The sequence below is a fragment of the Moschus berezovskii genome, chromosome 21 (assembly GCF_049115385.1).
Source record: "Moschus berezovskii isolate FMDL1 chromosome 21, NW_MosBer_1.0, whole genome shotgun sequence".
In the NCBI taxonomy this organism is placed as follows: Eukaryota; Metazoa; Chordata; class Mammalia; order Artiodactyla; family Moschidae; genus Moschus; species Moschus berezovskii.
The window spans coordinates 36,869,155-37,008,345 of NC_142480.1; the positions used below are offsets into that span (position 1 = coordinate 36,869,155).

Sequence of the window (139,191 nt, forward strand, 5' to 3'; positions counted from 1 at the left end):
TTACTGGCCTGTAACCGGTTATCTAGTTGCCTTTAAAAATGCTGTAAGCAACCCAAGCAAATGCCAGTCTATAAAGCTTAACAAATAAAATGCAATGAAAATAGCCGTCCTGTGTTTAATCACTGAGCGAATAGCAAAGACACTTGGGCTATCATCCTGGACCGTGGGACCTTGGGGAAGGCAGCACCCTCTCTCTGAGCCTGCATCCTCATCTATAAAAAGAGGGAACTCACTAGATGAGGTTACTCTTAGCTCAGATACAAAAGCAGGGGTTCTCAAAGTGGGGTCCATGGAGCAGCAGTATCAGTTTCACTGGGGAACTTGTTAGAAATGCAAACTCTCAGGCTTTACTCCAGACATACTGAATCAGAAACTCTGGGGGTGAAGCCCAGGAGCTTGAATTTCAACAAGTCTCCAGTGGCTATGGATGCAAGCTACAGTTTGAGAACCACCGTACTAGCATTCTAAATAGCATTATTAATAAAAGAAGTTATTAGCATTTTCTATCAACCGCTATTTATTGAGTGCTCACCCTAAGTATTATGCTAGAAAGACTTGCACATTTACATCATTTGGTTCACAGATCAGCTCTGTAAGGTAGGTGTTACTAACCCTATTAAACAGATGAAGAAATTAAAGCCAAGTGAAGACATTAACTTAACCAAATAATTGTTAAAAGCCAAAACTGGAATCTGGATAACTATTAAGTCCATACTTTTCCCACTATGCCATGCTGCCTCAAAAAGAAAAAATAATTTTATCCATAATGATTGAATTCAGACAACAGAGCAATCCAAACTGATCCCCAGAGAGAACTCTGCAGTCCTAACACCAGGCCTTACTGGATTGAGCTTGGTTTTCTCTCCCAGTCCTTCTTCTTCTGGTAACTTTGAATGCATCCAGTAGAATCGGAAATCAGTCTGCCAAAGAGACAGGGAAAGATGAAATAAGGCTCCCTGTTTCATGAACAAAATATTGTTTTATGAGCAAAAACACCCCATCCTAAAAATCTGCTTGATGGTCAAAAGGCACAAATGTCCAGTTATAAGATAAAAAAGTACTAGACATTGAAAGTACAACACAATGACTATGGTTGACTTTGCCGTCCGGAATACACGATGGCTGTTGCGAGTTGCTGATCCTAAGAGTTCTCATGGCAGGGAAAAAAACACTATTTTTTTTCTTTTTTGGTATCTATGTGAGATGCTGGGTGTTACCCTACTGTGCCATATACGTAAGTCAAGTCACCGTGCTGCACACTGTGAACTGACACAGTGCTGTACATCAGTTACACGTCAGTAAAACTGTGAAAAAACCTGTCACCTGACTGATGAAAACCTGAGCCCTCCTCTCATTACCCTCAATTCTGCTAGAACACTGCTACAAGGTCAGGAAGATGTCATAAAATCTTCGGATGTATTTTCCTTAAATCCAATGGGATTATTAATAGTAACAATGCCAACATTTATCACTGAAGGCCTACTATGTCTCAGGCTCCATGCTAAGGACCTTACGCGCATAATCGTATTAATCATCAACCATCCTCTCCAAATTGTATTCTTACTATCTCCCTTTTACAGGTGAGGGCTCAGAAAGATTATGTCACTCATCCAGGCGCACACAGCATTACCACAGGACCAGGACTCTACAACTCCAAAGCACACTGTGTTCACTTTTGTCTTACTTTCAGTTCAGTTCAGTTCAGTCGCTCAGTTGTGTCCGACTCTCTGCGACCCCATGAATCACAGCACGCCAGGCCTCGGATTAGAAACTACTTTGTAGTTTTAACTTCTCTGCTACTGCTGCTGCTAAGTCACTTCAGTCGTGTCCGACTCTGTGTGACCCCATAGACAGAAGCCCACCAGGCTCCCCCGTCCCTGGGATTCTCCAGGCAAGAACACTGGAGTGGGTTGCCATTTCCTTCTCCAATGTGTGAAAAGTGAAAGTGAAGTCGCTCAGTCGTGTCCGACCCTTAGCGACCCCACGGACTGCAGCCTACCATAAACTACTATTTCTGATACACACCCTTCTGATGATATTTAGGGACTTTTCTTTTTCTTTTCAAATTTCTAAAACCAAAAAAAAAAAAAAACACACACACAAAAAACCCCCCACAGTCTTTTTTTTTTATATTATCAAAATATAGGTGGCTTTAGTTACCAAATTTGTAGGTTATGAATGTATGTTATGAAACATCCTTCAACAGAATTAAAGAAAAATAGGTTCTGGATTGAATTTGTGAATTCTGAGTTTGGGGCTTGGCTCTGCATTTGGGCAAGGTGCTTAACATCTGCGGCTCTCAGCTTTCATGTCTAAATGATCAGGAGTAAAAACAATAGTACATACTTATCTCTTAGAGTCGTTGTAAGGGATTCAGTGAGATCATGCTCACAAAGTGCTTAGCGATGCAGGTCTTGAATATTATTTTTTGAATTAGATGCATGTTAAAATTCTGAACTACCACCATCTGGCACAATTTGGAAACCTAGGTTGGGGTAATGGCTATGGAAAGAAGCAGTCTATGGTGATAACCTGTGATTCGCATACTTGGGCCTCTGTGAGGATCACTTGGAGGCTTGTTAAAACATAAGCCCCATCCCCATAGTTTCTGATTCAACAGGTTGAAGAATTTGCATTTTGAACAACTTTCTGAGGCCACACATTGAGAACTACAATGATAAACTATTAATAACTGAGAGGGAGCATTAAAAACCCACTACTATAAAACTGGACAAAGCTTGCCAGGTGGCTCAGTGGTAAAGAAGCCATCTGCCAATGCAGGAGATGTGGGTACGATCCCTGAGTTGGGAAGGTCCCCTTTTGAGTAGGAAATGGCAACCCACTCCAGTGTACTTGCCTGGAAAATTCCAAAGGAGCCTGGTGGGCTACAGTCCATGGGGTGGCAAAGAGTTGGACATGACTTGGTGACTAAACAACAGATGAAACCGGGACAAGGATGGGGGAGCACAGGAGCAGAGATGGACCCTGTGGGGTGACCTGGCCTCTCTCTTGATGACTGCTTGTCACTTGTAAATATCACCAATCTGAGAAAAATGTTGTGGGAAGGTGACACTTGTGGGGAGAATATTGGGGGCAGGGCATTTCCTCACTTGGAAAATCTGCTTCCAGAGCTGGCCCCTCAGGGGTTCATGCCCTTATAGTCATACTAAGGAGGCCCTAACATTCAGGGTCAGGATGTGGCTGGTAAGGAGTAGAGCTGGCAGAAGTCTATCTGATGGTGCTTAACATTCCACCTTTTCTTCCTGGTGCCGCCTGCACTAGGCAGCATCCCCTTACCCGCAGTCTTCCCTGCCAGCAAGCCTCCCACACTCTGGAGAGAGGGGAGGGCTACAGCTTCCACGAAGTCCCAGCCTATCCCTCCACTGTGTTTCTCTTTCCTCCCCTCGAGAATGGCTATGCTTCGCTTGGTTCCTCCTACCTCTTTTTAGAAATGAAGCTAATTTAAACACACTCAAAGATGCAAGGAACATTAGGTGATGTTCTTGATATACCACATCCTGTAAACACCAAGAAGCTGGTCACGGACTAAACCCACGTGCTGAGCCACTTTCCTGGGAAGAGAGGAGAAAGCAGGAGAAGACACGAGGAGAGCATCAGTCCTTACCTGACAATCATAAAACGGGTGTCCCCGCCAGCACATCACGTCCAGAACGTAGTAGGTCTGGTTCACCTCACTATAAATGCAGTCCAGAATGGTGTAGTCTGCGGGCAGAAAGTCAGTACAGGGTTCCCATCAGGGTTCCCTCCACCATAATCTAGACAGCCCCATCTTCGGGGCTTGGGAACTACATCCAACGACCCTCAGGGATCACAGGAAGCACCAGCACTCAGGGACAAAGTTCTTCACAGCCTTTTCCAGCTGCTGGTACAGCCCAAAGGTGGCCTGAGGTGTGTCCACATAAGAGGGGCCAAGGCCATGCCACATGTGAACTCTCAACCTTTAGATAAGGTTTAAGAGAAGCTCAAGTTTGAAGGCAAGTAACCTTCCAATTTAGTTGACAATTACTTTTGAGTTCCTATCACAGGTACTGCGTCCTGTGGGGAGTATTAACTGTAAGTCATCCCTGCTTTTAGGGAAGTTACAATCCAGTTGAGGAGATAAGGTGATCGAAGAGGAAAAAAGCAATGTATAGCACAAACTAAGAGAAATGAGAGTTCCAGGAAAAGGGGACTGGAACATCAGGAAATGTTTCACAAACAGACAGAATATGAACAGTCTGGTGGGATCAGAGGACTAAAATAACAGGGCGGGGGGCAGGGGAGGGCCCGTTTCAGTCCAGAGTGAAAAAAAAACCAGTGGAGGGATCTGGGCTCAGGACAGAGGACAGCAGCAAGCACCAAGGGAGCCTGAGCCAGTAGAGACAGGAGAACTGTGTAGGCCCAGCTCTGCCAACTCCTTGCTGAATGACCGCAGGCAAGTTATTTAACCTTTAGTCTCCTCGGCTGGGCCCAGGTGGGAGGCAGAAGCTAAGGTGAGGACGAAGATAAAGGAGAAAAGGGAATTTGGTAGGAAGCCCCAGGAACAGCTTACTGTATGCTACACTTGGTCTTCTGAGGGACCTTTCCCCAGAAAACCGCACCTGTCACCTTGTGACGGAAGTCCATGGGAAAGGTGCATTGACTTTAATTCAGGGGTTTAATTCAGCAGGCCTCACAAGTGGCAACTATTCTGCAACTGAGAAGGCCTGACCTTGAAGGAGAGCCCAGTGGGCAGGACAGTATCTTTGTGCAGTTCCAAAGGTGTCCTTTCAAAGTGGGTCTTTAAAACAACTAAGCAAGTAACCAAGCACCATCTCTTACTGATTATAAAACTTAATAAACAGACAACTTTATGTAGGCACCTTTTGATGTTGTTGAGTTTCGCCTGTTGCCTCCTGGCAGAAGGGAAGAAAACCTGTTGACACAGTAGCCACTCTTGGTATAGGCACTGGTAGAACCCTGTGGGGAAAGACAGTTACATCAGGCATCAAGGTCCCCTCCCCCCTTTGCTTCCACATTTTGCACGGGTGCCATCAGCCCAAGGATGGCTCTCACCAAATCCCTCCTGCAGGAAAGCATTTCAATCCCTGGGCAGGCACAGCTGCCTGACAGATAAGGTACATAGAGCGTGCAGAGAACCCCTTAAGTTGCAGGCCAGGCATGTTGGCACAGGTGTGGGAGCAGCTACTCACCTGGGAAGCCACGATAAGGGCTCTTTTTCCAACAGGGCACACGACCACAATCCATTCCTGCCCCAAATCTGAAGGGACGTCAATTAACCACTCTGATAGCATTAACTGGGAACACAAAAAATGGTGTTAAAAGTGAACAAGGCTGATGATCTGAGTAGAGAATGAACTTGTGGACAGAATGGCGAAAAGTGAAGATGGGATGAACTGAGAGACAGCACTGACACACATACATCAGCCCGTGTAAAACAGAGAGCTGGTGGGAAGCTGCCATCAATACTGAACACAGGGAGCCCAACCTGGCACTCTGTGATGATCAAAGGGCATCGAATGGGGTAGGAGGGAGTCTCAAGAGGGAGGGGAGATATATATATAAAACTATGACAATTCGAGTTGTTGTATGGCAGAAACCAACACAACAATTGTAAAGCAATTTCCCACAAATTAAAAACAAACAAACAAAAACAGTCTACAGGGGTGTGCTGCTCCTGTGTTTACAATGACAAAGAATTTATGTCCTGGGACTTCCCTGGTGGTTCAGTGGCTAAGACTTCTCCTTCCCAATGCAGGAGGTCCAGGTTCAATCCCTGGTTAGGGAAGATACCACAAATTGCAACTAAAGATCCTACCTGCCACAACTAAGAACTCAATGCAGCAAACAAATAAATATTAAAAAGAAAAGTAATATTAAAAAGCCATATATATATATGGCTTCCCTGGTGGCTCAGATGGTAAAGAATCTGCAGCAAGGCAGGAGACCCAGGTTCAATTCCTGGGTCAGAAAGATCCACTGGAACAGGAAATGGCAACCTGCTCCAGTATTCTTCCCTAGAGAATTCCACTGACAGAGGAGCCTGGCGGGCTACAGTCCATGGGGTTGCAAAGAGTTGGACACAAGTGAGTGACTAACACTCTCACTTCATGTATATATTATAATGAAAATACATGTAAAAGAATGAGAACAGAAAACGGTGACAGTGCGACTTCCACCTCACCGGCTCTTAGTAATCAACTCATCTCCTGTTCACCCTGAACTTCAACTTCTCACCTTCATTATCTGCATCCATACACATTCTCACTGCCTCACCTCCTGTACTGGAGGATGCGACCCTCTTTCTTTCCTTACTTTGCCCCCCCCACCTACCTTTATCACACCATTATGTTCTAAGGGTTATACCCCAGAGACGAATAAAATCCTTTACCTTGAGATGCTCTAAACTAGATCAAGTCCCAAACTACTGACCCAAATACTACACTAAAAGATGTTAGGAAATCTACCTTAAAAAAAGAAAAAAAAGGCTGTGGTAAAAGGAATTTGAAAAGATCTGCTCTTCCATTCATCACTGATTCCTCCCATGATACCAACACTTTGGCCTGTCAGGTAATCCCTCCCACTCAATCTCTCCCACCTCTCCTTCCCTGTAGGCCACAAAATACACAACCCCTAATCCTCACATCCAAGGCAAAAATGAAACTTTATACTCCACATTTCTATTAAGCTCTTCCACTTTCTCTTTAACTATGAATACTTCGTATTTCCTGCTGCTGCCTTCCCACCCACTCTGACACCCTCAGTCCAGATTTGCTGCCTCTCATCCCGGCCTGACCTCCCCGCAGCCGAGCATCTCTATTCCTTCATCTCCCCTCCTTCTTCCACGGCTGGTGTGATGCTGCCAGTCACAGTCTCCTCGGCACATGCTCCCTCGACTCCACGACACACCACTTTTCTGTTTTTCCTCCAAACAGTCCTCCACACACTCCCCAAAACATGTAAACAATCTTCAGGGGGCTGTTCTAGGTCCCCCTTTTCTCTTTAGTTAGATGCTATCCCCCGTTGGGGTGGATCTCATCTACTTTTATAGCTTTACTTGCCATTCCAAAGAAGACGCCTCCTAACTCTCTTCTTTTTCATCTCCAGACTTCTTTTCTTTGCTCCAATTTTGTATTTCCAGCTGTCCACTTGGGATCTCTTTCTCTGCTGGTCCTTTCTGTACCTTAAACTCAGCATATCCAAAACAGAGTTCACTCCCTTCTGGACCCCAAGTACTTCTCATCCCTCAAACACCCACCCTTCCCCTTCTGCGTTCTGTGCCCTATTGATAATATCATCACCTCCCTCTGTGTTATTCAATCTTAAACCCCAGGCATAATCAACAATCCCTTAAACAATAGTAGTAATGCAACATCAAAAGCACAAATGACGAAACAAAAGATAAATTAAGGCTACATCAGGCTGTAAAACTTCTGGGCTGCCAAAAATATCATTAAGAAAGTGAAGACAACCCACATAATGGAAAATATTTGCAAATCATGTATCTCATACAGAACTTATAAAAAACTCTTACAACTCAATAACAGAAGACAAATAACTCCACTTTTATATGGGCAAAGAATTTGAACAGACATTTCTCCAAAGATACTGGCTAAAAAGCAGCTCAACATCATTAGTCACTAGAGAAATGCAAATCAAAACTATGGAACAGCACTTCACACCCACTAGGATGGCTATACTCAAAATGCTGGACCATAACAAGTATTGGCAAATATGCAGAGAAATGAAATCTCACACATCGTTGGTGGGAATGTAAAATGGTATAGTCACTTTAGAAAATAGTCTGGCATTTCCTCAAAAGGCTAAACACAGAGTTATCATACGGCCTAGTGACTCCCTCCCAGGTATATATCCAAGAGAAATTAAAACATATGTCCTCACAAAAACATGGTAAACAAATATTCATAGCAGCAATATTCATCATAGCCCCAAAGTGGAACAATTCAAATGGCCATCAACTGATGGATGGAAAAACAAATGTGGTATATCTATACAACAGAATATTACTTGAAAAGGAATGAAGTTCTAACATATGCTACAACATAAATGAATCCTTTTGCTAAATGAAAAAAGCCAGACACACTTTTACTGCCCTCAGTAAACTCACCATCAGCTCTTTTAGCAAACCTAGCTCCCTACCACAGTCTCTCTCTTCCAGGCCTTTCTACACACTGATGTGGGAGTCAACCCATGAAGTCCCACCTCTGCCCCTGGCTCAAAAATTCTCAGTGCTTCCTCACAGTCTAGGCCAGAGTCTAAATCCCTGTACATATTTCTGCTATCTACCTCCCCCAACCCTATGTTGCTCCATCCGCACACACCCTCTGTACATCCCTCCTGAACACATCATATATTCCTCTCCCACCTCTGGGCTCTTGTTCAGCCTTACTGTGCTGCCTGAAACACCCTGAAATGCTCTGTACCTATGCCTGTCCTACCCACGATTCAAACCTCTCTTCTCTTTCATTAACCTTTTCCTGATATTGAAACCCTGCTTCCTTCCCTGCTGGAAGTTAATATCACTTTCTTACTGAAAAAGCATTCTCTAAACTTACTCTAAGAGTGCACAGGCTATTTCCAGCCCATGTCTACTTTCTGAGCATAGCCTAGCTTAACAAAGAACAGGGCCTTCAACAATGTTTGCCGGGGACTTGCCCAGCAGTCCAGTGGTTAAGACTCATGCTTCCACTGCACAGATTTGATCCCTGATCAGGGAACTAAGATTCCACATGCACAAGGCTTGCTCAACAGAACTCAACTGTACTTTGTCACAGAAGATGTCGTCTGTGCTATATTTGAGGCAGAGAAAGATGATGGGAGTGTGTGCACCCAGGAACCATATTCTAAAAGTAGGAGAGGATGCTGAGGTGACAACACACTTGGGTTACAGAGAGAAGTATGCAATAGCATACTCAGATACATGCCCTACCTCTGGAATACCTGGGTTGCCTAGAGCACTGGACAGTCTGCATGCCTGCCTCCCCTATGGCACCACAAGCCACAATGGTTTCTGCTCTGGACTTAGCAGGGCACTGAGTGAAGTTTGCTATAGTGGTCTGTTATAGTGGTCTCAACCTCAGCTGGCTAGCCTGGGGGTGCTGGGCAGTTCCCAGTGTTCAAGGGCAGCTGTACTTCCAACCTCCAACCACCTGAATGTTAAAGATCCAAGACTAGCATATTAGTCCACCACTTGAGAAAGATTACTAACCTGGGAGGTGGAGTGGGGCAGTGCTGGGCTGGGCAGGCCTAATCCACAACATCTGTATAATGACTAGTAAAGAAAGACAAGAATGGAATCAATGAGCATATCAATCGCTCAGGAGTTTTTGGCAGCAGGTCAGAAGCCTCTGCTAACAGCATGGGGTGATGATTCTGAAACCCACTATCCAGACTCCATCAGCGACACCCATCAGCACACAGAGCTGTAAGGCATCTCTTCATCTCAGAAATGTTCAGCACTTTCAACGCAGTTCCTATTCTTCCTATCTCGTTCCTCTCTGTTCATGGTAAGTAAAGAGCTCTGACTGCACAGTAAATGGAGCAGGACCAGCTACACCTAACCTTCTCTGGCCCACTCACTTGATTAGCATAGCGTTTTGGCAACGTCTTGCCAGTGTCAACGTCCATTTCCTCATCATCTTTCTTTTCTTCTTCTTCTTCACTCTCCATCCCTGACCAGTCATCTTCAGCCAGTCTTCTGGCATGGTTCACATAATCCAGCCGCTTTCTGGGGGGGGGAAAAAAAGGCATAAGGCCAGGTCTTTATGTCTCACAGAAGACACCCTACAATGTGACAGATGTAATTCAAAGTCTCTAAATTCAGGAGCAATTTGGAAATTGTGGTGGGAGTAAGAAATGATAGAATTTCCTTAACTAGTGACCACCTCCTCACAGATCCTAAATAGGAAACCCAGTTTAAGCACGCTTGGCTTTCTTCAGAGTTTCCTAGGAACAAGCAAAGTACAATATTTAAAGGAATTTTCAAGTTTTGCTAGTGGCTGATCCCACTCCCTCCCACTCCACCCTAGACGCTCATCTCCATGCAGGTGAGAGCTGACACTTCTCTGCCTGGCAGACATCAGTCTGAAGGCTCTCAGGGACTGCAAGGAGGAAACAATGGGATGCAGTGAGAAGTCTGAGACAGGGATAGCTTCTGGGGTTTTCTGAGGAACAGCAATGCATCTCTCCTAACTTCCAAAAAAGACCACTTAGAAGAGCTAAGGAAATCTAATAATAATGTATCGATATTTATTCATCAGCTGTAACAGTATACTATAAGATGTGGGGAATTCCCTGGCAGTCCAGTGGTTAGGACTCAGCATGTTCACCGCCGTGGGCCTGGGTTCAATCCTGGGTCAGGGAACTAAGACCAAGCTCAGCGTGACCAAAAAAGAGAGAGGGAGGAAGGAACGTGATGTCTAGAAGACATATTTTTCACCATGTACTCTTTTATGTATTGTGAATTTTGAACCATATGAATGTATTATCTATTCCAAACTAATTAATCACAATTAATTAACTGTGGAGGTTATGGGGAAGGCGCGGTCTGAGAATGTAATCTGCAAGCAATCCAGAAGCCACAGGGAACCATCTCTGCTACACACGTCTAGCAATGAAGCAGTGGGCAAAATGGAGACTGCATCGAAACTGCAGCTGTTGAGTTTCTCCTAACCCTTAATTCCTTACCCAGAAGGGGCCTGTGTTGCACTGAGGATAGAAGGACAGGCCTCGCCTTCAGAGCAGCCCAGCCTCAAACACTCGCTATCCTATAAACTCTCTTTCCCTGTTTGCTCAGCTTGGCGCTGAGACTGAAGTGTATGGAAGACATTTCCTCAGATTCCCTGTGGAATTATTTGTCTGGAACTCCCAAGGGCTCCACAGAAACATCTGGGCTGAAGGAAGACAGGAAGCCCACACCAAAGCCAGAAGTCAGAGTGCAGGAGAAGCCACACAGGGAATGTGGGGAATGGAAGTCTGGGCGTGACTTTCATAAGTCCTTAAACTGCAAAGCTCAGGACTGCTGCCAGGAAAAAAGAAAAGAAAAAGTTAACCAGATAGTTGAGCTTTTGCTTTCAAACTTCAGTCTCTCCCTACTTCCTCACCTTTTCCCAAGCTCTGGATGTCAAGGATGTCTACCTCTACCGGGATTTATCCCTCCTGACCTTGTGAGCAAGAATAATCTACAAAGGGTCCACTTTGAAGGGGGTTCTGTAGAGACAAGCCTGGAGCCTCCTGTGTGGTTCACAGCTGCCAGCCTACAGGGAGAAGCTAAGGAGTTAAAACATCTCTTACAATTTCTGCAGTTCCAGTAACTGGCGCCGCCGCTCACTCTGCTCCAAGGAACTGTACTTGGACTTGTACTGGGACAGGCGGGGGTGTGGGGCAGCTGTGCTGTTCAGATCTTGAGACACAGAAAAGCTACCAGCCAGGGCTTGACTCAGCTCTTCCATCTTCCCTACAAAGGAAAACATAAGAAAATGGTTCATTCATTTTGTATCACCTCCTGGGTACAGGCAGTTATGATGTAACATGATGGCTACATTCCTAAGAAACCTCACTTAATCCAAAATCACAATTATTTCCATTGGGAAAAAAAGGAAATTAAAAGGTGAGTTACATATGAGCAAAAGCTTTTTTCCTTACAGATATTTTAATAATGATCATTTTGATAGTTCTGAGTGTATAAACTTCAATATCAATCACTAAGCTAATCTACCTGGTGACTGAATTTAATTTTTGCTCTTTGTCATCATTCACCAGGGATCTTGTCACTAATTCCTTATTATCACTGACATTCAATGATGTGATCAAGTATCTATTTTTTTCCTGAATAGTTCTAAAAATGTTTTTTGATAACTAATGTAATTGTCTTTTTAAGACAATTTTTTAAAAGTAATTTCAGATGCAAGTTTGATGGGCTGTTTAGTTTTCTAATAAATGCCAACTCACATCAAGAAAATCGAGCTCCAGGAGAAGTGCTGGTTCTGAAGCCCTGGGAGGAAGACAAGGAGCCAAAAAGCCAAACTGGGCAGCTACTTTCTTGGTCTATAGTTTGTTTTGTATGTTTGTTTGGGGCAGGCAGAAGCAAGGTTTCAAGGCCACATATGGAGGACTCACTTGGAAAAGAACTAGAATATGGAAGGCCACCTCCCAGTTCAGTTAACACCAGCTGCCCTAAGAGTGTATAGGACTAACCTGTGGCACATTCAGGAGACAGAGTAGATGTCACACTAGAGACAGACTACCAAGGGCAACCCTAAAGAATGGGAGTGGAAAGAGACGATTTCACACTTCGCTCACCCTTCCCTGAATGAAAGCATGGGGCAGGACAGAAATTTGTTGCTGTTTAGTTGCTCAATCAAATCTGACTCTTTGCAACCCTATGGACTGTATGTAGCCCACCAGGCTCCTCTGTCCACAGGTTTCCCAGGTAAGAATACTGGAGTGGGTTGCCACTTCCTGCTCCAGGGGAACTTCCCCACCCACGGATGGAACCCGAGGCTCCTGCTTGGCAGGTGTATTCTTTATTATTGAGCCACCCATGAAGCCCTGCACAGGTGCTTACCCAAAGATTAAATGTGTGCCTCAGGAAATTCCCTGATAGTCCAAAGGTTAGGACTCTGTGCTTTCCCTGCCCAGGGTTCAATCCCTGGTCTGGGAACTAAGATTCCACAAGCTGCCACGGCCAGGAAAAAAAAAGTATGCCTCAGATTGTAAGTAAACAGGAATATTTGGGAGAAATTTGACTCACACAGCTGGGCTGGACCAACCCTTCAAGTTCTAGTATAAACCAGAGGGCACCACTCGTGCTTAACTCCACCCCAGGCCAGGTCCAGTACTCTCAGCATCAAAACCAACAGGTTCATTTCAGAGCCTCCATAGTTAAAAATACAAGTCTATGGGCCTCTACTTGGCAACGAGTTATTTTCCATTGCACACTTGAACTCAGATTTTATTTCTTAATTTACAGCATTAGTGTTTTTTTTTTGTTTGTTTTTTTAATGCCTGCTGCAGGGTTTGTGGGATCTTAGTTCCTCAACCAGGGATGGAACCCCACTGTGAAAGCACCAAGTCCTAACCACTGGACAGCCAGAGAATTCCCTAGTTGTTTTTTTTTTCTAATTTGAAAGGACCTTTGTGTGTGTGGTTAAAAACACATGACATAAAGTTTACCACTTAATCATTAAGTGTACAATCCAGTTGTGTTAATTACATTCACTGTTGTGCAATTTCCAGAACTCTCTACTCTTGCAAAATGGAACCTTTATACCCACTAAACATGAATGGAAAAAAAAAAAATTAAAGTTTATCAGTATGCATTTGGGGCGTTCAGTTCAGTTCAGTTCAGTTGCTCAGTCATGTCCGACTCTTTGCGATCCCATGAATCACAGCACGCCAGGCCTCCCTGTCCATCACCAACCCCCGGAGTTCACTGAAACTCATGTCCATCGAGTCGGTGATGCCATCCAGCCATCTCATTCTCTGTCGTCCCTGTCTCCTCCCACCTCCAATCCCCCTCCCAGCATCAGAGTCTTCCAGTGAGTCAACTCGTCGCATGAGGTGGCCAAAGTATTGGAGTTTCAGCTTCAGCATCAGTCCTTTGGGGTGTACTGACACCTATATGTTATGCAACTGGGGGTGGCCGTTCATGGTTGAGGCTAGGTGGTAAGTACTTAGGATTCTAAATTGCATGCTATTTTCTGTATTATTCGGTACTTTTGTGTAAGTCTGAACACTTCCATAATAAAATTTTTTAAATATTATATCTTCGGTTTACCGAAGTAATGACCAAACCAAAAATACATTTATTAGGCCTCAACAGGTCTTATCGTGGTGTGGGCTCATGTTCTGCCAAGAACTATAAAATCCTTAAAATTGATGCCTTGTGTATTGGGGCGGCTCCCCCGCCCCCGCTCCCCTGTACCACGCTTTATGGCTGTCCTTGGCTAGCTCCTGCTCTTTCAACCCATTCTTCGGATGGAGATAACGCAAGGGTTTTGACTTGGCGGTCTGCATCCTCCACCTACATTCATCCTCTAACTCAATTTCCGACCAGCCCAGGCCTCTCCTCCGAGCTCCAGACCCCGCATGTTCCCCGCCACGGCTCCTTCCTCCTTTCCCTCCCCCTCCGGGGACCCCCGCGTCGAATCCCCCAGCCCAGGATTTGGGCTTCCTCGGCGACTCCCATTGGGCTTCAGTTCGGGGGCTTCTACCTGCTCCATCCCCGCCACATCCCCGCACTGTTTTTCTCTATGGACCGGGTGCATGACTCGTCCCTCCCCCACAAAAGTATCCCCGAGGGGGATGCCTGGCTCGACAGCCGGGAACTTGAGAGTGGAAGCCCGCCCAAAGAGAGGCCCCGGCCTCGCTCGGCCCCTCCAGATCATGCCTCGGGGGGCCGGGAGCGCGGAGCCGACCCGAGGGAGTCACGGCCAGGAGCCTAGGGACGGTTTCGGAGCCGGCGAGGCCTAGGCTCGAACTCAGACTCACCAGGCCGAGGTGACGATTCCTCGCGCTGCCTCCACCGCCGCCGGGCCGACCAATCAGCTTCCGTGAGAGCGCCGGCCCCGCCCCCTTAGCCGCCGCCGGGCCCACCCACCGCGCGCGGGTCGTTTCCGGCTCCTCCGGCAGTTGAGAACGCTGGGAGTTACTTGGCGATTCGGTTACAGGTTTGCGGTTACTTCCGTCCTCAACGGCCGGGTATTTTCCAGTCCGCCCGGATTTGGGGTCGCCTTCTGCTTGTGTTGTGACCCGCCTGCAAGGTGACTTGGCTGGGCCGAGGCCTCAGTGGGCACAAGCTGCTCCAGGTTTCTTTGGCCAACAGCGGGAACTCCGATCTCGTGGGCGGGCATTCAAGTTCCTCCAGCGCCTGCGTTCTGTCGCCTCCCCCGGATCCGCACAGTCCTTGAGGGTCCAGCTGCAGTCCGCTCCCACTCCCGTGCCCGTGCTTATACAGGCAATGGAACTTGCCCTGAAGGACTGCCTCCTCCTCACCCGCCCCGCGGACCCCTGTCTCAGTTAATCGTCCCCTCCCCATTTCCTCCCTAGAACACTGGAAACCGTTAGTCGGCTGTGAGCTTGGCAGTGGTAGGGACCTGGTTTGATTTCTGCCTCCGGCAAACGGAAAGGTACTGGTGAAGGAATGACTGAATTGGTGCTAACGGTAGGGGGAAGCAGCTGAGGTTTAGGAAGTTAATCAAACTAGACAGCGGCCTTTGTAAACTAGGACTGCAGAGATGCAAAACAGAAATGTGAATAGCCATTTATTGAATACTTACGTTGAGGCGGATACCGTGTTTCCATGCATTATCTTATTTAATCTTACAGTAATACAAGGAAGTAAAGACTGAAGCACAGAGGTTAAGTAACTTGGTGGAAGCCACACAGCTTTGGAGCCAAATAGTTAAGTTTGCGGCATGGTTGTCTTACAGGGAAGTTGAATATTACTATACTACAGAAATAGTGTTGGCACATGTTAAGTCCAAGAAATGCCAAGGTGTGGATTTGTTGCATATTTTATATACACGATTCCATCCATTTGGAGGTCAGATTGATGGAAGGGCAGAGGGGTCCTGGAAGACCGTTTTTTTTAAAATTGTAGAATTTATATAGGTGAGCTTTAACTTGCAATGATTAGGCTGTGCACTAAGGCTTTTGGTGCATCGGCAGATAAAAGCTGATTTATGAGACTGACTTTGACACCAGGATATTAAGTATTTTGTGTCTTAGAACCACAATTCTCTACCCACCACCACAGAGGTCACAGAAAATAAAAGCCCTATGCATTGGAGGAAAATAGACTGACATGGACAAATTCATGCACTGAGGTCCAGGAGAACGGCTCCAGTCCATCATTTACACGAGATGAATAACTTCCCATGTCACTGAAAAAAACAAACTAAATGGCACTCAGCCCAGGGGCTCATCTAGGGCCAATTTACCATAAGGGGAACTATGCTCTACCTGCAACAATGATACCATAATTATAGCCTCTTGCACTATACAAGGCCACATACACCTATATTTAATGTCTTTAAACCAATTTACTTTTTAGAAAAGGCTAGTACTTTTATTGTGCCCATCTTTGCATGAAATGTTCCCTTGGTATCTCTAATTTTCTTGAGATCTCTAGTCTTTCTCATTCTTTCGTTTTCCTCTATTTCTTTGCATTGGTCGCTGAGGAAGACTTTCTTATCTCTCCTTGCTTTTCTTTGGAATTTTGCATTCAAATGGGTATATCTTTCCTTTTCTCCTTTTTCAGGTATTTGTAAGGACGCCTCAGACAACCATTTTGCCTTTTTGTATTTCTTTTCCTTGGGGATGGCCTTGATCACTGCCTCCTGTACAATGTCACAAACCTCCGTCCATGGTTCTTCAGGCACTCTGTCTATCAATAAAGGACAGCAATGGTGTGGACCTAACAGAAGCACAAATATTAAGAAGAGGTCGCAAGAATACACAGAACAACTATACAAAAAAGATATTCATGACCCAGATAACCATGATGGTGTGATCAGTAACCTAGAGCCAGACATCCTGGAATTCAAAGTCAAGTGGGCCTTAGGAAGCATCACTATAAACAAAGCTAGTGAAGGAGATGGAATTCCAGTTGAGCTATTTCAAATCCTAAAAGATGATGCTGTGAAAAGTGCTGCACTCAATATGCCAGAAAATTTGGAAAATAGCAGTGGCCACAGGACTGGAAAAGGTCAGTTTTCATTCTATCACGTGAGTGTATGCTCCTCAGTTCTTTGTCTCATCACAACAAAGATTTGGGGTGACGGAGAGTAAAGCCCCCTCGGCGTGTCACAGTTCTCAGGTCTTGGACAGACGGTGTTATAGCTCTCAGGTCTCGAATGGACCATGTTATAGCTCTTAGATCAGTGTTACAGCTCAGTGTTACAGCTCTGTTTTATTTAGAAGATAGCAGGAAAATCCATCTTCAAGGCGTGAGGGCACGTCGATCCAAAGACGTGAAGAGAAGAGTGGCCCAGAGCGCAGGGTAGAGAGAGAGAGCTAGCTTTGGCTCCTCTTTTTATATGCTTTTTTTCCCCTGGGCCTGCCCTATGTAAATTGGGCTGGCCAGGAGTGTTGTTTGTTTTACCTGAGGTCCTCACTCTGGTCCTTGGACCTTCCTTTGTTCTATTTTCACGGGTTTTTCCCTTCCTCGTCTTTTGGCCACCGCCATTTTGGACTCCTTTTCCCTATTCTACCTACCTAACAATTCCAATCCCAAAAAAAGGCAGTGCCAAATGTTGTTCAAACTACCGCACAGTTGCACTGATCTCACATGCTAGCAAAGTAATGCTCAAAATTCTCCAAGCCAGGCTTCAACAGTACGTGAACCGTGAACTTCCAGATGTTCAAGCTTGATTTAGAAAGGCAGAGAAGCCAGAGATCAAATTTCTAACATCTGTTGAATCATCAAAAAAGCAAAAGAGTTCCAGAAAAACATCTATTTCTGCTTTATTGACTATGTCAAAGCCTTTTATTGTGTGGATCACAACAAATTGGAAAATTCTTCAAGAGATGGGAATACCCGACCACCTGACCTGCCTCCTGAGAAGTCTGTATGCAGGTCAGGAAGCAACAGTTAGATCTGGACATGGAACAACAGACTGGTTCCAAATCAGGAAAGGAGTATGTCAAGGCTGTATATTGTCACCCTGTTTATTTAACTTACATGCAGAGTACATCACTCGAAATGCCAGGCTGGATGAAGCAGAAACTGGAATCAAGATTGCTGGGAGAAATATCAATAACCTCAGATACCCAGATGACACCAACCTTATGGCAGAAAGTGAAGAAGAACTAAAGAGGCTCTTGATGAAAGTGAAAGAAGAGAGTGAAAAAGTTGGCTTAAAACTCAACGTTCAGAAAACTTAAGATCATGGCATCTGGTCCCATCACTTCATGGCAAATAGATGGGGAAACAATGGAAACAGTGAGAGAATTTATTTTGGGGGGCTTCAAAATCACTGCAGATTTTGACTGCAGCCATGAAATTAAAAGACGCTTGCTCCTTGGAAGAAAAGCTATGACCAACCTAGACAGCATATTAAAAAGCAGAGACATTACTTTGCCAACAAAGGTCCATCTAAAGCTATGTTTTTTCCAATAGTCATGTATGGATGTGAGAGTTGGACTGTGAAGAAAGCTGATCACCAAAGAATTAATGCTTTTGAACTGTGGTGTTGGATAAGACTCATGAGAGTCCCTTGGACTGCAGGGAGATCCAACCAGTCCATTCTAAAGGAGATCAGTCCTGGGTGTTCATTGGAAGGACTGATGCTGAAGCTGAAACTCCCATACTTTGGCCACCTCATGTGCAGAACTGACTCTTTGGAAAAGACCCTGATGCTGGGAAAAATTGAAGGCAGGAGGAGAAGGGGATGACAGAGGATGAGATGGCTGGATGGCATCACCTACTCTATGGACATGAGTTTGAGTAAATTCCGGGAGTTGGTAATGGATGGGGAAGCCTGGCATGCTGCAGTCTATGGGATCACAAAGAGTTGGACACAGCTGAGCAACTGAACTGAACTGAGTATATTTATTTGAAAGAACACCACCATATCATTACCTTAAATCACTTCCCACTTTAATAGAAAGTACCTGTGAACTCTATAGTGAAAATAGTATAATGTTATAATCTAGATACTGATGTATACAAAAAAGTGTAAGACTGTGGACTTTGTAAAAGTCAGATTAGCAAGTGTTGGAGAAGTCATAAGGAGTAACACTGAATTATTCTTTTATATAATTAGAAAATTCACAGCAAACATCTACTTTCTCATGCTAAGACTGAATATTATTTAAGGGGTAATTTGGGGATTTCCCTGGAAGTCCAGTAGTTAAGACTCTGGTTCCATCCCTAGTCAGGGAACTAAGATCCTGCATGCTGAGTCACATGGCCAAAAAAAAAAAAAGGTGGAATTTGTGTACCCCCTAAAATCTGATAGGGTTTCCCAGGTGGTGCAGTGGTAAAGAATCCACCTGCCAATGTAGGGGACACCAGAGAACTCGGGATCTACTCCTGTGTTGGGAAGATCCCCTGGAGAAGGAAATGGCAACCCACTCCAGCATTCTTGCCTGGGAAATCCCATGGACAGAGGAACATGGTGTGTTACTGTCCTTGGGGTCGCAGAGAGTCGGACAGGACTGAGTGACTGAGCACACAAAATCTGGTAAGCACCTACAGGCAGAAGAATCTCTACCTTGAAAATAGGAGATTGAGGGCAGAAAGGTGTCCACCCTTTTCGCAAAGAGGAACCCTGAGTGTCACTCTCACTCAATTAACAAATATGTGTTTAATGCCTGCTGTTGGTCAGGTACTATGCCAGGCCCAGGAGATGCCAAAACGACCAAGACTGAGTTGATGCCTGCCTTTGAGGAACTTACAGCCCAACTGTGGTAGGAAAGACAAACAATAGATGCCATAGCTGAGTGCAGACCAGTACCAGGGAGCTCAGGTGACTGGGCAGAGAATGAGTTGGGTGGAGCTGCTGAAGCTACAGTGTTTGGGAAACTCCTTTCCCAGGAGGTAACATCTGAATCTAGACCTAAATAATGAAAAAAGGAGCCAGTCACAAGGATAGGAAGACCAACCATTTCCAGTGGAAGGCACCATGGGTGCAAAGAGAGGCTTTGTGTGAAGGGTAGACAGAAAGCCTTTATACAGTTCATGAGGTTCTCACGGCAAGTATACAGGATGGTTTGTCATTCCCTCCTCCAGTGGATCATGTTTTGTCAGAACTCTCTGCTATGACCCGTCTGTCTTGGGTGGCGCTACACTGCAGGGCTCATAGCTTCACTGAGTTATGCAGGCCCCTTCGCCATGACAAGGCAGTGATCCATGAAGGGGTGAACTGTGAAGAAGAGAAAACCTAAGAATTGATGCCTTCGAACTGTGGTGCTAGAGAAGACTTCTGAAAGTTCCTTTGACAGCAAGGAGACCAAATCAATCGCCAACCTTAAGGGAAATCAACCCTGAATAGTGGTTGGAAGGACTGATGCTGCTGAAGCTGAAGCGCCAGTGTTTTGGTCATCTGATTTGAACAGCCTACTCATTGGGAAAGTCTCTGATGCTGGGAAAGATTGAGGGCTGGAGAAGAGGGCATCAGAGGAGGAGATGGCTGGATCGCATCACCAATGCAATGGACCTGAACTTCGGCAAACCTTGGGAGATGGTGAGGGACAGGGACGCCTGGGTGCTGCAGTCCACGGGGTTGCAAAGAGTCATAGACGACTGGGTGACTGAACAACGACAACAGAAAGCCAGCAGGAGGGGGAAGCAGAAGGAGACAAAGGGAGTCACAGAGGCAGGCGGGACTCAGGCCTGTGGGCCAGAAGGAGTTCGGATTTTACCTCCGTTACGGACAGAGGTTTTAAACAGCTATAACATAACCAAATTTGAGCTGCAGAGAGAGTACACTGGCTATTGGGCAGAGAACTGAATTCAGCCAAGCAAGCATGGAGGTCAGGAGGTCAGTAAGCAGCACTTGCACCCAAGTTGTGGCAGTGGACATTATAGGAAGGGCTGGATTGGGGATATAGTCTAGAAAAGAAACCAAGAGGGCTCACTGTTCTTAAAAGGAAGACGTCACTAAGAATTATACGTGTGTAAAAGTCTAGCCCCCAGCGAAGACTTTCCCCTTGAAGTTATTGAAATTGAAAAGAGAACTGCTTTCCCCTATGTAATTCAATATTATTTAAGGCCTGGATGGGGAAACTGAGACTGTGGAGTTGAAATAACTCACTCAGGCCATCACCTATACCATCTTAAGGACCAGTGCTTCTCACTGCCCACTTGGAGACACCTGCAGGAGAGGGCTTTTTCAGCTATTTGTGGCAGGAAGGAGAAGTTGAACTGAGAGAGTGACAAAGTCGTGTATCAATGGGAGGGGTCCCATGAGCCAGGATGCAGAAACTCAGTCATAGGAGACTATAAAGTTCTGGGACATGGCAAACCTCTTCTCCATCCCAGCATGGTTCCTGAGGCTCAGCTCTGGGTTGCAGGAAGCATATTAGAGTGATTAAGGTTTTAGGCTCTGGAGTTGGATGGCTTGGGTCTAAGTTTTAACTCAGTTACTTGCTGGCTCTAGGGCCTACATGTTTATTTCATCTCCCATATGCCTCAGTTTCTCACCTTGTAAAATGTGGCTAATAGCACCTATTGCGAAGATTATTATAGTTAAGTTTGAGTCATTCCAGGTAAGGTCTTTAGAACAGTACCTGGCACAGGCTAAGTCCTCAAAAATGTTGTTTTGTTCGTATTTAACTGCTTATAGTGTATTAAAAAGCAGAGACATTACTTTGCCAACAAAGGTCCTTCTAGTCAAGGCTATGGTTTTTCCCATGGTCATGTATGGATGTGAGAGTTGGACTGTGAAGAAAGCTGATCGCCGAAGAATTGATGCTTTTGAACTGTGGTGTTGGAGAAGACTCTTGAGAGTCCCTTGGACTGCAAGGAGATCCAACCAGTCCATTCTAAAGGAGATCAATCCTGGGTGTTCATTGGAAGGACTGATGCTGAAGCTGAAACTGCAATACTTTGGCCACCTCATGCGACGAGTTGACTCACTGGAAAAGACTCTGATGCTGGGAAAGGTTGAGGGCGGGAGGAGAAGGGGACGACAGAGAATGAGATGGCTGGATGGCATCACCGACTCTGTGGACATGAGTTTGAGTGAACTCCGGGAGTTGGTGATAGACAGGGAGGCCTGGCATGCTGTGATTCATGGGGTCGCAGAGAGTTGGACACGACTGAGCGACTGAAGTGAACTGAACTGAACTGAATAAGATAACCTTTCTTCAACTTCCCTGGTGGTCCAGTGGTTAAGACTCTGCTTCCAGGACTTCCCTGGTAGTCCAGTGGCTAAGACTCCATGCTCCCAATGCAGGGGGCCTGGGTTTGATCCCTGGTCAGGGTACTAGATCCCACAGGCTGCAGCTAAAGGTCCCAAGTGCCAAATCTAAGACCCAGCACAGCCAAATAAGTAAATATATATTTTTTAAAAAGACTGCTTCCACTGTGGAGGGGGTAAGGGTGTGGGTTCGACCCCTGGTAAGGGAAGTTCTCCATGCTGCATGGTGCAGCCAGAAAAACAACAAAAAGATAACCTTCCCCTTACTGATTTACTTGCATCATAATCAACTGCAGATTAGCCCAAGAGAATCTCTTCCCTGCAGACAGCAGTGCTTACCCAGATTAAATGGTTTGAAGCAGCTTGTCCAAGTTATGTACAGCCAGAAAGCCATGGGGCCAGGATTTTAATCCAGGCCCCATTGATTCCAAAGTCCTAATCTTTACTCTGCAAGATCAAACCAGTCAATCCTAAAGGAAATAAATCCTGAATGTTTGTTAGAAGGACTGATGCTGAAGCTGAAGCTCCAGTATTTTGGCCACCTGATAGGATGAGCCAACTCACTGGAAAAGACCCTGATGCTGGAAAAGATGGAAGGCAGAAGGAGGAGAGGACAACAGAGGATAAGATGGTTGGATGGCATCACTGACTCAACAGACATGAGTCTGAGCAAGCTCTAGGAGATGGTGAAGGACAGGAAAGCCTGGTGAGCTGCAGTCCATGGGGTCACAAAGAGTCAGTCACGACTGAGCGACCAAACAACCAGTGGTTAGGACTCTTGAGTTTTGTTTTTTCTATTTTGATTCATTTTTGTTGTTTATTTATTGGGTGCACTGGGTCTTCATCGCTGTGAGTGGCGGCACGTTGTGGCAAGCAGTGGCTACTCTCATCGCTTTGGCTTCTCTTGTTGCAGAACTTGGGCTCTAGGGCATGCAGGCTCAGTAGTTGCAGTGCACCGGCTTAGTTGCCCTGAGGCATGTGGAATCTTCCCAGTTTAGTCACTCAGTCGTGTCCGACTGTGGCCAAAGTGTTGGAGCTTCAGCATCTTCCCGGACTGGGGATCAAACTGGCAGGCAGACTCCCAACCACTGGACCACCTGAGAAGTCTGTTAGAACTGTGATCTTTCCCATAAACCTTGAGATGTGACAAAAAAAAAAAAAAAAAGCAAATCCTCAGGCCCACTCCAGACCTCTTAAATCAAAAACTCAGAAGGAACGGGCAGCATCTGTTTTCACGAGTTCTCCAGGTAATTCTGATGCCTGCTCAAGTTGAGACCTGCTCTAACTCATAAGTGTATGGAACTTGGAACCAGCAGCAAGCAAATCCAGTGTGCAGTTCAGTTCAGTTCAGTCGCTCAGTCGTGTCCGACTCTTTGCGACCCCATGAATCACAGCACGCCAGGCCTCCCTGTCCATCACCAACTCCTGGAGTTCATTCAAACTCATGTGCATCGAGTCGGTGATGCCATCCAGCCATCTCATTCTCTGTCATCCCCTTCTCCTCCTGCCCCCAATCCTTCCCAGCATCAGTCTTTTCCAGTGAGTCAACTCTTCACATGAGGTGGCCAAAGTATTGGAGTTTCAGCATCAGTCCTTCCAATGAACATCCAGGACTGATCTCCTTTAGGATGGACTGGTTGGATCTCCTTGCAGTACAAGGGACTCTCAAGAGTCTTCTCCAACACCACAGTTCAAAAGCATTAATTCTTTGGCAATCAGCTTTCTTCACAGTCCAACTCTTACATCCATACATGACCACAGGAAAAACCATAGCCTTGACTAGACGGACCTTTGTTGACAAAGTAATGTCTCTGCTTTTCAATATGCTGTCTAGGTTGGTCATAACCTTCCTTCCAAGGAGTAAGCATCTTTTAATTTCATGGCTGCAATCAGCATCTACAGTGATTTTGGAGCCCCCCAAAATAAAGTCTGACACTGTTTCCACTGTTTCTCCATCTATTTGCTGTGAAGTGATGGGACCAGATGCCATGATCTTAGTCTTCTGAATGTTGAGCTTTAAGCCAACTTTTTATCTTTCCTCTTTCACTTTCATCAATCCAAGGTGCATATGTGTGTAAATAAGTAACTGGGGTTTCGATAGTGGCTCAGTGGTAAAGAACCCGCCTGTCAATACTGGAGACATGGGTTTGATCCCCGATCTGGGAATCCTGATCCCACATGCCATGGAGCAATTGAGCCTGTGCTATGGATCCTGGGAGCTGTAATTACTGAAGCCTGCAGGCTCTAGAACCTGTGCACCCCAACAAGAGAAGCCACAATGAGAAGTCTGCACTGAAACTAGAGAGTAGCCCTTGCTTGCCACAACTAAAGAAAAGCTTGAGCAGCAAGGAAGACCCAGCACAGCCAAAATAAATAAAAATATTTTAAAAACTTAAATAACTAGAACCGGAAAAAAAAAAATCAGAACTGTAAAACTTGTAGAAGAAACCACAAGGGAAAATCTTTATGACATTGAATTTGCCAGTGGTTTCTTGGTTATGATACCGTAGATAAATTGGACTCCATCAAAAGTAAAAACTTCTGTACATCAAAGGACACTATGGGGAACTCCCTGGCAGTCCAGTGATTAGGACTCTGTGCTTCCACTCCCAGGGGCCCAGGTTCAATCCTGGCTGGGGAATGAAGATTCCCTAAAGCCGCATGACATGGCCAAAAAAAAAAAAAAAACCAGAAAGCAAATATAAACAAGGACGTTGTCAAGAGTGAATAGACAACCTACAGAGAAAATTTTGTAAATCAAATATCTGACACATGGCTAATATCCAGAATATACAAAAGAAGTACAGCTCAACCAAAAAGATCTAACTTAAAACAGGCAGGAGGGGACTTCCTTGTTGGTACAGTGGATGAGTCCTGCCAATGCAGGGGACATGGATTTGATCCGGGCTCTGGGACATACCACGTGCCTCAGACAACTAAGCCCATGCACCACGACTACTGAAGCCACGCTCTACAGCCTACGAGCTGCAGCTACTGAAGCCAGCATGCCCTAGAACCGGTGCCCTGAAACAGAGAAACCACAGCCATGAGAAGCCCTCACACCACAGCTAGAGTGTAGCCCCCTGTCAACACAACTAGAGAAAGCCCTCAAGCAGCAGGGAAAATCCAGCACAGCCGTAAAAAAAAAAAAAACACATAACCCAAGGGAAGAAGCCCAGATCTAAGATCTTCCATTGTCCTCTCCCTATGGGGTCAGGACAACATTCTTCTGCTAGCTTCCGTGGATGACAATATGCAGAGAATGCTGCCACCCAGAGAAGATCACCAGGCCAGAGTCTTTATTGGGGCTCCATTACACAGAAATGGTTAACTGTCAAAATAGGTAGCTAGTTGGAATTTGCTGTATGACTCAGGGGGCTCAAACTGGTGCTCTCTGATAACCTAGAGGGGTGGGAAGGGGTGGGAGATGGGAGGGAGGTTCAAGAGTGGGGGGACATACGTATACCCATGGCTGATCCATGTTGAGGTATGGCAGAAATCAACACAAAACTGTAAAGCAATTATCCTTCAATTAAAAATAAAAAATAAATGGTTAACTGTCTACCTTAGGACAGTTTTAAGCCCCTTCAAGACTCCAGCTATTGCTCCAAAACTCCCAGCCTTCATCATGGTGTGGGTGTGGCTCAGAGCCCCGCCCTAAACATCTATTTCTGCTTCATTGACTATGCCAAAGCCTTTGACTGTGTGGATCACAATAAACTGTGGAAAATTCTGAAAGAAATGGGAATACCAGACCACCTGACCTGCCTCTTGAGAAACCTGTATGCAGGTCAGGAAGCAACAGTCAGAACTATACATGGAACAACAGACTGGTTCCAAATAGGAAAAGGATACAATGTCAAGGTTGTATATTGTCACCCTGCTTATTTAACTTCTATGCAGAGTACATCATGAGGAACACTGGGCTGGAAGAAGCACAGGCTGGAATCAAGATTGCCAGGAGAAATATCAATAACCTCAGATATGCAGATGATACCACCCTTACAGCAGAAAGTGAAGAGGAACTAAAAAGCCTCTTGATGAAAGTGAAAGAGGAGAGTGAAAAGGTTGGCTTGAAGCTCAACATTCAGAAAACAAAGATCATGGCATCTGGTCCCATCACTTCATGGGAAATAGATGGAAAAACAGTGGAAACAGTGTCAGACTTTATTTTTTTGGGCTCCAAAATCACTGCAGATGCTGATTGAAGCCATGAAATTAAAAGACGCTTACTCCTTGGAAGGAAAGTTATGACCAACCTAGATGGCATATTCAAAAGCAGAGACATTACTTTGCCAACAAAGGTCCGTCTAGTCAAGGCTATGGTTTTTCCCGTGGTCATGTATGGATGTGAGAGTTGGACTGTGAAGAAAGCTGATCGCCGAAGAATTGATGCGTTTGAACTGTGGTGCTGGAGAAGACTCTTGAGAGTCCCTTGGACTGCAAGGAGATCCAACCAGTCCATTCTAAAGGAGATCAATCCTGGGTGTTCATTGGAAGGACTGATGCTAAAGCTGAAACTCCAATACTTTGACCACCTCATGTGACGAGTTGACTCACTGGAAAAGACTCTGATGCTGGGAAGGATTGGGGGCGGGAGGAGAAGGGGACAACAGAGAATGAGATGGCTGGATGGCATCACCCACTCGATGGACATGAGTTTGAGTGAACTCCGGGAGTTGGTGATGGACAGGGAGGCCTGGCGTGCTGTGATTCATGGGGTCGCAAAGAGTCAGACACGACTGAGTGACTGAACTGAACTCACACTGCTGTTATCTGAGTGTGCCAAGGGCACCAGGCAAACAAAGACATTCCTCTCAGACATGACAGTCCAAAGGTTTAGGGATTACTTCCCAGAAGAAAGGGTGATGACCTTTTGGGGCAAAGTTATATTCTTTTCTTTTTTTTACTATTTGTTTGTTTATTTTAGCTGTGGTGGATCTTTATTCGTTGTGACGTGGGTTTTTTTTTTTAGTTGCAGCATGAGAACTCTTAGTTGGGGTTCGTGGGATTTAATTTCCTGACCAGGGATTGAACCCAGGGCCCTGGCATTGGGAACACAGAGTGTTAGCCACTGAACCATCATGGAAGTCCCTAAAGTTAAATTCTTTACTACACCATAATACCAGTGGGAAGTGGCTCTGGCAAATGGTGTGATAACGGTTCAGAATGAGCAGACCCTGGGGGACCCAGAGTGAGGCCTGTTAGATACTCCTCTGGCTTGCTCAGCTCCCAAACCCTCAGCTGCTAGTGAGTCCAGAGATGTAAACAGCCAGCTTACTGTAGCCTCTGTCTTCTTCAGATAGGGACCGTGACTTCTCTGTACTAATTTCTCACGAGCTTTGAGAGCACCATGCCTATCACCAGGGCAGGGGCTAAGGAGAGACAAATGAAGGGTGCAAAATTTAAGCAGGTGCTCATTTTTGGGGTCTAGCAAGTGCCCTGGGTGACTTCTCCCCCTTTTTTAAAAAAATATTTATATGGCTGTACCAGATCTTAGTGCAGCATGCAGTATACAGTTCCCTGTTGTTGTTTAGTTGCTAAGTCGTGTCCAACTCTTTGCGACCCTATGGATCACAGCCCGCCAGGCTCTTCTGTCCATGGGATTTTCCAGGCAAGAATCCTGGAGTGGGTTGCCATTTCTCTCTCAAGGGGATTTTCCCAACCTAGGGATCAAACCTGTGTCTTTTGCTTGGCAGATGATTTCTTTACCACTGAGCCACATGGAAAGCCCACATTTAAGGCTGAGTTGTGAGGCATGCAGGATCTTAGTTCCCCGACCAGGGATCAAACCTGTGCTCCCTGCATTGGGAAGCTCACTAGACCACTAGGGAAGTCCCTCCTTTGCCTCACCTTGATCCAGCCCAGCTGGTCACTACAAAGAGGCTAAATTTGAAGCAGTTATTAAACATCTACTGTATACAAGACCTCATCCTGGGGCCCATGGTGGTGACACAGCTAATTTTCCATCATGCCTGAGCCACACTCTTGGGGAGTCACACTAGCCACAGGCAACTTAAGACTAATATTAAAATACGATGCAAGTTAATTGCTGCTGCTGCGGGATGAGACAAATGAGTCTCAGCCAAGTTGCCAGTTTTCACAGCCAAGGCATCCTAGACCAGCTGACAGCCAGCCAGCCTACCCCCAGACTTAATAGACAGCATAGTCAAAGTGAGCAGAGTCATTAATACAATACACATTCAATCACAGAATCTAAGTGAGTCCAGCAAAGATCTGAAGTGCCAGGTGACCTGCAAATTCATGAGCTAAATCAATGTTTATTGTTTTAACTCTGAGTTTTGGGTTGGGTTTGTTATACACCGTTATTGAGACGATAGATAACTGATAGAGAAATTGGCTGGACCAAACCAACACAATAATGTGAAGCAATTATCCTTTGATTGAAAATAAATCCAAAAACAATTGCTCAGACCAGAGGTGCATGTGACTAAGTAGGCACAGAACTGCGCAATGTCAAAAGCTCTGACCTAAGTACTTACAGACTGAGGCCTGAGCTCTCTTCTTTCCTTTTTTGCTACTCCTCTGGCTTGTAGAACCCCCAAACCCTCAGTTGCTGTTGACTACTGTGGTCAGAGACATTTTTACCTTGACATAGCTCACGTGCAAAATCACGTGCAAAGGCCGCAGGCAGAATGGCAGCCTGGGACCTGCTTTTATCCACAACGTTCCCAGGTCAGCTTGGTCCTGTAATTTTTTTTTTTTGGCTACGCCACAGGGCATGTGGGATCTTAATTTCCCAACCAGGGATCGAACCCACGGCCCCTGGTTTGGAAGCTCAGAAGTCTTAACCACCGGGCTGCCAGGGAAATCCTGGTCCTATCGTTTTGATTCTTCAGATCCAACCAGAGTCTTTTGGACATCCCTTGACAGTGAGGCCTGCCCAAGAGTCCATCTGGGCATACAAGCTCATTAGAGGGCTTTGTGATATCGCCACATTATCTTCATTTCACAGATGAGCAAACAAGGCTCTGAGGTGGGAGGAAGCTTATTTGTGATAAAATAGTCAATAAACGATGGAGCCTATGTTCTGACCCAACAGCTGGAAACAACAATTTCTTAAATATTCCAGTTAAAATACCATAGTAATTTGAAAAAGGTTGACGTGTTATTAAGGGCACTTTTTCAAACTCTAACAAAGGTTTTGACTCATCAGTGGATTGTGAAATTAACTTAGTAGGTTGGGACCAGCATTTTAAAAAATTAATAATAATGACAACATAGTTTTATAAAAGTTTTGTTTCAGTTATCTATATATTAATACTTAACCCCTCTAGGAAGCTGGCCTAAGTTGTGATGGCACACCAGACTCCCAGAGGTTGAGGAGAGCTGACCATTCTTTTTTTTAAAGTTTCTTTTTTTCCCCCTTGTGATGAGAAGCTTTTCGTATCTACCTATTTATTTATTTATTTATTTTGGCTGCACTGCAGCAGCATGCAGAGTAGGGATCAAACCCAGCCCCCAGCAGTGAAAGTGCTGAGTCCTAACCACTGCCATCAGGGAATTCCCAAGCTGACCTTTCCTTGATTCACTGAATTTGGGGAAGAAATGATTTTCAGATCACTGAGCTCTTTGTCCAAGCCTCTTTCTAAGAGAGTTTAGTGTCACTCCTTTTCTCTTTAATGAGACCATTTCAGTCACTCTTTGATTAAGAACACTGCTTTTTTTTTTTTTCAAACATTCAGGCAATGCTTTATTTAAATCACCAAAAATAAAGTTTTATAGAAAAGGAACTGTAACAAGCAAATATATAGCTGCAAATTTTCTTTTGCCATCAATATTGATTCCCTCTAAAATATTCAGGGACTACTTTTCAGTTTCCAAGCAAAACTAGAATTTGTGGGACAGAGCTGCTCAGCCTTATCACAAGAATGAAAACAGTTTGCAAAATAATTTTGTTTAATGCTAACAAATAACTAAAAGACGTGGTTACTGCTAACAAGTACCTCCGTCTACTGAAACAGCCCAACCTAAGCACATGTTCATGAACAAGTCATTGTGAATATAGCTGCTGTTTTCCTGCCATCACAGATCACGTGTATGGTGGCAAAGGTTAGATGCTGAAGGCCATTGAGGCACCGAGGAAGTAATCCTTAACAGAAATAACTGCAGTAGGTAAGCAACTCAAACAAATGGGCCCACCTCTGCCAAAGGCCCCCAGGGTGGGTGTCACATGTGCTTTCTGCATAAAGAAGGCCCACTGACTCCCTAGTTCTTTACTGGGAACCGAGAACTAGATAGAGAAGCTGTTCTTCTAGGACCATCGAAACCTTAATAAATCGCCCTGGGATTCTTCGTGCTGTAGTGCGCCTCACAGGCAGCAACATAGGCAGACTCTGGGAAGAAGTCATCATGGTACTCTGCTAAAAACCTCAGAAAGAGATCAAAGTGCTTCAGTAAAGCCTTCAGATTCTTCTCAGAAAAGGACATCTTTCCAAGGATTTCTGGAAGTTTCACAAACAAACGCAGCAAGTGTTGTGCCCCATAAATGTAAGAGGGTGGAGGTGGTTGGTCACCTGGGGGATAACTATCGGGTACAAGTTTCCAGGAGAGGACCTCATTTATTTCATTAGTTTTTCTGCCTTCAAAGCCAGCAAACACCGCACTCCCTTCCTTGCTAGGGGTCAGAGGAACAGGCGAGGATGATCTGCTCTGAACAGGTGTCTTCTTTTCCAGGTGCAGGAACAGCTTGGGCATGCTGGCAGACGTGTCCTGCTGCCGGCGCTTGGGCTGGGGTGAGGCGCTGCTCTCAAACAGCCTGTTGCAGTTAGCAGAGTGGCGCGTGGACTGCCTCAGAGACTGCAAGGCTTCCGGCTCGCCTTTCCGCCTTTCGGGGGTGGTTGGCTCGCCTGAGGCTGGCTGACTCTCTGTGGACTGTGGTGTGGATGGATTCAGCAAAGGTGGGCTTGGAGAGAGCTCCTCCTGGTTCCTATTAGTGTTTGTGGTACTTTCCTTAATCGGAAGAAAAAATCTGGACGAAGTCACTTTTTTATACTGAACTTGTTCATATGGATAGAGCAAAACCAATGGGAGAGTGTAACCAAAGGTTATTCTTAATCCATCCACCGTCTCCTTACAAAGGTCAACGTCCTTTTCTGCTGGGATATAATGTACATTCACGTTGGCGTGCGGCATTGCATGATGGTGACGAGGCCGCTCATTGGCTGAAAAGGCTGCATTGATAGCAAAATGCTTCACGTACGATTCCAAAATAGTTATGATGTTGGTCTGGCATGGAAGTTTCACTAACCGTTTCCTTCTGTTGATATAGTAACAATCGTCCTCAAGCTTCTTCTTCAAAACTTCAGGGATTTCTATAGTTGTTGCTCTTTCTTCCATTTCCTTTCTTGCGTGCAGCTCTGCTCCTTCCTTCAGTTCAGTCTTTTCTTCAATATCACCCTCTTCACTTATTTCTCCATCCTTTTCTTCACTGTCGGAGGAACTGCTTATTGAGTTTTCATCGTTTTCGTCAGCAGGGAGGCTTTTTAAGACAGAGTCCACACCAGGCAACCTGCAGCGCTTCCTCTTTCTTCCTGTGCTTCTCAGGCGAGCTACAGCTTTTTTGGCCAATTTCCGCTGTAATCTCCGATTTTCATCGGTGTCACGAAGCACATGATCCTCTGCTGCCTATCTATCCCAGCTTCTGTTCCAACCATTAAAATGGATCAGATATTCTGGGATCTTTCTGCCTTTTTCGTCTTTCCCAACAATAACATCGACGATCTCCAGGCAGAGGCCTTGAGCAAGCGGCCTCCTGGACGCGCAGCCCCCGCCGCTCTCAGGTGCACAGACCGACGCCGGCGGCTCCGGTAGCGAGACGCCGCCAGCGCTAGGTTTCCGACAGCGCCGGCGCAGCCCCCGGCCCAGGGCGGAAGCGGAAGCGTCAAGAACACTGCTTTTTAAAGCTGTTTCTTTTCCCAAAACTTGCTGCAGGTATAAACGTCGGACTGAGATCATACAAAACTGTAATTTATCTTAGTATAATGCACAATCTTCATAGAAAAGTTGGAAAATACTGAAAAGCACAAAGAAAAAGACAAATCCCCAATACTACTTCTACCCAGAGACAATATTTTTTCCATTGTCTATGCTTTCAGATCAGTTCAGTTCAGTCGCTCAGTCGTGTGCGACTCTTTGCGACCCCACGAACCACAGCACGCCAGGCCTCCCTGTCCATCACCAACTCCCGGATATGTCTTCAAAAAATGGGACACTATTATTACTGTTTTACACTTTATTAACTTTTTGAATCCTTAAATATCTTATTAAAATAATTTTTAATAGTTGTGCTTCATCATAAAGATATCCAGTAATTTAATAGGTCCCCTCTAGACATATTTTCCGGAGAAGGCAATGGCAAGCCACTCCAGTACTCTTGCCTAGAAAATCCCATGGATGGAGGAGTCAGTGGGGTCGCTAAGGGTCAGACACGACTGAGCAACTTCACTTTCACTTTTCACTTTCACACATTGGAGAAGGAAATGGCAACCCACTCCAGTGTTCTTGCCTGGAGAATCCCAGGGATGGGGGAGCCTGGTGGGCTTCCGTCTATGGGGTCACACAGAGTCGGACACGACTGAAGTGACTTAGCAGCAGCAGCAGCAGCAGACATATTTTCAATTCTTCCCTATTATATTCTATTTTGGGGGCTTCCCTGGTGGCTCAGACAGTAAAGGATCTGCCTGCGATGCAGAAGACCCGGTTTTGAACCCCAGGTTGGGAAGATCCTGGAGAATTCCCCTGGAGAAGGGAATGGCAACCCACTTCAGTATTCTTGCCTGGAGAATTCCATCAACAGAGGAGCCTGGCGAGCTACAGTCCATGGGGTCGCAGAGTTGGACACGACTGAGCAACTTAAACACACACATACAGGGTGATGAAGATCCCTGTAATTAATTTTTTGTAAATATCCATAATTTATTTATGCTGAATTCTTAAAAGGGGCAGTTCTAGGTCAGAGGGTGTATAATGTATGTTTCTAAGGTTCTTGATACATGTAAAATGGCTCTCCTGAGAGCTTGTACCAATTTGCCCTCCTGCCCCTGTGTAATAAAAAAAATTTTTTTTAATTAAAGTATTTATTTTAATTGGAGGATAATTACTTTACAATATTATGATGGTTTTTGCCATACATCAACATGAATCAACCACAGGTATACATCCTCATCCTGAACCCCCCTCCCACCTCCCTAGTCTTAATATCAATTTTGTCTTATATATTACCACAGAGACATTACTTTGTCAACAAAGATCCATCTACTCAAGGCTATGGTTTTTCCAGTGGTCATGTATGGATGTGAGAGTTGGACTGTAAAGAAAGCTGAGCGCCGAAGAATTGATACTTTTGAACCGTGGTTTTGGAGAAGACTCTTGAGTCCCCTGATGCTTTTGAACTGTGGTGTTGGAGAAGACTCTTGAGAGTCCCTTGGACTGCAAGGAGATCCAACCAGTCCATCCTAAAGGAGATCAGTCCTGGGTGTTCATTTTAAGGACTGATGTGGAAGCTGAAACTCCAGTACTTTGGCCACCTGATGAGAAGAGCTGACTCATTGGAAAAGACCCTGATGCTGGGAAAGAAGGAGGGCAGGAGGAGAAGGGGACAACAGAGGATGAGATGGTTGGATGGCATCACTGACTCGATGGACATGAGTTTGAGTAAGCCCCGGGAGTTGGTGACGGACAGGGAGACCTGGTATGCTGTGGTTCATGGGGTCACAGAGTCAAACACAACTGAGTGACTGAACTGAATTACCACAGAATCTTTTCTACTTCTCTATGGTTAAGAGATCAGAGACAGAATGCCCATTATATGGTTAAGAGATCAGAGACAGAATGCCCATTATATTTTCTGTAGGTTTCAGTTCCCTCCTTAGCTTGCTTGATTCCAAATTCTTGGTCAGTTTCCAGAGGTTTCGATTGTGGCGCTGTTGCCATAGGGTGCAGTAGCAGTCAGTTGGAAAGACTCAGGAAAATAATAGTGCCATATAATGATAAAATGACCTGATGTACCAGTGAGATGTTATTCTTTCCAAAAAGAAAGAACTATATTGGAAATTTCTCCAAGTCATTGTGTTAAGAAAGACATGTTTCAAAGCTCCACCAAAAATAGGCAAGTAAGTGGGAAGAGAGTAAAGACTAATCAAAAGCAGCAGAGAGAACATGAAAAATCAAACTTTTTACAAGTTTAATCTGGAGCCATTCTGTCAAACTAGAGGTCACAGATAAGAAAATTTATATTGTAGTAGTTGTTGAGTGTGTTTGTGAATGTTGCTCATTTGGGTGCATCAGTTTTTTGCTTAGCAAGTCATAAACTTGTTGTTTAGTTGCTAAGTCATCTGACTTTCCACTTCACAGACTATAGCCCACCAGGCTCCTCTGTCCATGGAATTCTCCAAGAAAGAATACTGGAGTGGGTTGCTATTTCCTTCTCCAGGGGCACAATTTTTAATCCATTAGGCTTTTTTGTGTAATATGTTTATCTCCCTGTACTTCTGTGACCTGGGAAAAGAGGATGGGAGCTCAGCTCACATGCCAGGAACTTCTGTAAGGGCTTTATAGGAATTAAGCCACTTATTTCTCTCTATAATTTTTAAAGTCAGTACTATTATTACCCATCTCCCTTTTCATTTTTATAAACTGTGGTATGTATATGGTGGTGGTTTAGACACTAAGTCGTCTCCGACTCTTTATGACCCTGTGGACTGTAGCCTGCCAGGCTCCTCTCTCCATGGGATTTCCCAGGCAAGAATGGAGTGGGTTGCCATTTCCTTCTCCAGGTGTGTGTGTGTGTGTGTATAACAAAATTTGTCATTTTAGCCATTTTTAAGTGTACAATTCAGTGGTATTATATTTGCAATGTTGTACAACCATTACCACTATCTATTTCCAATTTTTTTTTCCTTGCCCCAATCAGAAACTCTGGACCCATTAAATAATAATTTCCCATTCTTTTCCCCCACTCTATATTACCATATTTGTGACAAGGAAAATGGAGGCACATAGAGGCTAAGTAAAATAATCATTACACAGCTAATTGGGCACAGACCTGGTGGCCTTCTGAATCACTTGTCTTGCAGTTTTGGTTTTTTTTTAAGCCCAAAGTTTCTGGTTACAGGTTCTGGTAAGTTATTTCTTTCCATTCTTTCCCCCCAAAGAGAGAAGAAATAGCTTTTCTAAAGAATCTTGAATTTTACTTCTAACTTTCTAAACTAAGTTTCCTTCATGAGAACTTTGAAGTTGTATCTGATTGAGTGATAAGGGCAGGATTCAGCTTCTCCAAAGGGACCAGTCTGCCTTGCCCTGTGGGGTCTACTGAGAGCTAGAGGGCTGCAGGCAGTTTCTGCTTTCTAGAACCACCAAATTCTCCCCCATAAGATCCCTAATTCTAAGAGCCCTGAGGACACTCCTCAAATGGGCAAGAGATTCTGCTCAGCCATGAGAGCTGAGGAGTGGGATTCTTTCTTTTTCCTCTCTTAAAGGAATGGCACTGAAAAGAATACGGCCTTTGGAGCTGCATGAGCCTAGACCAGAACCCCAGCTTTGGACAAGTTCTCCTCCCAAATTTGTTTGCCAAACTGAAAATGTGTAAATACCACCACCTACCTGTAAAGGTTGTTAGGAAAAGAAATGCCAGCCTAGCACAGACAGGACCTCAATGAATGTTAGTCAAACCTTGGCAACTCAATGCCTGCTCCTTGTTCAATTCAAATCTTTACACCCTGTTGGGGACCAACCATGTTGTCTAGAGCTGCTGCTTCTCTGCTGGCTTGGAAACTCAGGTTAAGGAACTCTCTCTAAACCCTGATGTTTCCCAAGGGCTGGCTGTGACAATGTTTGCACTTTTTTTTGTTTGGACATGCCCTGTGCCATAGGACATCCTTGGTCCCGACCAGGGATCGAACCAGCACCCCCTGCATTGGAAGCACAGTCTTAACCACTGGCTCGCCAGGGAAGTCCCCGCATGACTCTTAAAATTTTAAGCATTCCAGCTCCACCACTTATTGGCTATACAATCTGGGGTAGTTTGATCCATCTTTGCCTCAGTTCCCTTATTTGAAAAGTAGAGAATTGGGCTCCCCACATTATTGAATTGTTGGATTAAATGGATTAGGATATGTAATGCACTGTCTGATATACAGTAGAAGCATTTGCTATTATTGTTATCTCCAGTGTCACCTTCTCTTGTTTCTTCACAAAATGTTGCCTTACACCTGGGGAAAGGCAACCCACTGGTCTTGGCATTCTGTTATTTTCCTTGTAGTGGTACTAAGTAAATGAGGTAGTCTTCCTTCCAGTGAACCGGCTGCATTAGAACAGATCCTCTCTCTTCATGTTCTTCCATTGTCATCAGGCTGGGCTCCCTAACTCCCAATCCATCCTTTGTGTCCCTCAATAAAACCCACTCTAACTGGGCAATTAACCTTTCTCTAAATTGAAAGCTGCGCAGGTAGTGCCAGCAGGCTGTGATGGATAGTAGCTGTGCAACTGCTGCTCTGGGCAGGCAGCCCTGGGCCTCCTGAGGGCTCCACTTTCCAAGACCCTCCTGGGCTACTTCTAACCGCTAGATGGACAAGCTACAGGGTGATTATTTCCTTAGGCAAGCAAACATTTCAGCCCTCTAATATGGTATTTCCTGAGGCTGGAATAGCAACAGGAAGTCCTGTGGGGAAGAGTTCTGCCAAAACACTCATTCTGAAGAAGGGATCAGTAAACTAACAAATCTGCCCAGCCCTGTACAACATCCTGCAACCTCCACACGTGGAACCCAGGGCAGGTCTCACCCACAGGCAGCTTGCTGCCATCACTATTCTTCTGTGGGTTCCTGAATTCTGGGAGACCTATAGATGCGACCCTATGTGACAAACCCAGACAAAAATTTGCACTTAAAAAGCCGTTAGGCCATTTATTGGCATTAGAAGAGCATTCCTTTAAACAAGAGAAAGAACTCTGAACACTAAAATCTCATCCGTTTTATGAAAACTTGAGACCAACCTCTATGACACCTGTACACAGTTTAATCACGAACAAGAGCAAGGATTCGAGTTAAATAAATTAACACACACTGTCCTGTTATAAGGAAATGAAAGGAACGCTGGGGGCGGGGGTAGGCACCCCTCCATCCCGAGTCCTTGCATTCACACCGCAAAGTTTCAGGTACAAGAACATAACAATTTCCCAGTGCAGCACAAAACCGCCTCCCATTGTTTCTTACGGCAGTCACTGAATTACCAATTGTCCAAAGGCTAAGAAAATTTCGTGGAAAAGGGCGTACCCTTTGGCTCAGTGCGTGGCCTGTAGCTGAGGAGGCAAGTTCTTAAGAACCGACGACTGGCTGATACAGTCTTGGGGAGACGCGCCTTCACAGAATCTCAGGCTCGGGTCTCAGCTTCCCCATCTATATAAAAAGGAGTCCTGGCGAGGGGAGATCCGCTAGGCATCCAAATCGAAGTCGTCACGCTCCTCATTGTATTCCAGCACGTGCCGCTTGATCTTGGACGAGTCAACCCAGGTAACGAAGTCCTCCATGCTTCGCGTGACAAGGAAGGCGGGGTCGGTGACCACGTCGGGGCCCACGCGCACGTGGCCCTGCTCCACGAATGCCACGGCGGCCTGAAGGTGCTGCGCCATGCGCAGCTTAAGCAGCACGGTGGGCAGGCGGCGGCGGCAAAAGGACGAGGCCGTGACGAAATCGCAGAGCTCCAGCGATCCCCGCGTGGGCACTAGGCCGAGGGCATACAGCTTATCCAGCAGCGCGGCCGAGGAGCGCACGCGAAACGGGTCGCGCTCCGGAAGATCGCGCAGGCGCCGGGCCAGCTCGCGCACAGCACGGCTCAGCTGGTTGTAGCGCGTATAGTCCTCGCGCCGCTGCAGCCGATAACGCCGCAACACGCGTAGCTCATGCAGGTTGTGATCTGTGACCTCCCAGTTCAGGAAGTCCACCTGCTTCAGCAGCTTCTGCTCGTGAAACTTAAGCTTCCGCACCATGATGGCGGCTCAAACGCTGCCGGACCGGAGGCTCGGCGCGCGTTCCCGCTGCCGCGCGACTTCCGCCTCAGTACGGCTAGACCCGGCCGCCTTGGGGGCCCTGCGCCAATGAAAGAAAGGCTCAGGGCCAGGCCTCCCGTTTCCATTGGTCAGGGTGAGGCCACGCCCCGTGTTCGTATCTCGCGTTTCTTCTCCGAGTTCCCTGAGGGAGGCGGAGGGAAGAAACGCCTGGAGAGGCGGGGGATGGGAGGGATGGTCTCTGTGGCGAGTCTGTGCGGATTTAAGTTGCCGGGAATTAATTACGTAGTGCCGTAATTATTTCCTGTCGTTTAGGTTTCTGTCATTCAGGGCCTCTCTGGAGAGCCTCTTCCAGAAGAGCTAAAGAGGATAGTTCCGGGAAAGACGGGTAACCGCCGCGCTAATATGGATTTACTGTGCTAACTGACCGTGGCGGGGGGCGGGGGACAGGGGGCTGTCCTCCCACCGTGTGGGGGCTTCTCGGAGCCAACAGGGGCTGATCGGGTATCCCCACAGCCTACTAACCGCAAGTCCATCACGAGGCGGGCGGAGCTTTATCACCCTACCAATTGGGGCTTGAAGCCACTGAACCTATTCAGTACTGATTCCCAGGCTACTTCCTGCACGCCCAGAATCAGGATCTACACAGGAGTCACTTGAAAATCTGTATTGTTAACAAGAATGCCAGGTGATTCATAAAATCCAGTAAATTTGAAAATCTTGGATAGTACAAATCCTGACTTTTTAATCCGGGCTGAAAAGAATTAGCCTGACAGGTTGTATTTCTGGAGTATTTAGTGAACAGACAACACTTTTAATGCAAATTATATCTGTTTTAGTTTAGTGTAGCGCTAACAGGACTAACCTCTTTATTTACCCAGGACTTTGACGCCACCTAGCTTCTTTGCCTATAATTTTATTTTCGTACGCTTTTCATTGTTTTTTAAAGACACAATATTTGATATGGGCGATACTATATGTAACATATGTGAAATACAAAGAATACTTGTGGACCTAACAGCCAGTTTAAGAAAGCATCACCAGGACTTATTCAACCACTCTCCCAGTCAGAGGTAAATATATCTTCTCTCTTGAATTTAGTATTTATCTTTGCCTTTTGTTTAAAAAGAAAAATAGTTTTATCATTTTATGCATCCCTAAGTATACTGAGAATTTTCTTACTTGAAGCATAGCCCATGGATCAGCAGAGAGCTGTTGAAAATGCAGAATTTCAGACCCCATTCCAGACTTACAGAATCAGAATCTGCATTTAACCAGCTGCTGCTGCTGCTAAGTCACTTCAGTCCGACTCTGTGTGACCCCATAGATGGAAGCCCACCAGGCTCCCCCGTCCCTGGGATTCTCCAGGCAAAAACACTGAAGTGGGTTGCCATTTCCTTCTCCAGCATTTAACCAGATCCCCAGGTAATTTGCATGCATGATATTTGAGAAGCGTTGCTTAGATGATATCATATGGAATTTTATAATATATAGCTGCAGTTGCTTTTTAAAAAACTGCTGCATTATATTCCATTGTTTTGTTGTTGTTCACTTGCTCAGTTGTGTCCGGCTCTTTGCGACCCCACGGACGCCAGGCTTCCTTATCCTTCACTGTCTCCTTGAGTTTGCTTAAACTCATGTCCAATGAGTTGATGATTCCATCCAATCATCTCATCTTCTATTGTTCCCTTCTCCTCCTGCCTTCAATCTTTCCTAGCATTAGCGTCTTTTCCAATGAGTTGGCTCTTTGAATCAGGTGGCCAAAGTATTGGAGCTTCAGCTTCAGCATCAGTCCTTCCAATTAATATTCAGGGTTGATTTCTTTTAGAATTGACTGGTTTGATCTCCTTGCAGTCCAAGGGACTCTCAAGAGTCTTCTCTATCATCACAGCTTGAAAGCATCAATTTTTCAGTGCTCAGCCTTCTTTATGGTCAAACTCTCACATCCATATATGACTACTAGAAAAACCGTTGTTTGGTTCTGTCCAATTTATTAATCCATCTCCTATTGGATTTATTTTTTTTTGAGTGACTATTTTTTAGCAGTGCTATGTTCCTGTAGGTTTCCTGTTGCACCTATGCAGTAGCTAGTAGTACACATCTTGAAGTTGAATTACTGAGTTGTAAATGATGCGTGAACATGTAAAGTGCATGCTCAGCTTTATTAGCTATTGTCAAATTGCTTTCCAAAGGGGCTGTACCAGTTTATATTCCTTTGTCACTACATGAGAGGTCCCTTTGCTTCTCATTCTTGACAGTGCTAGATTGGTAGACTTTTTAAATATTTGTGAATCTGATGAGCGTGTGATGGTATTTCACTGTGATTTTAATTTGCATTTCCTGATGAATAAAGGTTTCATATATGTTTCTTCCTCTGTGGAATGCCTCTTTGTGTATTTTTCTATTGGTTTGTGGGGTAGGTAGAATACTGACACCCCCCACAAGATTTCCACCCAGAGCCTGCAAATGTTACCTTATATGAGAAAAGGGATTCTGCAGATGTGATTAAATTAAGGATCTTGAGACAGTGACATTGTCCTGGATTAACTGAGTCAGTCTCATTAATTACAAGTGTCCTTAGAAGTGAAAGAGGGAGGCAGAAGAGTCAGGGAGATATGATGATGCATGCAGAAGTCTGAGGTGTGATTTCTGACTTTGAGGATGATTGGGAGCCAGGAACAGGGGAGTGTGGGCAACCTCTAGAAGCTGGAAAAGGCAAAGAAATGGGTTTTTTTTTTACCTGGAGTCTTCAGGAGGAACATGGCCCTTGCTGACACCTTGATTTGAGTCCAGTGAGATCCAGTTTGGTTTTCTGGTCTCGAACACAGTGAAAGAATAAATCTGTGTTGTTTTAAGCCACTAAGTTTGTGGTAATTTGTTGTAGCTGCAATAGGAAACATACAGATTGTTTGCTTTTTTTTTCTACTTCATTTGAAGGTGTTCTTTGTATATTCTGGATAGTAATCCTTAACTAATTACCTTTGGTGTACAAATATCTTTTCCCAGTTTGCACTTCATCACCACCCTTCATATTCCCCTAGCCTCACTCCCTTCCATCTTCAGCCTTTGTTCAGTGTGTGCGTGAGGACTCTTGGTTAACTCCCTTCTCCCCAGACAATAAACATAATAAATAAGTAAATTATATTTGTTAGGTGATAAGTGTCGTGAAACAAAATTGAGCAGGATATAGGAGAGCTTGGGGTGAGGATGGGCTGTAATTTTAAACAGAGAATGTCAAGGGTCTTACTGAGAAGGTAATGTTTCATGGTGGGTTAGCCATGTGGATATCTAGAGGAAGAGCATTTCAAGAAGAGGAAGCAGTGAGTGCCTTAAGATAGAAATGTGCCTGGCATCTCAGAAGAGGAATAACAAAGTCATCGTGGCTGGAGCAGAGTAGGCTAGTAGGTGAGGAAGAGGGGCTCAGATAACAGAGTCTCCACAGGCTCTCTTAAGGTCTTTGATTTTTAGGTTGAGTGAGATGAGGACACTGGAGGGTTTTGAACTGAGAACTGACATCTAACTTATGTTTTAAAAGAACCACTCTGACTGCTATGTTGAGAACAGACTGTCAGGAAGCAGGGGTGGAAGCATAGAGGCCATTAGGAAGTTGTGGTGATGCTGGTGAGAAGGGTGGTAGCTGTTGTGAGATGCCAATGAGAGAGGAGTTCCAGAATAAGGAGAAAGGTCAAAGGATGGCTCCAGTTTTGGACCTAAGCAAGTGGCAGAAAGTACTCATTACCTGAGATGGGGAAGATTGCCAAATAGAACAGATTTGGATGGCAAGATTAGAAATTCAGCTTTGGACATGTTGGGTTGGAGATGTCTACTAGACCTGCAAAGAGAGATGGCAAGGAGAACGATATGTAAGTCTGGTGTTTCATTTTTTATTTTTCTTTTTTGCCAAACCTCGAGGCATGCAGGATCTTAGTTCCCCAACCAGGTATAGAACTTATGCCCCCTGCAGTGGAAGCATCAAGTCCTAACCACTGGACCACCAGGGAGTTCCCTCAGTTTGGTATCAGCCCAGAGAAAGGCCTGGGCTGAAGATTTAAAATTTGAGATATTATTGGCAGAAAGATGGTGTTTGAAGCCATGAGTCTGGGTAAAATTGTTAAAGAAGTGAAAATAGAAAAAGACAAGAGGACCATGCTACTAGTAGGCACTCTGGTGTCAAGAATTACTGACTTTTTGTCCCTTTCCGTCATTCAAGATGTCAAAGCGAGGTGCGAAATTCTGGATTTCCTTGGGTCTTCCGGTTGGAGCCATGATCAACTGTACTGACAACACAGGAGCCAAAAATCTGTATATCATCTCTGCGAAGGCAGTCAACGAATGACTGAAGAGACTTCCTTCTGCTGGTGTGGGTGACATGGTGATGGCCACAATCAAGAAAGGCCATACATCCAGCTGAGAAAGAACATACATCCAGCGATGGTAATTTGATAACGAAACTCATACTGGAGAAAAGATGGTGTGTTTCTTTATTCTGAAGATAATGCAGGGGTCAAGAGTAAACAATCCCTGGAGGAGGAAATGGCAATCCACTCCGGTATTCTGTCAGTGCACGGGCAGAGGAGCTTGGCGGGCTACAGTTCATGTGGGTCACAAATAGTCTGACACGACTGAGCAACTGAGCACATAGTAAGCAGTAAAGGCAAGATGAAAGGTTCTGCTGTTACAGGACCAGTTGCAAAGGAGTGTGCAGACCTCTGGCCCAGGATTGCATCCAGTGCTGGCAGCATTGCGTGCGTCTTTGATGTATTTGTAAAAAAGATGTAAAATAAAAATTATTTTCTCCCCCCCTCCCCTGGGAAAAACAAAAACAAAAAACAGAATTATTGGAGAGAAGTGGATGAACCAGTGTAGTAGAAGGGAAACCCGCAGAGTATGGCTGGCCAGTGCAAATGAAGAAAGTCTATCCAGGGGCAAGGAGTGATCAACCTGGTCAAATGCTGCAGAGAGCCTAAGTACAAGAGAAGGGCTGAGAATAACCATTAGGTCATTGATGACTGATAAGAGTTTCAGTGGAGTGTGAGATTGGAAGAATGGCTAGAGGGGTTTAAGAAGAGAAAGGAAAAATGTTGCAAGCAGCTGTTAGAGATGGCTAATTTGAGGAATTTGCTACAAAAGTGAGCAGATAAAGGGACTTGCTAGATGGTCCAGTAGTTAAGAATCTGCCTTGCAATGCAGGGGGCAAGAATTCGATAGTCAGGGAACTAAGATCTTATGTGCCCGGGGCAACGAAGGCCGCACGCAGCAACTTCAGAGCTCTTGCGCTCTGGAGCCCATAACATGCCATAACAAAGATCCTACATGCCACAAGTGAGACCTGATGCAGCCAAAAAAAAAAAAAAAGCAGAGGTGTGGTGCAGGGGGAATAGTTGTGGCGGGGGGAGTGGAGTCAAGAATATTTTTTAAAGGTGTGGATTGACTCTTCCCTCAATATCCACATCTTATTGGTTGTCATTCCAGCCTGTTCTACCCCCATAAAATCCCCAATTTACCTCTCCCCAGACCATTACCTTGCCTAGAAAATCCCATGGATGGAGGAGCCTGGTAGGCTGCAGTCCGTGGGGTCACTAAGGGCCGGACACAACTGAGCGACTTCACTTTCACTTTTCACTTTCACACATTGGAGAAGGAAATGGCAACCCACTCCAGTGTTCTTGCCTGGAGAATCCCAGGGACGGGGGAGCCTTGTGGGCTGCCGTCTATGGGGTCACACAGAGTCAGACATGACTGAAGTGACTTAGCAGCAGCAGACCATTACCTCAGGCCTTCATCATCTCTTGAATGTATTTCTGTAGTAATAGTCCAGTGCGTTTACCATGCTAGCTGCCAGCAGAATCGGCCTGGAAACCACCGGCCATAGTTCTCCCTTGCTGATTCCTTTTCTAAAGGAGGAAAGCTGGGATGGGGGATGGATGCTGTTTCCTGTATCTGAGTCAGGGTCCCAGCAGGAGAGGACACACTCCAATTAGAATAACACGAGGAGAATTTAATAAAAAATTTCCCAAAAGAGTGGGCAGGGTGTGGGGAACTCAGGTTAGCACAGCTGCCTGAGAATAAGGTGGGTCCTGTTACCCATAGGTTTAAAGAGAGTTGGGAATAGAAGATATAGGTTCTGGAAATCTCTGTGAAGCTTAAGAGTGAGTTTTCCTCAAGAACCTAAAAATAAGGTGGCCACCGTGATACAGAAACCACCACCTCCCTCGACAGATACGGAAGTAAATCTAAGGTGTAAATGTGTATACATGTGTGACTTGGGCTTCCCTGGTGGCTCAGTGGTAAAGAATCCACCTGCCAATGCAGGAGTTACAGATTTGATCCCCAATCTGGGAAGAGCCCACACTCCATAGAGCAATTAAGCCCATGTGCCACAACTATTAAGCCTGTGCTCTAGAGCCGGTACTCCCCAAGAGAAGCCACTGCGACCACTCTAAAAGCTTGTGCACCCCAACTAGAGAGTAGCCGCACAAGCTGCAACTAGAGAAAGCCTGCATGCAGCAACAAAGACCTAGCACAACTAAAATAAATAACATTATAAATATGTGACTGAAGCATTTGGGAACCAACTAAAGACCATCAAGATGGTGGCAGGGGGTCCCTCTGAGGGGTGGGGTTAGACTAGGGGTTAGGCTGAGCGCCGAAAAACTGATACTTTCAAACTGTGGTGTTGGAGAAGATTCTTGAGAGTCCCTTGGACAGCGAGATGAAACCAGTCAATCCTATAGGAAATTAACCCTGAATATTCACTGCAAGGACTGATACTGAAGCTCCAATGCTTTGGCCACCTGATGCAAAGAGCCAACTCATTGGAAAACACCCTGATGCTGGGAAAGATTGAGGGCAGGAGGACAAGGGAGTGACCGAGGATGAGATGGTTGGGTGGCATCATCGACTCAATGGACATGAGTTTGAGCAAATGCTGGGAGACAGTGAAGGACAGGGAAGCCTGGCATGCTGCAGTCCATGGGGTCACAAAGAGTTGGACACAACTGAGCGGCTGAACAACACTAGTAGGGTGAGTAGAAATCCCATCTATTATATTAAGTGAGCTAATAAAGGTAAAATGCTTAAAACAGTCTAGCACTCAACAGGAGAAGGCACTGGCAAGCCACTCCAGTACTCTTGCCTGGAAAATCCCATGGATGGAGGAGCTTGGTGGGCTGCACTCCATGGGGTCGTGAAGAGTCGGATACCACTGAGTGACTTCACTTTCACTTTTCACTTTCACGTATTGGAGAAGGAAATGGCAACCCACTCCAGTGTTCTTGCCTGGAGAATCTCAGGGACGGCGGAGCCTGGTGGGCTGCCGTCTATGGGGTCGCGCAGAGTTGGACACGACTAAAGCAACTTAGCAGTAGCAGCAGCAGCACTCAACAAGCACTAAGGGAGTAGCTGCTTCTGTTAAACCAAGTTTGGAGAGAGGTTCTGCAAATGGAAGAGAGATCATAGAAAAGGGGTGTCCTGAAAGCAGCTGTGGGAAACATATTCAGGCTCTGGTCCTGGCGATCCTAGGCTGAACTGAGTCTTTAGAATCAAGGCTGCACCTATGGTTGAGGGGACCAGACCTCAAGGTTTCTTGGCTTGGAGAACCATTGGTTCTTCCCATCCTGGGGCATTCAGTTTCACTGGACTAAACTTACGGTAACTGGGCTTCCCAGGGAGCAGCTCAAATCGCCTTCATCTATTGATGCATAAATTCAGGTGTGCCTGGACAGTTGAATTTCTTTTTGCAAAGTAATACCTGGGCTTCTGGGGTTTGCACATAAACCTTTATTCTGGTCAAATGCCAGCTCTGCGTGGGGCATTGGATCTACTCACTGAACCAGTGAAATTGACTTTTGGAGCCAGAAGCCTGCAAATTACACCCTTCAAAACAACTCAAGGTGGGGAATTCCCTGGCAGTTTAGGGGTTAGGGCTCTGTGCTTCTACTGCAGGGGGCATGAGTTCTATTCCTGGTTGGGGAACTAGAAAGAAAAAAAACAATAGCCCAAGGTGCCCACCTTTATAGCACCACCTGGTGCCAGTTAATCTAAAAGTGGGAAGTATGAGCATGAGGGGGAAGGAGGTCCTAGTTAGAGGAGGTGGACAAGGCTCAGGGCATAGCCAGGAAGGGGAGTAGGGGATGAAGTCTTTGTTCATCTTAGATACCTCCTGTCGACTTAAAAAAAATTGCACAACATGAGAGTTGCAAGTTAAGTTTTATCTGGGGCAAAATGCCGATTGTAGCCTGGGAGACAGCACCTCAGATAGCTCTGAGAAACTGTTCCACAGAGGTAGGGGTTGTGGGGAGGACAGTATATATGTGACTTTGGTAAAGGGGGAGTACATTGTAATCAAGCAAATATTTTTTTGTAGAAGTTTCTGCTAGTCTTGTGAAGCTTCTGTTAATCAGCATTAAGGATTTTAGTTTTAGTGCTTTTCTTAAGATGAGGAGATATGAGAATTGGGCTCATAAAATCAGCTCCCAAGAATATCTGTCTGAAGACCTATCCTGCCAGTTTTTCCCTGAGCACAGAGTGCCTCATTTCTGCTTTCCACCCTGAACTCCTTCAGGGGTGTTGAAGGTCAGTGCTGCAGAAGCACATGCTTTAATCCTTGTAGAGTTAGATAGGTAGATGGCAACTGCCAATTTGTAGTTGACACTCCTCCTCCAGGAAGCATTCCTTGATCCTTTTCAACCCAGGTTGGGATAGGTGCTCTTCCAGTCACACTTCATGGCACTGACCACACTGGGCAGAGAACATCGCTTTATTTTCCTGATCCATCTGAACTTCTGGTAGGTGAGGACAATGCCTTATTCGTCTTTGTAGCCCAGGAGGCCTGGTACAGAACACTCAGTTAATATTTCCTTGAGTGCATGGTCAAACGAATGAGACAAAGACAGAATGAATGGACAGAGGACCAGGGTTGTTACTGTCAGGTTGCTCAGGCGTGTCCAACTCTGGTACACCATGAAATGCAGCATGCCAGGCTTCCCTGTCCTTACTATCTCCTGGAGTTTGCTCAAACTCATGTTGACTGAGTCGGCGATGTCATCCAACCATCTCATCCGCTGTCACCCCCTTCTCTTCCTGCCCTCAATCTTTCCCAGCATCAGGGTCTCTTTCAATGTGCCAGCTCTTCTTATAAGACAAGAGAGTAGATTGTAAACTCTCCCGGGCAGGCACCCCCACTGCCTTCTGGTACCCTGATCCCCAGCACAATGTCTGGCAGAATCAATGACCAGGGTCAAGTACGTACCCTTTACCTCTTCCCAGAGCCCCAACCCGACCATTCCTCTCGTCTCCATGGTGCTAGCAAAGACAAGACATGGTCTCCGCCAGCCGCCCCACAAAGCACGACGGAAACTGATCGTGCCTACTCTTGTTCCCCATCACTATAGATGTAGAGTCTTGTCTTTCTCTCTGAAGGGAATCGCCCAGGACAGGGGTTCTCCTGGCCCTGTGCGTCTAGGGTACTAGGACCCGCAGCAGCCCGTATCCCAGCCTGCTCAAGCTTTTTCCATGAGGGCACCGCTGGCTCTGGGGCCCCCTCCAGAGAACAATCCCCAGGCGGCGCCACGGCCGCGTCCCGCCGGAGCGGTGGAGGGGCGGGGAAGCGGGTTCCGCGCACCCTTCCTCCACCTCCCGGGTCCCGGCTCTGGCGCTCTCCTTGTAGCCCCGCACGTTGCAAACTTTCGGAGCTTTCCTCACTTGCGTCACGGAAAAGGCAAGAGGGTGCCGAAGCCCGGGCGGTGAGGCAGCGGCTGGAGAGCTCCCCCGAGCGGCGCTTGAGCCCCTCGGGGCGAGAGGTGTCTCCCTGAGAGCGCGGACAAGCTGCGGGGGTGCGGCTGCCCTAGGGGCTGGCCCCGGAGGCTGCCTCTCGTCTGCGATCGATCGTCTCCTTGCTCTCGCATCCCGATCTCCCCGCGAGTGAGCGAAGGCGCCCGCCACAAGAGAAAAGAGAGGAGTAGGCGGGAGCCAGGCTGCTGCGTCCCAGGCCCGCGGGAGGGCGGAGCCGGGCCGTCCCTGGCCAGCCAGGACGCACGGAAGTGCCGCGGAGTTTGCCCAATTCCCCAGCCTGCTTTTCCTTCTCCCTCCCTCTCCCCACCCCTCAACCCCCCCATCCCCGTCCCCCCCGCCGGCTATTCCCTCCTTCCTCGGGACGCCACCTCCCGGAATCGCCTTTTTTTCTGTTGTTTTGGATCTGGCTTCTCGCTGGCGGCGCCGAGGAGCCCCGAACGCTAGAGAAGAACGCGGGCTCGGGGCGCAGCCCGCCGCCCACCGGCGGGATCCCGCAGGGCAGAGCGGAGGACGGCCGCACTGACGGCCGGATAGACGGCCGGCCGCACCATCAGCCCTCCGAGCTCTCTCCAAACTCCTGTTGAGTGTGTGCGTGCACGCGAGGGGTGGGGGGGGGTGGTCTACGTCCGGCGCGCCGGGGCCGGTTACCAAGGGGATTACCTTTGGACGGGGGTCCTTGGACTCAGATCAGGGTCATCTTCAGGCTCAGAAACTGCTGAGGAATTAGGCAAACAAAAGAGGCCACTCAGCTAGTGGCCAGGAGTCGCCCGAGCGCCTCGTCGGGTCCCCTCCTTTCCCCCCGGTGGGGGCTGGCCGCTTGGGGGCGGGGAGAGGGCACCCGAGCCGGCTGGGGGTTGGGGGCCGGCCCGGGCCGCCGGGTCTCAGAGTTGGCCGGCCTGTTGTGTAAGCCTCGGTGCTTGTTTTCCCGGCCTGGCTTGTTGTGAAGCCGGACACATCCACCCCTGGATTTGATTCAGGAGACTGCCGCTTTTCTCCTTGCCCCTCTTGGATTTTCTGGATTTTTGAAAACCCAGTGGCCCAGGAAGAGGAGGAGGAAGGAGATCTGCAGAGGAATGTGAGAGGCTCCGGAGGCCCAGGCTGGAGGAGCCAGAAGGAGCTGGGAGCCAGAGCTGCCGGAGTTTCTGGGACGGTGGTTTCCGAGTGATTCTCTTCTATTTTAGAACATTGTTCCAGCGGAGAGTGTGGAATTCTTGCCTGCTCAGGGCTGGTTTTCTCCAAGTCACTTGACTTTTCTTCTAGGAGTGGGAGGAGGAGAGACTCTCCCCTGCAGGGGCTGCAGAAGGAAAGGAGGAAGACCAGGGACATGAGCCCTCCCGGCTCACAGGCATGTGCGGGCAGACCTGGTAGGGCCGATTCTGGGCCGTGGACATTGCTTTGAAGAGAGGGTGCTCAGACCCCGAAGTAAGGGCTGGGAGACTGAGGGCTGTGGCCAGCCTTGAGTTGCCCGTGCATCCTCGGACACCCTAACCAGTGTCCTCAGTTCTGGGCAGGACTCTCCTCATCGTTCTCTACCACTGGCCCAGACATGGCACTCAAAGGGCGAGCCCTCTATGACTTCCGCAGCGAGAACAAGGAGGAGATCAGTATCTGGCAGGACGAGGACCTGGTCATCTTCAGCGAGACCTCGCTGGATGGCTGGCTGCAGGGCCAGAACAGCCGTGGGGAGACCGGGCTCTTCCCTGCCTCTTACGTGGAGATCCTCCGTTCTGACACCGGCTCCAACCATGCTAACTACTCCGGCAGCCCTGCAGGCTCTCTGGGCACCCAGGTGAGCTTGTATGACAGCTCCAACACTTCCAGGAGTGGTGGCGGCAGTGGCTTTCTGTCAAACCAGGGTAGTTTCGAGGAGGACGATGACGATGACTGGGATGACTGGGATGACAGATGCACGGTGGTGGAGGAGCCACGGGCCGGTGGGTTGGGCACCAACGGGCACCCTCCGCTCAACCTCTCCTACCCTGGTGCCTACCCCAGCCAACACATGGCCTTCCGGCCCAAGCCACCTCTGGAGCGGCAGGACAGCCTGGCATCTGCCAAGCGAGGCAGCGTGGTGGGGCGCAACCTCAACCGCTTCTCCTGCTTCGTGCGCTCTGGCGTGGAGGCCTTCATCCTGGGTGATGTGCCCATGATGGCCAAGATCGCTGAGACATACTCCATTGAAATGGGCCCTCGAGGCCCCCAGTGGAAGGCCAACCCCCACCCGTTTTCCTGCTCCGTGGAGGACCCCACCAAACAGACCAAATTCAAGGGCATCAAAAGCTACATCTCCTACAAGCTCACACCCACCCACGCCAGCTCACCTGTCTACCGGCGCTACAAACACTTCGACTGGCTCTACAACCGCCTGCTGCACAAATTCACTGTCATTTCGGTGCCCCACCTCCCGGAGAAGCAGGCCACAGGTCGCTTTGAGGAGGACTTTATTGAGAAGCGGAAGCGGCGCCTTATCCTCTGGATGGACCACATGACCAGCCACCCTGTGCTGTCCCAGTATGAGGGTTTCCAGCATTTCCTCAGCTGCCTGGATGACAAGCAGTGGAAGATGGGCAAACGCCGGGCTGAGAAGGACGAGATGGTGGGCGCCAGCTTCCTGCTCACCTTCCAGATCCCCACAGAGCACCAGGACCTGCAGGACGTGGAGGACCGCGTAGACACCTTCAAAGCCTTCAGCAAGAAGATGGACGACAGCGTCCTGCAGCTCAGCACGGTGGCCTCGGAGCTGGTGCGCAAGCATGTGGGAGGCTTCCGCAAGGAATTCCAGAAGCTGGGCAATGCCTTCCAGGCCATCAGCCATGCCTTCCAGATGGACCCCCCTTTCAGCTCCGAGGCCCTCAACAGCGCCATCTCTCACACGGGCCGAACCTATGAAATGGTTGGTGAAATGTTCGCCGAGCAGCCCAAGAATGACCTCTTCCGGATGCTCGACACACTGTCTCTCTACCAGGGCCTGCTCTCCAACTTCCCGGACATCATCCACCTGCAGAAAGGTAAGAGCCAGTGTGGGCTAGCGACCCTGACAGCGTCTGTGCTCTGCAGGGCACAGGGCTATGAGGATGGCCTCAATGGAGCAGAGCGGCTCAGCTAGTCTTTCGGTCTCTGTCCCTTTTGTCCATTCAGAAGGGTGTTGAGCACCTAGCAGATGACAGGTGCTATTCTAGGTACGGGGATATGTGTGGGCAGGTCTGGTGCCTGTCCTCACGGAGTTCACTGTTTACCTTCTTGTCCGTTCATTCATTCACTTATTTTCTGTTTCTGTCTCCTTTACTCATTTACCCATTATACATCGAGTCCTCCAAGTTATTAGGCTGGATTCTGGGAACACAGAGCTGACCAGGGCCCAGGCCTTGCCCTTGAGGAGCCCACAGGCTTATGGGGGACATGGACACAGACCCAGATAACAAGAGCACAGAGCGTAGCCTATCTTCCCGCTTGTCACCAGTTCACCTCCCTGCCTTTGCAACTTTAGAGACTGTTCTCATGGCTGCACATCCTATCTGTGAGCTTCCTCCCTATCTGTGTTCAGGAGGGTTGACTCCCCATTTTGCAGATGAAGAAGCTGTCCACAGAAGGGTGGCTGCACAAGGAGTCCGTGGCCTAGCTGGGACTGTCCCTTCCTTTTGCACCTCCCCAAGGACACATGCATTTTGGCCACCTCCCAAGCTCAGCCGTGTGTTCAGTTCTCACGGTCTCCTCCCTAGGGGAGGGACAGGATGGGTCCCTGTTACTGTGGGGCTGTCAAGGAACTGCCAGGGAAGTGACTCATAGCCGGGTCACCGAGGGGCACCTGGACTGCGCTGAAGGAGAAACCAGGGGTCCAAGGCACTGCCCACATGGTCCATCCGATTCCCCCTTCCTGAGCCTGGCTTCTCTTCTTGCCTGAGCACTGAGTCAGGAGCTGACCCAGCAGGTGGCTGAGTCTTGCGGACTACAGGCAGGGCAGGAGGGAGGTGTGGTCCTCCCCAGGGCTGCTTGGTAACTCAGGAAGAACGTCTGTAGGGCGTGGGGCTGGCTCTCAGGCCCCTGAGCCCTGAGGTCAGGCCTGGCTTGGTGGAGCGTTTTTCCTCTGGGCGGGGCCAGGAAGCTGGCTCTGCACTGAGCCTGGGGGACAGCAAACATCACTGCCCTACCTTGGTCACTGGTAGTAAACCAGCCGTGTTCACCTTTTGTTGTTGTTCAGTCACTAAGTTGTGTCCGATTCTTTGCAACCCCATGGACTGCAGTACGCCAGGCTTGCCTGTCCTTCTCTATCTCCCGGAGTTTGCTCGAACTCATGTACATTGAGTCAGTGATGCCATTCAACCATCTTTAGGAGGTTAACTTCTAGAACTTCTCCAGCTTCCAGACTCTTTTCTCCCCTTACTTTCTCTTCCTCCTTCTCCTCTCTGCTTTTTTTTTTTTTTCCTTCTCCACATTCCTCTCTTCCTCCTTCCCTTCTTTCAGCTTCAGGAGACATGACCTGAGTTCTGGTCCTGGCTCTGCCCCCAGTTTGCTGTGTGTCCCTGGGCAGTACCTTCCCCTTTCTGGGCATTAGTTCCTGAATCTGTAACACAGAGTGTACACTGTGAGCTCTCAGGCCTTCAAGGGGGTGGGGTGGGGGGAGAGAGTCCTGGGGAGGGTCTGGTCGAGGACAGAACAATGCCTTAATTTCGGTTCTGAGTTCTGGGCAGGGACAGGGTAGGGGTGGTGACTGGGGCCGGCTGGCCCACTGGGGCAGGTGTCGCCTTGTGCGGAAGTAGAGCCACGCTCACTGTTGCACTAGGGCCTGGGAAAGCTGGTTCAACCAGCTCCTCAGATGGCATGTTCCTGTGTGGGCAGCAGGAGAAAGGTGAGCAGGGGCACAGTGATGAAACAGCTGCTCACATGCGTGTCTGGGGACCCTCCACCCAGGGCAGAGCTGGGGCAAGAAGGCAACCCTGTACTCAGGGCTCCCAGGCTCCCATTAGAGCAGGAGGGAGTAAAGGCAGTCTGGCCTTTCTGACCCTGGATCAGAGGGGACAGAGCTGAGAGCGGCCACTTCTGAGTTTCCACTAGAGGCTAAGATTAGGGGCCAGTGGTCCTCTGGGGGTGATGTATTCAACCTCAGACAGAGGCCACACCCACCTTCCCTTACCCAGAGGACCCCTCTCCATTCAGCCAAGGGCTTCGGGGCTTACTATTCCACTTTCTAGGCTCTGTACCACCACTCCCAGCCCTGTGTGGGGCAGGTACTACAGTGGTTAGGGAGTGGGGCTTGACTCTAGCTGAGACAGAGTTGGGCAGGCTTTGGGGAACCACAGCCTGCTGCAGGGAGAAGAGGTCCCACGGTGGCCCTGTGGATAGAGACCTTTCATAGAGGGAGGAGCAGGAAAGTCGGGCCCTGGGTGCCCAGGATGCTGTCAGCCTGTTCATACACTCTAAGACATGGTGAGCATGTGGAAGAGGCTTTGGAAGGAAGGAGACAGGAGGCCTGGTAGGGTTTAGGAGACCAGAATTTGGACAAATGTTGTCTTTGAGGTGACCCTGATTGAGTTCCTTCCCCTGAAAAAGCTTAGGAAAATGGGCCATGGAACACATTTGGTGCAGAGTTGAAGCCCACCAGCCTTGTCTGCCCACCAGCCCAGTCCCTGGAGCTCAGTTCAGGCATTTCTCCTAAAGGGAGAAGGGTAACCATGTGATTTATCATCCAAACCAGAGCAATCTTGTGGGGGGAAAAGAGAGCCTTGATAATAGTTAATCTGGGACAGCAAGGGGAAATAGTGACTGTCCAGGGCCCCTGCCTGAGAGCCAGCCAGGGCAGGACTCTGTCCTAAGACTCATCACAAACCATGGAGGTCAGTGTGGGTCCCTCCATTCTCAGATGAGGGGCAGTGAGGTGGGCTGATCATCAGAGCAGGAATTGGAGCCCCAGTGTCTCTAACTCCACAGCCAGGTTGTTGCCACTGTGCCAGACAAATGGAAGAGGGAGCTCCCTAGGGGTGGGTGCCTGGGGTAGACAAGCCAGAAGGGGAAGGACCAGAGAGAGAGTTGGGTGCTCTCGCACCAACTCAGCTGGCATCCTCTGTGAACTGGAGGCAGGCCCTGGACCACACAACTTGCATGGAGGGGCCATGGTGCTCACAGGTTGGCCAAGGCAAACTGGCTCTGCCCTTGCAGGACCAAGTTCTACCCTGGGGCAATAGATGGGTCTAGCCTCTGTGCTCTGGGCCATCACCTAGCTCTCCTTCTACCTCCCCTCCTAGGCTCCCATGAGCAAAGAATCGTATGGCCACGAGCCACCACCAGCTGGGTCTTGGCTGTGACTGAAAAGCAGTTTGCGCCTAGCTGCACATAGCATCTGGAGCTCTTATCCTGTCAGGCTCCATCCCAAGTACTTTAAACGTATTAGTTCAGTTAAACCTCTGCTCTAACTAGAAGGCAGGTACCATCATTATCCCATTTTACTGATGTGGAAACTCTAAAGTGCTGTACTGCCCTGAGCAGCTGTCAGCAGCATTATGAGTAGTCCAACCTGTCCCATTTGACAGTGGGGAGACCTGCAGTCCTTGTTGGAGGTGACACAGTGGACTAGGACCTAGACTTCCTGCCCTCAACCTAGGGTAGGGACAAGATGGATTCACGTGGGAGTTTAGGGACTATGCCTGAGACCCTGGGGATCTGAAACTCCAACCTTCCCGTCCATGTTTCTGGGATCTGGTCTATAGGACAACTGCCAGGGCAGGAGATGCCTGGGGTCCTCAGCTCTCTCAGTGTTAGCTGGTACCAGTCCCACGTCTGAGTCACAGTGTGGAGGTGACAGAGAGCAGGGTGGGGCCTCCTCTGGCCCCCATAGCCTTTGCCCCCCATCCCTGGCTCTCTGCCTGTCTGTGGATACCTAGCAACTGCAATAGATTCATTCCTATTATCTGGGCCTCAATTTCCTTCCTCTAAGGCCATGGGCTTGTGCTTAGTCTGACACTTTGTGACCCCATGGACTTTGTAACCCACCAGACTCCTCTGTCCATGGGATTCCCCAGGCAAGAATACTGGAGTGGGTAGCCGTTCCCATCTTCAGGAGATCTTCCCAACCCAGGGATCAAACCTAGGTGTCCCACACTGCAGGTGGATTCTTTACCATTTGAACCACCAGCGCAGCCCAAGGCCATGGGCTATTTAAGGCCTTAGATAGCTTCTTAAATGCACATCCATCCCCACCGCACCCAGACTTTCTCAGGAAGGTGGAATCCAGGCTGGTGTGTTTCCTTTGCTGAAGCCTAACTCTAGTTTCTTTGTCCAGCGGTTTTCTACCTTTCTTCTTCTGGTTCTTTCTACCCCTTGGGACCTTCTCAAATTCCTGAGTCCATTGTCTGGATGCCTCACGTATGTGCCTGGAGGACCTGGCCTGGGCTCCCTGCAGTAGAAGTGGTGTCCACTCCCCGCTCTGCAGGGCTCCCTCGGGGCCAGATATGCCGCACTTTGCAGGCAGGAAGGAGGCTGGGAGCCCTTGGACAAGTCCTTTCCCAACAGGGCCTGGGTTTCCTCTGAAGAGTACTGGCATGGTGGTGGAGGTGAAGGTGGGGGCTGGACAGCTGTCGTCTAAGGCCGCTCCAGCTCTGAAGCCTCTCATAGGGGTCTCATCTTGGTCCCACGGTCAATCCCTCTCCTTCTGCCCAGGTCTGGGTGATCAACCTGGGGAAGGGACCCAATTTGGAAGAATCTGAATAAATCAATAAGGATGGAACAAGAGGCAAGAAGAGGTGGTTCAAGGAAGGTGCTGAAAGGACTGAGTGGGCTGGGAGCTGGGCACTGCAGAGTTCTTTTCGATGCTATGTGAGCAGTCCTAGAAGTGTTGCAAACGTGAGTCTGCCTGCCCAAAATGCCACTATTTGCTGATTAGCCACACACTTGCTGTCTTCCGTGGGTGCTGCTCCTTTTAAAGGCAGGGTTATTTCCAGCACATAGTTAATGCTCAGTAAATGCGTCCTGAATGCATCGAACGACTTGAGAGTAAACAGATTACGTTTCAAAGGTCCCTGAGAGGCGCCCCCTTAAGGAAGAGGTGGGAAGCATTAAAAACAAGCCTGTTACTCATGTGCAGTGGGTGCTTTTGAAGTGCTCCGGGAGCATGCTGTCCTCTGTGCCAAGCCTGCCCACCTCCATACTCTTCTTCACACTGTGGATTCCCTACAGCCCTGCAAGGAGGGCCTGCCAGGCACAGGCAGACTGCCTCCCTGGCTCAGCAACTGCCCACTGACTTCAGCACAGAATCAGTCAAGTGCCCCGTTAATTCAGAACTGAAATCCTTTCACCAAATGCTTGTTGATTCACTCAGGTTCTTCCAGATTGGGTCCCTTCTGCAGGTTCATCCCCTGACTCCCCATCTGTCACCTGGTTATGACAATGGCCTCCTCTAGTCACCTGGGGACTGGGGTGAGGAGGGAGCAGAGCCTATACGTGAGAGACACACACAAAGGAAAACTCCAGGTGGCCTTTCAGCCTCTGTTCTAGAATCAGCAGTGTGATGGGGGCAGGGAGAAGGATGCTCCATGTGGGAGTGGCACCTGATCAGAGCCTTCAATTATGCATAAGGATCCAGGAGGCAGAGATAGGGAGGTAGGAGAGAAAGGGTGAGTTTGATGAATGTGGGGTTGGTGCGGAACAGGTGCAGGGGTCAGCTCCCAGAGGGCCTCCCGGGCCAGGAGAATGGGGGACCTTGCTCTGCAGGCCAGAAGGAAGCCAGGGGAGACCTGGAGCTATGGGTGCCAGCCTGGCTGCTCTTCAGGTGATATGGAGAACCTCTCAGAGGTTGGGACTGAAGTGGGGAGACCCAGGGGGAGCCTGTTGCAGCAGTCCAGTGAGATTGAATCAGTTTAGCAGACACATATCAGAATCTGCATGGGCTAGGCTTTGTTCTAGGTGCTAGAGACATTGAGCTCATACCTGGAGGGACGCAGTCAGAAAAACCACAGAGAGGTAAGAGCTGTGGTAGAGGGAAGCCCAGGACACCTGGGAGCAAGAGAGGCACCTGATGCAGTGGGACTGCCCAGCAGGCTTCCTGGAGAAGGTGATATCTGAGCTGAATGGGGAACCAGCCTGAGGGGTGATGAGGCCTGTGGTGGCTGGGAACAGCCTGGTCCTAGAAGTCAGTACAACTAGCAGGGCTGTGACCCGTCAGGTGTGCGCTGCTGGTGGTGCTTCAGGTTTGGAGGGAAGATGGTTCATCTGGCTTAGGACATGCTGAAGGTGAGGGTTCGGGGGACATCCCGGTGGAGACATCAAGTGGCTGGACCATGGGTCTGGAGTCCAGGAGGGAGGCCCGAGTTGAGCCGATGAGGGTACCGTCTGCCCTCGAAGGGTCTCAGGGCAGGGTTAGGGAGCCAATGGGAGAGACCGGAGCCCTAACCGCCCTTAACCTCCGCTCTGCCTATGCCAGGCGCCTTCGCCAAGGTGAAGGAGAGCCAGCGCATGAGTGATGAGGGCCGCATGGCACAGGAGGAGGCTGACGGCATTCGCCGGCGCTGCCGAGTGGTGGGCTTTGCCCTGCAGGCCGAGATGAACCACTTCCACCAGCGCCGCGAGCTCGACTTCAAGCACATGATGCAGAACTACCTGCGCCAGCAGATCCTGTTCTACCAGCGGGTCGGCCAGCAGCTGGAGAAGACGCTGCGCATGTATGACAGCCTCTGACCGCGTGGCCCACGCCCTCGACCCGCCCCTGGGGCCTTCCCACGACAGCAGTGCCTGGAGGGCGGGGAGTTGGGGGTGGCCCTTGGAGGAGTCATGAATATCCCTGGGAAAGTCCCCCACCCCGTAGAGCTGGGGGCACAGCGGGGTGAGAACGGGGCCAGGAGCCCTCCAGGCCCAGGCCTGGGCTGCTGGTCAGTCACTTGAGGCCAGGCCAGGGTCTTAGCTTCCCCTGGAGCCTATAGTGCATGCCCATCTGGCCACTTCCCCCTCATTCGTTCAGTAGATACGCGGGCCTGCTGTGGTCGGACACTGGGCATCCAGGACTGCGACACGCCTGCTCTTGTCCCCAGTTGAGGTGGGGGTCAGACGCAGAAACAGGCAGGGGCAATACAGAATGATCGATGGTAAGGAATGGGCTTCTGGAAGCTCGCAGAAGGGACCACTCGTTCTGCCGGTCAGGGATAACTCCATGGAGCAGGTGACATGTGAGCAGTGTGTCTTGAAAGATGACAAGGACCTGCCAGACAGTAAGTGGGGACAGTGGATGGGGAAGGCATTCAGAGGAGAACAGCCCGGACAAAGCTGTGGAGGCATAGAAACACCTCTTCTCCTCTCCTTTATCTTTCCCCAGCAAATTTGGTGTCCCCTTGGTGTGTCCCCTTGTCTGACAGAGGGTGGGGATCTGCCTGGCTCCCATGCCCCTGTCCCTGCCCCGCTCCCCCCACCACACCCCACAGGAGGGGCTGCAGGCTGACTCCCTCCTGACTCCCCCTTCACCAGCTGAGCCCCCTCACCCCCTGGCTAGGGGACCATGCAGCATCTTTGTCCTGGGCTCAAGGTGCTGAGACAAGCCACAGACCCCAGGATTTTGGTGGTACCTGCCTGGAGGGGACACCCGGTTACTGGGTATTTGAGTTCACCAGCCATAGCTCTCACACTCCTGGCAGGCTTGGACCTTCGGCTCCCAGGGGCTAGCTTACCCGTCGCTCCAGGGATCCCGGGCCCACCTGCCCATCACCAGGCTCACTGTGATGCCATCCAGGTCCTGGTGGGATCGTGCTGTCTCCCACTCAGGTTTACATCCTCAAGGGGGCTCTTCCCACACCCCCAGGTCGGGGTATGGTCAGAAACTGACAGATGCCACTGCTGGTCCTCCCGGGAGGTCATGGCTATTTCTGGCTGCTACTGCTTCAGTCTTCATTCTTTCTTGTTTTCTTGATAAACCTTTTCCAATTAAGATAACAAAAGTATGACTCCTTATTTGGATCCTGGGGGGGATGAGGGTGGAGGGAAGGATGGAGCCCTAGTTGTCCCTGGGAGCAGCTGGACCAGAGTCTGAGGTCGTGATGGGCATAGCATTCACTCCAAAACCTCAAAAGTTGGTGGGGGGAGGGCAGTGCTGGTGGTCGGGGCTAGCTGGGGGCCTCTGGGTGGCCATGGACCCCAGCTCAATGCAGACCCTTCCTAGACCTCACTGTCCTCTTTTCTTAAACGGGTGGAGTCCTGCCAGGGGTTTGGCTCTGCTGCTCTGTGATCCAGGACTGAGGGTCACATGAGGATGGGACAGTCTAGTTGACAGGGGGTTCATCTCCCCAGGAGGGCATATCCCAGCCTTACCCCCAGGAAAGCCCAGTCCAGGAGATGGGGTGGGACTCAGACCCTGTGTCCTTCCCTGGCCCATCCAGTCCAGGGTGCCCAGCCCTGCAGTGGCTTCCTGGTTGGAAACTGAGGTGGACCCCCGAGCTGTGCCCTTGGGTGTGTCCTAGACAGGATGGACAGGAATCTGTTTGCACACAGCAAAGAGGAGGGCTGGGGGGTTGAGGTTCTCTTGGGGGCAGTGGAGACTCGGTGGAGGGAGGGCTGCTGGGGTCCGGGCATCAGGGGAGGCTTTGGCTGGGCTGGGGGCTGTGGGAAGTCACGGCAGTGAGATGGAATAAAGGGCGGCAGGTACAGCGGGGTAGAGGCGGCAGAGGCTCCCTGATTGGGGCAGAGCGTCCTCAGAGGAACTTCTGGAATGGGCCCCTGGCCCTGGGTCAAAATTAGGTCAGATTTGGGACTTTCTGTGGAATTTTCCCCTCTCTCCTCCCTGCCCTCCTTCTTTCATTTTCCAACCCATCTGAGGACCTTCCCACCCTTAACCTCTTCTCAGCTTCAACCTCTAGGCAGCCTTCTGCAGTGAGCTCTCTGACCATGGGGAGAGGCAGGGGTGAGGGGGTGTTCTTCCCAGGGCTCGAATGTGTTGAGTGATGGGAATGCTCTTAACACCAGATCCTGGAGAGTCCCCTGTTCATGTTTCCTGCCCTGGGAATAGCGTCGCCTCTTGTGTCTCTTGAGAGGGGTGGCCACCTTCCACACCTTCTGTCCTCAGGGTGAGGGGGCTTAGTCTGACATGTTTCTCAGGAGGGGCTGTACATAGGAAAAGTATCGAGAAGAGAAGGAAGGGAAGGGAAGGACGGGCCAAGCCTCTGAGGTCTCTAGGCTGGGACGGACGTCTGTGTGGTGGAAGCGGGGATGTCACAGCCCTTCTCTCTGTGTGGGTTGGGGTGCTGGGGCAATTTGAGGTTGATCTGGGCTGGCCAGCCTCTTTCAGCAAGGGCCGGGGGATCAGTGTGCGTGGGGGGCCAGTCTGGTGATGGCTGGGCCTGCTGGCCGGCCTCAGTCACACGCCAGGCAGATGTTCCAGACTGAGCTGGGCCCAGCTGCCTCCAGTTTCCTCCCTTGGGAGGAGGGTGGAAAACAAGGCCTCTCTTTCTGCCCTGGGCAGCTAGCAGGACCTGGAGGTGGGGGGCAGGGGACCCCAAGCCCGTCTTGGCCCAGCCCAGGGAAGGAGTCTCCTTTGTAGCCTCATATAGGGGTTGGGGAATGGGGATGGCTCTGTGATCCCGCACCCTATTGCTTCCTGGGCACAGGAGGGCCATGGACCACCGGGCCACTGCTGGGCCATGGCTGCAGCAGAGCCAGGCCTGGTCACAGACATAGTTGCCCAACCCAAAGCATATACAGCCACACAGCCTGCCCATGGGCACACAGGTCACACCTGGCTACACACACACACACGCATGCATGGTCACACGCTGACACACCTGCACTCCTAGCCACAGTGCGACAGTCGCACATCCCCAGCCACGCCCACACTCGCCCACACCCACATGCGTGTTGTCTGTCTCAGTCACTTTGTCACTCATAGCCCCACCATAGGCCTGTGCACGCAGGACTCACCCAGTGGCACACACACTCAAGACACGCATGGCCACAAAGTCACACGTGCGCAGAGCGAAGGTGTCATACACATAGATGCTCTTAGACTTGGCCTGCATCACCTCCTGGGGGCAGCAGTCCGGATCTTTCATTATCTGACACCACCAAGTTCAATTCCTCGTTGCACAGATGGGAAACCTGGCTATATCACCCAGTGGGGATGGGGTATGCTCTGGGGTCAGAGACCAGTTCCCAGTAGGCTCTGTGGCCTGGCCTTGGCCACTCCCGGGCAGTCCCTGGGGCCAGGCTGCCTCTGAAGGCCCCTGGCTGAACCCACTCTACAAAGCTCCAGGCATCTTGCATCTAAGAGCCAGGATGTGGTGGGCAAGTCCCAGGCCTGGGCGGGAGGAACATTCCTGCACCATCTCCTCCCCAAGCCTGCAAGGACTGGGCCCGCCCTGCCTGCCCGCCCGCTGACTCAGGCCTCCAGGAGCCAAGCCGGCTTGGCTCCCTTACCCACCCCAACCCACCCCAACCTGCTTCCCCGCTACTGCAGCTCTGATCCCTCTCTCTGCTGCTTGGGGCAAGAGGAGATGGTGAGGCCTTGGCAAAAAGACCATGAGGAAGCATAAAAATTCACCTCCCCCAGATATAGCTCAGAAGGGCTGATTGTGAAACCCCGCTCCAGGCTTTGGCAAAGCTTTTTTCCTTTGGTTTTGTTTGGTTAGTCAAACCCCAATGCAGTCTAGTCTGTTTAAAAAGCAGTGTCTTACACAGTTGCATCCTCCTTGGTCCACATGGCAACCCTGGTAGGCAGTTATGCCATTTCACAGATGAAGAGACTGCGGCTTGGCCCGAGAGAGGGTGCGACCTGGCTGGGATCACACAGTGGGTCAGGGGTGGGGGTAAACTTGAACCCAGCTCTCTGGCCTCATTCCCTAAAGTTACCTTGATTAACTCCAGAGGGGTTGGCAGATCTTAGCTCCAGAGGTGTGAAAGAATGGGAGGCTGGCAAACTAACTGCTGAAATGTTCAGGGACTTTGAGGGTGGGGTAAGTCCCGCCAGCCCCCCAGGGATGAAGAGGCTGAGGGCGGCATTGCACAGCGAGGTCTGCAGTGACTCAGGGTCTCCATTCACAAATGAACATGTGCGAGGAACATTACTTCATTTTTCTGTAATGACCTGAATTTCCTTTTTGCTTTCTCGTTAACCCACCCAATAGAAAAGTAGTCTGAAATCAATCTTGGGACCCTCCTTTCCCCAGGGAGGCATGTAAGTTTTGGGGTTGGCATGTTTGAAGACTCTAGGCAGGCCCCTGGCACTTTGAATTTTAGAAGCTGAATCCCTGATCCTATCACTCATATGAAATTTTGCCTGCATTCCTCATTAAAGGTCATTCATATATACCTACTTGAGTTGGGTTCAGTTAATTACTTGACAATGTCCTGTCATGTCGATATTTAATTAAATTTTATTCATTTTGATTTTGTCTTTATTTTATTTTGCTCTTTGGTGTTTTGCTACTTTTTGTCTACCTGGCTACAAGCATTGTTGTGGGTCTTGCAGAGCCCCTGGATCCTGGCACTGGGCCTGTGTGCCCACCGTGGTCCCAGGTTAGCACTGGACCTTTGGCTCATCTTCCCCAGTCTCCTGCCTTCCCACCACCTGCTCCTTTGATCCCACCCTTAAACCTCTGTGGGTCTGGCCCTTTTTCAGTTTGGGGCACTCCAGGTTCCCTCAATTGTCCCTGTACCTTGTGGGCCTCAGGAAACCTGAAGGGGCTGGCAAAATCATTCCACAGCCTCCACCACACATTCAAGCACCAGGTGTTCTGGGAAGCTGCTTAAAGGCCCTGTGCAGCCCTTTGTCTTCTGAGGTCTGGTTCTGCCTGGGAAGGGGTTCAAGTCCCCACTGCGCCTGGATCTCCCAGCATCTGGGGCATCTACCATCCCCGGGGCAAGCGGTACCGTGGTGGACAGTGGATGGCCAGTGCTTCACAACCACCCAGTATGCAAGAGATAATCAACATCATTTCACAGACCAGGAAATAGGGCCCAGTGAGGGAGGTGCAGAGTAGCAGAGCTGGTGTGAATGGTACCCAGGATCTGGGCTACCTCTGGTGGGGAGGCAAATGACTGATGCCTGAGGTAGGAGCTGGGGGCTGTCTGGTGCCTGGAGGTACCTGAGGCCTCTTCTGGGCTGACTTAGTCCCTTGGCTGCCATTGGAAGGAATGCTGTGGGTGAGGGTAGCATGAGGCTCCTGCAAACAGCCCTGCTGCCTCCCAGACACAAAGCTCCTTTCCCTCCACCACTCAGAAGCAGGACCGACATGGCTGAGCCTGAGTACAAACCACTCTACACCTGCTTGTCGTCGGGATGTTACGTAATGCTGCCATGCTTCCGCTTCTCCATTTATAACAGGAATTCCAGATGGCTGTTAGGAGGGATCTATGAGCCAAACATGTCAGCGGGGCAGTGGTTACACACAGCCAAGGGCCCAGTGAGGAGCATGGGATTACCAGCCTCCGAGCAGCCCTAGAGACAGGCAAGACCAGGAATACCGTTACCCGACTGAATGAGTGAGAAAACTGATTGGATGAGCCCTCTAAGGCCACCCAGTGGGTGGATGTCAGGGCTGGGCCCGAGTGCACAATAGCGGCCATTGAATGGCTGCCATGTGCTGCTCCATGCTGGGCACTGGCCTCAGTATTCCCATGAACTGTCTCCTTGCTCACCACGGTCTGGAAGGTGAGAACCACTTCTGGACTTCTCCGGCAGACGGAGACTCAGAGGCAATGAGTCACTTGCGTGAGACGGTGCAGCTGCTGGGTGGCAGGCAGGACTGACTTCTGCCTGGACACAGCTGTGCCCTTCCCACGGCACCAGGTGCCCTTCCAAGGCTGGCAGGCTGGTTGGTGGGCAGGGGTGGGTGGGCAACTGTCCTGTGGTAGAGCGAGTGCAGGAGTGCTAGGAATCGAGGGGAATCAGTGGGGAGGTGGTGGGGATTGGTGGAGGTGAGAATGCGCCTTCAAGGCAGCAGGTGGAAGGGCAGAGGGCTTGGCCCACAGCGAGCGCTGAGCAAATATTTATTGAGTGATGATTTTCTGTGGGCTTTTCTGATGGCTCAGGCGGTAAAAGAATTTGCCTTAGGCTGGGGTATGGGAGCAGGATCTGGAGGCGACTGGACAGATGAGGCTGGGGGCAGAGGGCTGGGTTCCGGTGTCCAGGAAGAAAGTGAGTCGGGCACCTCCTGGCTCAAGGGGCTGACATGGGAGGCGGTGGTGAGGGTTGGTAAGGAAATGCTAGGACTGGGGACCGTGTGGGTGCCCAGGCTGAGTTGGAGAGCATGGGGGCTGTAGTCCTGGGGCTTCCGTGTGGGGCAGGGGAGCGCAGGCAGGGGTGGTGTGAGGGCTCTGTTCCTGGTGTCCCAGCGTGTGTGCATCCCACTGTGTGCTTGCTGGGGGGCTGACGCTGGGTGCTCCTGTGCCCATGTGAGGTCCCCACTGGGGCACTCTGTGCCTGGAGTCAACCGGCTACACATGCTCCCCGCTGTGTCCCCAGCCCTCACTTCCAAGTTCAGGTCCTGCTTTGGAATCATGCTTGAAAATGAAGGCAAAAGTTGCTCAGTGGTGTCCGACTCTTTGCAACCCCATACAGTCCATGGAATTCTCCAGGCCAGAATACTGGAGTAGGTAGCCTTTCCCTTTTCCAGGGGATCTTCCCAACCCAGGGGTCGAACCCAGGTCTCCCACACTGCAGGCAGATTCTTTACCAACTAAGCCACAGGGGAAGCCCAAGAATACTGAAGTGGGTAGCCTCTCCCGTGTCCAGGGGATCTTCCTGACCCAGGAATTGAACCAGAGTCTCCTGCATTGCAGGCAGATTCTTTACTAACTGAGCTACCAGGGACTTGTGCTTAGGTCCTCTCTTTTTCTCGCTTCACATCCACCCGCGAGCAAAGTTTCTCAAAAGAGAGCCCCCATTGGATCTGTTTCACCCTCTCACCACGAGTCCCAAGCCAGTGCCTTGCTTGCCCAGACTACTGTAGTAGTCTCCAAACACTTCTGTTGTCTCCTCCTCCCGAAGATCTGACAGGAGCCAGAGTGAGCTGTTGGGTTTTTTTGATATTTCTTTGTTTGGCTGTGTTGGGTGTGTATATGTGCAGCTGCCGCATGTGGGCGCCTCCCTGCGGCCACTGCAACCACTCTAGTTGTAGTTCGTGGGCTTGGTTGCCCCTCGGCACATGGGATCTCAGTTCCCTGACCAGGGATTGAACCCGTGTCCCCTGCATTGGGAGGCAGATTCTTAACTACTGGATCATCACAGAAGTCTCCAGAGTGGTTTTTAAGACCATACTCTAAATAAAATCACATCTGTCCCGTGCTTTCGACCTCCAGGGCATCCTGCTGTTCTTAAGAGAGATTCCTAACTCTTATCACAGCCACAAGGTCCCTTTGATCTCACTGTGGAATCCTGTGTATTTTGGTCACAGAATTCCAGACCTACTGAGCTGCTATTTCTCAAGCTTTTTATACCTCAGGACCTTTGCATTTGTGGGTCCCCTCTGTCTGGAATGTTCTTTTTTTCTGCCTTCCAACAAAAAGCTATATTTAGCATCTAACATGGGTACTTTTAAGTACTTGCAGAGGAGACTGTGTGATATCTAGAGTTTGCTGGAAGCAAGGGATGCTGGGAATAAGACACTGGCCCCAGATTGATAACTGTTTTTCCTCCCAAATGTCTGTGTGGTTTGAACCTCAGTTAATTCAGGTTTTTCCTTAAAACATCACCTCCTTGGAGAAGCCTTCCTTGACTTCTTAGTTCTAGTGTTTTGTATCTTTACCCTGCCTTTTTCCTTCATTTTGCTTATTATCAGTTGCCAATTATATATGTACATGTATTTAACTTTTTATTTTGGAAAGTTTCCAGCATATACAAAATAGAGAAACTAATATAGTATCATGGATTGCTGTGTCCATACCTGAGCTTCAACAATTATCAACGCTGGGCCAGTATCTTACTCCCTCACATTTGTTGCTTCCAGAAAACTCATATCACACAATCTCCTCTGCAAGTTAGATGTTAAATGTATCTGTTTGTTAGAAGACAGCCTTCAGGGGACCTGGGGTCACTCTGCTGTGCCCAGCATGGTGCCTGGCTTATAGCTGGTGACTCAGAATGTCTACATGGCTGTGTCTCGGGTCTCTGGGGAGGAGGTGTGTGTGGGTTCTGGTTTGCACAGGTCGGCTGCTGTCAGGGAGTGAATCTGCATGTCTGCGTGCATGGCCACATGTGGCAGTCCCTTAAATTGTGTGTGTGCGCACACGTGTGTGTTGCCACAGCAGCTGGTGGCTGAATGCATGCTTCCCCGCTGATGTCATCTCCCACACCCCCTAGGAGCCAGTGACTTGCTCTGCGGAGTCCTTCCCTCTTCCTAAGCAAAGTGTGGGTGTGAATGGGCGGGAGGGATCAGATCCTGCCCCCCCACCCCGCCCCGCTTTAGAGGGCTGGGTTCAAGGCCAGAGCAGAGAGCCCCTCCCTGTTCCTCTCTGGTTAGCGGGAGGCTGTACTGTCCCAGCCGGCCGAGCGGGCAGCCTCCTTCCCTCCCTGGCACTGCAACCTGCCCTGTTGGCCTTGGCTGGCTGGGGTGTGGGGTACATACGTATGAGTGTGGTGGTGTTCCAACCTGACCAACTCTTCAGGCTCCTCGGGTGACTCCTGGGTAACTGGGCGAACATGGCCACTCACACAGAGGGTGACTGGGTTCGGAGCTCTGGTCCAGGTCTCAGGGCCCCCAGCTTCCTACCCTGGTTCTGTGTCATAAGGGGTGGACACTGGGGGCATGGGCAGTGGGAAGGAGTGCTTCCCCCCCAGCACCGGGCTTACCCTTGGGGGCTGCTTGTGCTCAGATCTGGCTTCCAGAGGAGCGTCTCTCAGTCTGCTCTCAGAGCCCTGTCTGCTCCAGGGCCTGTCTTCTCCTCGCTCAAGCTCTGCATCATCTTCCTCCCTCTTAATACTCTGACTTAACCTCAGGCAAGTCCTGTGACTCAATGGGGAGGCAGGAGGTCAGAGTGGGGCTGCTGGCTTCTCCTACCCAGAACCTGACCCTTTGCTGCACACCTCACTCTCCCTGCCCAAGCCCAGCAAAGCACAAGCTCCCACGTCCATCTTCTTCAGGTGGGGGATGCATGCATCCGGCCTTCCAGGAAGACTGAACATTTGTTCAGCACCTACTGTGCTCCAGGCACTGTGGCAGCTGTGATAAATTACGAAGATCACAGTGACACCAACCTGGAAGCACCTACAACATGCCAGACCTACGCCAGGCAATTCAACAGCAACTGCTGTTACCACAGCGACTCATCAGTGTCGACATTTACTGACTGTTTACACACATACTGAGAGTTCACTAAGAGCTTTGCAACAGCCATGACCCTTTCAAAGAAAGCCTTGGTCAGTTGCTCTGCTAGGTCCTAACTCAGGCAGAGGAGCGGGAGTTGGCCTGGGCCTCTGACTGGACACATTGCACAGATGCTGGAAGGGATAGGAGATGGGGCAGAAATGAAGCAGTGGGGCTCTAGGCAGAAAGCAGGCAGCCTGCTCCTCCCAACTGGCTCTATCCTCTCTGGTTATCAATGATCCCTCACAAGTTACAGCAGGTGGGTGGACTCGTACAAGTTCACTGGGCAGCACAGTCACCACCTCTGTGCTCCCTCCTTCAGTTCATGGATTCTGCCCCCAGACTCTGAGGTCCTCAGGGCAGACCGTGGGGCAGAAGAGCAAAGGTCCTGAGGCCTGGAACCTTCTCGGAGTCCTCAGACCTTGCCCCAGCCATCTGTGCAGGTGCCACCCTCACAAGGCAACCTTTTAGCCGGGTTGACTCAGAAGGGGCCTTTCCGGCCTGAGTCACTGCCTTCCAGGAGTGCCCAGGCTCTGCCAGCCTCTCCCACCTGCCGGCTTGCTCAACAGCCCTGTACAACAGGCTCCACCTTCCTCAACAAGACCCAACAGGCTTCCCCCCGCTGTTCTCTGGTTCTTGGCGGTCTCTGCCCTGGTCAGCATGGCTGGCAGCCCTGGCCCACTTGCGTTTGCTCTGCTGCCTTTGTGGGAACCAGGAATCTCACTGCTGGGAGAGGCATCGTTGGCATCTGGAGGGGTTTGGAGACTCGAGGAGGCACAGCTCTGCCAGCGGATTGCCGTGTGACTGTGGCAGGGCACTCCTGTAATGTTGGGACTCTGAGCCCCCAAGCTGAATGCAGGCGGTCCCGCAGTGGTTAGACCAGCTGGGCCAGGAAGGTTCTGGCAAGGGGCTGGAGCAGCAGGGGAGCCTGAGTGGTAGAGGTTCTAGTTTGTTTCCCGCCTCCTGCCCTGTGTAATCCATTTTGACTCTCTGTCTGGTGGGCTTCCACACTTAACTTGGTTAAAGTGTTCTGCCCATGAGATTCTGAGCAGACAGACCCCAGGTGTCTGGGTGGGAGGGAGCCATGGTTCGGGTGTGGAGGGACAGAGAAGAGTCTGGGAGGGAGAGAATCAAACCTGCCCCTTAGAAACCTGAGGTCTGCCGGGACTTGAGAGGGGAGGCCGGAGCCGGAGCAGCAGTGGGGAGATTCATTAGCTCTCCTGGGGGATGAGGGAAGCTGGGAAAGCAGGTCTGAGTGGGACTGGTGGTGAGAGACCTCTGGGTCTGTGGGGAGGGGCTGTATTCTGGCAATAGATGTTGGCTGATCATCTTTGCATGCCTAGCATTGGGCTGGCATGACCCTGCCCCAAGGGAGCACACAGAGTTGAACTGTTTCCTACAAGGTGTAGGCCTTCTGCAGGGAGGGGCTGCAAGGCTGGGACCTCACAGGCTGGGGGCCTCCAAAACCTGGGAGGGGAGGGGACTTGGGTGCTCCAAAGGCAGTCCCAGTAGCAGGGCAGCACACAGGCTGGAGGGCAGAGCCAGCATTTATTTTGGGGGGGCAGAAGAGTTAGCTTGGAAGCCTCTGTCCAGCCCCTCCTGCTCCTCACAGGTTGGAGAGTTCTGGGGAGGCCCAGCCCCACTTCCTGATCAGGCTGGGAGGTAGCCGGGCCAGCGGCTTCTTCCCTCTTCTACTGACTGCTGTGCCCCGCCCTGGAGGAGACCCAACGCACTGACGGGTAACCTTGGCTGGACACCTCCCTTCTTCGTCCCTCCCTCTGCAGGTTGGGAGGGGCCAGAGAGGGAAGGACGGGCTAGATCTCAGACGGCTTGGTGCACAGAGCTGCTGCACTGTCCAGGGACCTGTCTGTCACTGGGAGGTAAGGGTGGGAGTGGGCAACTCCTTGCCTACTCTCTTCGCTGGATCAGACCTACCTGCCGGTTTCACCCTCCCCTGCTTCAAGGACTTAGACAACCTAGCTAATTTGGACTTCAGGACTGACACCTGAGCCCTTTGTGACCTCACAAAGCTTCAGAAGGAAGCCTCGGGTTTAGCTCCAGGCTAAGGGCTACCTGAGCTGGCAGTTCCTAGGTGGGGACCAGGGGAGCCGTGTTAAGGTAGAAAAGTCACTTCTGAGCCACTGGTTGATTTAAGCAAGGGCTGCTTCTGTCTTTAGGGACTCCCAGGACATCTGAAGTGTGACGAATACAGTACCACCCACCAGTTATCCTGGTGGCCACAGGGGGCTCTCCGAGGAGTTGGCACCTTTTATGACAACAACAGCCGTCAGTTAAATACTGTACCTCATTGCACTGAGAATGGACATGTGAGCAGAAGGTGGGCTGGGCATGCTCAGCATTAGCACTGCGTGCCTGCTTCTTCCATGGAAAGACCCGGCGCTCTGTAAGGAGAAATGAAGCAGCCAGAGCTGGAGGCCCTCCCACTCTGGGCTTCCCCGCACCAGCCAGCTCACGCCACTAGGTTAGGGCACACATGGTGTGGCAGTTACTCACTGGTATGTCTGGGGCTCTTCAGGAAGGGCTGGGTATATTTCTGTTTGCATCTCCCACAGGATTTTTGGCACCAAGCGCCCTTGCCAATGCCTGACTAATCCCAGCGGTGATTACCCAGGGATGACATTAACTATGAGAGGACCTAGGACGGGACAGGGGCTGCAGAGAGAGGAGTCCAGCACGTCTGGTTCCCCCACCTTGGTTCCACTCCTTGCCAGGGCTCCCTCACATGTGCCAGCCAGGAACAACAGACCCAACCTGAGAAGCTGGGGGGAGGCGTTGCTGCCAGGTACCTCCAGCCCTTTAAGATCTGGAATATTCAGGGCCCAGAGGAAGATACTAACACCCTTGGCAGTTCCCATTGGTCAGGAGAGATTGGTTGTGGGGAAGGAGGACCATTTCTCTTGCTTCCTATTGGAGGACAATGGTTCCAGCTCTGTGGGTTCTACAGCCGCCCCAGCAACTCCACTTAAAGGGCCAGCTCATAAAATGAGGAGAGGGGCTCAAAGGAAGCCCCCCCCCCCTTTTTTTAGAATCTAAGAGGCTAAACCACTGAGGGTGGTAGACAAGGCTTCTTCCAAGCTGGGGACCTGGGCCCCTCTGGCAAGCCCTACCCTGCTCCCCACACCCCTTTCCACCATCTTTCCCACAGTGGGGTCACTGCGGAAGTGAGTTCGGACCTGGTGATGGGCCGCATATCTTGGGTCCCACACAGCCAGTTTCTGGGACTGTGGGAGGACTATAGGCAAGGGGCACTCAACTCTGGAGTCTGTGTACCTGTAAGTGCGTGTTTGTGTGTGTGTGTAGGGGGTACATAGGCAAGTATGTATCTCTGTGTTGTGTTTCTGAAGGTCTGAAAGTGCACAGCTGTGAGCACAAGCCCACGTTGTATGTGTGTGTGTCTAACAGGGTCAGAGGCTCCCGGACATTCCTGAGTGCTTGTACACAGGTTGGCTCCTATTCTCAGTGCCTGGGAGGAACCAGCTCCTTAAATGAAGGAATGGTGAGTTATTTTGTAAAGTGGATAGCAACCTCCTTAAGTTGGGGGTGCTTATCTGAAATCTACAAGGGATTTACCTAATAAACTGAGGCCCCGCGTTTAGAATGGGCTCTGAGGATGGCGTGTCAGTCAAAGACCCTCTCCCAGGTCCTGGCAGAGCCGCTGGCACAATGCCTGGGTGCCAGCCCACTGTCTAGCCCAGGCTTTAAGGAGCAAAAGCAGTATCGGCCTGTGCCAGCTATCTGGGGGCAGGGCAGGCTGGGCCACGTGAACAGAGAGGGTGTCGTCAGGCCTCTTGGGGGAACCTGAGCCGAGCCAGATCCTGCCTGGCGGGTCCGTCACCTTCATCTCAGCTTACACTAGCAGGGAAACTGGCTGCTCTGGGTGGAGGCTGGCCCCAGATATCAGGGCCCTGAGGATGCAGCCTTGAACTCCAGAGAGAAGCAGACCAGAGAGCGGGGTGTGGCATGGAGACACCCTTGGCAGGGCCCCTGGGTGAGGCTGGCGTGGGGTGGATTGGAGAGGCCAAGCTTGAAAAGGAAGCCAGAGCCAGGACTTTGGGCTCCGGACACAGAGGGATCTCTGCAGAGCCGCCACTTATGGGTCCTGGCCACCTTCCATGAGGGGGAGGCTGTCAGTGTGGTAACAGGAGCTGGCTGTGCTCAGGGGTCTGGTCTACCCAATGCAGGAGACATGAGACACAGTTTCGAACTCTGGGTTGGAAAGATCCTCTGGAGAAGGAAATGGCAACCCACTCCAGAATTCTTGCCTGGAGAATCCCCATGGACAGAGGAGCATGGTGGGCTACAGCCTATAAGGTCGCGAAGAGTCAGAAAGAATGAAGTGACTTAACACGCATGGATGGCTGCCTGCTGTGCGAGACTCTAGACAAGCCTCTTGCCCTCTCAGTCCCCCTGGGTCCTCTGGGGGCCCTTCCTGCAGTGACCTACCAGGATTCCAGGTTTTCTTCCCCAAACTTCTGAGAGTGGGGGGGAAGTCCTAGGAGGCTGGATGCTGAGATGTGAAGGGCATTGTGGGGAGGGGTGGTCCAGGGACAGCAGCGCGGGTGGGAGGGAATCTCCTCTCTTGCCCTAATTCCTGGTTCAGATGCTACAGATGTGGCGAACATCAGAGAGGTGACGCTGCTGAGCTGCCAGAGGCTGGCTGGGGCCCTCCACCCCCAGTGCAGCTGTGCTCAGACCCCAGACGCCCCTCCCTTCACCCCTTCCCCTCCCCGGCCCTCCCACGTCCCCCCAGAGCTCAGACCACTTTCCTGCTGCTTTTCTTCTGAGGACTTCAACCTGCTCCCAGGGCCTGGGCTCTTCTCTGGGACCTAGAATCTGTCTCCATTGCCCATGACCCTGGGAGACCCTCTGAAGGGAAAGGACCAGAGAGTGGTGGCTCCTTGGCAACTCATGAAAAACCGTCCGAGGATGCTTTGTCTCAGATCTATCTCTGACTACAGGGACAGATGACTTTTTGGAACACTTGCTGCTTGCTCTGCCTTTGAAAAGAAGCACTCTTGGTCCTCTCGTTGGAAGGATTTGTTGTTTCGTTCCTCAGTTGTGTCCAACTCTTTGTGACCCCATGGACTGTAGCCTGCCAGGCTCCACTGTCGATGGGACTGCCTAGGCAAGAATATACTGGAGTGGGGTGCCATTTCCTTCTCCAGGGGATCTTCCCACCCAGGGATTGAACCCGTGTCTCCTGCATTGACAGATGGGTTCTTTACCTTTGAGCCAGTAGGGAAACCCTGTTGGAAGGGCAGAGACCAGCAGAAATCTTCCATGGGAAATTCTCCAGGGAACTGAGCAGAGGCACCTGTGGTGGTCTCCATCTGTCCTTGGCCCCGTGCCCCAGCCTTGGGATCCCCAAGTCCTGCTCTGTCCCTGGCCCCGTGCCCCAGCCTTGGGATCCCCAAGTCCCCCCCCTCCCCATCTTTGCTGTCCCAACCTCTTGAGAGGTGGAGCCCAAAACTCAGGCTAAGACATCTTCAGCTGGGGCTCTGAATGTTTCTTGGTTTTGTTTTTCTTTTCTTCAAGCTCCTTGGAGAGGGTCTAGCTTATCTCTACCAAACCAAAGCCCCATCCCACAAAGACTGGCCCACCATCCCGCACAGGTGGAGGCAGAGGAGGTCTGAAAGGCTCCAGGAGGTGGAAATTTAGGCCCCATCTATCCTGGTGACAGGCCTGGGGGTGTGCAGGCTAGTGTGGACGGGGGCCCAGCACACGGTCAGACAAACAACACACAGCCGTCCAGAACCTCTGAAGCACCTTTTATCCAGGCCTCACAGAGCCCAGTGCCCCCAAGTTCCCACCCCACAGTCCTCAAGGGGAACAGGCATTGCAGCACTCCAGGGCTTGAGACCCTGTATGCTCCCCAGCCCAGTCCTCTTCAGGGCCACAGACCCACTCTCGCCTAGCCATCAGCCCATCAAGGTTGGGCCTTGGGAGTGAGCTGGCCTCAGACCTTTCTCCATCCCTTACCCCAGGGGCTCCATCAGTCTGGGCTGGCTCAGCACCATGTTAAATAGCTTCCTTGCAATTCCCCTTAAATAAAACCATCCCAGAGCAACCCACCCACCTGGCACCCTGGATATATGATTCCACTGCTTATGCTTTTGAGAGAGTAGGGGGGACCCTCTCCTCCTGCCCTCTGCTCCAGGGAATAGCATCTCCCTGAAAAACCAGGGGAAGAAGTTTTCCTCCCCATCCTGGTGCAGAGATGAGGGGAGGCCTGGCATGGAATGGAAAATCCAGGAATCCCCATCTGTCCCCGCCATCCCTCTCTGCTCCTTGCCCTCTTAGCAGCCTGGGTCAAGTGTGACTTACCCAAGGTCACAGACCCAGGACTCAGAGTCCTGCTCATCTAGGAAGTGGCTCTGGTTTTGATCAACCACACTAGCTCCAGGTCAGGGGACTGACTCCGAGGCTGCCTCTGTTCTCGACCCCTTGCAGTTCTCCTGGCCGGAAGTAAGCTGGAAAGATTCCAGCTCTTGACTCTACTTGGTCCTGGATCCCTGGGCCTTCCTCCCAGCACCCTCCACACCCTGGTGTCCCCAGGGCCAGACTCAGACAGCACCAGGGCATGGGAGCAATGGGGCTGGGGCCTGAGCAAGCCTGTCCCTGGCCCAATTGGCATCTGGGCCCAGGCCAGGCCTCACACCCAGTACTGGCCATTCTTGAGGGCAGGGTTGGCTGTCCGGCAGAACTGCAGCAGCTCGGGGTCAGGCTGGCCCCCTGGTGGGGGCCCCTGGCCAGGCACTGCCGTCAGTGGGATAGCCTGGCCTGCCTCCACCTTGCGGAAGGTCTCGGCGTCACTGGCCAGGCCGTTTCGGGGCTTGGCAGTCAGCACCTGGACGTTGTGCTTGCCTGTCTTGTTGCGTTTGCGGAGGTAGAAGAGCAGAGGCACGATGAGGGCCAGAAGCAGGAGGACTAAGCAAATGGGGATGATGACACTGAACATGTTGGCCTCTAGGAAGCCCAGGAAGCCCCTGCTGGCTACAGGGGGCACGGGGCTGGAGGTCACTGGGCTTGGCCTGCCCGTGGGCGTGCTGCTCTCCGGCTCCCCGGCTTCGGTCCGAGCAGCCTCAGGCAGACTGAGCAGGGCTACTCTGTAGGTCCGAGCTGCGTTGAAAGGCTCCGTGGCAAAGTCCAGCGAGGCCACAGCGGGAGGGACACCCCTTGCCCACAGCTCCAGAGTGAGGCTGTCGCCCGTGGGGCCGGGAGAGCTACCCTCTGGCCTGCCCACCTCCAGCCCCAGCCGGCCATCCTCAAGGTCCTGCTGGGTGAACTGCTCCACAAGCTGGCCGCCCCGCGGCTCTGTCCTAGCCCGGGGCACTCTCACCACGCGGCCGTGCCGGGGTCCCGCCAAGAGCCGGAAACGCGGCACACTGCCCGTGCGGTTGGCCAGCTCTCCCGCATCTAAGACAGTGGGGTCCAGGCGCAGGGTGGCACCCTGGGGCCATGGCCCACCTGTCCACACGTGCAGCAGAGCCCTCACGGTGACGTTCACTGTGGCGGATGCATTGGCACCCCTGGCCAGCGCCAGGACGCTGAAGTGATCGTGAGAGGAGGAGAAGCTGGTGAAGGCAAAGGCCACGTCTCCCCGGTCCACCTGGAGCTGGCTGAAGGCTGTGGCAGGCTGCCCGCCCACCAGCAGATGCCCGTAATGTGGCCCCTGGGTGAGGCGGTAGGCTGCGTCCGGCTCCTCCCGATCAGAAACCACGCGGAGCTGCTGCCGGCTCAGGGAGGAGCGCCCTAAAGCTTGAGGCACCTCCAGGGGTGCCCGCAGCTGCACCTCAATGGCTGAGGGCAGGACATCCACGGCCAGGGACATAAGCAGGGGCGGGCTGGCCCCGTCGGACACGCTCAGCTGGAACACGCCCACCACGCTGCTCCCGTTGGCCACGAATGCCAGGCGTCCTGCATCCACGTCAGCCTGCGTGAAGCGGGTCACCGGCCCTGGGCTGGCCCCCGCCAGGCTCAGGAAGCCATTGTGGGGGGCCCGCTGCACCTCATACTCAATCTCCCCGGGAGCGGAGTCTGGGTCCACCACGCTCAGCTGGGCCCGGGAGACAGGGCTACGGGAGCCCCGGGTGAGTCGGAGCGGGACGGAGGCCTGAGGCTGTGGCGGCCGCTCATTCACATCACGCACTGTGATGGCGAAGGCCTCTGAGGTCTGGGGGCCCGCCACGGAGGCCCCCGCCGGCCCCTGGAGGTGGGCGCGGAAGCGGAAGCCATCCTGCTGGGTGCCCCCGCCGCCGTGGGCGTATACCAGCTGCCCTGCAGCCAGTTCGGACTGCAGGAAGTGGGGCCGCCCGGCGTGGAGGGGCTCCTCGGACACCAATAGCTGGCCCCGCGTGGGGAACTGCATGATCTGGAAGAGCACGTCGTGCTCCAGGCGCCGGGGCGATGGGACACTGGCCAGGAGGTTGGCGGCGTCGAGGGCTGCGGTGGTGATCTCGGCCCTCTGGCCTTCGGAGACCCAGAGACCTGGGGACGGGACACAGGCTGTGAAGGTCCCGTCCACCGAAGGGAGAGCTGTGGACCTTCAGACCAGAGTCTTCAAGGCCGGGTTGTCCCTCCCGCTCAGACCAGGCACCGCAGCCTGGGGCTCAGGGTCCCAGAAGGACCGGGATCGTATCCCCTTGCTGACCCCACCTGCCCATCCTCCCTGTAATGTACCAGGTCCTCAGAGCTGACATGAGCTACTGACCTTTGGCCTTGTGGCCCCCACCCCCAAATTTGCCAGCCCGTCATGCTGTTCACCTTTGTTCCTCCAGAGGCGGCTGGGGTGCTGGGGACAGGCAGCCTCGAAAGTCACGGTCACGGCAAGGGTGGCGACCATGTCGGGGGCAGGGGGTGAGGACAGCTGGAGCTCCAGGGCATCATGGGCCTCCCAGAAGGGCTCGGACGGCATCTCGTGCTCATACAGAATGTTCCCAGCATATACCTGCAGGGACACCCCACTGGTTGGATGAGATCCTGCAGGGCCTGGGACCCCTCCGAGGCTGGCACTAGCACCGGGCACTGGGGTCTCCCTGGCAGACCCCAGAGCCCAGCCACCCTCGTGACTCTCCCCAGTGTGCCTCGCTGTATGTCTCCTTCATCAGCTCAGGGGGTCGCCATAAAACAGTCACATGACGGTGAAGAGCTGGGCTCTGGATCCGGACGCCTCTGTCAAATCCCAGCTCTGCCACCTTGGGTGAGCCACCTCATCTCCCTGAGCCCTTGGGAAAGCAGTCTCTATCTGTTCTTCTCTCCACAGCAGCTCGGTACTCTTTTGCATGAAATCCCTGTCCCTCTTCCCTACTGAAGCCACCGCTTCCACCAATGCCCATCTTTTTCTCACCACGTCAGTGTCCGCCCAGACGGATCAGTCCTACCATCAGGTAACTATGCTATCCACCCATCTTAAAGAAGAAACTTCTGGCTTGACTTTTTACATCAACATATGTTCTTCCACCTTTTAGGCTCTTTGCAGCAAAAAGCCAGAAGGAGCAGTCTATGCGCTCCCCTGTGCAATCTTGAGCACACTCCCCTGACTTTGGTTCCTGCTGTTGCCAAGGGGACCATGGCCTCCATGTCACCGAATCCAGAGGCCGGTTCTCAGCAGCACTGGACACAAGTGAGCGTCCCTTCCTCCAGCCCACCCGATGGCTTCCAAGCGGTACTGCTCCCTTGGTTGACCTCCAGCCTCACTAGTTGCTTCTTCACAGACTCTCCTGCTGGTCCCGCCCCTTCCCCCTGATGTCTGTGTTTTGGCCTTGACACTCTGCCTACAGGCACCACCCGTGTGCTCTCACTGGGTCTCACGTCCTCAGATGCCAGCCACGAGACGACCCCTTTATTTGTCTCTCCAACCCCGGGCTTCACTCTCCTGAACTCCAGGCTCATAGCTGCCTGCTTCCTGGGCAGCTCCACTGGGATGTCTGAAGGACATCTCAAACTCAGCATATCTGAAATGACCTCTGACCTGCTCCGCCTCTCCCAGCCTTCCCACTGCGGAGGGCGTGGCTCTGTTCGGCCTGTGGCTCGGGTCCCCAGACCCTGATTCACCCCTGATTCCTTGCTTCCTCTCTTCCAGTGTCATCTCTGGCCTAGATCATTGCTGGAGCCTCCTAACTGTATACTGGCTCTCTCTCTGCCCCCCACGCATGCGTGCTAAGTCACTTCAGTCGTGTCCAACTCTTTGCAACCCTATGACCCTAGCCCACCAGGCTCCTCTGTCCATGGGGATTCTCCAGGCAAGGATACTGGAGTGGGTTGCCAGGCCCTCCTCCAGGGGATCTTTCTGACCCAGGGATTGAACCTGCATCTCTTAGGTCTCCTGCATTTGCAGGTGGGTTCTAACACAGAAGTCAGGGTGAGCCTTTAAAAATGTAAGTTGGGTTCTGTCAGTCTTGCTCAGACCGTGCAATGACTCACCACCCTTTGGCTTCAAAGACCCTGTGTGATCCGTTACCTGCGACCTCACCTCCTCCCTCTTCACTCCAGCCTCGCCCGCTCTTCTCTAGGGCCAGCTGTGTGTTAAACACCAAGGAGTAGTCTCCACTTCCATCAAGAAATCCACTCCCTCCCCTTCTAATCCCAGTGTGTCCTCTTGGCTTATCTTTTGTTTTCCCCTTTTAGGAGACACAGGAACTATTTTCCTTCTCATGGAAAAACAGGACTTGTGCAATAGTGAGAAGGAAGCCGACCGGGGTCACAGTGTGTGGGAGGTTCTAGGCTTCTATCTCACTACTGCACCGGGGTTGGGGTGAAGTGGGGAACCCTGCCCGGTCAGGAGGGGGAGCAGAGCTGGTCTAAGCAGGAGGTGCTCTTCAGAGGTTGTCCAGGAGAGGGAACACAAGCTTTTTAAGAAACTGAAAATCAGGTTGCGTGTGGGTGAAATACCCCAAAGGTTATATCTTGACCACTGATTTAAAAATATTAAATGCATGCGCAAGCCAAATAAAACACATCTGTGGGCCAGCTGTGGTCCATAAGGACTGCCAGCTGGGACCTCTGGCCCGGGGTTGACTGATGAGCAGGAAGGAAACAGAGATCCTCGGGAGCTGGGTGGTGGGAAGCTGGAGGTCTGGCTACATGAGGTACTTGTGGGTAGGGGGGCTGTCCGGTTGGGGATGAGGCAAGTCACAGGCGAGGTGGGGAGGGGTCCCTGGCCTCTGGGAACCAGCAGCATCCTTTGCTGAAAGAATCGTGGACCAGCAATCCAAAGGCATAGCCCCGGGATGGCTTCTCATTAGCCACAGGATCCAAATAAAGTCCCTTGACCTCTGTAAGCCTCAGTTTCCTTATCTGTAGAATGGAGACACCTCGTCCCTGCCTCTTCTCCACCCTCCACAGCTCAAAGTACTGTGCCACCATGGCACTGTCAGATCCCACCCAGTTCTGCCCTGCCCCTTCACCAAGGGGAGGGTGAATCTGCCTCAAAGCCTCCTCCAGCTTCCCTGGGTGGCGCTGCCAGCCTGGCCCCCTGGTGGCCATTCAACCAAGTCCACAGGGTCGGGGAGAGGCCTGAAGTCCTCCTCCTGCTCCACCCCCCTCCCTGGGCATCCCAGGGATTCAGGGTGCACAGCTGGCCTGCTGAATATTTAATTGTGGGGAGGGCTGGGAAGGGGTCCATAGCAGATGCTGGGAGCACAGAGAACCCCGGCCTGGGGGCGGCAATGTGAGACCCGAGAACCTCTTCCCACCCTTGTTACAGTTCCTTCCTGCCCTCACCTGGAAGGCATTCCCCCCACCACCCCCTGATGCGACAGGGAGAGCCTTCAGGGAGAGCCAAGGCTGCCCTGAAATGCTGCATGCCTCCTGCACTTACAGGGACCTTAATTTAAATGATGGCTGCTGGCCCCACTGGCCCAGGTGGCACAGAGCGCTCTGGGACCCCAACAGAAGCAGTCCGATGGTCTGCCTCTTCCCGTGGCTGAGAGTTCTAGCTTTCACTGGTGGCCTCTGCTCGGGGGCAGCTGTGTCCTGAAGCTGCCCTGAAGCATGGATGGCAGCTTCAGCCCCAGCTCGACTTACTCAGCAGCTTGTGTCCACGCGTCTGCTTTCAGGACCCACTCTGCCTCTTTCTGGCTCTTCACTTGAACCATGGGCTTACATCTCTGCCCACAAGCCCACCAGCTGCCTTCATCCCAAACTCTATCCCTCCCCAAACCAAACACTGTCCCCCACCAGCCACTGGGGTGTCTAGTGTCCCCTATGCAGTATATCTTTGCCTTAGTCCCCTAGGGTCCAAGTGCAGTTCCTTCTGGAAGCCAAGTCTGAGAACCTGATCCCTGCTCTGGGTCCCTAGAGCCCTGGTCTCCTGCGTCCTTCCTTTCCCTGGAACACTAAGCCCCATCCCTCCCCCATCCCCCAGCCTGGCGGCTTCTGGAAGGTGAGGCATGCAGGGCCTGGACCATGGCGGGCCCAGGGAGGTTGGAGATGGTACCCATGTCCACAAGTGTGTCCAGGGGGACAGTGGGCCTTAGACTGGATGGAGTCTAAGCCTCGAGTGGCTGAAGAGAGAGGCCCTTACCTCTGCCTGAGTGAAATTCTCCAGGGCTTCCCCGGTGCTGCCCTGCTGGGTGTGGAAGAGCCGGCCAAGCCGGGGTCCCTGCAACACCCTGTAGAGCAGGTGGTGGGGGTCAGTGCCCGCACTGGAACTGGCTCTCAGGCTCTGGCTGCTGAGCGGCTGGACGGACCCTGCAAGAGGCCAAAGGGGACTGTCGGCCTCTGACCAGGAGCCAGGGCCAGACCCGCGGAGGCAGAAGGGCCCTGGCGTGGCTCACCCACCTGGGCAGACCGTCAGCGTCCGGCTGCCCTCCAGGGAGAGGAGCAGCTGCTTCTGGGCTGTCACCCGGAAGAAGTGTCCCGTGGAGCTGTGCTCGCCGTCAGACAGGCTGAAGCGGAAACCTCCATCCAGGGCTCCTGGGAAAGGAGGAGAGTTGAGCCTCGCTGGCCCATGCCGGCAGTCAGCCTCGGGGCACCCCCACCTCTCGGCACCCACCTCTGTGTGAGAACAGCACAAGCCCGCTGTCTAGCTGGGCCTGGGTGAAGCTGTGGACCTCGGTGTCCGGTGCTGTACTCAGCACCACCCGTCCATTGCTGGGCCGCTCCAGGGTGTAGACCAGGTCCTCGGGTCCAGAGTCGCTGTCTGTGCCCCTAAGGGCCTCCGCTGGGATGGGCACCGTGGTGCCCTCCCACATCTGGGGATACAGGCCTGTGAGGGATCTGATTCCACCAAGCCTACCCACTTCATTCCTCCCAGGCCTGGGGGCATCATCAGGGCTCCAACTGCACCGCCATCCGGGGCTCCACCGCACAAAGGGGCCCTCCACCCCATTCACTTTCCCCTGTTGGCCCAAGGTTCCCACGCCCAGGCTCCCTGCTCTCCATCTGCCCTAGTCCAGCTTGTCCCTCAAGGCCAGCCCATGTAGCCCTACCCCAGGAAGCCCCCAGCTTTCACCCCTCAGAGAGTCTCCCAACCCCGACCCACAGCGCCGCCTCAGTGGTTCACCAGCAGGGCAGGGGCTCCATGCCCCTGCTCCATGCTTCAGACCCTCCATGGTGAATCTGGGCAGGGGCACAGGATGCTTAGAAATGGGCTCCCCTTCCAGGTGAGGGATGGGGTGGGAGGCTTGGTGAGCTAAAGAGGCTGATGGCAGGCCACTGTCTGGCAGCACTTGATGGGCGCCCAGGTGTTCCCAGTGCAATCACGAGCCCCCAGCCAGGCGGGTGAAGGCTTCCTGGGTACAGGCAGCCCCTCCCCATGCTCAGAGTGAAGGGAAGACCCCACAAGCCTCTCTCCTGTTAGTAGGACAGGATTCCATTCCAAGGGTCCTATTGGGTCAGCAACTTATGAGCAGTACTGGGGAGGGGGTCCCTAGAAAACCAAGAGAAAATCTGAGATTTCCTCTTCCAGCCCAAGGCTGACCTTAGTCAGAGCTCTGTAAGGAGGGCCTTATGTATAGACCGGGCCTTAGCGCAGGGCTCCTGGTACAAACGTGGTGGACAGCACCACCTTGTGGCGAAATGGCACACAGCACCATCTGACTGTGGTCTACCGACAGCCCTCTGCCTGAAACCTACCCTCTGCTGGCCTCCCCGGCAGGTTGTTCCCCACAGACACATCCTATACACCAAAGATTCTCATGTCACAGACAGCCCAAATCAGCCCTCTTCTGAAACCTTCCATAGCTGCTGCTGAGCCAGAGGCTATATCCTAGAGGTCAGCATTCAGTGCCCTGCACATTTGCTATCCTGCTGTGTCGCCCTGGTCAAGCCACATTCTTTCTTTTCCATCGGTGGCTTCCACTGTGACCCTGGAGAAGTCCTGTCACCTGTCTGGGCCTCAGCTTTCACCTCTGCTGAATGGGGACCCCACTACCCTGCAGCAGTGTAAGAGTCAGGGGATTGGGGGGTCAAGCTATGGCCTACACTTGCTGGGGGTGGAAGTGGGGAGCAGTTGGAATCCACCCCTAAGGGTTTGAAACAGTTTTCTTCAGGAGTCCTGGTGCTGAGCCAGAGCAAAAGCTTCCTGATGAGGGTGAGTCCAGAGAGCAATGGGGCTAAGCATGTCCATTCACAAGGCTGTCTACTGCACTTGTAAGTGACCAGTTACAAAGCCTCACACCTGAGTTCTATTTTCGGTGCAGTAGCTCTTCTCTCCTCCCAGTAACCTAGGGTGGCATGGGGCAGGATCGCCATTTTACAGAGGAGGAAACTGAGGCTCACAGAAGGGGAGCTAGGTGGCCCCCAGAGCTTGGTGCTGGGCCTCTCTGGTGGGGACGAGGACAGCGGGAGGCGGTCCTAGAATGCTCTCACCTGCAGGCCTGTATTCGTGGTGAGGATGGGGGGCTGGTCGTTGACAGGCAGGATGGTGATGGTGAAGACCACAGGGTGGCTCTGGCGGTCCATCTCTGAGGCGTTAGCCACTAGGACAAAACTGTCTGCCAGCGTCTTGCTCCCATCATGCACGTAGCGGATCAGCTGCTGTTCCACCTGCAGGCAGGCCCCGGGCTGGAGGTCAGGCCCCAGCAGGCCTAAGTCCCCTGGTGGGTCTCAGGCCCAGCACCCTTCATGCCCTGCCTTTGGGCACGGGAGACTGACTCCTTCAGAGCCTCTGTTTCTGCAGGCAGCGAAGGGGACCGTCCTTTCTCCCAGAGTGAAAGAATGAAGGAAATGGGGACACTCATTTCTGTCTGCCAGTGAAGGAGGGTGAGATGAGGTGCTCTGTAAATGTGGGCTCCTGCCTCCTCTCCCTGCATATCCCCAGACTTGGCCCCCAGAGCTGGGCTGTACCCTGGGCCGCCCTGGACGTACCTCTCTCCAGGAGAAGGCGCTGAGGCTCCCGTCCTGAGGTCCCTCCTCTCTCTGCAGGACCCCATGGCGGGGAGGCTTCAGCACCTGCAGGTGGAGGGCCGGCAGCGTGGGGAAGTAGGGTCCAGCAATGCGGAGCAGGGGCGGAGCCAGGGTGCGGGCACCGCCCTCCGGGACACTGAAGTTCTGTGCCTCCAGGGGGATGGCAGCGGGCAGCACCTCCAGCTCCACGCGGACGTCCTCGAGGGGAGCACCCAGGCCTGAGGACACATCCAGGGAGAAGGTGTCGCTCCAGACCTCAGGGCGGGAGTGCAGGTACAGGACCCTGCCCGCATCCACTGCCTCCTGGGAGAAACGGTGCACCGGGCCCAGGCTGGGCGGCTCAGCTGCCACGGCGCCGTGGGACAGCATCACCAGGTAGCCAGCTCTCGGCAGGGTCTTCACTGAGAACACAATGTCCGCTGGTGGCACGGCCTCCTGGGCTGCCTGGTTATCAGAGGGGTCACAGGGGGAGCATGTTGAGGCCTCTGACACACACACACACTCTCGCCGAGATGTACACAACCACACGGCCTCAGGTTCAGTGACACGGACATACAGTCTTACCACACGCCAATGTGTGCACCCAGACACGGACATACACACTGTCACATACGGACATACACACTGACTACCCATGACATGCTATTGCCGCCAGAGGGCGCCCCATCCTTCTGAGTGACCTGGATTCCTACACTACGGGGCTCTATGGAGCTTGCAGACCCAAGTCCAGTCCAGGGCCTGGAGGAAAGGTGCTCCCTCATCTGATGACCCAGCCATAACAGGCTATACACCACTCCAAGCTCACATGTCTTATTCTGTCCCTCTGCCTGGACGACTGTCCCCCTGCTCTCTGCTGTTAAACCCCAGACTCTTCAAAGCCTAGCTCTTCAAAGCTGCCTTCTCCTGGGCAAAGACTTCCAGCCACCAGACATGTTTAGTCACCATCTGCCCCGAAGTCTCGACAGCCCCAACAACCACAAGAGGCTCAGAAGCTGGCAGTTTATTCTCAGTAGGAGAATAAGGCCCAGAGATGGCAAGCGACTGGTGTGAGATCACACAGCAAGGCAATGGACCTATTGGATGGCCTGTGGTTGCTCAGTGAGGTTCCTGGGTGGTTCAGCAGCCCTCAAGGCCTGGTCTGAGGTCCAGGAAAAGAACTGAGGACACAGGAGCTGGCTGGCGGGGTGGGTGCGGGGGGAGCCAAACCTGTCTCTAAGGCTTGTAATCCTCAAAGTCTGCACTCGTCAAAACCCTTCAGACAGCCTACTCCTATTAGAGTGCAGATTCTCAGGCTCCAAATCAGAGTCTGTGGTCTGGGTAGAGCCCAGGAATCTGCATGTTGGCCACAGCGTGTACACGTGTGCATGTGCCGTGTAGAGGAATATGCAACCCACAGGCAGCCATGCATGCAAAACACTGCCCAGAATCCCTCAGGCACACAACATACAGACGCATAGGAACACGCCCAAGGCACACACGCACCTGGCCCAGAAGCCACTGCAGGTCCATCCTAAACTGTCCAAGCAAGCATGCCTGGCATGATTGCTGGGGGTAGAGGCCCCTTGTACCCGGCCCAGACCCCTGCTCAGGGCCCCAGCCCTTTACCTCCAGCAGGTCCCTTCTGATCTCAGCTGCCTCTCCCTGGAAGACATAGATCTTCTTGTGCTGGACCAGGTGCAGGGGGGCCACTGGCCCCTCGATGGCAATGGTCACTTGCAGGGTGGCTTCTGTGTGCACAGGCCCTGCCTCCACAGAAAAGGTCAGGGTATCACGGGGACTGAGGCTGCCATTGTGGCTGTAGAGAATGGCCCTCTCCAGCAGGTCCTGCTGGGTGAAGCTGGTGACCGGCTGGCCGGCCCGGAGCAGCTGCCCCCAGCGTGGACCGGCTGTGACCTGGTAGTGGACCTCATCTCCACTGCGGATATCTAGGTTGGTGTCCAGAGGGAGCACGTCTGTGTCAATGGTGCCCTGGCCTCCTTGAGGGACCACCAGGCTGGAGCCATTGGCCACACGGAGGTAGGGCTCCGAGGCCTGCACTTCGAGCAGTGCGGTGGCCTGGTGCTGCCCGTCGGACACCTGCAGCTGGATCCAGCCGCGGTCAGCCCCTGAGTGCACAAACAGGACCTGCCGGTTCCTGAGATCCTCCTGGGTGAAGCGGTATATGGGCCGAGAGGGCTCGTCCACAGCCACGATACTGCCGAAGAGGAGGTCCTTGCGGGTCAGCACCAGCTGAGCATCTGCAAAGCCGGAGTCGGCGTCGCTGAAGGCCACATCGTCCGTGGTCAGCAGCCGCTGCCCGCCACGAGCCACGTGGAAGATGCGGCTGATGGTCTGCACAGGAGCATGGTCGTTCACGGGCTGGATAGCCACGCGGAAGACACCCCGTACCTCCTCCCAGGCCATGTCACTGCTGCCCTCACCCTGGCGGGTAGCCACAAAGGGGATGTCATCTTCCATGGTCTCGGAGTTGTCGTGCTGGTAGACCAGCCGGCCGTGCAGCAGGTCCTCGTTGGTGAAGGATGTCACCATGGTGGCCTTGTCCTGTGCGTCTCGCCACACCAACCTGCCGTGGCGGGGACGCTCCATGACCTCGTAGAGGTAGCTGGCGCTGTTGAGACTCTTGACGAAGAGGTGGTCAGCAGAGAGGACGCCCTCCCCGCCCTCGGGCACTGAGAGGAGGACGTTGGTGAGGACGGGGGCGTCCGGATCACCGCCAATGTGGATGGGGAAGGTGTACAGCGGGGAGAAGTGTGGCGGGGCTGTGACGCGGAAACGGAAGGCATCCTCGACTGCCTCCGAGGCACGAGCTGTGGCCCCGTAAGTCACCCGGCCAGCCTGCAGGTCATCCTGGGTGAAGCTCTGGCCGTCTGACAGCCGCGCACCCTGAAGCTGAAGATTGCCCTTCCTGGGGGCCTGAACCACCTCATAGTGGAACGTGGTGGGGTTCGGGCCCGCCTCCTCCAAGGTGGCCTCCAGGTGGGCTGTGGTGAGGGCCTCCTGCTGGGTGTTCTGGGTGTGCAGTGGCTCCAGTCGCAGCAGCCGCACTGTGGCTCTCTGGACTGTCACTGGGAAGGTCAGATTGCTCAGGGCCTCCTGGCCCACCTGCACCTCCAGGGCCACGCTCTCCACCGTGTCCTCGGCGTGGTGCTGTGGGTCGGTGCTCAGGTACCTTACGCGGCCCTGCTCCACGTCCCGCTGGTGGAAGGCCTGTGTAGATCGCCACTCGGTGCCCTCCGCCCCGCCTGCCCCCTGCTTCTGCAGCTCCCCCAACCGCAGGGCCCCGGTGACTCGGAACAGCACGCTCACATCCTGCCCCACAGCATTGGTCTCCACCGACAGGTTGGCGGGCAAGACAGGTGCAGCGGAGCCCTGGGCCAGGCGCAGCCCCGTGTTGTGGAGGACTTGAATGGCCGGCCTGACGGCCACCACCTTCAGCGTGACTGGGGGGCTGGCCTGCAGCCCATCGCTGACCCGGAATGTCAGGTCCGGGGCGGGCCCGCCGCGATGGACGTAAACTAGGCTCCCTGCCTCTAGCTCCCGGCAGGAAAACTCGGTTGCTGGCTCCCCGGGTTGGTCTCGGCGCTCCACGGGTAGGCTGGCGGGGGCACCGAGGAGCTGGAAGGTGAGGCCCTCGCAGATGGAGTCTGGGTCGTAGGCCTGGAAGACCTCTGGCCCCAGGGGCTTCTGAGTGTGTTCCAGGATCACCATGAGGCTGCCGTGCGGGAAGATGACGCGAGGTGGGTCGTTGACAGGGTTCACCTGAATGGGCAGGATGTACGTTTGCCCCCTACGAAGGCAGGACGGCACGGCCCCCCGAGTTGTCACTGATACCTCAAGCACCAGCTGGTCGGAGGGGTCCTCGGAGCCATCATGGACGAAGCGGGCCTTGCGGTTCACCACATCCAGGAGGGTGAACATCTTCCGCGCCTGGGCGCCTGGAATGTCCAGCTCCAGCTCGCCGTGGCGGGCCCCGCGGCTCACGCTGAACAGTACCTGGGACTTGCGCAACTCGGCCTCGTTCAGGTCCAGCGTTGGCTGCATGTGCCGCCACTCCAGCCAGGCTGTGCCGCCCTCGGCCACCACCAGCGGGCTGACGGTCAGCAGCTGGGTGAAATTGGCAAAGACTGGAGGCAGCCCCGGTTCTGGCACGCAGGGCTCGGGCAGCTCCATGGCCGACCACACCTCGGGCGCCAGGGTGGAGAAAGATTCATATGGGCCATAGGCGTCCTCCTCGTACTCGTCTTCCTCCAGCCTGCAGCCGGCTGCCATGTTGCGGGTCAGCAAGGCTTCCCGGAGCCCCTGCCTCTGACCATTGACGCTGAGATCCTCCATGCAGCCCAGAAGGGAGACGTTGACAGCCAGGCCCAGGCGGTGGTCCTGGAGGTGGCGAGAGGCCTCGGCATCCAGCCCCCCGAGGAGGAGATTGCCTTGTGGCTCCAGGTAGCTGAGGACCCAACGGTTGGAAGTCCGTGTGGGGTACTGGTCCACGGAGATTTCCAGCCGGTGAGCATCCACGTGGACGCTGACCTCGTGGGGCTGCCCATCGGCCACAGGCACGCTGTTGTGGAGCAGTACGGTGCCCTGGCCCTTCTCCACCACGGCCCGCAGGTGGCCCTCAAATATGTCCACATAGATGAAGTCCCCCTGCCGGCCCCCAGGCTGGAAGGCCAGGGGCGCCTTCTGGCTCCGTGTGGTGAGCGTAAACTCCAGGGTGCCTTCGTCCCGAGTGCCCCAGGCAGGGAAGGCAGCCAGCGAGTAGGGCCCAGCGAAGCCCATGGCCACGTCGTCACCGGCAGAGAACTCCTCAGCACAGCCCTCGGGCACATCTGCCGTCAGCGGCCGGAGGAGGTTGCGGCCATTGAGGGTGGCCATGTGGAGGCAACCCCGCAGGGGTCGGCTGGCTCTCGTCAGGTAGGGCAGGTCAAGGCTCCCTGTGCCCCCCAGGAAGAGCCCATAGGGGACCTCCAGGGGAGCGCCCTGGACTGGGGCTGAGGCATTCAGGAGCCCATCGACTGACAGAAAGGCCCAGCTGTCTGACACGGTCAGCCCCACAATGTGGGGGTCAGAGTCGCTCAGCAGCATCTCTGCCGGGGTCTGCACCCTCACCTCCTCCTGACCCAGGAGAAGTCGGACCTGAGGAGACATGGTGGGAAAGGAAGCACATTGCAACCAGCACTTCTGCGGTAAAAACGCAACTGGCTCCCCACACTTGGGGTCCCTGGATCATAGGGCCTAGGACAAGGGCTTCTCAAGCCACTCCCCTCTCTTTCCTGCCAGCTCTTTACTCGTCCCCCAAACCCTCCCCAAAGTGATTTCTGAACCAGGCCTGGATGGGCTCAGGGGACCCTGATATGAATCAGATGTGGTCCCTGCCCACCCAGACCTGTCACACAGCAAGATGCTTTCCTAGAGATTCAGCCTAAATTCTTGTATGTCTCCCCTCTTTCCTTAGGTGAGAGGTGCCAGAAAAGCCACCTTGGAATACAGAGGACTCCTCCCCTGGAATAACAGGCACCTGAGAATCCCCTGCTTGTCCCCCAAGTAGAGCAAAACACCCTGGAGTCACTGAGGCAGCTAGGCTCATTGCTCAGGGATGGGGCACCCAACCAGATGCTCTGTGTGTTGACCTGTCCAAGAGGGGTGGTCCCTGGGGAGAGAAGAGAGGCATGGTTCTGTCTCTAGGACACTGACACCAGAACTGGCTCTGGTGCGGGGCTCCCACAGCCAGATGGTAGAATGGGTGGTGGCAGAGAATGGAAACTGGAAGAGCAGAGGACTGAGAACTTATGGCCTTGGGAGTCCGTGTGTGGAGCCCCTTTCTAGGAATGTGGCATCAATATACCTGGCAGGGAGAGAGAACATCAGTGCCAGGTTGTACCAGGCCATGTTCAACAGTGCCACCTTGTGGCAGTGAGAAGCAATAGCAGCATCAGATGGACTGAGGGGACCAGAGACCTCTCCCCACTGGAGTGTGGAAACAAATGGCTCCCCCAGAGATGGACTAAAACCTCATGTCCTCAAACTCTTCATGGTTAGGGGAAAGCCTCCAGAGACAGCCAGAAGACTCTTTGCAAATAAAACTTGCGGTGACTTGAACGATGAAATAAAATTAAGGAAGCTGTGGGGCTTCCCTAGTGGCTCAGTGGTAAAGAATCCACCTGCCAATACAGGAGACATGGGTTCCATCCCTGGGTCAGGAAGATCCCCTGGAGAAGGAAATGGCTACCTCCTCCACTATTCTTGCCTGGAGAATCCCACGGACAGAGGAGTCTGGCAGGCTACAATCCATGGGGTCACAAAAAAGTTGGACATGACTTAGTGACTGAACAACAGCAGTAACATTCCTGGCTGTTCTATCACCGACAGATAGTGTTGACACTGTCATAGTGGTGATAGAGGGTGGCCAGGGCTTTGCCAGAGGAATGCACAGGGGTGCTGGGACCCAGGAGAGGGCAATCTGCCCAGGTGAGGAAGGGGTGCCCATGCTGAGACTTCAAGGAGAGGCTGGAGTAAGGCAGGTGCAGGGAATGAATGAAGCTTGCATCAGGCAGAGCAGTGAGCAAAGGCCTGGCAAGAGCAAGAGACCACGGGATGGCAAGAGAATGGAGAGCAGTCAGGGTGCTCAGAACACTGAGGCCGGTGAGGGGTCGTGGTGGGAAGCGTGGCTGGACAGCAAAAGGGCAGAGCCGGTTCCTGAGGGGCTCACACTTCTGTCCATCTCAGAGCGGGGCCGGGGGGGCCTCGAGGCCTCAAGGTGAAAGTGACATGCACAAGGTCGCAGTTGGTGGGTGGGGGGTGTGCGCTGGAAGCGAGAGAAGGAGTCCAGCAGGGCGACATCACTGACCTGCAGGCGTCCGGAGTGGAGCTGCAGGAGTAGGTAGTCAGCCGGGCCTGCCGCCAGGAGGAGCAGGGCCTCGGGCTGGGCCGTGGAGAACTCCAGCTGTAGGTCTATGTCAGTCAGAGCCGTGGCCACAGGCACCTCCAGGTGGCTCTCTCCGAAGAAGGAGGCTGTGTGACCAGAGAGAACTGTGGTGAAGTACGGGCCTGTGTTTGGAGGAGGCAAGGTGCCTCAGGGTGGACGGCTGGGCGGTAGGGAGGGCGCTTCAGGCCGGGGCTCCCCCACGGTTCTCCACGATGCCCCCCGTGGCCTCCGCTGGTCCTGGAGCCAGAAGGCACGGCCTCGCCTCGTGTCCAGCCCAGACCCCGGCTCTGAAGGTCAGACCCAGCAATCCCAAGCATCGAGGTCTCCTCCTCGGGGGTTTCTGGGGCCAGAGGCTTCTGCCAGCTCTGGCTCTCTTCCCCTGGGCCCTAGAGGAATTCCCATCCTGGGTTGGGCTCCTTACTGGCTCAAAGGGAAACCATCACTGGCCTAATCAATTGGCCCGATGGCCACAACCCCCAGGAATGAAGCTCTAGGAGAACCACTGCTACCCAAACTGATCCCTGCTCAGATTCCTTCTCCTAGGCGCCCATCTGGTTTAGCTCCTGGATTGGCTGGCCACGGCTGAGCCCTGGTGGCGGAGAGTCCACCAAAGAGCAAAGGCCTGGAGCACAGATGGAGACCACGTGCATGCCAGACCCAAAAGGGGCCAAAGCTTCCTCCATCACCCTGTATTGCTTCCTGCTGCTTAGCTATTAATGGCCCCTGGTGAGCTGTCAGATCCGGCCCCATTATTTCCACCGTGGCCCGGAAGCCAGGGTTCAGCTGAGTTCTCCAAGCCTGGGTCTCAGACTGAAGGCAAGGCCTGGGAGCAGCTGATGGTCTGATGGGCCTCCCAAGACAGGAGGTCATATTTGGGGTTTCCCAGGGTCACTGTGTAGGCCCTACACTGGGACACCTCCTCTTTTTAAGTTGTCACCTCCTCCAGGAAGTTTCTCCAAATGAGCTTCCCTTGGCCTCTAACCTGCGGCCACAATTTCTGGTCCATTCCTTTCATGGAGACTAGTGCCAAATATAATATTGACTCTGCCCCCTTGATGTCCAGGGCTGGGGTGGGGTAAGGGGAGACAGGAGGGGGTTAAAAAGATGATTCATCCTCCTCAGGCTTCTCTTAAATCCTCTGTGAGTCAGTCAAGGCTGTTGGCCTCGTTAGGGATGTTCTGACATCAGCCATCTACGCGCTGTTCCCCAGGGGGTCTGAGCCAGCTAACATGCACCTGAGGAAGCTGCCTCAGCCACTGGAGGAGTCCCAGACTTGTGTGCCCTAAGGGCAGTCAACACGGCCTGCAGAGATGGAGGGACGTCCAAGAAAGGCGAAGCTCTCCCCTTCAGGCTGAGCTGAAATCCCTTCTACTTATCCCCTCTTGCCAGCACTTGCTGGCCACACCACAGCCTTCTCTAGGAAGCTAAAGAAATCAAAGCAAAAGTGCAAAAGCCGTCTAGGCGGACAAGCCCTGTGGGCCCAGCGCATCTCAGTCTCCGCGAGGGACAGACCAGGGCACTGGCAGCTGTGTTTTATCTGCAAGGTCACGGATTCTGAGGAACAAAATGCAGCACACTAAGCTGGGGGCAGCCACAGCGCAAGGAGCGGAGGCAGGTGACCCCCCATAGGATGGAGCCACCACCACGGCAAAGCTCAGAATGGCTGGCAAGAGGTGACCGTTTTCATCTCTTTTACAAATTACAAAATTTTCAGGAATTTTGTAAGCCAGGTGATGCTGCCCAGTGAGCTTATTTATACCACGGAAAGAGGCAAAACACACCGATCAGGGCTCCCTCTCTCCTGGAGAGCCTATTGTTAAACCCTCACCTGCCTAATATGCACTGGCTGGGGGCTCCTCTGCTTCCCAACTGTGTGCGAGTGAGCACAGGCCCCCACCCACACTCCCATTCACTAAAGGTAGATGCCAACCTGCCAGGGCGTGGGGACCAGACAGGAACTGAAGCAGCTGGCTGGCTCTAACCATTGAACCACCTGCCTGCAGCGCCCTCCTGGCACGGGGGAGTAGCAGCCTGTTTGGTCCGGTTCTCCAGGCCAGAGTGGGAGGGCGACAGGAAGCAGAGGTACTTTCCAGAGAGAGCTGGGGTCTGAATGGGCCCATTGAGGGGCTGGGCCCTGCTGTTTCCTGTGGGGCCACGCGGGAAGGGCTCACACAGGCTGCCTTGTGCAGCCGGGAGCCCCCTCACCCCAACAGAGGCCTCTGAGGCCTTGCTGGCTGGGGTTTTGGAAACTCTGACAGCACCATTCCCCCCATCTCCTGGTCTCCTTCTGCCGCCTCTCTAACTGTCTCTGATGGGCGGCAGTGGTAAGAACCAAGAGTCCCTGTCCTGGGTGGTGGGCCAGGGGAACAATTGGAGAGGACCTTCAAATGGAGAAGGCAGGCAGGATAAAGACAGCATGAGCTAGGAATCAATCCTGGAGGGCTTCCTGGGGGAGGTGAGGGTTATGTAGAGGAGCAGAGGGAGGGAAATGGGCAATCTCAGAGGGAAGCAAGGCCAAGAAGCTGGTGGGGATGTACAGGTTTTGGAAATGTTGAAGGCAGAGGTGTAGAGAGGAAAGCAGCCGGGGCCACACCAGGCTTGGCAGCCTGATGGGGATGCCAGGGCAGTGAGGGGGAGAGAGGAGGCCTCACTACAGCCTGGAGGCCTGGCCTTGATTCTCCTGGGTCAAGAAGGCCCATGATTCATCAAAACACCAGTTTAGATCTGCAGCAGCTATGTGGGCTGTCCTCTGGGCCAGAGGGGACCCAATTCAGGCCTCAGTGTCACCATTCTGTAAAATGGGCACCCCTTCCCACTCTCACCCCCTTCTGTCTGTAGGGATTAGTCCTGAAAGTCCCTTTCTGGCCTGAGGTCTGCTCTCAAAGGTGAGTGTGTAGAAGGTCAATGGTGTGGGCTGCTTGGGCAGCTCCAAGCTTTTGGCATGGGGGGATCAGGATGCCTCAGAGGGCCCGAGGGACAAGCAGGAGGGGCAGGACGAGTGCCCCAGGTATGGGTTTCTCTGCCGGGAAGAAGGTACACAGGCGGGTGTCCTGGGCTGCATAGATGTATACTCGCCTGTGTGTGTGAGTGTGTGGGTGGCTGCTGGGAGTGTGTTTTGGGTTTGCGTAAGGCTGTGTGTTTGTGCCTGCGTGCGCGTGTGGGCTGGGAGCTGCCAGGACAGAGCAATGATTGTGCCCAGGCCTGTCCTGCCCCTCGGTGCTCGCCTGCCGTGACTTGGCTGCTCTGGGCTCCATGAAAGGGGCAGTGTATTCCTGGAGGGCTGCCACCCCTCCCGCCCGGCACCCATCCGCCTGAGAGGTTTGCCGAAGGTGGAGAATCCCACAGCTTCCCGCCCTTCCTGCCCACGAACAGGGCGCTGCTGTCTGGGTCCAGGGCGGGCGCCTCCATCCCTCTTCCTGAGACGAGGGCTGGGGGCACAGAAAGAGTCTGTCTCCATCCCCGCCGCACCCCTTCCTCACACACGGAGATGAAGCCTAGGCCAAGGTACCCCAACAAGCCACCTCTGGCAGAGCGTGGGTTATGCTGGCATCTCCTGGCTCCCTGGGCCACTCCTAGGATGTTTATGAGTGAAGACCTGGTCCCTGTCCTTGGGGGACCCTAAACATGAGGCTTACTTGCATCATGGCATTCAACCCTCCACCTGGCAGCAGGATGTTGGCCTCTCAGTCTCTCTGAGGCTCCCCAACCACCCCCCAGGCCAGGGGCAGGGGCTCAAGCAAAGGTGCCTTTCCAGTCCTGGGGCTGCTGCAGACCCGGCTCCTTCCAGGCCCTCGGAGCCCCTGGGGCTGGCCAAGTCTGTCTCTCGCTGCCTCTGCCCCACGGCTCCCTTGTCTCTGCCTCTGCTCGTCTATTTCTCTCTTCTTGATCTTCAGCCCCTCTTCCCCTTCCCATCCCGGCTGTAACTGGGGGCGCCAGCCTTGCCCTAGGACAGTCCAGAGAGCCAGACCTGCCCCCCAGCCCTGGGACCCCCATCCCTTGGTGATGATTGTACAATATCAAGGCTCTCTGTGGCCCTTGCCTGGAGAAGGGCACTTGGCTTCCACTTCCCAGACAACTGAGGCTTCAGAGGAGAAGCAATTTGACAGAAGCAGAAAGCCTGCAGCTCCGGGCCTTGCCGCCTGTCAGAGCCCTGCCTGCCTGGGCACCCCCACCCCACCCACCCGGGGCAATGAATTTCTTTCTGCGTGCCCCGCTTCCATCACATTCCTGGTCGCCTGGGGGCACCCGGGCAGCCCCGCAGCCGGCATGCGTCACGGGCAGCAGCGGCATTCCTGGGTGTCTGCTGCCGCCTGACTTTATAAGGGAGAAAGTTCGGGAGCCCAGAGCTGCTGGGCAGGATGGCCGGTGGGGAATGCCTGGCCCTGCAGTCAAGGGTGGGTGGTGGGAGACCTGGACCAGTGGATGTGGGGGAGGTTCCGCTAGTGACGCTGAGACGGGGCAGGAGGTGAGAGGTGGGCGGGGAGAAAAGTGGGAGCCCACACATTCCTTCATTCATCATTCATTCACCAATACAATTACTAGCGATGGGAATGGAAAAGGGGGAACTAAGTCGAGAGACACAGAAAGCCCGAGAAAGGTATTAAAAGTGAACTTAAAAAATACAGACCCCCTCTCCTCCACAAAGACTGAATTCAGGAATCCAGACGGAGGCCTGAGGTAGGAGATGGAGGAAGAAAAATCAAGAGAGCGGGCAGGATGTGGGACAGGAGCGGGGAGGACGAGGAGGCGTGGAGACCCGCCAGCCAGCTGGGGGAGGAGGGGTCCTGCTCTGGGGGGAAACTGGGCTTCTCCTCCAGGACCTCTTGGGATCTGGCCCCAGGGGTAACAGATCCTGTTTCTAACCAGATCCTGGGTAGGCAGCGGTGAGGCTGGGAGGGTCGCTCTGAGGGAGTCTGAGGGGCTGCAGAGAGCGCCAAGGCAGGGCTGAAGGGCTCTCTGTCTACCCTCGTGGGGGTGTGTGTGTGTGTGGCCCACCTGCAGGCTGAATGCCGGCCCTGTGTGCGCGCAGGGGTGGGCCGGGTGCTCTGCCCTGTCAGCCAGGCTCTCTGGACCTCAGGCCTGATCCCCTCCTCTTGCGCCTCCAAGGGACTCACTTTTTCTTTACCAGCACTCTGTTCCCAAGCCAGGGAACCTCTGGGGAGGCCCGGGTGGGGTGGAAAGTTCCCTCTGATTCAGAACCAGAGTTTCCGCCCCCAGGATTGCCAGTGAGGCTGATGTTCCCACCACCGCCCCCTCATTTTGGAGCTGGGAAAGCGAAAGTGTGGGGAAGAGAACTTGACCCCACAGAGCACGGCAGACCCCCGAACGACTGCAGTGGGCTGCTGTGGGCGCGAGTGTGCCTGAGCGCAGGTCAGTGCCACGCATCACGGCGGGTTGAGGGCAGGCGAGGATTCGGTGCCGTGGGCCCAGTCTGGCTCCAGGTGCTGGACCATGACTCCCTGGCTACACCTGCTCCCAGGGCTCCCAGGTGAGGGAGAAGCTGCCACCGCATCTACTCAGGGGCCTGACATTCCCTCATCACATCCCACAGTCCCCCAAGCCTCAGCCCTCCCAAACCGAGCTATGACCTTCCACCCAGGCTGTTTCCACTGAGGATAACAAGAAGGAAAGTTAGAGGGATGACTTCAGGTCAGACCAAAAGGACAACGTAACCTGCCCATGGTGATGACACTGGGGTCATAGAGCCAAGGCCAGGTGGCTTAGCACCTGCTGGGGCTGGCTCCTAGGAGAGGCTCACACACCTGCAGACCCACAGTGCTCATGGCACTGGCTCTGCTGCCCTGATTCCAGACCAGAGAGTGACCCAGAGCCACCCCAGTGGCCCACCAACCACCCGCGCCTCTCCTGCCCTACAAGCCATGGCCGTAGGAACAACAGTAGGTTATGGGAGTTAACTTCCGTGGTGGCTTCCCTGGTGGCTCAGATGGTAAAGAATCCACCTGCAATGTGGGAGACCTGGGTTCAGTCCCTGGGTTGGGAAGATCCCCTGGAGAAGGGAACGGCTACCCGCTCCAGTATTCTTGCCTGGAGAATCCCATGGACAGAGGAGCCTGGTGGGCTACAGTCCATGGGTTGCAAACAGTTGGGCACGACTGAGCAACTTTCACTTTCACTTTCGTGGGAGTTAAAAAAGGAGCCTTCTTGGGAGACAATAGCTGTCTCCATAGCATAGAGGGCAGGAATGCCAGGTCCTCCTGCCCACCTCCCCATCTCAACACTACGAGGACCTCCCGGGGTCAAGATGACCCTGCCCTTCCTCACTCCAAGAACCCTCGAGCTCTGAGACTCCCTCTCGGGGTACTTAACCTCTTCAGTTGCCTTTCTGGTTCCTTGCAAGGCCCAAAAGGCCAAGGCAGGACAACAGTTTCCTTAGTTACTGGCTGATCTCTGACCCTGGTCACTGGCCTTGGCTATCATCTAATCAAGCATCTGGAGGCCACCCGTGCTGAGCGGCATATGCTGGGGAGCATTTCCAATTCACAGACCCCAAGTGGAAGCTGAGCACCCCTGGAAAGGAAGCGGGGGATTGGTGGGGGTGGGAGATGCGAAGCTTGGTCCACAGGCACAAACGGGGGCAGGGCTGGTGCCCTGGGCGCCCAGTCACGTGTTCCAACCCTGGAGCCACATGGGGCACAGAGGAAGTGGGAGGGAAAATGAGAGGTTTTGCTGGAAGCAACAGTCCAGAGTCCACCCAGGCTGGAGGGCTTGGGTGGGGAGGAAGCAGGGCCCTCAATGAAGTCTTTGTGGAGACTCTGCTGCTCCCCGGGGTGGGGCGGCCGTGGTGAGGAGCAATTCCCAGCGGTTTTTCCTTGCCTTGTAATTTGCCTCCTTCTAGGGCAGCTGGGTGGATTTCCATGCCCTTTTCCACATCCCCTTCCCTCCGGCTTTCTAGGCCACAGAAGCACGGTGGGATCCTCATCTCAGTGGGCCTGGGCTAAGAAGAAAGAGAGGGAGGGACCCTCTCTTGGCGTCACGCCTGCAGCCCCCAGCCCCCAGCAGGGTCCTTGTGAGGTTGCTCCCATTTTACAGGTGAGGAAACTGAGGCTCGAAGACGGCAGTCATCTGTGTTAGGGTGTCAAGATGGGCTGCGGCCGGGCTGAGATTCAAGCCCCCACGCATGCGGCTCCAGAGCTGGGTGCTGTGGATTCAGGGAGGGGTGTGTGCACACAGAAGCACGGGTGGGGGTGGGGTTAGTTACTGTCTCTGAATCGGAAGTGCAGCATCTGCTTCTGGCCCCAGCGGGAGGAGGGTGTGAGAGCTGGCCCCCTGCCTGGGCAAGACACACATTTTCCCTTCCCTTCCTGTCCTTGGGGGCTCCCTCTCTCAGGGTTGGGGGTGGAGGTGGGAGGGAGTGAGTGGGGCGGGGGAGCATCTGCTTGCCATGGGTGGTTTGGCAGCTGGCCTTTCCCAGTGTGGCTGGCTTGGGGCTGGCCGGACCAGGGAAGGACCTTCTTCAAGGCTGGCTGAAGGCGGCACGTTCCAGAAACCAGTGATAAGTGCTACTCATGCCCACTGGGGTCTTGGAGGTCAGAGAAGAGGGTGGAGAGGCGGGGGTGTAGGCTCTGCCCAGGGTGAGACAGGGCTCTCTGGCGCGCCAGCCCCTGTCGTGGCCAGAAGCCAGAGCCTGGACGCCTGTTGCTCATCTCCGAGTCTCCCCATCGTTCTGGGCTGAGAAACCGCTGAGGGCAGGGCTGCCGTAGCGATGTCTCAGGGCTTCCCCCAGCCTGGCAGGCAGATCTTGGAGACAGTGAGTGTGCAAGCTGGGATGGGGATACTGGAAGCAGTGACTGTGGGTTTGGACAGAGGCCTGGCCCCATTTGGCTCAGATTGTGTTTGACAGGCCGGGTGCCTCGGAGAAGCCACCACCATCTGTGCCTCAGTTCCCCCACCTGAAATAAATGATAGAGGGGTGGGGTGACCCCACAGACAGAAGTCCCACATCCAGGAGACTGGGGGAAGCAGAGGCTTGGATCAGGGATCACCCACCAACCTATACACACACCCTTGGCCTCTGGCCAGCCCAGTCCAGCAGAAAGTGGCTGGTGGAGAGGTGTGATCACTACAAGCAGGCAGAGCACAGCCGCCTCAGGCCTGAGTGGCTACAGGTCTGGCTAGACTGGAGGCTCTGGAGGACAGGACCCAGCACCTATATCCGCAGGTCAGTTCATCTGCCACCCTGGAGGCCCACACACATGCACCGGCAGAGGAAATATTGGCACGCAAGGGGATGCAGGGACAATGATGGTGACATGCCCGTAGGATGGCTTTCCTATCAGCACTGCTCTCTGACAGCAGACAAGCCGAGAAGCAAGTCCCTGGCACTGGTGCTGTGCCCGAAGGAGTGTGTGGCCTCAGAGGGGGAACCAGGAAACCTGGCTGGGGGCCTCTGTGCTAACCAGGATCCACCAAGATCCCCAGACCGACACTCCCTGCCCCACCGCTGGGCAGGCCTGACTCCCCTTGGAATAGCTCCTAGCCTAGCACTCTCACTTGCCAGCTCTGTAGACCCCTCCACCTGTCAGCACCCACTGAGCTGTGCCCCATCCCTGGCCCCCTCTCTCCAGGCCCCCACCTCTCCCCAGAGTTTGGGCACTGCCTCTTTGCTCTGGTACGCCTATCTCTGTCTCCAGCACCAAGTCTCCAGGGCTCTGGGCCTGCCTGCCAATGCCCCCTGGACATTTATACCAGGAACACCCATGCGAAGCCCCCCAAACCCAAGCCCACTTGTTCAAGCCAGACTCAGCATCATCTATCCTCCAACCTGCCCACCACCCCAGTGAAGGGTCCACGGGCACCCACTGCCGGGCAGAAATCTGAAAGTCGCTCTGACCCTCTCCCTCCTCCTGACCTTAAATGAACTTCCCATCCATTCAGCCCCTTCATCGTCCTTCAAACGTGTCTCCCATCCTGCTTCCCTGGGCCATTCCGCAAGACAGATGGTTACCATCCCTCGCCTGGCTTAATGAATTTCCTGCCTCCCTTTGGTAACTGCAGCCACAGTTAGCCTAAACTGAGTCGCTCCACCATCCTCGCTTGCCTGGATGCCTTCTACAGCTCCCCAGTGCCTCCCACCAAGCCTCAGTCCTCTGGTGTGGCATTGAAGGTGCTGGGTGACCCTGTCCTCACCCTGCCAGGCTCTCCTGTTCACCCCTCCAAACACCCAAAGGTGCCAGCCTCACCAGACCTCGGCTGTTTTCCCTCCACACCTGACAGGTCTGCACTCCGGCCTCTGCTCAGGCTGGGCCTTCTGCCCAGCAAACTCTCCTTTCCCTTTTGCCTGTGAAATGCCCTCACGCTCCTTCAGGAAAGACATGCTCCCCACCCTTCCCTGCAGGCCACAGCTCCTTCTCTGCATTTGGGGTGCAAAGAGCCTCCACCGCGGCTTGAGGAGTTGTGCGACTGTCACCTCTCTCTGTTAACACTGTGAGTCTCAGGGACAAGACAGGTGATGGGAGCTGGCGAGAAAGGGAGGAGAAAGCCTGGCAGGGTAGGAGGGGGCCGTGTTCCCTGGCTGACCCAGTCGGGGGGGGCTGCACCTAAGAGGCTTGCCCCAGCTCTGCCCCTCCAACTTATCTTACCTCCAGGCTTGTTTCCACTCCTCCTCTGCCCTCCAGGGCCCCAGTGCCTGCAGGTTGGGGCGGGGTGGGGTGGGGTGGGACACAATGGCTGGGGCGCAATAGGGCACTGCCCCAGCCAGGGAGTGCTTTTCTGGGCCTGTGGTGACAGTCTGGTGCTTGTTTTAAAAGAAAATAGACTCTGAGCCCCTATTTATAGCTGGAGGCCATAGCCACAGACAGGAGATGGCTGGCGTTTGAGGCTGTGCAGGCCCGTGCTCAGGCAGGGGCCGGGGGTGGAGCCATTCCCAGGCCCCCAGCCCCCCTTTCTCAGCCTCCAAGGAAACTGTCTGAGGGATCCTAGCGTTCCCTGGGACAGGATGTAGCCTGCGCTCTGGGGCGGGAAGGAGGGGGCTTGGGTGATGAGGATGGAAATTTTCTCGAAGCATGGGTCCCTGGGGCCCAGAGTCTGTGGTGGGAATGGCTGGAGGTGAGGCTGTGTGATGTCTAGGAGCCTAGGAGGCGGAGAAGGGCCGGCGGAGGGTGGGGGTGCCATCTGCCACTGCGACTGGGTGATGGAAAGAGAACAGGCTGGGACCAGAGCGAGAGAGCAGCCAGAGAGGGCCAGGCGGCGGTGGGAGAGATGGAGAGACAGCCTTGGGGAGAGGCGGGGGTGGGGGGCCGAGCTGCGGCCCAGCTGACACGGTGAATAGAGGGGAGACGGGGGAGCAGGGGAAGAGCTCAAGTGGGGGTTCTGTCCCACAGAAAGTCTTCACGGTGCTCTGGGCAGACTGGTCAGTGTGCGTCGGGTCCAGGTGAGGAAGGGCAGGAATCAGGCATCTCTGGGGCCTGTACCCCAGAAGGCCAGGCCTCCGCCCGCTCCCACCACCTCCAGGGCTGGAGACCCTGTGTGCCTGGCAGTCTACAGCTGGGAGGCCCTGGGGTCTGTGTGGAGGCAAAGCAAAGCTGTGGGAGCAGAGTTGATGCTGAAGGGCTTTGTCGCCAAGGTCTCTGAAGGGCTGTCCTGAACAGGGGGTGGGGTTGTTCCAGGACTGCTGGGGACAGGTCTGGGTTCTGACTTGCTGGGAGGGAGTTCCCTGGGCCTGGAGGGGTTCCACGCTGAGGCGGTGGCCTGGGCTCACACCTGCCGCTGGTTTCTATTCAGGCCCCTCCCTTGGTTGGGCCGTTGGGGGCTAGGGGCTGTCTATAGTCCAGGTCATGTGTCATGGAGTTATAGCCACAACCGGTGACTCAGACAGTTAAAAAAGGAGCAGCTCTGAGCAATGACTCAACTGGCTCTGGAGGGGCTGGGTGGGTCTGGCTGGTACAGGATGGGGTGGTCTGGGTTTATTTTTGGTGGGGTGGGGCTGGGGCCAGGGGGCTGGAAGATGGGAACCGGGGGTGGAGAGGAGCCGTTGCTCTCATCCCAGGAGAACCCTAGGGCTCTGTGCCAACTGAGAAAAACGGTTTCTCCATGCCAGGGAGCTCTGACAGGCTGGGCTGCCTCTTAGTCCTGTTCTAAGCCCAGCCTGCCTTGCTGTGTGGACCCAGACAAGCAGCCAGCTCTCTCCGGATAGAAGCAGAGATCTTCCTCCTGCTCCCAAGAGGCTTGAGCTCAGAATTTTAGAGCTGACCTTAGAGAATGGACATCTGATCTAGAGACCCAGAGACAGACAGAGGTCTGCTCAAGGCCACACAGCAGGGCCAGGTATCCCAAGGGCTGACATTACACATTTGGCTCAAGTCCCTGCAACATCTCTCCTATTCCAAGGCTGTTGACAGTTGGAGGGGCAGGACCCCGTTTGAGTATCTTCTCCCTGGAAGGGCTCAGCTGGGCTCCAGATGAGTGTCTCGAAGTATAAGGGCCAGATGCTCAGGGATGGAGCCTGAGCTGGGGACAGGAGCCTGGACTCTATTAGCACACTCCTGGGGAGTTGGCCAGTCTTTGCCCAACAGTCTGTTCAGGAGATGAAGGCAGAGGATGCCCCCACACTGGGATCGTGGCTTGCGGGGGCCAAGGCTCTTTACCCAGAGAGTCCGTCCAGTTGGCACTCCCCTAGGCTGCTCACCCCAGTCTGCAGCCATTTCCTGAGACCCTCCCTCATCTCCACCAACTCTGATCTCGCACATCCACAGACTCAGGCATCACCCATACCTCCGGTGGGTCCCAGCAACCCAGGTAGGGCAGAGAGAATCCTCAGTTCCTCATGCTAGATCTTCTTGCAACAGGTGCAGCCACTGCTGCTTGCTGAGTGCCAGTAATAGCCCCACAGGGGCTCCTGGGGAACCATCTCACACCACCGGGCCCTGGCCTCCAGCCCCTACTGTCAGAGGAGCCCGAGAAGGGTGGGCAGAGAACAGGGAAAAGACAGGCTTCCAGGCTCGCCATCCTATAAAGGTCTTAATGCCTGCTCCTTCTCTCCATCCCCATCCATCTACTCCTGGGACAGGAGTCATTTGGTCACTCATTCAACAGATTGGTTGCGCTGCATCCTGGCTCAACTGTCTCTATCCAAGGGGCCATTAGGCTTTGGGGTGGGGCTCGGAGGGGCTATTCTGCTTCTCCTCACACAGGAGAGGTGTGTGGACCTCAGCTCAATGAGTCAATCAGATGTAGCCCCCTGCCCGCGCCCCCACTTCTGAAGGGTCCTGAGCTGGCTGGAAGGCAGAGGTTGGCTTGACAGATCCATTTTCCACATCACTTTGCCCCAGACAGACCCTCTCCTAGGGCCACCTCATCCAATCCCCTGCTTTGGAAACGTTCTCAAAGATTCCTAAGCAGAAACCCAGCATTCCCACCCTGCTCCAATGATGGGCCTGCCCCCCTCCAGAAGAAGATGGTAATAACGGAATATTAGCAACCTCAGGAGCAGGCACCCACTGAATATTTACTCCAGACAAATCCTCAACACACAGGAGGTAGGAATTATTTATCCCATTTTAGACAGGAGAAAACTGAGGCTCGGAAAGGCCTGATCACTTGCATCGAGTGACTGGGTAGGAATTGAATTCTGAGCTCTCTTCTACCGTGTTCTTGACCAGGTGAGCCTGGACTCCTGCCTCCCTCAGCCCTGCAGAGCTGAGGACTCAGAGGAGGGAGAGGTGGGGCCTGAGTCAGGACTGAGGGGAGGGAGGGAAGCTTACTCTGAGCTGCTCCAAGACGCCCAAAAAGGGTGATTCGTTCCTTCTCTCACGATGGTGAGAAGTGTGTGTGTGTGTGTGAGTGTGTGTGTCTGGGCCTGAGGCTGGCCTGGCTGGCCTCCAGCTGTAGGAGAGCTGTGCCGGCCCCAGTCGCTGCACACAGGGAAGGGGCAGGGAGGGGCTAGTGTCGTGGGAATCAACATCCTGGGCCCACTGATATTTATAGCTGCCCCCTCTTGAAATATGGGGAGGAGGGGCTGCTCTTAGGTGGGAACGGAAGTTGATCTCCTTCTCTCCGCCCCCTCAATCTTCCCAGAGAGCAGGATGGCCCAGGCTAGGGGCCCTGGTTGGGTGGTGGAGCTGGGGGCTGTATCCTGAGCTGGGGGCTTCCCCCAGGCTGCTGGCTTGGGGGCTGGACACTCTCCTTGTTAGGCCCTTAGCCAGGCTGTTGAAAGCACTCTGTGTGTGTGTGCACGTGTGTGCAAGCATGCACACATACCTACTAAGTATCACATTGATGGAGGTCACAGAATAAGGGCAGGGGCCAGGTAAGAGTAGCGGGAGAAAGGCCTGTAACCCCACAGAGATGGAGGATAGGGCCCCAGAAGGGTGGTAGACCAGGCTGTAGCCCTCAATAATCAATGGTTAGAAAAGGCATTCCAAGCAGGGGGTGATGCTGGAGCTGAAACTTGAAGGACAGAGAGAAAAAGACCAGTTGTAGGCAACAGCGTGGGCAGTGGTAGAAGGGTCCCAGAGATTACAGATTGTTATTTGATGGTCTGGTTCACCAGACAGACTATGGGAAACAGCATAATCCTTGAACGTGGATCCCAGCTGATCTACTGCGGAAAGAGAGGGCCCAGCCACAGCCCTGGGTCCTGCAGGCAGGTGGCACCACGGCAGGTGCTGTAATCTTGATCTGGATTCTTTGTAAGCCAGGAAGTCCTCTCTTGTATCTGACCTGGCTCTCCCCTGCTCTCAGAAGGTTTTAGCTCAAAGCAGTTAATTAGTTTTCAAGCCTTTTTTACAAAGCCACAGAACGCTTTATCAAAACTGTATCTTACAAAAAACCTCCATCTATAAACACGTGTTCATGGGACTGCTATGCATGAATCAGGGTGGCACAAGCATCCTGTATTCCCAGATATGGGAATGTAAAATCCCGGAGCACCTCGGACACAGTCTGAAAGTCCCTGGTTGGCTCAGTGATCTCTATGCCCCTTGTGGGCCCTCGTCCTGGGCTCCGCAAGATCGTGGCAACCTCAGAGAAACGCAGAGGGGAGATCCGCCCTGTGGGAGCTGCTGGCCATATGGAGGAGGCCACACCCAAATCAGGATTCAAGGACAAGCAGCCGAGAGGCCTACCACCCATCCTGCTAAGGACTTGCTGTCTGACTCGGAGAAAACAGCAGGCCCTCTCTGGGTCCTGTTTCCCTATGAACATCCTGGGGGAACTGGCCTGGGCTGGGGAGTCTCTGCAGTGAGGTCTGGGAGGGGAAGCCACCTCACTGACCACCAGGACACTTAAACCACGAGAGACACACACTGAAACAGTCTAGCCTGAGCAGTGGCGGGACGCCTGGCTGATACCCATCAGCACTGGCAGAGCTGGCTCTTTGGCAGGCTGGGAGCGGCAGGGGTGTGGGCAGGAGCTGAGTGGGAAGGAGGAATGGCGAACAGGAGAAGCGCTGTCCAGACCATGGGGGGGCCATGCCACCAAGCCACCGTGACGGCAGCTCCAGGGCGCTCCCCTGTATCTGAGGCAAATGTGGCTTCATTTGCCATCCCAGCTGTTGGGGGTGGGGTGGTAGGCATTCTTAAAGAGGATCTGCTTGTGCTGTGAGGAAGTGGGGAGGGTTTAGAAAGGTGAGGGGCACTTGCTGGAGGGGTCTGCGGAGATGGACACAGACATCTGGGGTCCTCAGGGGACTGTCTTTCTCCTAAAGACCTGTCTCTCTCCCCTGATAGGGGGCTGCCCACCTGGCCTGAGCTGGGAAAGGTGACTGTTGTTGGGGTGAGTGAGAACACCATAGCCCGTGTGCCCAAAGAGTGGCCTGAGGCTAGTCCCTGATGTTCTCAGAGTCTCAGTTTCCATATCTGTAAAATGCGAATGTTGCGTGACTTGCAGAGCTGCCATAAGGCTGCAGGACAACACAGCCAGTGCCCACTCAGGGGCTTTCTCTGGAGTTATGGACTCTGTTTGGAGTTATGGACCCTTCTGAGAAGCAGAAAGAGCCACGAGACCCTACCCCAGGGAGAATCCAAGTTCAAAATTGTTCGTATGAATTCAGTTCATTCAAAAATTACTGACATACACTCAGTAATAATGGTGCTACAGTTCTTTTGAAACACACCCTAAACCTGCACCTGGAGGAGTCTTTTATTATTATATTTTCTTGGTCTCATCTCAAAGCACGTGGGATCTTAGTTCCCCAACCAGAGATCAAACCTGTGCCTTGTTCATTGCAAGTGCAGAGTCTTAACCATTGAACACCAGGGAAGTCCCTGGAGAAGGAGTCTTAACTCTTAAAGGCTCTACAGTACCGGGCACACACTGGTTCAGGGCATGTTAGAAGCAGAAGGGCAGCTGGATGGGGCAGGAGTCGGGAGAGGCAGTAAAAGAGCTGAGGGACCTGGAAGGGAGGAGACTCAAGTCCCAGACCCAAAGGCCCCTTGTTTACTTGCTCCTGGCACTGAATGGGAGCCCTAGTGCAGCTCAGCACCCCCTACACCCCATCTTGTCCTCACCTCTTTCCCTGAAGGCTCCACCCAGCCCAGGTCTGGGAGCTGGGTTTGTACATGGTTGTGCGGGCCCACAGCTGTGTGCGCCCGTGTGTGTGTGTGTGTGTGTGTGTGTGTGTGTGTCTCTCAGGGCTGTTTCCAATTCCACCCCCCTACCCCCTCCTGGGCAGCACGCCCAGTTCCCTATACACTTCCTCTGAGCGCTCTGCAAACCCGACTCCCCTCCCGCCCTTCGCTGCTGGCCCACCTGGCGCAGCCCCCTCCCTGGGCCCCCCAGGCGGGCAGCACTGAAAGGCGCTTCTTGTCTTGGCTGGGCAGGCAGGCGGGCGCATGTTTGGAAGCGGGGCTCAGTTATACTTGGTTCTGGAACAGCACTTTCGGAGTCCAGGTGGGCTGGGCCGAGGGCACTGGCCCCTGCCCTGTTCGCGAGGGCTGGAGCGCGCGAGTGTGCGCGCGCGCGCGCACACACACACACACACACACACACACACACACGCGCGCGCGCGCGCACACACACACACGCGCGCGCGCGCGCGCACACACACACACACACACACACACACACACACACACGACTCAGAGGCTGTCTCTGTCTCCAGTAGAGATGGTCCCCCAGACCATTCTTAGAGGCAACAGAGTCGACCCTGGCTCAGTTCCTTGATTCTGATGCTCCCCTGCCCCCACTCTAGCCCTGCCCTCTAAGACACCCCCATCAGTTCAGGGCCCCCACCCAGATGATACAAGAACCCTCTCCACCTGGCACTCCTTCCTGAGTCCCACCTGTGCCCCCTCATCTTCTGCCTTTCAAAGTCAACTATGCCAGGCAGGGAAGAGGTGCAGAAGCCACTAGCCCTGTATGCTCTGTGCCCACTCTGACCTCCCAGTTTTGCTTATGCTATACCCCGCTACTGGAACCACATCAGCTCCAACTCAATCTCCCCAATGCTGTGGCTCTGCCGGGACTCCCATAGGGGTTAGAAGGGAACGGACACTACACTTACCATGCACACTGGCATAGGGGCCCAAGCCTAGCTGACTACACAGGTGGGGAGCTCCCACAAAGTGGGACTGGGGGGTTCCTCCTGGGCAGCTAGGCTTCTCTGTGGGTTAGACCACTTTGCTTCCTCCCTGGGCCCTTAGTTTCCCTGTGTGTACAATTGGAAGGTTGGCCCAGGTGGTCTCCAAAGGTGCTTGACTCTCAGGCCCCATGACCTGTATGCTCTGGAATGTTGACGAGTGTGGGGAAAGCATCCCAGTGTGCCTCACTCTGGTACCTGAGACTCGGAGGTTTTGGTGTCCAAGAGGGGTGGGAGTGATACCTTCCGTGGGTAGGGGCTGCCCCTATTGTAGAGACCAGGACAGGAGGCTAAGCCAGGCCTGGGGACAGAGGTGGGCTGCCGGAGGGGAGCTCAGACTGGGAGGGGGAGAGGGTACTAACTTGCCCACTTCTTCACCACTTCCAAATCCCTCCTAAAGGAAGGGGTTGCTTGATGTTTTTAACCACACTGGCACCACGCTGCTCTCCTCTCTAAAACCTGCACTGGCTCCCTACTGCCAGCAGGGCTTAGGCTGCGAGCTGCATTTTGCCATTTCAGGTTTCTGTGCCCCACCCCAATGGCTCTTCCTGGCTTGTGCTCAAAATATACATGCCTTCCATCCAGGCTACTGGCCTCCTTATCTCCGCTCATACCCATCTCAGACCCTGTGCTCACTGACCCCAAGGATCACCCTCTGTCCCGCCCTAGTTTGCTTCTGAATTTTTTTTCACCACACTCCTCGTCTGGATCTTTGCAGACACGATAGGAATTGCTGTTTGAGTTTTAATTTGCTTTTCTGCCTTCGGAATGAGTCCAAGTCCAGTCTGTATTTCTGTGCACTCCCGACTGCCCAGCACAATGTCTGCACACTGTTGATGCTGGGAAGGTATTGGGGAATAGCTCTCAGTTGAGGCCCAAGGAGGTGGGTCCTGGAGTCGCTCCTTTGGCTAGAGGCTGCGGGCTGAGTGTGTACCCATCTCTCTAGAGGTTCAGCCTATCACCCCCACCCCCTGAGACCTTGAAGGATGGGGTCTCTGGGGATGGGAGCAGGGAGCCTGGGGATCCAGCTCTGACTCAATCCAGTGGGGGGCTCTCCTCTGACTCATTTCCCTTTTGGGTACCGCGTGATTACTGTCCATTCAAACTGGCTTCCCCATCTGATGGGGAGAGGGGTGTGGCCTAGGTCCTTGGATCCCTTCAGGCCCTTCTTCGGCTCAAAGTTGTTCTTGGGAAAGGTCCCGAAAGATGTAGGCTGAAGCTCTGATTCATAAATACATGGGTATTAATGACTGATGGGCCCTGAGGCCACAGTTCTTATGGCATAACTAGACCATGCCTTCACTAAGGGAAGAATGCCGTAATGGTGGGATTTCTGGCATCAGAATAGAGACTGGACATGTCCTAGCACCTCTCAGATGGCATTCCATTTCTGCTGGAGTCAAGCACCAATGCCTGGGACAGGGAGGGGTGCAGGGGGCCGCCCAGGGCTGTCTGAGGGGCACAGGATATCTGAGGGGCACCAGCCCTGCCTCTAGGGGGCTGAAGAGTGGGTGGTCCTGTCTGTCACCAGCTAGGCTTTCTCAGAGAGGAAAGAGAAGACAGGAAGTGGAGGAGGGGGTGGTGGTGAAGACCGAGAACGCACCCGGCAAAGGGGAGCAGGAGCAGAGCGGGGCGCAGCTGGAGGAGACCCAAGGATGCTGGAGGAGGTGGAGGCTGGGGTGCATTCAGGGCCCCACATGGGGTGGGGAGGGTGGCTTCCTCCCCACTGCCCACCTTGCAGCACTCCCCGTTCCCGGCCTGGGTGTTGGAGGCGGAGGACTCCCTGTCACCAGGTGTCCTTTGGGCACTGACTGGTCACAGAGAGCCTGCTGGACACAGGGAGCCCAGGTGGCACAGGGGCATCCCCTCTGGGTCTAGAGGACAATCCTGTACAGAGCCACGCCCTAGGCAAGCGACCCAGGGGCCAACCTCAGATAACCAGAGTCCACTTGACCCCCAGATGGAGAGGCGTTGCTGGGGATCCTGCCTCCCCTGGGGGTGGGGTGGTACTGCCAGAGACCCCAGCTGGGGATGGCAGAAGTGCAGCCCCCTTGTTTCCCTGTCTGGGGGCCACTTCTGGGTCCTCCTGTCCCTTTTCTCTGCCTAAGAAACCCTCCACCGCTCCCACCAGTCTGGGTCGGGGGTCTCCGGCCCCTCACTCACCTGTGGATGCTGGTCCCACCAACACAGCGAAGGTCAGAGCCAGGGCCAGGGCGGGGGCTGGAAGCGGGAGCCAGGGACCCCAGCGCATCGCGGCGGCGGGCTGGGCAGCGGGAACCTGCGAGGAGCGGAGTCCGGAGCCTGGAGCCTGGACGCCAGAGTCTGAGTTGAGAGAACTGGCGCGGGCTGGGGCTCCCGGGCGTCCCGCCGCCTACTTAACGCCGGGGCGGGGCAGGCGCCGACCCGCGCTCCGGTTTCAGGCCGGGGCTCCCCCGGCGGCCCCCCCACCCCCAGCCGTCTTAAAGGGCCCGTGCTGGGTCTCCTCCCCGTCGAGGGTGAGAGGATCCTTACAGCTCGGTCAGGCCCAGGCTCCACCTTAGAGATTCAGAACAAAATCCCAGAGAAGCCCGGATTCCCCGGGGCTCGGACTCAAGGGCTCCCGGGAGAACTCCTCTGGGAGGGGATGTGCTGGGCTGGTCCCCTCGCTTCTCTGCCCTCTGCTTTTGCAAGGATTGTGGGTCGGGGGCGTCCTCACAGCCAGCCCGGAGAGGAAGGACAGATGCTGTCCACCCCACGGACTGCTTTGGGGCTGCTTTGCGTCTGAGGTGTCTTCAGGATGCCATTTGGTCAGAGAAGCAGCAGCCTGAAGTTCTGTACAGCTCTGTGCCCACTGGCATTGCCTCTTTGACCTTTTCTGCCTCAATGACTCAGTTGGTAAAGGAGAGATGATTTAGATTCTCGCACAAGGCAGGAGGGATTCTCACCTCCATGGGATCATTTGCTTCAAATGGACCCTGCCAAGTGGCTGTCAACCACTCCTGCCCTCGTTTCATGGAGGAGACTGGCTCAGAGCTGGAAGTGGTTCTCAAGAGGCCCCCAGATGGACAGTAGGTACCTGGTCTTATGGGACCAGAACCCAAGGCCTCCTGAATCTGGTGTTTCAAGTTCCTCTGGGGCTGCCTCCTGGAAATCTGGCCCTGGATTTAGCACCTACCTAACAGTTTCAGGCTGGGGCCCTGCTCCCCTTGGCTCCCTCCCAGGCAACAATCTCAGCCTTGTCCCAAACAGGAGAAAGGGCAATGTTACTGTAGAGCTTCTGGCATCAAGAGACTCTGCTTGCCCTCTGTCTAATCCCAGCATTGGCATGGCCTGGCCTCGGTTTCTTTGTCCAGCGAATGGGTGGAAGAGAACCCCTGGGGTGTCTCTCCTCCCTTCCTGCATCAGAATCTGTTACCCTTGCCTGCTTTAGCCCACTCCCAACCCCATCCCACCACTCACTCTCTCCTCAACCCCTTCCCTTGCCCAGTAACAGTCCTACCGTGTGTGTGTACGGACCTTCAAAGTTTGCAACAAAATTGTGCCCCGTTCTGCAAATGAAGAAACTGAGGCCAAGGGAGGTTAAGGGACTTGAGCAAGTCTACACAGCTTCCCTGGTGGCTCAAATGATAAAGAATCTGCTTGCAATGCAGGAGACCCAGTTTTCATTCCTGGGTTGGGAGGATTCCCTATAGAAGGGAATGGCAGCCCACTCCAGTATTCTTGCCTGGAGAATACCATGGCCAGAGGAGCCTGGTGGGCTACAGTCCATGGGATCACAAAGAGCTGAACACGACTGAGTGATAAACACTTTAACTGAAACACAGCTGCTAGGAGGTAGAGCCAGGTCTTTGGCCCCAAGCCCACAGCACAGTGGTAACTAGGGCTCTGGGTTCAAATCCCAGCTCTCCTGCTTAGCTGTCCAACTTGAGCAAATCACTTCACTTCTGTGTGGTTTCCTTCTTTGTAAAATTGGCTTTGTGAGGATTAAAGGCTTTAATGTATCTCAAGTGCCTAGCCCGGGGTATGCAGCAGGTGCTCAGTGAATGCTTATCTTTTTTCCCCTCCTTGCCCTGTAGGCCTGCTGCATATCCTCCCTGGGTCTCACAGTTTGCATGTAACTTCCAGAGGCAGCTGCACACAGTAGGTACCCAATAAATGCATGCTGGGATTGACTTAGAAGCCCGTTGCTGCTGTTCTGGGGAAATTTTGGCAAACCTAACAACTCCCCTCCAGTTCACCCTCAGAGGCCTGGGGTGGTGGGGCTGTGCTCAGCTGGTCTTGGTGGCAGTAAAGCCATCAATTCCATACTGGTCCCTTGTTTTTCCTTCTCTCCAAGTCAGCAAGGCACCTGGTCCTTGTTAGGGACTAATTACTGGCCAAGTGTGGGCCCCAAGTTGCCGGGACTGCTGAGAAGACATTTGGAGGAAACGAAGCTTTCTTCTTAGGAATGAAAAAAAAGAAAGGAGGAGAGGACTTCTGCTTCTTTATGAATCAAAAATATGGGTGGAGATTTCCAGCCACCCCATCTGCCCATCTTCCCCCTCCGCATTTTCTCCCATCTCCTCCCCGATCCCCACCCACTCAGATTTATCCACAACTACCAGGAGTTATTGGTCTGTCTGTGGAGCCTCCAGACGGAGTTCCCACCCACAGCTTAGATTCAAGTCGGGATTAGCTTGTAGCCTCCCCCTGCCTGGTTGCTAGCTGGGGAGAGAAACACAGGCCTGGAAAAATAATGGCAACTGGCAGGGCAGTAATAACCCACTGTCACTTCCCTGCTCAGGCTTCTCAGTTTACAAAACATTCACCTGGTCTCTTGACAACCCTGGGAAGCGTGTGTGTTGGCGGACAGTGTTCCCTTTTTGCTGATGAGAAAACTGAGACTCTAGCGGTAAAGGGATGCTGGGGCACTGTAGCGTACCTGCTGGGCCTTTGTTCAGCCTGTAGCCTGGGACTTGAGCCCTGGATCGGTGCTGAGCTGAATCATACCAGGAAGACTGGTGGAAAGTTGAGAGCTTTTGTCTTGAAACTGATCCCTGACCACCTCTTATCATCTCAGAACAAAGGCCATTGCTGGGCAGTGCCTGCTCCCCAATTGTCCCCCCTCCCTGCCAACCTCCTCAGCGTGCCCCCAACTAAGGCCCCTACATCCTCATCTTGAGTAGAGCCCACCAGGACCTCCCTAGCATCCTCAAACTTCTTCCTCTGCCTTCTGACTTTCTCTGGCTTGGGTTGGCCAGGTGTCCCTGGTGACCATCCCTGACACCCCTGCCTTTCTGGCCATATCTCACCATCCTCCATGAAGTCCTCCCAGCCTTCCTTCCCACCCTGACCTCCCTTTTCACAGACTCCCTCTGTATTCTCCTAGTGCCCCCACCTACCCACTGCCTCCCTGGGGCACACTGAGCTGAGACAATCAATACTTCCTGTCCTCTCGGTAGATTTCTTCCCAGCAAAGCACAGGACAGGACACCCAGGATCGGGGGAAGAGGAAGACCTAGGACACACGTGAATGAAGAAGGATGCCCACGGCTGAGGGCTGAAGGAGAAGTCAAAATGCTGCCTCAGTTTCTCCAAATGGTGGCCCTCTGGGAGGACAGACGATAGACCCCTGCATCACCGGCTTCTCCACTGCAGAGTTCAGTCAGGCGTGCTGGCCAGGCCCTCCCGGTCACTCCCATCCTTACGCTGCTTGGATGAAGAGTGCCCGCTCCGGCTGTGGCTGTGGCCGTGCCATGCCTTGGGTGGGGCCTGGCATGCTGAGTGCCTCTGTGTTTTGTACCCTGACTGCCTGGGCCCCACCCAGGGAGCCTGTGGCCAAAGCCAGATTGGGGGTAAATGGCGGGTGCTTGTGCCCTAGTGGGGCAGAGCCTCAGCTCCCACTGCCCAGGGCCTCACCTCAGGGAAGTGGCCTTCCACCATGAAGGATCTAGAACCCAGGCCACTACTGTGCATTTGGGGCTTTTGCCCTCAATTCTGTGACCCCACAGTCACATGGCCAGGAGCTCCATGGTGGTGGGCCCCAGGCCTGGGCCCCTGACCCAGGGCCGCCGCTAGGAGTGGCCTTGCTCCTGCTCCTGGCTGGAGGCATCCATGGGGCTCCTCCAAGCGTAAGGAAGCCAGGACGGGAGGGGTGGGGCCTGCTATTCCCAACAATTACACAGTTCAGAAGCTGAAAAGTTATGTTTGCTGCCCTTGGGAGCCAGCTGTGGGCTGTGGATGGGAGGCCTGTGGCAGGGTTTCTCCTGGCCAGGGGAAGGCTCTCCCCGGGTCCAAGCTGTCCTGGGGAGATGGGGGTTTGGGGAGGTCGGGGACCCTCTCAGGGCCTCTGTTCCCAGGAGCAGCACTCATCTTCCACACCATGTCCACAAAGGCTTGTGGCTTCAGTGGCTGTGACCAGCTGGCCGCAGCTGACTCCTCCTGGGGCTGTGCTATTTCTAAATATTGGCTCAGGCTGTTAACCCCTGCTCTGCTCCATCCGTGGATATTCAGCTTGGTTGCAGAGAGAGCCTCTGGGAGTCCTCGTTTGGATGGAAAATATTCGTGAATGTATTTGCTCAGGGTCTAGTGTGGGGCAGATCCTTTTGGGAGCTGGGGTGGGGCTCCTGAAAGAAGGGTGAGAAATACCTGCTTAGGACCGGGGATGAGGCTTCAGTGGGTGTTAGGAGACATGGGTCTGAGCTGGCAGCTGGGCAGGGCAGTGGAAAGAATGTGGGGTTAGGAGCCAGAGGTCTGATCCTGCCAAGCCTTTTCTGTGTGGCCTCAGGCGAGTCACTTCACCTCTTAGTACCTACACCCTCATCTGTAAACTAGAACCGCTATGGCGCTTGGATGATACCCTCCAACAGAGGCGCAGGGGCTTTAGAAACTGTGAAGGGCAGCACCTTTGGTTATGATGAGGGCAACTCTTGATGCCAGGGTCATGTTCTCTGCACGTCTCCCAGGAATCCTTTGAAGGAGAGGTAAGACTCACAACCAAGAGGCGGCTGGAGGGAGCCGACAGGGCTGTCTTCAGCCTGTGTGGGGTTCAGTGTGTGTCCCACTTCACCTAAGGGTGTATAGCTTGGATTTCAGCCCCTGTTGGTCCCATTAGCTGGGGTTCCTCCTACAGTGACAACTCTGTGGAAGCCAGCCTCCAAGATGGCCCTCATCTGACATTCGCAACCTTGTGGAGTCCCTGTCCACACTGAAGAGGGCTGACCTGAATGGCCAATGAACGTGTCACTCACTCAGTCGTGTCCTACGCTTTGCGACTGCCTGGACTATATAGCCCACCAGGCTCCTCTGTCCTTGGGGTTTTCCAGGTGATAATACTGGAGTGGATTTCCATTCCCTTCTCCAGGGAATCTTCCCGACCCAGGAATCAAACCCAGGTCTCTTGCATTGTAGGTGGATTCTTTACCATGTGAGCTACCAGGGAATGGCCAACAGGGCTTTGCAGAAATGATGGAGTACGATTTCCAGGCTAAGTCACAAAAAACATGATGACCTCTGCCTTGCTCTCTTCTGATTACTTGCTCTGGGGAAAGCCGGCCACCATGACCCGAGGACAGTTTAGTAGCCTGAAGAGAGCTCCTATGGAGAAGAACTGAGGCCTCTTGTCAACCGTCAGCACCGATTCACCATTCAACATGAGTGAGCCCTCTTGGAAGTGTATCTGCCAGCCCCAGTCACACTTTCCGATGACTGTAGCTCTTGACTGCCACTTCTGGAGACATCTGGAGCCAGAACCATCCAGCTAAGCCACTTCTAAACTCCTGACCCACAGAAACTGTGTGTGATGATAAATGTTTATCGCTCTTTTAAGTTCTTAAGCTTTGAGGATAATTTGTTACGCAGCAAGAGATAACTGATACAAACTTCCACGAATGTAAACTGTAGTCTAGTCAGCAAGACTGGGCCTGTGTCTCTGTTCAGAAAGTAGGACTTTGTTCCCATGAGGAGTGATCTTTTTCTGGATCAATCAATGGATCGACTCATTCAGTTATTCCACAAACATTTCTTAAGCACGTACCATATGTCAGGACATTTTTTGGGGTCTGGAGCACCAGGGCAAGTGACAGGAGCCCTGCCTTTGGGAACACATAGTCTCCCTAAGTGACTCGGTGATTATTGGATGTGGGAGTAAAGACAAGGGAGGTGTCCAGGACAAGCCCAGATTTCTTCCTTGGATACTTAGATGAGTTATGGCATCATTCATTGAGAAAAATGGGGTCGGGGGCATCTCATGAGAAGAGCTCTGAGCATGTTAATTTTTAGATGTTTTGAGAATTTCCAGTAACACTGTGCAGACCGTCAGATACATGGATTTAAAGTCTTAAGAAGGGCTGAGCCGGAGATATATATATATTTGAGAATTGTTGGGATACAGATAATGGGAATGAAGCAACAGAGGAGATGAGAGTTCCCAGAAAGAGGAGAATGGTGGAAAGGGAGAGGAAGTTCCCAAGACTGAACTCTGAGACACCAACATTTTTTTCTAAAAAAAATTTTTTTTTTTTTTTTACATTATTTCAGACTTACAGAAAAGTAGGAAGGCCATTACAAATATTTCCCACACACTCTTCACCAAGATTTCCCAAACGGTAATATTTTATCACATTTTAAATTATTTTCTATGTATAGACATATTTTTTTGCCTATAAGAATTTTTTGAGAGTAAGTCCCAGAGCTACTTATCCTTAAATGCTTCACTGTGTATTTCCTGGGAACAAGGACCTTCTCTTTCCAAACCAGAGTGCAATGACCCAAATCAGGAAATTAAGGTTGGTATTGTACTTTTAACTCGCCAGACTTTTTTCTGGTTTTGTCAATTCCCCAATAATATCCTTGAGAGCAAAAGAAAACCCCGGCTTCTACATTACACTTAGTTGTCCTGTTCTTGAGTTTACATTATTGTAGAAAGCTCTTCAGTATTTCTTTGTCTTTCATGCTATTGTCATTTGGGGCAAGTATAGGTCTGTTATTTTGTAACATGAATGTTGATTTGAGTTTATCTGGTTTTTTTGTGGATTCAGGTTATGTACCTTTGGTGGGAACACCCCAGAAGTGATGCTATGTCATTTTTTAAAAAGCGTTTTATTTGGCTGTGCCGGGTTTTTGTTGTGGCATGAAGGATCTTTACCTGCGACATGCAAACTCTTAGCTGTGGCGCATGGAATCTAGTTCCCTGACCAGGGATGGAACCCGGGCCCTTTGCATTGGGAGTGTTGAGTCTTAGCCACTGGACCCCCAGGGAGGTCTTGATTCTGTGTCCTTCTCATGCGTCCTCTCGGGAGGACTTACAACACTTGGTTGAGGCGATGCCTGCCAGGATCCTCCCTGTATTTTCTTGTTTTTCCTTCGCAATTAATGAGTGTGTGCCAGCAGTGAAAGGTCAGGTTGAGGAAGAAGAGCCAGAGACTGTGAAGGGGCAGTGGGGATATGGGAGGAAGACCAGAACATCTTGGAGCCAGGAAGAGGTATTGCAAGGAGGAGGGAGTGGTGGGTCATTGTGGTCCAGTGCTCCGGAGAGGCCAATCTGACGAGGAGGAGAAGTGGCCACTGGCGGCAGCTGCCACACGCAGGTCACAGCGGAGGTGGAGCAATGGGTCTGAAGCCAGCTTGTAGGGAGTCAGCGTTAAAGCGAGGCGAGAATCAGACAGCAGGGAAAACACCTCTCAGGGGAAGCTGACTGGGGAGAGGTGTGTACGACCAGGGAGATACTTTTCATTTTTTTAATTATCATTTTTCTATAAAAAATTTATCTTTTTGTCTATAGCAGTAATTAAAAATTTTTTTTTTATTCAAGTGTGGTTGATTTACAATGTGTGCCAATCTCTGCCGTAGAGCAAAGTGACACAGTTATACACAAATAGACATTCGTTTTTTTTAAAGATTTTTTTTCCACTATGGTTAATCATAGGATATTGAATATAGCTCCCTGTGCTAGATGATTTTTAATAAATGGGAGGGATGCAGAGTATATAGAGTGCGATGGGAAGGGCCAGATGAGGGGTTAAAGCGAAGAGAGGATGGCAGTGGGCAGTGAAATATTCTTGAGACGCAGAGGAGATGGGAGAGGGTCTTGGTGGGCCCTCCGAAACCCCAGGAGGGAAGTAGGAGCAGGTGCCAGTGGAAGCTGGTGGTTCTGACAGTGTGGGAGGGAGGCTTTGAGTCCAAGGTCAGTCTGACGGCCTCTGTGCGCTCTGTGAGCAAGACGCAGAGCAGGGGGCTGGAGGGAGGGCCGGGTACCAGGAAGGGAATAAGCCATGTTTGAAATGATCTCTGGGCAGAGAGAGAGAGCAAGCTGACCAGCATGGAGGTGGGTGGCTAGATGGCATGGACTCAAGTCCAGGGTCTGGGGACCCTGAGTCTGTTCCTAGCAGGTCTTGCAGGAGGGCAGGTCAGACGTGGTGACTCAGGGCTGGGACTTATCAGCAAAGGAGTTGGACAAGGTGGGCAGCCTGAAAGATGGGCCGGGGGAGGTGCTGGGTCACTGATGAGGTCTTGGTGATAGAAGTCTGTGCAGAGTCAGAAGTGGAACGGTGAGAACAGGGGATAGTGTTCCTGATAGGAGGGTGAGAAACCCAGAATGTGCTGGGGAGGGTAGCTGCGAGGGAGTGGAGAGAAGGCATTTGGAGACTTTGGGAGGAGGAGGTCTGGGAACTGGGAGGCCCAGGGAGTGGTGAGTGGTCCCTGGGGAGGCCTAAGTGACCAGGGTAATGGCAGGAGTTGGGGATGGGGAAGAAGACCATGAGCCAAGGCTGCCAGGTTTGTTAGTCAGGACAGATGGCAATCCTGAGAGATGAGGAGGGGCACCCTGGATACTGGGGTCTTCACGGAGCCATGCCCTTGTCAGGGAGGCGACACTGCCTGGGTGGATACCCAGGAGCCCAGCGACCCGCTCCACTTTGAGCTCGGAGGGACAGAGCAGTAGCTTTGGAGAGAACCGAGGGCTGTCTCCAGGGTCAACTAAGTTTCAGTTAAAGTTGGAGGGAAGGGAGCCTTTGGAGCAGAAATGGGGTGACCTTCCAGGGTGGACAGTGTCTCAGTTTCCCTAAAAGAACTAGGCACAAGGATGGCAGACAGCAACAGTGGGTGTAGCAGGGTCAGAAAGGCTCCTTGGGCCTGAGACGCTTGGAGACCACCACTCTCCACCCGCCCAGGATGGTGAAGGCTGCAGCCCAACATCTGGCCCCTATTAGTATGAGGGGACCGTCAGGACATGGGCCCAGCAGGCCACAACTTCCAGCAGGAAAAGCTGGCAAGGATGAGGGTGAGGAGGCGGCACCGCCCGTGGCCCGAGGCCAGCTGAGGCTGGGCCAATCCCAGCCTTGCCCAGCCCTCCCCCTCCAGAAATCAAAGGCTTTGCTGCCCCTCGGGTGATGAGAAAGACACAGGAGGGAACTGCTGTGCTGGGCGTGGGCACCCTGTCCTCTGTTTCAAGCCTTCAGCCCCGCCAGTTGGGGGCTGAAGCGCGCAGCATACCTGGCTGGTCTGCTCCGAGTCCTCATTGTGCCTGCTGGTTGCAATGAGTTCAGAGCATGGTTTGGTTTCCATTAGATCAGAGGCTGTGATCCAAAGAGAGCTCTGGGGCTTGTGTTCTGGTTCCGTCTCTGCTACTAATGTGATGGGAAGCTTTGGGCAAGTCTTGGGCCCTTTCGAGTCCTCAACCGTATTATCTGTGTGCCAGGGCTATGACAGACACCCTCTCTAAAGCCAGTGGTCATCTGTGCCCAAGATGGAAACCACTCTAGATCATATCCCTGGTTTGAGCTATAAACTGGTAGGTGAAGCAGGCCCCAGGGCCCCTGAGCCTCCTGTTTTTATGGGGTGAGGGGTTGTCAAGCATTTCCTCAGCCCCGGGGCTCATCCATCAATCACATGGCAGCTGAACATCTTCCCTGTTCTTCAATGTTTTCTCTTACACTCCCACCACTCAGGGGATGTTCTTGACCACAAGCACAGGAAGTAGCTTCTTTTTTAAAAAAGTAATTTTGCTTATTTTTGGCTAGGTACGCATTGAAGCACGCGAGCTTTCCTCTAGTTGCAGCGTGTGGGGCTTGCTCCGTAGTTGCAGTGCGCGGGCTTCTCGTTGCGGTGGCTCCTCTTGTGCAGCACAGGCTCTCGGGTGCATGGGCCTCAGTAGCTGCGGCACCTGGGCTCAACAGTTGTAGTTCCCATGCTCCAGAGTACAGGCTCAATAGTTGTGGTGCATGGGCTTAGTTGCTTTGAGGTGTGTGGCATCTTCCCGGACCAGGGATCAGAGCCGCATCTCCTGCATTGGCAGGAGGATTCTTTATCACTGAGCCACCAGGGAAGCCCCAGGAAGTAGCTTCTTGAGGCCTCAGCCCTACCCTCCATCCTTCTTTATTTGCACCCATCCCCTGCCCGAGATGTCAGCAGCGCTCAAATATTCCTAGACATGGATCTCTAAAGATACCATCCCTGGGATAGGAATCTGAGAAGTTATCAGACAGTCACACCTTACTGTGAAATAATTGGCTTGATACTTTCCCAGAAAAAAATAGACTGCGAAAGAAGTCGGGGGGCATGTCCAGAATCTGGGGGATAGGTGGGAGGGGCGGAGAGTAGAAGACTACTCCAGGGGGCTGTGCAGGTAGCAAGAATCCTTCACCCGTGACCTGTCCACTCTTTTACCACCTCCAGGGCACCCACCAGGAGTGAGAGTCCCTTGGACTGCAAGGAGATCAAACCAGTAAATAAAAGAAATCAACCCTGAGTATTCATTGGAAGGACTAATGCTGGAGCTGAAGCTCCAATACTTTGGCCATCTGATGTGAAGAGCTGACTCATTGGAAAAGACCCTGATGCTGGGAAAGATTGAAGGCAGGAGGAGAAGGGGACAACAGAGGATGAGATGGTTGGATGGCATCACAGACTTGATGGACATGGGTTTGAGTAAACTCTGCGAGACAGTACAGAACAGAGAAGCCCGTGTGCTGCAGGCCATGGGGTTGCAGAGTCAGACACAACTGAGTGAACAGCAACAAACCCGAGTGAAGAGCTGGGTCTGTCACTCTACTTCTCCCTTTCTGCTTCCTGATCCAGGGTCCTGGGGCCCCTCAGGCCACTTAGCCAGGTTGGGAGCAGGGACAGTGGGGTTGAGTTCTCAGGGTTCCATAGCTGAGCTGCCAGCATAGAATTTCTACGCCACAGTCCAGGCGCCACGGCAACTGGAGAAAATAAACACTCTGGGTTTCACAGTCCAAGTTCTGCAGTGATGTCATCCTCAGCTCCTGCCTGCGGGGCCCTGCAGCTGGCTGCACCCCAGACAGCCTCAGCTGCTCCAGTAGGAGGACTGCTTTGCTTCTCAGCCCTCACACCGCCTGTGGCGTCGGGGAGAGAGAGTGGACACAGGGGCTTGGGCAGGGGTGCCCGGAACAGGTCTCACCCAGGCCCAGCTCCTTGCCTGCTGCTCCTGGTCTCTCAGTAGCTGCTATTGCCCCCCACTTGGCCCCAGACATGAAACTGCCCAAGGGTGTCAAGAACCCTGTGTTCTATGGGCAGCAGCCAGAGAAAAAGGTGCCAGTGTCTTCAGGACATGAGATAAAGCAGACCCCTGTGGTCCTGGCGATGCTCAAAGGTGAGAACAGGCCCCTGACCTGGGCTTGGGCTCATTCCTCTCTCTGAAGAGCGGCTGAAGGTGTCCTAACCTTGCAGCCCTGCCTCCTGCAAAACCCCTTCAGCCTCTTCTCAAAGCCACAGAAGATCTGCACTTCCAAGCTAAACTCCACAAGCAGAATTAACTTCTGGGAATTTGGGGAGGGTGGTGGGAAGGGGTTTGAAGTGAGGCCAGTTTTGGAAAAAAACTAGGGATTCAATGGCATCTTTAGTCCATATTAGCTTTCCTCACTTCCCTTGAATCTCTCAACTGAAAGCAGACAGACTAATTCTTACTACATTGTTGATGACTGACTGTTGCTGTACGTGGGGGTTGTTTGCTGCTGCTAAGTCACTTCAGTCATGTCCGACTCTGTGTGACCCCATAAACGGAAGCCCACCAGGCTCCCCCATCCCTGGGATTCTCCAGGCAAGAACACAGGAGTGGGTTGCCATTTCCTTCTCCAATGTGTGAAAGTGAAAAGTGAAAGTGAAGTAGCTCAGTCGTGTCCGACCCCTAGCAACCCCATGGACTGCAGCCCACCAGGCTCCTCCATCCATGGGATTTTCCAGGCAAGAGTACTGGAGTGGCTTGCATTATGTGATTAAATGTTTGGGCTCTGTTGGCTGATGTCTTAGAATTTTCACAATACCAGCTTGTGTGACTTTGTGTGAATTGCTATTTCTAAGCCTCAGTTAGAGGCTGAACATCTGTAAGATGGGAAAAATAAGAATATGTATCTCACAGAGTTCTTGAGAGGCTTAATTGAGATAACCCATAGAAAATGTTTAGCCTAGTGCTCGGCACAGAATAAGTTCTCAGTCACTTTTAACTATTAATTTTCTTATTATGCATTGCCTGTCCAAGAGAAATTGCATTTTATCTAGGAACATTGACTTTTCCCAAAGGAAGTGTCTTGATAGTGGGACAGTGTGGCAGTGTGACATTAGCAGGAGCAAAGACCCCAGTGTTCTTTTTTTTTATTAATATTAATTTATTTGGCTGCGCCAGGTCTTAGCTGCGGTGCATGAGATAGTTAGTCATTGCATGTGAACTCTTAGTTGCAGTATGTGGGATCTAGCTCCCTGATCAGGGATTGAGCCCAGGCCCCCTGCATTGGGAGTGCAGAGTCTTAGCCACTGGACCACCAGCGAAGTTCCTGCAGTGGTCTTAAGCACACTGTATTCAGGGCTTTCCCTGCCTCTGATCTCGCAGGCCCAGGCTGAGGGCTTCTCTCTCCATGCTCACAGGTCCAGGGCCTGCCAAGTACCTCCGGCCATCCTGCACGGGCTACATAGACCATGACGTCTCCATGTTCCAGGAGCCGGCCTATACCCTGCATGCCCGGCACTCGGAGAAGCGTGAGTGCTTGCCACACCCGTTGTCCCCGCGGGCATAGGGTTATTACTATTGGATGTTAGGGGCGGTGTGAGAGGGGAGGAGTTATTACCTGTAGCCACAGGCCCCTGGGAGCCCAGGCCTGTCCTGAGTGGGACACCCAGGGGGCCTGCTAGGTCCAGAAGGAAGTCAGCAGGGGGCCAAGTTACCCTTCCCTCTGAAGGCACCTCCCAGCTGGCTCTCCTTAGGGAGCTGTGACGTGACCTGTTGTGTCCAGCTGGCAGGGTCTCCTTTCTGACTGGTGTTTGGCTGACGCCCTTCAGCTTTGACTGCTGTGGGTTCACTTGCCAAAGCAGCTGGGCAGGAATAACTGGGAGATGGGGTGGAGGGAAGTGGGTGGTGGTGGTTGCTTAGACCCCCCTGGAAGGCAGGGAGCTGAGGCCCGGCGAAGAGCTGGGGCTGATGGCCACAGCTTGTGAGAGGGTGGGCAGTGGTGTGTATCTGGGGGTCTGAGATCCAGGCACCTCACTGGGGTAACATACCCTTCTCAGCAAGGGAACCCCCCCTTTCTGGGGCTGGGTCTTTTCTTTATACTAATAATAGCCACCATGGGCTTTCCTGGTGGCTTACCGACAAAGATTCTACCTGCAATGCAGGAGCCACAGGAGACATGGGGTCAATCCCTGGGTTGGGAAGATCCCCTGGAGGAGGGCACGGCAACCCACTCCAGTATTCTTGCCTGGAAAATCCCATGGACAGGGAAGCCTGGCGGGCTACAGTCCATGGGGTCGCAAAGAGTCGCACACGACTGAAGCGACTTCACACACACACACACACACACACACACACACACATGCCTATTATTGTCCCCTTGACACCAGTCCCTGGCAGCTGTTACTTTATCTGTTCTCTGAACAAGTTCTAAAGAATGTTAGGTCGTGTGTTAAAAGATCCATTTTACAGATGTGGAAATAAAGGCTCCCCAAATCTCCCAAAGTCCAAGGCATTAGGAAGGTGCCCTCGGTCCCTTTCTAGGGGAGGGGGATCTTGCCTGGAGGCAGAAGCCAGACTCACCCTGGGGCAGCCTCTGGAGTGACCGGCCCTTTCCTTGGCTGCCTTGCAGGGATCATGGACATATGTAGCCCTGGGTCCTGCTATTTCTTGGATCCTAAGATAACTCGGTTTGGGATGGCCAGCTGTCCTCAGGTTCCCATGGCAGAACACGTCTCTAACCTGCGTAAGATGGGCCGGAAGAGGGAGGTTGGGGGTGGGAGGCTGGAGGGTGGGGGTCCACGCTTAGGACACAAGCAGGAGCAGAGGGGTCATGACTCCCCTTGCCAGGTGTGTCTGCAGATGCTGGCACCTCCCTGCAAGGTCACTTCAAGATACCCATGTCACCATGTCTGGGTAACAGTACTTAATGTCTGGAGGCCAATGTTCCATGTATGTTGCAGGGAGATACGGTAAAAATATCACAGGACTTGTGTCATGCTAATGAGTTCACAGACTACTGATGCCAGCATGTTTTCTTGGTGCTGTCACAGGGACAATGACAGCCAGGGGTGACGTTCTGATGATGCTTGGGGTTTTAATATTATGAAGACAGTGTCACAATCCTGATGCCAGGATGGCGAAGTCCCTACCCACCCTCGTCCCAGAGCCCCATGCAGGGAGGTGATGTTCCCGCCCGATGCTAAGATGGTTATAGGAAAGTCACACCTGGCTCACCAAGACCTCGCCCCCTCCCTAGAATCGTTAGTTGGTCACCAGGAGATTCAGCCTGGTTCCTGCCCTGAGACTCCTCCCCTTCATTTACCTATATTCAGGTCTGAGCCCCACCCCGGCCCCCTGCCATTACCACCTGGAGAAGACCCACCCGCCTGGGGAACGCAGGGCTCCTGAGTACTCCTTTGGCTTCCGATGCCCATACCGAGTGATGGACCCCAATCCGGGCCCCAACCGGTACCAGATGCCACTCCTGCTGGGGCCCAACCTCCCTGCCAATAAAGCTGCTCCTTGCTATAGCTTGGCCCACTTGGACAAGAACTGGTTCTACAAGAATATGGGAAGAGGCCCTGGACCGGCTGCACACACCCGGCCGGAGCCGTCCGTCTATCAGAACCGCAGCCCCATCTATAGCATGGCCAAGCGCTTTAGCTACCCGGTGGACCACACACCTCGGCCTGGCCCCGGCTCCCACAACGTCCAGCAGGTCACGGTACACAAGCCCCGCTCACCCGCTTTCACCATGGGCATCAAGCACTCACCCCACCTATGCCCGCTGATCATCGACATTGGCGACTGAAGCCCCTCCTGGTGCACTCCCCCCACCCTACCTTGTCCCCATAAGTTATTTTTCTGTACCAAATTGAGCAACTTACCCAGGTTTTAAGTTCAGAACTGGTGCCTGCTGTGTCCAGCACATAGAAGACGTTAGATAAATATTTTCATTTATTTATTCCTTGGTTTTGCAAACACAGCTGCTTTCTTTGGGCCCTGCCTTCGGTGAGGAGCTGGGGATACTGGGAGGTATGGGAGGGGTCCTTGTCCAGGAGATGTTCTGCTGTGGCTCACTGGGGGAGGCAGCTCTGTGTCCTCCAAGGAGCCCTGGGTAAAGGCTCCGGGGAGCTGAGTTCCAGCCCCGCGTCTGCCCCCAGTGTGCTGTGTGGCCTTGCGCAGCTCCCATACCTTTCTGGGCCTCGGTGAGCGGGGAGGAGGCACCTAGAGGATGGCCAATTTCCCTCCCGCTCCTGAACTGTTCGCTTCTGATCCCTGATGGTGGCCAGCGTCTGAGAGAGGAGTGAGGAGCAGGATGAGTGGATGGAGCACAGGAAGGAGGGGCCGTGCTGGTTGGGGATGGGGAGGGGGAGGGACCCCAGGAATGAGCAGAGACGGAGGGCATTCTTGGTGGAGGTAAAGATGAAGAGGAAGGCACGCAGGTGGGACCGAGGGGTACAAGAGCAGGGAACCAGGGCAGGCTCAGAAGGCGGGCACCTGGGCTCTTGGAGGCTGGCCTGTAATGAGACCAGATGGTGGGCAGCTTGAAGGGGACTCAGGATTCGTCCTCAGGGTGATGGGGCTGGAGGGGATGTGGTCTTTTCAGAATTCCTTGGGCAGTGAGAGCAGGTTGGGCAAGACAGGCAGAGCCTGGAGGCTAGGGATCAGCATAGGGGGGCAGGAAAGGGGAAGGGAGCTGCTGGTAGGAGGGTCTGTATGTCACACGCTGTCTTTGGAGAGTCACCTGTGTGTCCCCACCCCAACCGCTTAGCCCTCTAGTGTCTGGTGGCAGAGGAGAGGAGAGAGCTGTGGACTGACCAGTAGGGGGCAGTGTTGCCTCACTCATGAGTCCAGGCAGTGCCCAGAGCCCCCACCCCTTCTGGCTTTGCTGCTTTAAGTCAATGGCAAGCCACTCCAGTAAGTACTCTTGTCTGGAAAATCCCATGGACGGAGGAGCCTGGTAGGCTGCAGTCCATGGGGTCGCTACAAGTCAGACACGACTGAGCGACTTCACTTTCACTCTTCACTTTCACACATTGGAGAAGGAAATGGCAACCCACTCCAGTGTTCTTGCCTGGAGAATCCCAGGGACGGGTGAGCCTGGTGGGCTTCCATCTATGGGGTCACACAGAGTTGGACATGACTGAAGTGATTTAGCAGCAGCACTGCCTGCTCTCCTGCTGGTCTCTGGGGAGGCTGGGGTCTTGGGGACTGGTGTTTGTCCTTCCTTAATTCTTGGTATCCAGACCCCCTGTTCTGATTGCCCTCACCCCTAGGACAAGCCAGTCTCCTAGCTCCCCTGGCCACAAGAGATGTGGGGAGCACTACCCCTGCGGCTCTGCAGCCCCTGGAAGTGAGGAAAGGGCAGCAGGAACTGTGGAGGGAGGGGGGCTTATGGAAGGATGAGGGGAGGCTGAATCTGCCCCAGACCTGATGGCTCAGGCAGAGGCATGTTCCTCTGCAGCCACTGTCCCCGAAGCAGAGGCAGGCAGGAGGAAGGGGCCACTAGGAACCAGTGTCTGAAGGTTCATCCCTGTGAATTTGAGCAATATTCAAGTTTTATCTTTATTTTTAAGTTTTTATTTATTCATTTTTGGCTGTGCTGGGTCTTTGTTGCTGCCTGGGCTTTTTTCTCTAGTTGCCGTGAGTGGGGGTTACTCCCTCGACGCGGCGCACAGGCTTCTCACTGCAGTGGCTTCTCCTGTTGCGGAGCACGGGCTCTAGGGCATATGGGCTCATTAGTCACAGCCCGTGGGCTCAGCAGTTGTGGTTCTTGGACCCTAGAGTACTGGCTCAGTAGTTGTGGTACACAGGCTTAGTTGCTCTGCGGCATGTGGGATCTTCCTGGACCAGGGATCGAACCCCCGTCTCCTGCTTTGACAGGAGGATTCTTTACCACTGATCCACCAGGGAAGTCCAATATTCAGGTTTTAACTGAAAATGAAAATTGTATTGAAGAACTAACTTTAGGTAGGAAGAAGCAGAGACTATCTTTGGAATATTAAAAAGAAACAAAACAACTGAATATTTTAAAAGGGGGGCTTGTAGAAAACCCCACTGGGGTCATTCCTGACTCTGGGCCTGAAATGTCCTCCCCTTCCCACCCCAGCGTGCAGGCCTGGAATATTGTGTCTGTCCTGTCCTCCCCGCTCCTCCACAAGTCTGGTCTGGGCAGGCTCGAGAAACAGCCAGTGAGCTCGGGGACCCATCTGTCTTGCAGCAGATTAGAAAGACGTCGTTTTGCCGACAATACCATTCATCATGGTGGCTGCAAAAATTAGTGATGGTTGGGCTGAATGTGTTGGTTGGGGGTGGAGGCTGGCAGGTGGCAGTGGCTGATGCTCTCCAGTGTCACCAGGTCGGGGAAACTACAGGCCAACCTCTGAGTAGGTGTTTTCTGATTTAATGATCTGTTCATCCCAAGGCCCTCCATTAGAAAAAAGAAGAAAATTGAGGCCCAGAGCCAGGGAAACAGCTTTGGCCAGATGACAAAATAATGGCCTGTCTCTAAATAAAGGTCCAGGCTCAGTTCATGACCAAGGTCAGGGCTCAGTGTGTGACCAGGATCAGGGCTCAGTATGTGATCAGGGTCAGGGCTCAATGTGTGACAGGGTCAGGACTCAGAGTGTGATTGGCTTTGGTAAGCAGAGTCAGGGCTCAATTTGGGGTGAGTTATTTTAGGACTCACATGGTCTTAATATATTATATTATATTAAGACTAAATGTTAGTTTTTGCCTCTGTGGCTTGGTCTGGGGCAGACCTTCGGCCTAGTGGCCCCAGCTGCTACCAGGTAAGGATGGGCCGGGGCTGGGTGTTCGCCCCAGAGCTAGAACTAATCCTTGCTTTGTGGTTCCCAAGGAAGGATAGCAGGCTGGAGGATTCAGTATGAATCTTTGGCGCATGTAGTTTTTTTCCTTCTATTTTTTGGCTGCACCATGCAGCATGTAGGATCCTAGTTCCCTGACCAGGGGATTGAAGCTGTGCCCCCTGCACTGGCAGTCTTAACCACTGGACTGCCAGGGAAGCCCCAGAGGGATGAAGATGTTTGAAAGAGAGATGGCCCCACCAATAACGGGCTATGGCCTCCAGAGAAGATAAATGGGGCCTCCTTGGTGCCTCAGCCCACAAAGTGAGAGGGTCATTTAGCTTGAGACAAACCTTTTGACAAAGCAGCCCCTAGCTCTTGGCCTTGCCTCCCCTGTGGTGGTGACCAGATAGATGACCTGGAGAAGGTCAGTGGCCATGGCCTCTCAGGCCTGTCTGGGTGCTGACTGCACCCCTTCTGAACAACTGGGGGCACGCTTGACCTGGCCGGAAGCCCTGGTCTGAGCCTTGCAGGACTTCAGCCTGTACCCTCAGGCGGTTAGGTCCCAGATCACACAGACACAATCATTCTTTCATTCAGCAAGCATCTGCTGAGCTTCTGCCCTGTGCCGAGCTCTGAATGTGCCTCAGAGTCCCAGCCATGCCTTCCAGGAGTTCAGAGGGTGGCTGGGTGGGAGGATGAGAAACAGTGCTCTCCAGGTGTGGGCAGACATAGGAAGGTAGGTGAGGGTCATGTGCACGGCAGGACACCTACCAGAGCTTCTGCCCATCTCTCCTGGGGGTGGGGGGAGCCCTGGCCTCCGTGGGTCACCCCTGCCTGGGCTTGGTGGTAAAACTGCAGTCACATGACCCTCCTGGACACTGGCCAGGTTGTAGGGGAGTGGGTAGGTGGCCATCCTTCTGTTGTTGCTGGAGGGACCCTGAGGGCCAGAGGTTACTCTGGCTCCCAGGAGCTGGGGGGACGGTGGCCCTGGGCTGGGAGTCAAAGAGGGGCCCTGCTTGTGGGAACACACTGCCACACCGCTCACAGGCTCACAGGTAGGGGTTGTGAGCAAACACTTGTCCTTTACCCACATTTGCGTGGGGACAAGGCACAGGCGCTCCTGACAGCACTGCTCACACATGCACACGCATGCACACACATGCTCAGACCACACACCCTATTTCCCACACATGCCCCGACGGCAAACACACTCAAACACACAGACACACACACACTGGACACATGCGCGTTTACTATCCCACACCCTGCTCTCTCCAAGCGCCTCCTTATCTCACGCACATACTCACCTCCCCCCCAGGCTCCCTCACAGCCACTGCCCCGGAGAATCAGAGCAGATAAACCGTGAGAACCCCCCTCTCCCCGCCGTTCGACATGCCCACGTGCAGATTGGGTGGGGTGGGCTGCAGGCAGGGAGCTCAGGAGGGTCTCTGGGCCCAGGATGGCATGGGGCATGATCCCAGCCCAGGGTGGGGGGCTGAGGAGCCGCTGCCTGGCTCTCAGCCCTCCAGTCACCTGGTTGGTGAGCCCTCACTGACCAAGACAAGTCAGACCCCTTCTCCCTGCTCCCACCCATCCTGTTCCTGGTCCTTGGCCAGGGTGGGGACGGGAAGCTAGTTGGTGGACAAATGCCCCTGGTTTCCCGGAGGGGTGAGAAGCTGCCTCTCCAAGTTCGCTGGAGGCAGAATCTGCTGCTGACCTGCTCCTTCTGGCTTCTCCTCTCTCCTCGTGGAGTACGCTCTTCCATCTGGCTCTTCTCCCCTCCGTCTTTCTGCCTCCCTCCGCTCTCTTCTCTCTCTGCCTCTTGCTCCACAAGTCTCTCTGCCTAGTTTATCCTCTGGAATAAAGATCGGCACTTTCAATTACCCCCAAAATAACAGAGTCGCTCTTGGAGGCCCCCACAAGAGGAGGATTGGGTAGGCGCCTGTGTGCATGTGGCCCATGGGTGGGGCTGGGGGCACCCACGGGGCCTACTGTCCTTTTTTTGTGGTTTATCTTCTGGAGCCTTCATTTATTCCTGGGAGAGTGGAAGCACGTTTCCCTTCAGGGGAGGACGGGAGACAAAAAGAGAGAAATAAAAAACTGTCATGGTTTTCTTGTAAACACAGTGTACAGTGCAGAGCGGGGACTCAGCAGGAGAGGGGGACTGAAGGAGAGGCAGGGACAGAGAACAGCGGGGGCTGAGAGGCACGGGGAGACAAGGTGGAGGGCCGGGGGCCGTGGCTTCGGGGCCTGGGTGGGTGTGGGCTGCCAAGGGGAGGGAAGGGAAAGGGCTGATTTCCCAGAGGGTAGAAGGGACTTGAGGAGTGGGAAACCCTTACACTCAGTGCAAGACAGGGCCAGGAGGGAGAGAGCCTCTGAGCAGCTATTATTCTCTGAACATCCTCCCATGCCAGGCTCTGGGGACGCCAAGGTGAGTCAGATAAACACGTGTCTGCTCTCGTGGGGTGTCAAATATACCGGAAACAGAGAAGTAGCTTCGTGTGTTCAGTTCTTGCCAGGCACCAGGCATCTACATAAGCTGAGGATCAGACAGGGTGGGAACCTGTCTAGTGATAATTCACAGCTAGGGGTAGGGGCACCAGGATTCCAGCCCAAGCCTCCCTGACTCCAATCCTCCCTTCACATGGCTTCTGCTAGGGGCCCGGGGGCTGGAAAAAAGGGTTAGAGACCTGGCTCTGCCGAGCGTGATGTGTGACCTTGAACAGGTCCTTCCCTCTTCTGGCCTCAGTTTTCTCATCTGAGAAGTAGAGAATGCAGGCTGCTCTGCAGGGCCGTGGGGAGAAGCTCATGTCTGGATGCGGGTGATCCCTCAGCTCTGGTTCCCGCGAGAGTCAGCTGAGGGCGTGGGGAAGCAAAGAACATCTGGTGCTGCAGGGAGGGACTGGTCAGCAGCAGCCACGGGGAGGCCAGACTCTGGTTTTGCTCCCTGCTGCCACCCAGTGGCAAGATTTGGATACTGCATGGGATGGGTCTGGATGGGCTTGTCTAAAGGTCAGAACTGGAAGATGCCTTCTAGAGAGTGTGGTCTGGTCCTGCCTGGCCCTGTTTTGCAGGTGCCTACAGGGACTTGCCCCCAGTTCACTCAAGGAAGCAGCTTTTGCTGGGGCTGGTCTGGGGCTGGAGTTGGTTTTCAGGGCAGGGTACTTCCCCTTAGCCCCGTGGTGTTCAGGATGTCCCCAGATAGCCTCAGAGCAAGAGAGGTAGAGCTCTGCGTCCTCTGCTTGATGTCACCCCTTCCAGGCAGCCTTCCAGGATTTTCTCCAGCAGGAAGGGGTTTCGCTCCTGTTCTGCAGCCCTACATATATCCTCTCCTTTTCCTCCTGCTCCACCTGCCCTAAACTGCCCTACCCCCATCCCCTAACAAATCAGGAAGCAGGGGGCCTTTTGAGACATCAGGGATGAAGGAGGACAATTTCCAACATCTATCAAGCACTGCCAGGAATCCAGCTCTGCCCTGGGACTTCACCTATATTGTATCACTTGAACCTCATAATGACCCCAAAAGGTCAGGACTATTTTTGAGCCTCACTTTTCAGGTGAGGAAGCAGGCACAGAGAAATGGTGACTCTCAGATACAAAGTGATAGAGCAGGAATTCAAACTCAGGTCTGTGAGTTCTCTGGAGAAGAGGAGCCTTTATCTGGAGGTGAAAACTCTCCCCGAGACTATAGGACTATCAGCTGGGATCAGACACTGACTTGACTAGTCCAGGGTCTTGTGGGCTCAGGTCTCAGCTACACCATTGTGCTGCTGTGTGGCTCTGGGCAAGGCCCGTCCCCCTCTGGGCTTCTGGTTCTTCATCTGTGAAGTGTGTGTGTGTTCTGGATTCCTTCAGAAATTCATTCTGGAATTTGGCATATCCAGCCTTGAGCCCTGGGATGGATTTGTTTGAAGGGCACTGTTCCCAGGGATGAACAAGTGGCAGGTCTGGGAAGGTGGAATGCTGACCTGGAAGCTGGGGCCCTTGGGTGCATCTACTGTTTGGGTGTCAGTGTGTGGGGCTGGGGGGATCGTGGGAAGGTGTGATCTGTAAGTGCAAGAGAGGGGACCAGACTGGGAACAGGTATGGGGTGAGGGGCTGGCCCCTGGGCCTTGGAGCCTTTCTCTCGGCTGCCTGCCACAGAGGGGATTTTTCTTGGCAGGAAACATCCTCATCAATCAGCCGCAATGGGGGACTGACGGGCGGCCACTCCCCGCTGGCCGGGCTTGAGGCAGACCCATAAATCCCACTCGAGGCTGGGCTGTAAATCCCTGTGATTCATATCCGGCCACTTGGAGGACAGAGACATTCGGGCCGTGGGACAGGTGGCTCTCCCCTGGACAGCACAGGTGGAAGAGCTTATTCACTGGCCCGGGCTGGGGGCGCTCAGAACCACCCCCTAGCCTCTAAGGGAGGTGTGGCCGCTGACCGCCCTGGACACACCAGGCCCAGCCTGAACCGTCTCTGTCAAGACCCTGGCCACGTCTGCCTTCAGTCTGGGTCAATCCTGTGCCCTGGCCTGATCTGGCCTGAATCACACGAGGGGTCATGCGTGTGGACTCTTTCTGTGTCCTCTAAGGTCATATGGGGGCCTGTGGCCAGGAAGGCCCATCCCACCTACTTCACAGCAGCTTCTCCTGCTGCTCCTGGCAATGGCGTATCTTGGTGCTGATGAGGGCAAGGTGGAAATCAGGGCCCAGTTTGTGCATTTCTCATTCTAGGGGCCTGGGGGTCTGAACCCACCGCTTCTTGGAGAGGGAAGGGCCTCAGAGACCCTCTGGCCTGGGGCCGCAGTCACTTGTCAACTTCCATCAGGACTTTGTCATACTCAGATGCCAGGGTTTCTTCTCATTTACTAAGCATTTTTCTTTAAACTGGCTCACTGCCTTCTCTTAAGCAATATTTGTGAAATCAGGGGTCTGATGTGCTAAGTACGCACAAACACACACATACGCATGAGAATATACACATGAAAATAAACACATAGCAGATGCCCATCTCTGTGCTAGCTGAGACAGCCGTGTGTCTCGCCGTTCCTTTTAACAAATTTTTATTTATTTGGCTGTGTCGGGTCTTAGTTGCGGCATGCAGGATCCTCACTGTGGCATGCGGATCTCACGCGGGATGTTTCCTTGCGGCACATGGACTCTCCAGTAGTGGCATGAGGGCACCAGAGCGCGCAGGTTCCTAGTTGCCCATTGCAGGCTTAGTTGCCCTGTGGCATGTGGGGTCCTGACCAGGGATCCATCCCGTGTCCTCTGCATTGCAAGGAACCCGTGTCCCCTGCATTGCAAGTCTTCTTCCCCTACTTTACAGACAAGGAAACCAAGATCCAGAGAGGTATGGGAACTTGCCTAAAGTCACACAGCACTGGGATTATCAGCCGACCCAGTTGCCTCCCAGTCTAGTGCTCCTGTTACAGGGGCATGCTCGGTGTCTGTGAGGGTCAGGGTGTGTAGACTTTCCTTTCTCCAGGAGCACATTTGGATTCCCAGAGGCCTTTTGGTGACCATGCCCTAACACAGAGGAGTACCCTGAAATGTGGGCTCCTGGCAGCAGGCTGATGGGCAGGCAGGCGGGCATCCTGGGTCTCCTAGTGGACTAAGCACTGGCCCTCCTCTCTGTCTGCCCTTCTTCTTGGTGCCAGAGCTCCTGCAGCATCTCAGGGCTGCTGGGAGGTGGGGAAAGAGGTCTCAGGGGGAGGAAGAGAGCAGGGCTCCGTCAGCAGCCCTGCCCTGGGGAGCTGCTTACTGAGGCGATAATTAGTGGCAGCAGCTCCCAGGCTGGCAAGGAAAGTGGCCTCATTAGCCGTGCCTTCCCCTGCACCACTTCCACCTTCCTACCTTCGGGCTCCTGCCACCCGAACTGCCACCGACATCACCCCTGAGACGCGGCACAATGGCTCTTGCTGGGGAAAAGACTGCCGGCTCCCAGGGAGCCAGGAAGATGTGTGTGCAGGGCAGCCAGGATGTGTGGGTGTGTGTACACTGCACACGCACGGCCCACGTGCCCCCAGACGCGCTCATGCGCCAGTGCACGCTTACCATTAGATGTGCACACATCGGTGTATGCGTGCTTGCACACACATACAGCCACACCCAGAATACAGAGGCATGTATGGCTACCTCCAAACAGACTTGCACGCTAATGAGGTCTACCCAGACTCATGGTACAAGTGGGTAGATTCAATAGAGTGGACCTAACTGTGAAGACACACCATGCACGCGTGCCACGCCCACACCAAGAGACTCGCATGTGCGTTCACACCAACAACCTGACACGCGTCTCCAGATTCAGGAGCGCATCTGGGCTGTACACAGGCGTGTGCGTGCCGATGGGCTGGCAGATCAGACACGCTGACACATGCAGTAGCACACTGCGTGCCCCACGTGCGTATCTGAGGGCGGGGACAGCCACGTGCACGCATACATGTAATGGAGTACACCAGCGGTTTTGTTTTTCTTGGACTCTAACAAGGCCTGAGGTGCTGGAACTGGTTAAATTCCCCAAAGGAAGTGAGGAGACAGGAGCTGAGGACACATTTAATTAATTCTTATCATTCCTGACAGAAAGGGATGGATGGATGGAGAGGGAGAGAGAGGGAGAAAGGAAAAAGAGCAGCTGGTGGGGTGAAGGGGGTGGCGGGCTGGGCAGGCGCGTTAACCCTTTCAGCTAAGGGCAGGCGCAGGGACCCCATCACTCAACCTCAGTCACAAACTAGATGGGCCCTTTAAAGTCACAGCGGATGGCTGCTCAGAAATCTTGCAGAGCCCAACATGGGAACTCACCCCACCTTTCACTTGCTTCCAGTCTGCGCTTCCGGAACCTCCCACGACAACTCCACTCTGCTCTGTGGGTCTTCCAGCTCAGGGGTTGTGGGGCTCCCCTTTACAGGGCCAGTGTGGGGGAGACGTGACTCCCCAAGGGGGCCCCTCCTGGACAACAGGACAGTTCCCTGCCTCGTTGCCCTGATCTCAGACCCAAGGCAAAGTCGGGGAGGCAGGGGTGGACAAAGACAGAGTCTCTGAGGGAGAGGAAGGGGCTGTGTGGGCGTGGGTGTGGGGAGACAGAGAGATACTGGGACCAGAGGTGATGGAGGTGGAGACGCTAAGAAAAGAGTCAGAGAAAGATGCGGGAGAGACTGAGACCAAGCTGGTGAGAGCCAGACAGGTGCAGAGACACAGCGGAACCTGGAGAGAGAATCAGAGCCGGGTGAGACAGGCCTCAAGCACAGGGTGCGAAGAGAGGTTGGGAGATCGGGAGAGACAGCCCAATGCCGCCACTTTCCTTGGTGACGAGGGAGTCATTCCACCTGGGGACGGTAACCCTGGCTTAGAGGGGATGCTGTGTAACCTTGCCCAGGCCACCCAACCTCTCTGAGCTTTGGCTACTGGTCTCGGGCTGGCAGGAGAGGCTGGCTTGGCTCTTTGTTCCCTTCACTCCCCCTTGGGGCACACAGGCCTGCAGATGGGGTGGGGGCTCTGCAAGGGTTTGGGGTCCAGGCTTGACTTGGAAGCTCCTGAGCTGGCAAGCCAGGTGGAAGAGGAATATCTCGGCGGGGCCGGTGTAATGTGCTGCAGCCACGCAGCGCTGAGTGATGGAGCGTTTGCCCTGAATATTGAAAATGCATAAATATCCATTTTCAGGCACCAAGGTGGATATAAATACAGAGGGGGTGTGTGTGCAGCCCTCAGTGGTAATTTACCGGCTCTGCTACTCACCGTGGCACGGGCACTTACGCTTGGCTGCCAGGAGCCTTTTTTGAGATGGCTTTATGACCGCTGGCTGCCACCTGGGTCCCTTCTCCTGCAGAAGTGGCTCCTCGGGGATTGCTGCCCGTGGTGGGGGTAGGGCACGGAGGGGGTGGTCATTCCTGGGCTGGCTCCATTCTGGACCTCTGGGCCTCTCCGCCTTCCCCTCCTCCAGCATCGCCTGGCTTGGGGGGAGGGAGGGAACACATCTCTGCCTGGCCTGGTGTGTGCCCAGCCCTGGTGCCCTTGGATGGACTTGGAGAAACTCCAAACCTGCCTGGGAGAGTGTCCAGACTGGGAAACAGAGGGGCCACCTTGGGTCCTGCCCTCACACAAGGGGCGACTGAGGCCCAGGGAGAGGACTGTGTGGCCAGTGGTGGCTGCATGTTTCCGGGCTCAGCCCAGCATGACCACGGCCCTCAGCCTAGGAGGCTAAACACCAGGGGCCTTGCTGCAGGTTTGGACCAAGGAGGCCACTGGTGGCGGGCTGGGAGCTCTCTGGCACCCCCTGGAGACGTCATAGACATTGCCAGATGGGGCCTTGTCTGGACCCTTCTCTTTGGGCTGGCAGGTGGAGGTCCGGGGCCCCTCCCTGTCTCTCCTCCCAGAGTGAGAACATGGACTTGGAGACCCTGAGCCCTGCGGCCTGCACAGCTTAGGGTGTCGTTTCCTTTGGGCGGGGGCCCACAGCTGTGTTCGGGAGCCCACTTCCCCACAGCAGAGAAGCCACTGACCTCCAGGGGACGGTACAGTGTTCTCCGGGCTGCGCTCCTTTCGGGGCCCCTGAGCCTCTTCTTCCAGGGAGAGGCGAGGTTGGGCTTCCCTGCCCTGAGCGAGAGCCCCTCTCCCACTCCGGGCAAGAGTGAGTTGGGCAGTCATCCACCACCTGGGCTGCGTGCAGAGCCTGTTGATGGGGCTTGCAGGCATTAGAAACAGCATCACCAACCTGCCAGGCAGAGTGGCCTCGGCACAGAGCAGGGCTTGGGGCAGGGCCAGGTGGGACTGAGTGGGTGGGTGGGGGCTCCTGGGGGGGTGGGGCTGAGGCTTAGCCTGGGACAGAAGTGTTCCTTCTCTTCCTTGCCCGCTCTTCACCTTTACCTCCTGCATCTCCACCAAGGCTCTGGATCTACCTCCCGGTTGCTCTAGACACATGCTCTTCACTTCTGCCTCTGCTGTGAATGGACTAAGACGCGAGGAAGTTCCCAGTCAAGTTACTTACGGGGACTGTCTGGTCCGGTCATTTCCCACCAGGCCAATGGTCAGCCCATGGTGTGGCCTTGGAGGTCCGATGTTCATAAGCATGGTCACTCCAGGGTGACCCAGAATGGACCTGGGAGTGGGGCTGTCTTCCTTAGAACAGGGTAGGAGTGGGGACAGGGGACCGTGACCACAGGGCCAGCTAGTGTCTGAGCTGGGCTTGGTCTTGTCCCCTCTGGCTCAGAGGTCACACTCGCAGCCCCCACCCTGGCCTCCTTGATCTGGTCCCAGCAATGCCTACTGTGTGCCAAGCACCATGCTGGGCTTACAGGGTTGGGGGCAGAGAGGAAGAAGACTCAGTCCCTGCTCTCAGGGGCTGAGAGTCTCGTTTGGGAGACAGTCTGTCCAAGTGACACAAGGAGCTTGGGGTGTATGAGGAGGGAGAACTCAGCTTTGACTGAGGAGTGGGGCTACCTCATGGAGCGGGTGATATCTGATCTGAGCCACAAACTGGGATTTTAGCACGTGGTTCTGGGGTTGCTGGAAGCAGCGTATCTTTGTTGTCATAGATGGTGAAGCATGTCTGCTCTGTGTGGGGGAGCGGGGGAGGGGGAGCTGACTGCAAACCAGTCTGACCCGGTTGGTGAGAGAGCCCAGACTTTGGGAGTTGACCCCACAGTGGGCAAGGTCAGCTCCTGGAGAGCTGAGGGCGTGGCCAGGGTGTGGAGAGGGAGCTGGGGTGTGGGGATGGGGTGGGAGTATCCAAAGGGCTTGTTCGGCTGAGCTGCTTTGCTTGTTTGGGGATTGGGATGGCCATCCCGCTGGGCTCCCAGGGCCTGCATTTAGAACGGGGCAGCCACACAGCCCTCTCCACCCAACACCCTGGCTACAGCCTGATGTCAGGGCTAAAATTAGCCTTGAGGCTCTGAGGGCGGCAGGAGACACAGTCATGGGAGCCTCCCTGCCTTCTCTCTCAGAGGCAGTGACCCAGGCAGCTGGAAGATGCCAGGCCTGGACCCAGAGTGGGGTTGGGTTTACTGCAGTGGCAAGAAACCGCACAGCCCTCCTAACTTGGCTCTCAGATCAGGAGTCTTGGGGGTTAGGAGCCTTTCTTTCCTGGCCACCCCTTGGCCACGTCCAGCTGCCTGTGGGAGCGGGTGGCAGGTTCTGAACCTCAGGAGCCCACAGCACACTGATCAGGTCAGCAGCCGCTCCCCACCCCTTCTCCACGTTCCGCTTGCCCAGGTGATCAACTGATTTTGCCTCCAGGTTGCCATGGGAACCCCGGGTGGCTGAGGTTTACCTGAACCTGGCTTCCGGAAGAGATGGGCAAGGCACAGCAAGGGGACCTATTCCCAGCCTGGACTCTGAACTTCTCCCTTCCTTTGGTCCAGAGCCTCTGTCTGGGCTCTGCCTTTTCAGCCGGTAGCCTGGCCTTGTCTTCACCTCCTCCCTCCCCAGCACTCCCCACAGCCTTTCAGGCACCTGTGTGTGTGTACACATGCTCAGTCATGTCCAACTGGACACGACCCCATGGACTGTAGCCCACCAGGCTCCTCTGTCCATGAAATTCTCCAGGCAAGAATACCGGAACAGGTTGCCATTTCCTTCTCCAGGGGATCTGCCTGACCCAGGGGTCGAAGCAATGTCTCCTGCGTCTGCCGCATTGACAGGTGGACTCTCCACCCTTCAGCCACCTAGCCCTGACCGTTTGTTCCACTTGCAAAACATCCCTGGGACCCATCCCCTCTGCACTATCTTCCTTGCCTCTGGCCTAGTCTCCCTTCTTCTGTCTGGTCTGCACACGACGGGAGCACTCCATCAACCACACCCCTGTCTGACTACTACCCTATGGTGGCTCTGTGTCCCGAGGACAAATCCACACTCCTGACCACTGCCTGCTGGTCTCAGCTTCTCTGATGCCCCTCTCCACCCCCTTCACAGGCTGCAGCCACCCTGGGATGTTGGTTCGTGGACTGCTGAGGTTAGAGTGGTGAGCCCTACTTCTAGAACCACATTCCAGGCAACAACAGTGTCTTTCCGGAGTTAATATGTATGCCTTGAAAATGGGGTCCGTGTAGAACTATTTTGAGAAGCTCTGCCTATTCTCCGGCCCCTCAAAATGCACAAGGCATTTTGTTGCACGTAAAAGCCTCAGACAAGTCCTGTAGTAAAGAAGTCTGTTTTGCTTTATTTAAGCCAGAGCTTCCCAGAGTGTTTGCTCATAAATAAGGAACATCTTTGAACAGCTCTAAGAATTAGTCTCCCTGGACTGCAGTTTGAAAATTGCTGGATGGGCCCTGAAGGATGGTAACCTGTCCTTAATGATCTGGGGTCCTGAGGTCTGCTAGCCCTTGGTACGGAGGGGCCTCCCGTGCAGACATCTAGGAGCAAGGTAGGCCTTGGAAAGCTGGCCCCACTGTTAACACCGCTCCCATCTCTTGGCCTGTGAATTGGGTGTGGTTCTGGAATGAGCTTTGTTTAAACCACACAATGTTCTTTTAAGATATGACCTGGTTGCCAACATTTAAAACCTGGGAGATTCCACAACAGATTCTGAATTTTAAAGTTCTCTTAAAAAAACACAAAACAAAACCGAGGAGACCTATCAACACAGCGTGCATCCAACCATCTGTGGAATTGAAGAATGGCAGGAACCATTTACATGCAAAGCAGATCGGTTCACTCCTGTACCTGCTGAACCCCTGTTGAAAACATTCCAGTGTCTGATCTCCCTTTAGGGGAGGGGGGCCCCTTTTCAAATAAGTTCCTCTTCACAGGGGTGACCTATGTCCACCCACTCCACGGCATGTCTTTCTGCAAAGGATGGAGGCAGGATGGGCTCCTGGAGTGGTCCTCACATCCTGGGAAACAACAGGTATGCTATGCAAATCAAGTCAGCGAGGTCCAGTGAAGTCCACCCTCAGCACCCACGTTCCTGAAAGGTGACGGGTGCCTGAGGGGGGCACACGGGGTCGGAGGCAGTGCTCCGGGGCTGGTGGTGGGAGGCCTGCCCCAGCTTCTCTCACATCTTCTGCCAGTGGACTCGGCGCACAAAGAGACGCATAGCAGCTGCTCAGGTCACCCTGGTAATCGGAGTGTGCTGGGTGCAAGAATCAGTGCCCGCAGGAGCTAAAACCTGAGAGCAGTGTGGGAGCAACCACGCGGGCACTTCTGAGACTGCTTGCTGCTGCAGAGAGTCCGCTAAAAATAGCTCGTTCCCTCTCGCCTGACGCTGGTACCCAGGAAAATCCACTCAGGAGCTGCGGCCGGGGCAACCCCTCCTGTGTTGGCACTGCCTGCTGGGCCCAGAGGTGTGGGGGGAGGTCATGGGGGCAGGTGGGAGCCAGGACCCTGCTCTGGGAAGACGGTGGGGAGCAGAGAGAGCTCTGAGTTGAGGGTCCCTGACTGAGGGTGGGTATGGGGAGGCCCTGGCCTGCCACTCCAACTGCCACGCTGTTAGGATAACCTAATCCCCCCAACACCACCCCACCGTCAGGCTGAGGTGGGCACTAGGATGCGTCTGTCCTAGGTGGGATGGTGGGGGGGTATCAACAGGGGCCTCTCCTCCTAGGGCTCAAATTCTCAAAGCCCCCCCTGAGACACCTCTCCCCACAATGAGGATGTCTGACTCCACTCATCTCCTGCTTTGCCTGTCTCATGTATGTCTTCCATTCTCCAGGAGGCCACTCATCTCCTCCTACTCAAGTCACCAGCCCCTCCTCCCTGCCTATCCCTCTGCCCCCGGGGCTGCCCTTCCCCTAGGGCACCTCAAGATGCTGTGGCACCTTGGACAAGCCACTGACCCTCTGCGGAATTAAGCTAGAGCCCTGCTCTGAGGTCCATCTGGCTGGAGCCCACTGTGTCTGCTTTTGTGATATCCTGTAAGTGTCACTGTGCCCGTCACAGGGCCCTAGAATGGGAGAACTGGAGATGTGGGTATGACTGCTGGTCCAGATGCCTCTCAGAGATGATTGGGGGGGAGCTGTCCAGCCTCTGCTCACGTGCCTCCTAAGGCAGGGCCCTCACCACCTCCTGGGACAGCCCCACCCTGCCTCTGCTCTGGGCCCTGCCTCTGCCACAGTTCCCTGGGGGCGGCCTCCAACCTGGCTGAAGGGTTCATGTATTCCCAGAAGGGAGTGGGGCTAGATCCAGGACAAGGCTTCAGAGGACAAGCACCAGGGGCCGACCCCCGCTGGGGCTGGACAACAGGGAGGAGAGACAA

At 53.3% G+C, this 139,191-nt stretch overlaps 5 protein-coding genes, 2 long non-coding RNA genes and 1 pseudogene across 14 annotated transcripts in view; 3 read left to right on the forward strand and 5 right to left on the reverse strand.

Annotated features, from left to right (window-relative positions):
• The window catches only part of SNUPN (snurportin 1), a 17,691-nt gene extending 3,023 nt beyond the window's left edge, over positions 1 to 14,668 (reverse strand). The window contains exons 1-8 of one of the 2 annotated variants that reach the window (XM_055418107.2): positions 14,512 to 14,668; positions 11,314 to 11,476; positions 9,601 to 9,748; positions 9,230 to 9,292; positions 5,193 to 5,297; positions 4,863 to 4,959; positions 3,626 to 3,723; positions 843 to 920 (exon numbers count right to left, since the gene is read on the reverse strand). In XM_055418107.2, coding sequence (XP_055274082.2) covers positions 843 to 920; positions 3,626 to 3,723; positions 4,863 to 4,959; positions 5,193 to 5,297; positions 9,230 to 9,292; positions 9,601 to 9,748; positions 11,314 to 11,471 — 747 coding nt within the window. In that variant the 5' untranslated portion in view covers positions 11,472 to 11,476; positions 14,512 to 14,668. The remainder of the gene's footprint in view (positions 1 to 842; positions 921 to 3,625; positions 3,724 to 4,862; positions 4,960 to 5,192; positions 5,298 to 9,229; positions 9,293 to 9,600; positions 9,749 to 11,313; positions 11,477 to 14,511) is intronic. The other variant, XM_055418108.2, reaches the window with a different exon arrangement.
• Positions 14,669 to 29,740: 15,072 nt separating this feature from the next.
• On the reverse strand, positions 29,741 to 31,921 carry LOC129550437 (MSL complex subunit 3 pseudogene; annotated as a pseudogene).
• Positions 31,922 to 36,777: 4,856 nt separating this feature from the next.
• Positions 36,778 to 37,958, reverse strand: IMP3 (IMP U3 small nucleolar ribonucleoprotein 3). The gene has a single exon (XM_055418111.2). The coding sequence runs from the start codon at positions 37,890 to 37,892 to the stop codon at positions 37,338 to 37,340; it is 555 nt and encodes a 184-aa protein (XP_055274086.1). The 5' UTR covers positions 37,893 to 37,958; the 3' UTR covers positions 36,778 to 37,337.
• A 2,515-nt stretch (positions 37,959 to 40,473) lies between these two features.
• Positions 40,474 to 48,481, reverse strand: LOC129550439 (uncharacterized). The gene is made up of 3 exons (XR_008684831.2): positions 48,363 to 48,481; positions 41,650 to 41,742; positions 40,474 to 40,794 (listed from the first exon to the last, which is right to left on the reverse strand). It is a non-coding gene; the product is annotated as an uncharacterized LOC129550439 (long non-coding RNA).
• SNX33 (sorting nexin 33) lies at positions 47,582 to 61,971 on the forward strand. The gene is made up of 2 exons (XM_055418106.2): positions 47,582 to 50,710; positions 57,112 to 61,971. The coding sequence occupies exons 1-2, from the start codon at positions 49,249 to 49,251 to the stop codon at positions 57,363 to 57,365; spliced, it is 1,716 nt and encodes a 571-aa protein (XP_055274081.2). The 5' UTR covers positions 47,582 to 49,248; the 3' UTR covers positions 57,366 to 61,971.
• Positions 61,972 to 68,548: 6,577 nt separating this feature from the next.
• LOC129550433 (uncharacterized) lies at positions 68,549 to 79,515 on the forward strand. Of its 7 annotated transcripts, none has more exons than XR_008684827.2 (5): positions 68,549 to 68,844; positions 69,142 to 69,767; positions 70,388 to 70,481; positions 76,248 to 76,371; positions 76,453 to 79,515. It is a non-coding gene; the product is annotated as an uncharacterized LOC129550433 (long non-coding RNA). The 7 variants fall into 7 exon arrangements; XR_008684828.2 differs by having other exon boundaries at positions 68,555 to 68,844; positions 69,538 to 69,767; XR_008684830.2 differs by lacking the exon at positions 68,549 to 68,844 and having other exon boundaries at positions 68,856 to 69,446; positions 69,538 to 69,767.
• On the reverse strand, positions 72,503 to 108,173 carry CSPG4 (chondroitin sulfate proteoglycan 4). Its single transcript, XM_055418105.2, has 10 exons — positions 107,953 to 108,173; positions 89,178 to 89,341; positions 83,939 to 87,466; positions 82,295 to 82,777; positions 81,797 to 81,973; positions 79,980 to 80,178; positions 79,766 to 79,900; positions 79,509 to 79,675; positions 75,749 to 75,932; positions 72,503 to 75,472 (listed from the first exon to the last, which is right to left on the reverse strand). Exons 1-10 carry the CDS (start codon positions 108,038 to 108,040, stop codon positions 73,638 to 73,640), a joined length of 6,960 nt encoding a protein of 2,319 aa, XP_055274080.2. The 5' UTR covers positions 108,041 to 108,173; the 3' UTR covers positions 72,503 to 73,637.
• Positions 108,174 to 119,235: 11,062 nt separating this feature from the next.
• On the forward strand, positions 119,236 to 123,017 carry CIMAP1C (ciliary microtubule associated protein 1C). Its single transcript, XM_055417604.2, has 4 exons — positions 119,236 to 119,356; positions 120,625 to 120,735; positions 121,836 to 121,949; positions 122,539 to 123,017. Exons 1-4 carry the CDS (start codon positions 119,236 to 119,238, stop codon positions 123,015 to 123,017), a joined length of 825 nt encoding a protein of 274 aa, XP_055273579.2.
• The last annotated feature ends 16,174 nt before the right edge of the window (positions 123,018 to 139,191 follow it).

What these genes read in the sequence shown, in the direction of transcription:
- IMP3 (XM_055418111.2), bottom strand. Translation starts at nt 37,892, where the DNA reads ATGGTGCGGAAGCTTAAGTTTCACGAGCAGAAGCTGCTGAAGCAGGTG.
- SNX33 (XM_055418106.2), top strand. Translation starts at nt 49,249, where the DNA reads ATGGCACTCAAAGGGCGAGCCCTCTATGACTTCCGCAGCGAGAACAAG. An exon ending in CATCATCCACCTGCAGAAAG is followed by an intron (nt 50,711 to 57,111) that starts GTAAGAGCCAGT and finishes TGCCTATGCCAG; the next exon opens with GCGCCTTCGCCAAGGTGAAG.
- CSPG4 (XM_055418105.2), bottom strand. Translation starts at nt 108,040, where the DNA reads ATGCGCTGGGGTCCCTGGCTCCCGCTTCCAGCCCCCGCCCTGGCCCTG. An exon ending in GGTGGGACCAGCATCCACAG is followed by an intron (nt 89,342 to 107,952) that starts GTGAGTGAGGGG and finishes CTGGTCACACAG; the next exon opens with CCTCCTTCTTCGGAGAGAGC. An exon ending in AGAATTTCACTCAGGCAGAG is followed by an intron (nt 75,933 to 79,508) that starts GTAAGGGCCTCT and finishes GTGTCCCTGCAG; the next exon opens with GTATATGCTGGGAACATTCT.
- CIMAP1C (XM_055417604.2), top strand. Translation starts at nt 119,236, where the DNA reads ATGAAACTGCCCAAGGGTGTCAAGAACCCTGTGTTCTATGGGCAGCAG. An exon ending in TGCCCGGCACTCGGAGAAGC is followed by an intron (nt 120,736 to 121,835) that starts GTGAGTGCTTGC and finishes GCTGCCTTGCAG; the next exon opens with GGATCATGGACATATGTAGC. An exon ending in AGAACACGTCTCTAACCTGC is followed by an intron (nt 121,950 to 122,538) that starts GTAAGATGGGCC and finishes ACCTATATTCAG; the next exon opens with GTCTGAGCCCCACCCCGGCC.